Source organism: Phodopus roborovskii, unplaced genomic scaffold, assembly GCF_943737965.1.
Source record: "Phodopus roborovskii unplaced genomic scaffold, PHOROB, whole genome shotgun sequence".
NCBI classification, from domain to species: Eukaryota; Metazoa; Chordata; class Mammalia; order Rodentia; family Cricetidae; genus Phodopus; species Phodopus roborovskii.
The window spans coordinates 13017687-13153711 of NW_026126459.1; the positions used below are offsets into that span (position 1 = coordinate 13017687).

The following is a 136025-nucleotide window of genomic DNA, read 5'->3' on the forward strand; positions in this document are numbered from 1 at the left end:
AGCCTGGGAGGGGGGGTCAGGTTTCCTTGCCCTTGTCTGCGACACCTCACAGAGCAGCTCTGCGGTCTTGAGGGGGACCGGGGCCAGGTGAGTAGCAAGAGAGCTGAGGTGTAGAACTAGAAACCTCAGGCCACCAGGCACGATCTGACTCCACAGTGGGCGGTCCGCACCTTTCAGTGCCCAGGGCTAGGGGAGCCCAAGCTCAGCCCAACCCTGATGCTAGTTAATTGTCTCTATGAACTCTCATTTCATTTAAATTTCTTTTAATTTTTCATTTTTTTTTTCCTTTTTTTTTTTTTTTTTTTTTTTTTTTTTTTTTGCAAAGTCATCGCCAACGCCGCAGCTACGTGGCAGGTTGGGGGGGGAGCTGGGGGCGGAGCCACGCCGCGGAGTTGCCGCAGGTAAACAGCCCCCCTCCCCGGCGGGAGCGGGCCGCGCGGCCCAGGCAGGAGCGCCGCCGCCGCCCCCGGGAGGGACGCAGGGCGCGGGCCGGCTATAGCGCACGGAGGGGGCGGCGGCGGCCCGGCGCCCTGGCAGCCCGACCCCTCTCTCGGGGTGGCAGACCCCCGAGCACCACCGCATCCCCGCTGACATCCCCCTTCCGGCGCCCCGCGCCCTGCACCCCCGCAGTCTCAGTTTCCGTTGCCCCCCGCCGCCCTCTGGCGCGCGGCCCTGCCCGCGCCCCCCGCCCGTACCCCGCCGGGCCGCGCCCCCGCCCCCCATGCACCACCTCCTGGAGCAGTCGGCGGACATGGCGACCGCGCTGCTGGCGGGCGAGAAGCTGAGGGAGCTGATCCTGCCTGGCTCGCAGGACGACAAGGCTGGCGCGCTGGCCGCGCTGCTGCTGCAGCTCAAGCTGGAACTGCCGTTCGACCGCGTGGTTACCATCGGCACCGTGCTGGTACCCATCCTGCTGGTCACCCTGGTCTTCACCAAGAACTTCGCAGGTGAGGCAGGGCGCGCGTCCGCAGGTGTTTAGCGCCCAGCGCTCTGAGCACGCTGGCTCGCTGCGCCGAGCAGCTAGCTCCAGCTGGACCGCACCCACCTGGCCAGGCAGAGAGGCATTGCCCTCAGGTCTCTCACAGACCTTGGGCAGCACCTCAGTCTGGCATGAGGGGTTGAAGCGAGACAGGGCCTCCTGGAGAGCCCACCTCTGTTTTATTGTTGTTTGCCTTTCTATTTCTTCAGCCTCAAAACCATGATGAGGAAAGTAGGCCTTGTCAATGGGACATGGGGTCTGAGTTGTAAAATGTCAGTGTGGACCGAGGCTTGGAGGAGTAGCCAGTGAGGACCAGAGAAAGAAAATTTTTGAGAGCCACTGACCAGGGATAGTGAAAATCCCATGATGCTTCACGGGATTCATGGAGCTCACAGTATAGGAAAGTGAGGGTACTCCTAAGAAGCTCTGAAGTACTCCCCTCCAAAGGTTTTCTGCAGAAGAGGCCAGACATGGCTGGCTTTGGAGGGCAAAGAGCAATGATGGCCCAAGAGGCCACCCTTGGCTGGCAAAGGCTGTGTAGGTGAAGATGGGACAGTCAGGAAAGGGTGACTAGACAGAGGCTGAAGTGTTGGGGGAGTGGGGGACTGGTATAAGAGGAAGCATGTGGATGCGCCTGTGGTCATACCCAGGAAAGTGCACATGCATGGTGGGCCCTGCCTAAGGCAACATGACCAGCACAGAGCAGTAAACCAACATGAGGCACCAGGGAGCTGCCTTCTGGTGACACACACACACCTGGAGCTGAGCTGAGGCAAGGACTCAAGCCTAGGTATCCACATACACAGGTCTGATTTGTGGGCAGAGGTGCCTGCCAGTTTTGTAGCAGGGAGAAGACTTCCAAAGTTCCTCTAAAGATGCAGGTCTCTTTACCCTCTGCAGCTCCTGGGCAGCAAGAACAGATATTTTGATACCCGCCTCTTCACCATCCTCCACAGGTGCCTCACCTTTCAGGAAACTGCAGGACCTAGAGATGTCCAGCCTGAGAGGAGGCATCCTTCAGACTGCTTAGCACTACCCCAAGGGTAAAGGAAGTTCTCCTGGTCTCCATCCTCGCACACCAAAGGTCCCCATAAGCAAGACAGAAGAATGAGGGTACAGTGGGGCTCCAGTCACACCCAAGTGTGTGCATAAAGTAGCCTTTGGCCAGGCTGGTCACAGTGTCAGCCATGGGGGTGGCTGGCTTACAACAACGGATATGTACTTCAGAGTTCTGAGGGCAAGAAGCCCAAAGTCCAGGTGTGGAGGGGGGCCTGAGTTCTCTCTAAACGCCCTAGAGAATGACAAAGGTCCTTTCTTCCTGGTTAGCAGGTAGCTGCAGACCATCTCTGGTATCTGTGGCCTGTAGCAGCACCACCCAAGCTCTGTCTATTGGGGACCCATGTCTGTATCCTTCCCTTGAATCACAAGGGTTGGCGTTACTCTAGTCTACTCTCTCATCATTTATAGCTGTCCACAGGTACAGGGCTAGGACTTCAGCAGACACTTGGGGACACAGCTCTACCTATGACACACATAGTAGGGCAGCCTCAGATGTGGACTGGGTCATTTTGGTGATTCCTTGATGTGAGCCTATACTCAGACACTGCCAGCCCAGCTTGTCACCTGAGAGGCCTCCAGACACCTTGCACCCAGCTGGGCCTGGAACCACCAAGATATCCCCAAGTCAGCCCGGATCCTGAAGCTGTTCCTTCAAACCCCTTGTGCTTTCCTGCAGAAATGCAAGTGCCCACCTGAGGCCCACATGTCTGAGCCCATCTACCCCTGCTAAGCTAGTCCTACCACAAGTATGAGGAGGGGTCCTAATGTCTCTGTAGCATGGACAAGCAGCAATGCTTGGCCAGTAAGTCTGCTCTTTTCCTGGGAGGATAGAGAAAGTGAACAACCAGCCTTAATCCTACCCTTTGTGTTCCCTGACCTCCTGCACAATTTTGAAGCATTGACTGCTTCTCTTAACTTTGATTGATATTCAGAACACCACAGTGACTTCTTGTGGCTCTTCATCATCCTTTTGTCCCACAGAAGCTAGAAGCATCCAGGGACCTCAGACACAAGAGAATCAGGTGTAGGAAAAGGGTACCTTAACGGTTCCTTCTCCTGTCAGTGTGTGGGAACCACTCGGTGAGAACATAAGAGAAGATAGGACAGGTGCATACTCAGAACCCTGTGCCAGGACTCTGAGTGGGGCCTGCCTGAAAGGTTTTGAACTTCTGGCCCCCAGATCTGTGAGGTATATGTCTACTGTTTTAAGCCAGCCACCCTACTGCTAGTACTGTGACCAGTGTGACAAGGGGCCCTCCTTTTTTTTTTTTTTTTTGCATACACCTAGGTCCTGCCTATGGGGACATTGAATCATGAATGTCAGTGCTGTGTGCATACCCTCTCTGGAGGAGCCTGACCTCCTTATATTGTGTTCTGCTATGCTAAAATGAATTTCCTTGAGCTCAGTGCAGCTGTTCTCCACCCAGTAGAGCTAGAGGTAGAGTACAGGGTGTAGGGATAGCCCAGAAAAATCTCAGAGGGCTCCTGTCTGGAGACCAATTGGTGATGGAACCAGGGCTACTGTGAAATAGTTCCCCTGCCTCTCAGGCAGGAGTGGAGAGCTAGTACACAAAGCCCAGAAGTGAGGGAACAGGAGAAAGCAAAGAGCCACCAGATTGCTCAGACCCAGCCTGGGAGGTCAGCAATGACTCCTTCCTAGGTACTTGGGGGTACCTGTGGGTATCACCTGGGTGTGACCATCTAGCTCACATGAGTGAGGTATCACCCAGAATGTGTCCCATTCTTTCTTCCTTAAAGAAGGAAAACTGGAAGTGCCCTGTGCTGATAAGCATAGACAATCCTGCTCCTGGCCTCTGGCCTTTCCCTGGGCATCCCATCTAGCAGGGTGGATCTCATGGTGGGCCTGTGAGAGGTGGGGGGCATTCAGACACCAGCCCCTGAAAGTCAGCCCTTTGTGTCCCACATATGGGTCTCACCCCTGCAAAGCCTGCAGCACTCAGGAGTATTCACCCATACCACTGCAGGAAGTACCAGGATGGAGTACTCCCCCCACATACATACACACATGAGGCAGGCAGCCGGCAAGAAGCCAGGGCCACCTGTTATCTGCCCACACTGCTGAAACAAACGAGTGCAAATTCAGTGGCTTCAAACAAAGTATAAGACTAGGGTGTGGCTCGGCACCAGGCACTTTCTTAGCATACTAGAGGTCCTAGGTTGATCCCCAGCACCTGACACACACCACAAGGCAAACAAGGATAATGAGACAGCTTAGCAAATAAAGATTCTTGTCCCCCATGCCTAACAACTTGAGTTTGATCCTGGAATCCACATGGTAGAAGGAGAGAACCAATACCCACAAGTTGTCCCCCATGCCACAGCACACATAACACCCACATACATACACATAAACAAACACACAAGTTTAAAAATTAAGAAAAGCAATTGTCCTACATCTCTGCAGAAATCTGAGGTTAATATTACAATGTGGATAAATTTCAGACAGGTTGCTCCTTCTAGAGCTTCTAGTGACAAGTCTTCAGGACCTAGCTGCATCATGTTATTTGGCCCAGGCCTTCTCTGTCTATCACTGCCTAACTTTGAAAGGGACCCTTGTGACTACATTGTCCCACTCAGGTAATCCAGGATCATCTCCTATAAAGTCCTTAATCCCTGTTGCAGAGTCACTTTTACTACACAATGGAACAAAGTCACAAGGTCCAGAAATCAAGATGTGGTCATCATTACACCATGAAAGAGTTTAGGAAGGATTTGAACCTGTCCTGGGGTAGGAGGAGCTGAGAGGGCAGTGGTAGCTGTGGGCTGGCCAGAGGCAACAGCCTCAGCAAACTAGGGATCCCTTGAAAGGATTTCCTTCAACAAATGACAGAGGCATAAGTGAGCTGAGCTGTGTGCAAGCTGGACCCATGAAGTAGGTTGGAGATGTGGCTAGGGCTCAAGTTCAGCCCAACCCTGCACAGAATTCCAAATAAAAACCCTAAAGGTTTGTCTTACAATATTTGGACCTGCTCTCTTCTGAAGGCTATAGCAAGCACTTAGTGCTCTGTGACGACTGCTGTTGACTTCATGCCGCTGTGATGGGGTAGGCAGTCTCAGCTAGTACTTGACTGACAATTAGTTTCCTTGGCTAGGAATCTCAGTACACTCCCATGAACAGCAGGGTGTCCAGCAGCCCAGGTACACACATTACTGTCCTCTGGGGAAAGAACCCCTCAGCAACACTCTACAGAGATAGCCCTGTCTGCATTGAGATGGACCAGCGTTTGTGTCTCCTCCTTGAGTGCCTGTATTTACTCAGGCAAGACCTCATCCTCCCTAGGAAATCCCACAAGAGGGGCCTCAGACAGAGAACTCCATGCAGCTGCTGTATCTGGGCAGAGCATCCATGTCTGGATACCTGTCATCCTGCCCAGTTCAGGCCCAGCAGGACAAGTCCACAGCATCACTACCCTCTGATAGCCAGCCCTGCTTGAGGACCTGCACTCCTCTAGATCTTTGGTATCAACCTTGCCATCAGAAGCACCATGTGCCTCTGCAGACACAAGCCAATGGAGCAGGAGGAGGTTGGCCCCACTGGATGTGCCCTTGGGAGTATGGGGGTCTCTCCCCTTGCTTGCCCAGCTTGCAGCTCTGCTGGCTATAGGGATGGGCTTGATACAGGATGGGAGACAAATTCCCAGAAAGAAAAAATATGCACCCTTCTGTGACTTTAGGAATCAGCTGTAAGGACAATATATATATGAATAAAATTCCATTTTTTCAACCAAGAGAGCTGATTCCTTTGTTTCCCCTGTTTGCTCTTCTCAGAGCCCAGCTCATCCAGCCTGGACACCTGTCCTCCAGGACCTCAGGTTGAAGGGATCAGCTTTTCCTGACTATCCGTAGTCTCCTCTTCAGCCCCTGACTATGGCCCCAGCTTCAAGGGATCCCAGTACCTGGACATCTAAGCAAGGCTCACTGTCTAGTTCACCCACACCTCTACTGGAACCCTCCATACCTTCCCAGGACCATATGAGAAAGATCAGTGGCCACATCAGCCCTGCCCTTGATGCACAAATTTGACTGGGTTATGTTCTGATAGTTGCTGAGCCCTAAACTTCTTTGAGCCTTCATGATGTGAGGCCGTGTAGACATGGATATATACCCCCAAATGGTGATCAAGGTCCTAGGCCAAATTAGAATGGGGCCAAGATTCCTAAATGTTGATAGAAGAATTTGCAGCCAGTGGGGTCTCTGTCCCCTGCCTCTTGGGCCCATGAAAGCATTAACTGTGATTAACGTCTGTGTTGGTTGTTTTTCTAGTTGCTGTGGCAGAAACGACCAATAGAAGAAGGATTTGGTGTGGTTCACTGTTTCAGGGAATACATTCCAACATGGGGAGAAGGCATATGGCTAGGATGGCTCTATCCATGGCGAGAGATCCTGGCATAGCTCATTCACGTTGAGGTGCATATACCCACTGTGGCCTTTCCCTAGTTTTTGCTTCCATCTAGGCCCACACCTGTCAAAGATGCCACAAACCTACCAAAACACTGGATGGACACAAATGTTCAAACACATGAGCCTATATGAGAAACTTCATATTCAAACTTTGGGGAGGAGTTTGAGACAGGGTTTCTCTGTGTAACAGCTCTGGCTATACTGGTACACTCTGTGTAGACCAGGCTGACCTCGAACTTACAGAGATCCTCCTGCCTCTGCCTCCCAAGTGCTGGGATTAAAGGGGTGCACCTCCACCACCTTTAATTAGTCTTCCAGCTGGGCTGGGTCTCTGCCATCTCTCTATCTACATTATCTTGAAGCTGCGTACACAGACCAGCCAGTTAGATCCTGTTCCTGATCTCATCAGTGGTGAAGGGCTTTAAACTGGAGCCAGAGAGACTTCTAGCTGACCTGACCTGGGGCCAGTCTTGAGGGTAAGAGAGATAGCTAAGAAGGAGTCAGTTTGGATTAATGCCACAGGTGGCCATGATCTGGTACCTAGGGATCATGACCCAATCTGGTGGGCGTTGAGCCCCCAAGTTTTCTGAAAACAAATTAAAAGCATAAGATTGCAGCACAAGACTGATCATGGCCTGGTGCAAGCATGTGTAACATCCTTTGCTTCAGGATGTGTGTCCACTTGAACAAGAGCAGACAGGCCCGCTGTTCGTTTTCAGTAGCAGATGTGTCCAGCCAGTAAGACTGCACTGTGTCCACCAGCATCCAAGGCCCCCACATTTCCCTTCCTCCAGGACAGGGAGACTTGTGAGACCCTTTTCATCTGTCACAGGCAATTTTTCTTCATGGAATTTCTGTGACTGCCTCTGGCTAGATTGGAGCATTCAGGCCACCAGTCCTGGCAGTGCAAAGCCAGTGTCATAAACTGGTAATGGGTCCATGTGGGATGCTGAAAGAGGAACCCTAGCTGTCAGCATGGCCTGTCTCGATCCTCTCTAGACCTTGGTTTGTCCTGCACATACAGTCTCTGTGGCCTTTCTAGACTAGATAGACAGTACTGGTCAGTTCCTCAGCTTATATAAGCAGGTCTTAACCCCTGGCTAACCACTTGTAAGGATGGGAACTATACACACAATACAGTAGTCAGGACATGGTGAAGGAAAAGTGGCCCGAGGGGATTGGTTCCATTTGGAAACAGCGGTCCCTGCATAAGGCAAGCAACTCTATGGGAGGGGGTTTTGGATTCCATGGACATGAGAGAGAGCCCAGCCACCAGCACAGAGGTGGGGTGGAGGGGGAGTGTCTTAGCAGAGATGGGATCGGGTCTATCCCATGCCCTTCATTCAAAGACCTGGTCTTCCTCAGGCCACTCCCACCTCTTGCCCTAGCCCATGTCTCCTCTCTGCCCTCAGAGGAACCAATTTACTGTTACACTCCGCACAACTTCACCCGTGACCAGGCGCTGTACGCCCGTGGCTACTGCTGGACAGAGCTGCGGGATGCGCTGCCCGGCGTGGATGCCAGCCTGTGGCCATCGCTGTTTGAGCACAAGTTCCTGCCCTACGCACTGCTGGCCTTTGCCGCCATCATGTATGTGCCCGCACTGGGCTGGGAGTTCCTGGCCTCCACGCGCCTCACCTCTGAGCTCAATTTCCTGCTTCAAGAGATTGACAACTGCTACCACCGAGCAGCCGAGGGCCGTGCCCCCAAGATTGAGAAACAGATCCAGTCCAAGGGGCCAGGCATCACGGAGCGTGAGAAGCGAGAGATCATTGAGAATGCTGAGAAGGAGAAGAGCCCTGAACAGAATTTGTTTGAGAAATACCTGGAGCGCCGGGGCCGCAGCAACTTCTTGGCCAAGCTGTACTTGGCACGGCATGTACTTATCCTGCTGCTCAGTGTAGTGCCCATCTCCTACCTATGCACCTACTATGCCACCCAGAAGCAGAATGAGTTCACCTGTGCCCTGGGTGCCTCACCTGATGGGCCAGTGGGTAGCGCTGGGCCCACGGTGCGTGTCAACTGCAAGCTACCATCCGTGCAACTGCAGCGGATCATTGCAGGTGTGGACATTGTGCTACTCTGCTTCATGAACCTCATCATCCTCGTCAACCTAATCCACCTCTTCATCTTCCGCAAGAGCAACTTCATCTTTGACAAACTACACAAGGTGGGCATCAAGACGCGCCGGCAGTGGCGCCGCTCACAGTTCTGCGACATCAACATCCTGGCCATGTTCTGCAATGAGAACCGTGACCACATCAAGTCCCTCAATCGGCTGGACTTCATCACCAATGAGAGTGACCTCATGTATGACAACGTGGTGCGGCAGCTACTGGCAGCCTTGGCTCAGTCTAACCATGACACCACGCCCACTGTGCGGGACTCAGGTATCCAGACTGTGGACCCCAGCATCAACCCTGCAGAGCCTGATGGCTCTGCTGAGCCACCGGTGGTCAAGCGGCCCCGTAAGAAAATGAAGTGGATCCCTACCAGCAACCCGCTGCCACAGCCCTTCAAGGAGCAGCTGGCCATTATGCGTGTGGAAAACAGCAAGGCTGAGAAGCCCAAGCCTGTACGAAGGAAAACAGCCACAGACACACTTATTGCCCCGCTGCTGGATGCTGGTGCCCGGGCTGCCCACCACTACAAGGGTAGTGGAGGTGATACAGGCCCCTCCCCTGCCCCACCTGCTGCCTCTGACAAGAAACACACCCGTCACTTCTCCTTGGATGTGCACCCCTACATCCTAGGTACCAAGAAGGCCAAGACTGAAGCAGTACCCCCTGCCCTCCCAGCCTCCCGGAGCCAAGAAGGTGGCTTCCTGTCCCAGACAGAAGAATGTGGGCTGGGCCTGGCTGCAGCACCCACCAAAGGTAGGGAGCCAGGCAGGTTGGGATGACACAGGATGTAGATTCCCAGAGAGCCCTGAGCAGGAAACTGGCAGTCCCTGTGTCTAGGGCACAGGGCAGAAGAAGCCAGAGGCCATATAGATAAGGTGACAACCAAGCTGGCTAGCTTGGTCAGAGCAGGGCCAGCTGATGGGTTGCCCCTAAGGTGAGGCACTGGCCTAATAGGAATATGGATGCTCCCATAAGACAGAATGATGGGAAAGGTAGAACTGCAACCACCAGGGAACATCAATGAAGTCAATAAGGGCTTCAGGCAGATGTGAACACTGCCGGGGAGAGGGAGGACTTCAGCAAATGGCACTGCTATTCCTGGGTAGTGAGACTCAGCCAGGCAGGCTGCTAAATGCAAGGATGGTGGCCATCCATGGAGGCTAGGACCCAGCAGGTCCCATGGGTGACACTGGGAGGGCTGCAGGAGTGAGTGAGCTAGATGGTGAAATGCCTGTGTTCCTGCCTGTTTGCAGATGCTCCACCCCCCGAGAAGGAAACCCCATACCCCCCAGAGCCTGCCCTACCAGGACTTCCATCTGGGGGCCCATTTCACGTCTGCTCACCCCCTGTGGCTCCTGCTGCTGCCCCCCTATCCCCAGGCAGTCTGGGCAAGACTGACCCCCTCACCATTCTGAGCCGAAATGCCACTCACCCCCTGCTCCACATCAGCACGCTGTATGAGGCCCGGGAAGAGGAGGAAGGAGGTCCCTGTGCACCCTCAGACATGGGTGACCTCCTCACCATTCCGCCACCCCAGCAGATACTCATCGCCACCTTCGAGGAGCCAAGAACAGTTGTGAGTACTGTGGAGTTTTGAGGGGCAGGACCTCCCAGGCCGCCAAAAACTCTCTGCATGAGACAGGGATGGCCCAGCTGAGCCTAGCCTTGAGTAGACGGGACCTCTGCTCACCCAGCACTGCCTACACCCCCAGCCTCCTGTCTGCATGCCACAGGGCCCAGCACTCCTTCCACCATGGCTCACCATGGCATCCACAGGTGCAAGCTGGGGCTAGAGTACAAGGTGGGGGTCTAGGGTGCCCATCCCAGCATCAGGCGCCCCCTGTGAGCTGGGCCACAAGAGGCAGAGTTTATTTTCGTGGGTTTTGTTGTGTGCTGAGACGACTCAGCAGACCTACTTGGGCCTAGCCTAGGGTGTGTGAGGAGGATGCTGAGGAAGGCAGCAATGGCCTCAGGACAGACCCTAGGGGTCACTCTCTTAAGGGCCTGGCCCCTGCATAGAGACCTGATGCCTTCAGGTGGAGGAACGAGGGCTGCCCCAGGTCCCACTCGACATGCACTTTCTCCTCCTAACCCTGACACACACTTTCTTTAACTATGACTACTGTAACTGATGAGCTTACCTGTCATCAGGAGAATTAGGGTGCATTTAAAGCGAAGGGCGTGAGAGTGCCACAAGCACAGGTGGGTGTAAGAGTGCAACTAAGCAGGTGTGGGTATAAGCACCTGACTGAGTGTTGAGTTTGCCAGAGGGCACAGTTCCCAGACACAAGCAAGCTCGTGAACAACTTGGGGACAGGCGCCGTGTGAGTGAGCCTGAGTGGTGTGTGTGAGTGTGTGAGTGGCACCCACGTGAGCAGTGGGTGAGAGCAGGCATAGGCACCAGGGTGCAAGTGAGGGAGGGAATATAACGCAATAACCACATCCCCCTCCCGGGTCCCCAGCTGCTGGCTGGGCTGCTTCCCATGGGAGTCCAGGCCCCACTGGCCCCACCCCTATTACCTCAGCCACGCGCCACGTGACGAAGTATTAACAAGGTAGCACTGAGCATATCAATAAATACTATTCTGATAACTCCCTGTGTTTTGAGGCCCTGCCTCCCTGTACTAGTGCTGACTACCCACACCTGGGCATCTTTTGAAGCAACTGGGACACAGCAGGCAGGGCCAGCAAGAGCATCAGACCTCCACCCAAAAGTGTGAGGAGGGGTCCATGGGGTGCTGGATTGTGGGCCTGTGGGAGGACAAAATACTAAAGAGAGCTCTCTGGGGAGGAATATAGTATCTTAGTTCTAATGCTATGAAGAGACACCATGACAAAGGTAACTTAAAGAAGAAAGCATTTAACCAGGAGGGTTGATTATAGTTTCAGAGGGTTAGTCCATAACATGGTGGGGAGCACAGCAGAAGCAGATGGCACAGGGGCAGTAGTAAGAGCTACATCCTGATCTGCAGGCAGGAAGCATCAAAGCCCACCCCAGTGACACACCTTCTCCAACAAAGCCACATTTCCAAATCCTTCCTCAACATCCACCAGCTGGGAACCAAACATTCAAAGATATGAGGGTACAGGAGCCATTCTTCAGACCACCACATACAGCTTGCCAGGTTAAGTATATTACCAGGGACCACAGAGCAGACAGGATCCAGGAAGGGCTCTTGGTTGGTAGGTCCTGGCTGTGGTCAGATGCACTTACCATGTTCATCAGAGGGTCCACAAAAGGACTTCAACCTCAGGCCCAGGGTTCAGTGAGACAAAGCCTGCCCAATAGAGTCACATGTCCTCAGGCCGTGTAGGTCTGAACAAGAGAATCCTTGAAGACAGGTGGCTGAGGAAGTCATGGACATTCAGGGGTATAGGCTGTATATCAAAAGAGAGGGGCTCAGATCAGATCAGAACAGCCACCTCTGCCTGGCTTGTGCCTCCAAAAAGCCCTTAACTAGCCATGAGACAACCCTGAGGTGGGCAAGGCAAAATGTTCCCATGTCCTCTGCTGCTGCAGCTGCCACCACAGTCTGTGGGGGGTGCTGGGGGCCAATCCCAGGGCTTAAATATGCTAGGCAAGTGTTCTATCACGTAGTCACACCTCCAGCTCAGATACCTGCCATAGGAAAGGTGTTTCTTGTTCAAAGACAATAGAAGGGACATCCCACATCACACAGGGCCACACCAGGGAGCACCGGGGTGAGGCTCTGGCAGAGGCGGTGAGGGGGAGACAAGTCTATGGGCATCCATAGGAAGGAACAGGTCAGGCAAGTGGAAGACAGAATCATCCATATGGAGAGCTGCTGTGAGTGCTGGACTCACAGCTGTGCCTCATTCCTGCCTTGGGGTGACTGGGCCAGGTGGACAGTGGCCCAGACTGTGGGGAAGGGATAGTGATGGGCACTGCACATGGTGTCACCTGCCAGCTCTGGGGAGTGGCCTGCCTTAAAAGACAGCCACCTGTTCAGAGCCAGCAAAGCTCCCAGGTCAGTATTTCAGAATATATAAGATAGTCAGGTATGGCACCACAGCATTTAATCCCAGCATTTGAGAGGCAGAGACAGGCAGATCTCTGCAACAAGTAAGATTTTTCCTACAACACCTTACAGATCTCTCTGAGCTTGAGGCCAGCCAGGGCTACATAGTGCAACCCTGTCTCAAAAGTCATACCAAAACCACAAACAATACAATATAGAAAATGCACCCTGTCCTCAGAAAGGCCACCCTAAGCTGATGCTGCCCACTGTCCCTGGCATTCTAGGGCAGTACTCAACATTCCTACACATTTAGGGAGGGGCTTCTGAGACCCAAAGGAACCCTGGGAGAACAGCTAGCTCCCTTCAGGCTGCTTGCTTCTCTGGAGAAGACAAGCCCTGATGCCATGGCCCACACCTATAAATTGGCCCCTTCACAATGAGCAGGCATGGCCACTAAATTAACAAAAGAAAACTCAAGGTGCTGCTGGCCTCTTTCCTGATCCCTGGCCCTCTCTGCTCACAATATCTATTCGCCTCCTGCACATGGTATATAGTCCACCCTGCATGTATTATACCCACTCCCCACAACCTCAGCTTAGCCTGAACACCCAGAGGCTTAGCTCAGGGGGAGAGACGCTCAGATCCTAGAATACCTCTGGTCTGTGTGTTATTAAGTTCAGCTGCTATACTTTCCTCATAAGCCCTGGTTCCCTGTTCATGAAGGCAAGTGCCACTGACCATAGAATGTCCAAACAGTTGCTGGGCATGCTGCTCCAGAGCTTATACAGAGCAGAAGTAGACTTGGGAGAGGCTGGGTCCATTGGAGCCCATGGCTGGCTCTTTGGGAGAACCAAGGTTAATAAAGCAGCTACTTCTCGACTCTATTATTGGATTAAGACTAGAGGGACCTCTCAGAAGAGTCCTATGTGGAAGAGGTTGGTGTGATGGAGTTGACCTTCAAGAGGCTGCTTCTTGAGAAGGGGCTCAAGTCAGTGTTCTGCTGAAGCTGACACTATGGTGGGTACTGGGCATACTGTCACCTTACTCCTCAGAAGTGTCCTCTGGCTCCATGTTCCCATCTACTTTCCTGTGAGCAGATGGCCAGGGACCTGAAGAATAGTTGTGATCCCTGGGTCAGCACAAGGCTGAGCCCCTTGCTAACTTAGGGTTCCCTTTCTAGCCTCTGCCCCAGCTCTACTTCTATGGTTCAGGTTGTCTATGCTGTTTTCAAACCCAATCTTTCCTTACCACACCCCTCAAAGCCACCTGGGAACCAGGAAGGCCATCTACTCTGTGTACTCACAATGACTTCAGAAAGCTCCTTATCGTTTCCTGGAGGCTCTGGGCCCCTCTGGACATGTTGAACACTTTCCCGGCAAGCCTCATCTGCATTGGCTCCCTGCATGGCTCACCTCAAAAAGCCCCTCCAGTGGCTGCTCTGCTGAATGAAGGGGCCTTCCATTTGGCCAGCTCTGTGATAAGTCACCCATTCACCTTGTGGCAGAACAAAACTTGCTTGAACAAAAAGCACACTTGGGAGCAGCTGTTGGAAGGTAGAACTCAAGCTAGCATGCTATTCTCCCAAGCAAAGCCTATGATAATAGGAGAGAGAGACCTGGGCTCTACCGGCTGAGGATCTGCCAATTTTCCTGCCAGTATGACTGGACATGTCCCCCCAGACACCATTTCCTATTTCTGGTCCCTGCAGACACTAGCAGATTAGAGGGCAACTCTGGTTTTCATCTTCTTCCCCCCAACAGCCACTTAGCCAAAATAGATTTCTGGCACTTCAAGGTTGGCATCTTACTTACAATGTCACCCCAGCCTCTGCCTTCTTCCTCCCCTCTTTCTCTAGGCAGGGCAAACAGGAGGTGGCACTATGGTCTGCCCACAGGAAAGGACAGCTGAGAAATATCCCAGCCATCCAAGACTGGAATCCAGGCCCCTTCCTGACACTAGCCTAGCACTAAGATTTTCAACTAAACAGTACAGGTACTGGGGGGAACAATCTCATTACGCTTTGTGAGCAAGTGAAGTGGGGCTGGCAGTCGCGACTCTAGCCCATCCCTGCCTTCTGCTGAACCTTGTGAATGTGGCTGAGGAGGCCAGAAGTGGCGAGGTGACCAAGAAGCATAGGCATAAAAATAGTGGACAACAGGGACAAATCCAAGTCCCCCAAAACAAAGATATGTGTCACAAAGGAACAAAGAAGGCAGAGTTACCTGGAAGCCAGGCCCTTTAGGAAATCAAGCTGTGTGGAGGAGATGGTGACCAGTAGAGCTGCAAATAGCTGCCAGTCATCTCCATGTGGGCCCCTCGTATAATGCCTGCTGGCAGGAACCCTGCCTGGTCTAGAGGGTTAACTCCCCCACAATAGCCAGGTTCTAGAAGAGCCATTATCAAAGGGAGAGTCTCCAAAACCCAGGGCCAGGGCTGCATCCTTTTCCCTGTTGGAATCTGAAAGGGCTGGATGGGGCAGCTGAGAACTGGGCAGAGCTTACTTCCCCTTTGGAGGGTCTGTATCAGGACCTGCTCTGGGTCATCCCTTTCTGATCTCCGTAGTAGCTTATCTTGCCGCATTCAAATGAAATATCCACTCTGGGTCCACCTGGCTCCTCCCATCCGTTCACCATTGGGTAGGAGGACCAGCAGCCCTGTACAGCCTGAAGACCTGGCTTGAGTGGCCCTGTTCCTAGTGCTGTTCCAAGATGTAGTTGGAGAATGGCTACCCTGAGGTCTGGGTTACCAAACTGGGCACTGGCGAGCCTGTCACTGGGACCCTGCTCACCCAGAGACCCCGCAGTTTCCAGACTCTGTCACATGCAGCGGAACTCAATGGCCTAGGTGGCTGACTGGGCCAGCTTCTTGCTCCTTAGTCCTGCCCTTGTGCCTCTCCAGCTGGCCTGGGATCCTCCAAGGAAGCCTTAAGGGCACATCATACGATCCCTAGTTTCTGTCCCTTTCCAGTGCTGCTTACTGTTCCCTGGACGCTAGGCCATGGTGCGGATGCCTAAAGAACGCAGCCCCATTGCACAGACTTGGCTGTGGGAATAGCACCCTGCAGCTTGCTTCGGGTTGCGCTCTAGGACCTGGGGGCGTCCGGCCGGTAGGCGGGGCCCGGCGCTTATACCCGGCGGGGGCGGGGTCTCTGTCGCGCGCGGCCCTGGGAGGCGTTTCCCGGCATGCCGTGCGGCCCGCACCCTCGGCCTGTCCGGCCCGTCCGGCCGCCCCGCCCCGACCCACCCCGTCAGCCCGGCGTCGCGCGCATGGAGGCCGGCTGAGGAGCGCCGCCGCCGCCTCGCTCGGTACGCCGTGGCCTGGCCGGGCGGGCGGGCGGAGACTCCTCGCGCCTCGACGGCGCGTGCGGGAGGGCGCGGGCTGCAGGTGGGGACTGCGGAGACACGCAGGGGCACGCATCCCACCGGGGTCAGGCTGACCCAGGACGGTGTAGATTTTCTTGGGCTCGCGAATCCCAGAAACAACCGGGACGCTCAGAGGCGCTCTGCTGGCTTTGGGACGTCAAGAGCTTCTTTAGAAGTGGAGTAGTCTCCAAGCTTTCGTCCTCCACAAGCGGAGGGGCTGCAGGTTCGCTGGTCTTGTGAGACTCTGCTGTCCCTGGGCCTCCCCCCTTGCCTCTCTAAAAAGGCTCGCCTTGCGGTGACCGGGATACTGTGGACAGGATGCCAGCAGAGCCCTGGCAGAAGGGTCGGCTACTAGGAGCCTGCAAGCCCCACGGGGCATCTCCAGCTGGACAGAAACTAGGTCCCAGGAGGACTGGCTAAGGCTTCTTCACCTCCGGTGTGGTTCCTCTTCCGGTCCTCCGCTCTGCCACACTTGGGTAAAATATGTTGCTGGAGCAGGTTTTCTTGGGTCTGGCAGTGCCCAGGCTTCAGACGGACAAGAGGAGGCCAAGGCTTTTGCACACCCAGTTATTTCTTGGTTTTCTGAGTAGTCAATGATGGCTTGTCTAGATACTCCATCTGGTCGCGGTCAGCTTTTGACCAGTGGTAGGAAGCCAAGCTGCCATCTGAGAAGCAGTTTTTCAGAGATTGAAGGGCTTGATGGGTGTGTCAACTCGGGATGGTAACAGGATTTTGTGGATTGAGAAATTTAGCAAACGTCTATTTCTCATACATTTAGAGGCTGGGAGTCCAAGGTCGAATTCTATAGTCTTTGGGTTGCTGATGAAGACTGCCTGCCTTGAAGAGGCCCCTTCTCATTGTGTTCTCATAGCTGCTTAGTGTCTCTTATGATTTTTGTGTTCTCATAGCTGCTTAGTGTCTCTTATGATTTTTGTGTTCCCATAGCTGCTTAGTGTCTCTTATGAGGACACCAATCCCATCATGGGATCTGCCTTATGGCCTCATCTGAATCCAGTCACCTCGTAAAACTTCTGCCAATTGAAGTGCAATTACTTTGAGGCTTAGATTTTCAGTATATGAATTTGGATAGAAGAAACTTAGTTCATATTAATAGGATCCAGAAGAGAGACAGCTGTGGGGCTGAGCAGGTGGGAAGCATGTTTGAAATGGCTCTGGATCCAATGCAGAACCTCTGGTTACTTTGACCTCCCTGTGAGCCCTGCCAGAATGGGCCTTTCCTGCCGTTTGAGCCAGCATTTTCTTTCTTAAAGCCACTGACTGCTGGAAATTTTCAAAGGTCATTCTCCTAGAAATTTAGTAGATGCTAAAAGTTGTGGTGTTTAGTATGTAGAAGCCTCTTGCCGGGTCAGTAGCAGACCTGGAAGTGTCACCCACAGTCCTGCTCAGCAGGGAGAGCTGGCTGGAGGCCTGTTTGACAGAAATCCCAGCTCTCTGACTACCCTGTAAAAGCTTACAGTGTGGTCTTAGCCAGGAACAGTCTGGAAACTGTTTGCTAACAACTGGGGATTTATGAAGAGATTTGTTCCCTGGGGAGGTTGGGCAGTATAAGGTCATTTCTTATAGCTTGAAAATGTCTGAAAAGGACATATGGCAAGTGTAGTGCAAGTACAGTGGCAGATGCTTAGTGACTGGATGGAAGTGAGGGTCTGTCTCAGTTGCTCAGTCAGTAATAATGAGCAGGGTGAGGAGGTACTAGTAACCCAATGAACTCGCAACCGAGAAGCAGGAAACCAAAGGATTACAAAATGCATAGATTTGATAGTGGCAGGAACTCAGGATCACAGGCTTCTGGCTGGTGGGGGTAGAGAGGAGGGTGTCAGTGGCCTTGCCTGACCTCCTCTCCCTACTGGCTCTGCTCTTCATGAGAGGCTGTGTCCTAGGGCTGGGAGCCACAAAGGGTTCTGGTGCTGTGTTTGGGTGTCTGACTATCAAAGGGCTCAGAGCTTGGCTCCTGACCAGCCTGTGGGCTCCTCCACCTACCACAGGACTGGAGGTGAAACCAGTCCTGCCAGGGACTCTCCACAGCAAGCTTTGGTGGCTTCTAAACCCCTCAAAGGCTCAGAGGCACCCTAGGCAAGCTTTGAAGGATAGATCTACCCAGCTAACTGCAAACCTCTTAAAGGGCAGGGCAGGCAGAGATGATGTGGTCCTTTCCCATTTGTTGAAGTCTCTGGCTGGCCCGCCCACTTATACAGGATGTTTTAAGTTTTCATTTCATGCTTTGGCAGCCTGGTGCCACTGTTTGTACTACTGGTTTGCTTCTATGTGATCCTCTCCTTTTTCACTGTTGGTCACTGTTTGAGCTACACTCCCTGCCCCTGTCTGGAGTTTCATGGGGTGGAAGAGACAGTCCCTACACTGTCCTTGAAAGCAAGTTCTCCTGAGCTGCCCTGGCATATCTCCCTGTTACTGTTTCTTTGAAGCATTTGATTCTGTTAATGAAAGGAGACCTCTAGGGTTAAACTATGAGCAGATGCCATGGGATTTACTGTCGTCCTGGCTATGCTCAGGCCCTGAGCCAGCAATGGCACTTCCTTGATGTGCTGACCTTTATATAAAATGTCCAGGGTGCATTATGGGACAGGTTCCAGACTAGGGAGAAGGGGGACCCTAGGCCAGAACATTGTGGTAAATGCTGCTTGCCCCTATAAAAGCCAGAAGCTCCATAAGGCCAGGAGCACATGGTTTCAGGGGCTATCTCAGGGCCTCTGCTGCCTTCTTCCTTGTAACTCCTGGCCCTGCTCCAGTTCCTCTTTCAAAAGGCTCCTAGTGCTTAGAATTGCCTGCCCCCATTTTAATATTGACCACAGCATTAGAGGTTTGACTATACCCAGAGAGATACCTGAATCACATTTATAACCGGAGGACCAGAGGAGATGCAGGGCTGGGGGTAGGGGCTGAAAGTTCTGTGATTTGTGCAGACAAAGGTGGCAGGTAAACATGGTATGCCACTGCCTTACCATACGCCCATTCTGACACAGCTCTTTCCAGGACACATTTCCATCTGTACACATTACTGAGGCACTCAAACACATCAAAACAGAATCACCATTTCTTGCTGTAGATGAAGGAAAACTAAAGTGTTCTAGTTCCTTAACATTACAAAAATGTGCTGCTATTTTATTATGTTTTAGGGATAGGGTTTCGCTATAGAGCTCTAGCTGTCCAGAACTCCTCTGTAGATCAGGCTGGTCTCAAACTGAGAGTTCTGTCTGCCTCTGCCTCCCAAGTTCTGGGATTAAAGATGTGTGCCACTGCTCCCCATAAGTGCTGCTCTTAGAAGAACTGGTGTCTGATCTCTAGTGGCTTACAGCCACAGTACTCTGGCTTCTGAGTATGTCTCCCCTGTGGGTACTGTACTCATGTGTGCAAAACACATGTACACAGACACAAATATACATACCTGATAGTAATAAAAATTCTTAAAAACATTACTACACCCAGGGGTCAGATTTTTTTCAGTACACTTGTCATTTTTTAAAGGGCTTTCTCCACCTAGGACCATTGTGGTCTGCTAAGTGTTCCTGTCCGGACTGCTCAACTTCTGTGGGCTGGGTGATATTTACACACACACACACACTTCTTTGGTAAAGCAATATATATAAAACAAATATAACATTGTTTATAAGTAGTATGTACATTATGATTGATGATTTTATTTTGTTTGAGGAAATAACTTCTATAATTCATGAAACTCATCAGCATGGAAATGGAATTGAAATGCCTTTACATGTCCTTACTAAGACTGTATAGTTGGGGGGGAGGGGGGAGGCTGGAGAGATTGCTCAGCAGGATCAGCAGTTAAGATCACCATACTGCCCTTGCAGAGGACCTGAGTCCAGTTCCTAATACTTATATCAGGTGCCTCACAACCACCTGTAACTCTAGCTCCAGGGCAATCTGTCCCTTCTGGATGGCTGCCAAGTAGGAAATATCTTCCCTGTACCATCTAGCACTCTGGACCCCCAACCCTGGGCCTCCCAATGACAATATAGTTTCTTCCATATTAGACTTCTTTGTCTTTTAAACTAGAAAAGCTATCTTGGCTCCTCGGGTTGCTGTCTTCTTGATTAGTCTTCTTCCATCTGGCTGATAGCCAAACAGTTGTGGCTATCATTATAAAAAGAATGGAGGATTTCCTTGAAGTGGCTTTCTCACAAAACCTCTGGGGTTCCTACCATGGGGTTAGCAGCCACAGAACTGTGTCCTACGATAACCCCAGAGGAGTAGCATAACTCCTCAGAGAGATGCAGGTTAGCTTCACTCTGCACCTGTTGTGGGTGGGAGTCTCTGTGTAACAGAGACTTGCCCTACGTAGAGCCATCCATATGTTGTTGCTCAAGGAGGCTGCTGGCCTCTCACCAGTCTGGCACATCCCAAAAGCACCCTAGACCTCAAATAGCATGTCCCTAGCAGGAAGCAGCCAACAGTATAGGAATGGAAGGCCAAGGCCCTATCCTGAGGGTCATTCAAGACTGACCCAGTCCTATTATCACACTGATCCATGATCCTGTCTCTGGGGCCCCAGGATAAGAACTATCTGTCTCCTCAGGCATCCTACATCAACCAGGAAGCTGCTGTCCAGTCATGGAGGGAGAGGAGAAGCCAACTCAAGAGGTAAGGGAAGCTGAGGTAATGGAACATCTTCCTAAGCAACCCTTTTCCCAACCCATCTTTTTGTTGCTGCACACACCTGGGTCAGGGTACTGGTATGGCTACCTTGGGTCCCTTTAGCTGCTTCTCTACAGAAACTTAACTTGATAACTAGAGTTTTTAGAGTCCAACAAAAAGTACTGCCATGGAGAAGAAGGCCTGAGGCAAATGGCCACTCTTAGGCTTGCTAGGGAGATACAATAGGTCTGGAGTGTGCCTGACCTTTGGAGTGGAGCTTAAGTATTTAGACACTTACTTGAATTCTTCCTCTGCAGGCTGATATGGAACCCGTGGTAACATCAGGGGCCTCAGAAGCAGTGCCAAGGGTGCCTTCTGGAGTCCCTCAAAACATCTGTATGTTTTCCTTCAGGACTGGGTCCCAGGGATGGGGTGGGACAGTCAGGCCTTGCCCAGCTGCAGGGGGAGTTAAGGCATCAGGAATCCCTCACTTCACTCAGGTGCCATATAATATCCTGAAATTAGCTGCAGCATATACCTGCACAGAGCCTCTGCTTCCTGAGTCAGCCATATCCATGAAGGAGACACCTCTGGAACACCTGGTCATCCCTCTTTTTCCCCATCCATAGCACTCTCCTGTCTAGGTCTAGTTAAGGGTGAGCAGAGAGCTCCTGCCCAGGCCCCTGAGACAGTACTCTGCTCACAGATGTGGTCAGGTGGCTCGTCCGGTCATCTGGCTAAGCCAGTTGTGTGGAGTACGCTGCCTGCCAGAGATTGTGTGTCCAATGGGTGTCAGTTCTCACTGAGGACCTAGAAGGATCTGTAACCATTGATAGGCAGCTGCACACTGGCATCAGGCCCCAGCCCACCATGGCTTTTGCTGTTATTACAGCTGATGTGGATGCCTTCAACTTGCTGCTGGAGATGAAACTGAAGCGACGGCGTGAGCGGCCCAACCTTCCACGTACAGTGACCCAGCTTGTGGCTGAGGATGGGAGTAGGGTATATGTGGTGGGCACTGCTCACTTCAGTGATGATAGCAAGCGGGATGTGGTGAAGGTGAGCACTTGCCCCTTTATCAGTATGCATCTGCCAGTTTGTACTCCAGGAGCACAGGCCAGGGCAACTAGGCAAGAATTGTGCAGCAGGCATTTCTGACTCTGGAGTCCCCCAGGAATGATAAGTAGTGCTTCCTGCTCCCAATTCAAAGCCTTATGCTTCTTCATATTAACAAGTAAAGCTGTCCCATGGTTTTCTTTGGGTGTTTTTTTCTTTAGAATTTGCCACTGAAGCCACATAAGCTGTTAGCACTGGCTGCCCCCTGGTGTGGGGCTCCTTGTCCAGTGTGGAGTGTCCAATGAGGTGTGTGTATTGGAGTGTGGCCCTTGGTTTACAGACTATCCGGGAGGTGCAGCCCGATGTGGTAGTTGTGGAACTCTGTCAGTACCGTGTGTCCATGCTGAAGATGGACGAGAGAACGCTGCTACGAGAGGCCAGGGAGGTCAGCCTGGAGAAGCTGCAACAGGCTGTCAAGCAGGTATGCATATGAGTGGCCTATAGGCTCTGAAGCTGCTGCCCTGTAGAGAAGGGCCCAAGACTAAGAGCCCAGAGTCTCCTTTGAGCCAATGACAGGCAGGCTCCTCACTGGGCCAGCCTTCTGGTCATTGCTGTAGTACCCTGGTTGCAAGCACACTTTCTCACTCAGGAGAGGTTAGAGGCTGGAAGAGGAGGTGGGTAAGGCTTCTCCACAAAGTAGGGACAGGACAGAGCTGACACCTGTTTTGCTTGGCTGAAGTGGTGGGCCAGAGCATTGTATGACCTTTATGTTCCACGCTGCCGCAGGCTGACCCTCAGGGCTAGGAGAAGCAACACTTAGTAGCACCTCTTGGTGTTCTTGGTTTTCAGAGGACACTAGGCATGTCTGCTCCAGCTGTTTGAGGGAAACAAGTGTTAAAGTCTCATGTGAGTGTCCCCAGACATGCTGAGCACTTTTTACTCTGGAATCTCCCATGTAAGGGATGTCACCATAAACCTTTATTGGATACTTTTAAGAGAAGTCAACATTTCATTCAGGTGTGGTTTTAATACCAGTCATTTGTTGCCCCTGTCCCCAACTCCCATGCACCCTCCTTACAACAGAGGGTTTATACTCCACTGGAAGAAGAGCCATACAGCTGGCTGGGGCCTGGGTGAAGGGCAATAGAGGGAGGAGGCTGGTACCTGCTGCTTCTTATCCCTTCAAGAAGTCTCAGGTAGCACTTAGTCTTCCCAGCAACAGTGTGTGATAACATATACAGGTGCTGCCCACCAGGAAGCTGTCGTGGTGTTCAGTTTTTATTGTGGGTTGGCTTTGTGGGCACAACTGACCTTATCAGCTCTAGTTCCTCCAGTAGTCAATTGGTATAGTCTGACCCATGACCCCCACAAGGTAAGCATGGTAACGCACAGCTTTAATTCCAGCACTTGGGAGGCAAAATGGATTTAGATGGATTTCTGTGAGTTCAAGGCTAGCCTGGTACACAAAGCAAGTTGCAAGCCAGCCAGGGCTGCAATTTTAAAAACAGACCCATAAAAGAAAAACAAAACAAAACAAACAAAAAACCAAGATCCTCTAGCCCCACCTAAATCTCATGGTCAGCCTAGACTTTGCGGTCTGTCCCCCAGGTCAGGTAAATAAGAACACTCCTATTGGATTAATTATCATCAGGTCTCAAAGCCAGGTGTTGTGGCGCATGCCTTTATTCCCAGCACTTGGGAAGCTTAGGCAGTCGGATCTCTGAGTTCGAAGCCAGCCTGGTCTATAGATCGAGTTCTAGGAAAGGCTCCAAAGCTACACAGAGAAACCCTGTCTTGGGAAGAAATAAAAAATTATCGCCAGGTTTCACAGTGTACTCTCCTGAATCAAGGGCCAGACTTTCTTGGGGAGGGCACAGAGTAGGCAATCTATGCAGCAGCTCATGTGACCTTCCTAAGGAAGGGCCAGCTATCTCAACCATATGGAGTGGGGGGTGGGGGGAGTCTCAGCATACTGACCCACCTAAGCCCAGGGCCAGACCAGAGGCAGCTAGTGGCCACTGTGGATGCTAGGCATCCCTGTAAGGTGCTGGACTCCAGCCTGTTTGCTCAGGATCAGCCTGTGCCTCAGATACCTGGTCAGGTAGTCCCTAATAGTAGCTCATTCTCAACATGTTTGACCATCCTATAAAGAAAACTTTTCCAGAGGAAACACATTTGAATGATTCTTGAAGCCAAGATGGCCTGCTGTTGTCTGACCCTTCTCTAGTATTAGGATTGCCTGCCCCTGGCCACTGGAAGGGGCCTGAGAATAGTCATGGGTTGGAGCCTAGCTCAAGGGCACACTGCTGTCTTCATACTGCTTTGCCTTGCTCACTCTGTGCAATGAAGCTGACATGGTTCCTCTTCCTGCAGAATGGGCTCATGTCTGGACTCATGCAGATGTTGCTACTGAAGGTATCTGCCCACATCACTGAACAGCTAGGCATGGCCCCTGGTGGTGAATTCAGGGAAGCCTTCAAGGAGGTAAGTGCTAGGCTGGGGACTGGTGGCAGCTACCCATGGCATCGCAAGTCCTAACATCCAGCCTCTACCTCAGGCCAGCAAGGTACCATTCTGCAAATTCCACCTGGGTGACCGGCCCATCCCAGTCACCTTTAAGAGGGCCATTGCTGCACTCTCCTTCTGGCAGAAGGTCAAGCTGGCCTGGGGCCTCTGCTTCCTGTCGGACCCAATCAGGTAGGACAGCCTCCCTGGCCTATTCATGCCACATTCCACACCTGCTGTGGTCCTTACCCTAAGTCAACAACACAAGGCTTCCCATGTCTCCTTCACCACGGTCTGCCAGCAAATACCTGTTCATCCCCCTGAGCACCATGCCCTCTATCCTTAGCAAAGATGATGTGGAGCGCTGCAAACAGAAGGACCTGTTGGAGCAGATGATGGCAGAGATGATTGGAGAGTTTCCTGACTTGCACCGAACCATTGTCTCAGAGCGTGATGTCTATTTGACCTATATGCTGCGTCAAGCTGCACGGCGACTTGAGCTCCCCCGCGCCTCTGATGGTGATGGACAGGCCAGGGTGGGAACTCCCCAAGAACTCCCTGTGCCTGTCACTGACTTTTGCCCTCCCCTGACAGCTGAGCCCAGGAAGTGCGTCCCATCTGTGGTTGTGGGTGTCGTTGGCATGGGTCATGTGCCTGGCATTGAGAAGAACTGGAGCACCGACCTCAACATACAGGAGATTATGACGTGAGTACCTTCCCCACCTCACCTGTAATCCCTGCACCGCACGCGGTGGTGACCCACACATGGGAAGACCTGGGGAGTACACGTTCCAGCCAAGCCTGCCATACCTCTCCTTCCCATAGAGTTCCCCCTCCATCCATCTCGGGCAGAGTGTCCCGGGTAGCTGTGAAGGCTGCCTTCTTTGGCCTGCTGGGCTACAGTCTGTACTGGATGGGCCGTCGAACCGTGAACCTGGTCCTATCACTGCCTGCTGCGCAGTTCTGCCTCCAGAGAGTGAGCGAGGCCCGGCCAGGCCGGTAGAAGGACCATGGAAAGAAGAGACCACACCCAGGGGCTCTACTCCTCAGCATCACATCCGGTGCTCCCAAGGAACTGGCACCACCTGGCCAGGGATGTCCCTGGGTGCAGATGCATCCAAGCCACCCCCTATGGGGGCCTAGGCTAGGCTTACCCTACCTTCCCTATGCCCAGCCCACCCAAATAAAGAATATTTAACTGTCTGAGCTCAGGCTTCCCAGCAGCCCCCCACACACACACTGTAGGGGCCACCCACCGTCATCGGGCCGTCCACGGTGTCAGGACCCAGTGGCCTAATTCTAAGAGGGCCAGAAGCTGAGGGGAGGCACTGAAGTGCCCCATGCCTAACCCAGGATGGGTCTGGCAAGCTGTTGCTCTACCTACCTCACTGTGCCTTGTGCTCTGGCTGGCAAGAGCATCTGGCCTCGAGTGCATCTCACTGTGGGTTTGGGGAGCTGGGTGTCCATGTAGTTCCTTCCTGTGGGTGTGTAGGGCCCTTGGCTGGCCTGGACATGCATGTGGCATTGCCAGCTGCATCTCTGCTTACAGAGAGTCTGTGGTTTGGGGTTTTTGTTTGTTTTTTGTTTTTTAATGTCAAAAAGTTTTTTACTCAGGTAATTCTGACATCAAAGAAAAAAACAAACTGAAGCAAATACCAGGAAATATAAGCCTTAAATCCAGGGAGGACAAAGAAATCTTTTTATTCGTATTTGTGTGCCCCAAGTGGGCAGTGTATGTTAGTCAGCTTTTGGGGATCCAAGCCAGCCCCTGCTACTAGATTCCACAACAGCTCAGTGTGGTGTGGGGCTGCCTCAGGTATCAGCCTGCTTCCCTGGCTGCCCTTGGTGCTGGGGGGGGGGGGCCTTGACCTGATTCCTGTGGATTAGGTGGGATGCCCAAAACTGCACAGTGGACAGTAGTAGACCCACCATGGGCCACAAATATAGGGCCATGGTTGGCTTGTGTATACCCAGCATTCATGTGTACAGGCTGTGGCTCCTGGCATACTATACAGCCTGGCAAGGCCAAGACCACTCTGATTATCTTTGTGTTGACTGCCAAGTCAGGTGAAACACTGAGCTGGTCAGGGGATACAGGGCTGGTTGGCTGTGTACTTCTGTCTCACACTCGTGGATTCATTCCCTAGAAAGAGAAATAAATTTTAATTTTGGAAGCTCCCGTTTTGTGAAGTGTATGGAAATGGGACTCAGGTGATGGGGACTGGCTTCCTCTTTTGTCATCTGCCCCCAGGTCTTTAGGATGCTAGAGGTGCTCCTGCATCCTAGGGTACATACTATCCACCTCAGGAAAGTGTACAGGCTAGCAAGATTATCTGTGTGCTGGCCAAATGCATGTATTCAGCACCTATATACCCTCTGGTTTGCACTTCACTGCCTGGCAAATGTGGGAAAGGGAGTATATCATTTCCAGGTCAGTGGAAGGCAGACCCTGAAAGTATCCAGTGAAGTCCCTGTTAGTGACAGCAGCAAGAACACATGCTCTGGCCAGGGATGAGGTGCTACAACCTACTGTTAGAGAAAAAAGGGTATACATATATAACATCCCACCTCCAATGCAGAAGGTAGGGGAAATTCTCTAGTGTAATCACACAGCTCCAGGGGCAGGTACATTGCAATTTTAGAAGCTCATTGTGGCCCCAGGAAAAATTCCAGTGATGTGTAGAACTGAAGACAGAGACTGAAATGAAGAGACACCCAGGAAGGGATGTGTGCATTTGTCCATGCTTAAAAGACTAATAGGTTCCCTGAGCACTGGATGCTGTCTATCTCCCCATCAAGGTTCATATCCACCTAGACTGCAAGTGACAGACACAAAATGGGAAGAAAAGGAAATGTGATCACTTCAGAGAGAAGTCTGTGTGTAGAACCAAGGTTCCAGGTAAGCTCGGGACTCTGCCCTGTCCCATTGTCCAATCTCTGCTTCAGTCTTGCCCTGGTACAATTGGTGACCCAAATTACCCCTGTATTAAGTCTTAAGTGGCCAGCTCCCACCTGTCCCACAGACCCCAGGAACACTGACAAAACTTCTGTCCCTTCTCTGATCAAAACAGATGAGAAAGATTGTCCTATTGGAAGGGCACTGTATATTCTATAAGAACATATTTGTACTTTTATTATAGAAAGGAATCTACATACACACATTGATAATGTGCTCTGAGTTAAGCATAGATGTTATCCAGACAGCTGCCTCGGGAAGAAGAAAAGACTCGGGCCCTTATTTCCAAACCCTCCTCCTGCTACAGAGAGGGGATGATGGAGAGAAAAGCACCAACACCATAAATCAAACAAGATTGTCAGCCTGACCAGAAGGACAAGACTAGACTTTGGAATGGCTGACTGCCTTTGTTTACTTACTTATATAATCTGCTGGCTAAAGATGAAATGAAAGATACATCTTTAGGATGTTAAACTACTGTCTTAAATCGTTGGCGCTCTGAATAAAACAGTTAAAAGATTCAGTTTCTGGTTTATGCCTGTGATAGAACCAGTCAAACCCAAAGCACCGAGCGAGGCTGGTGTTGACCTTGGCTTCCCACCTATTGGGGGCGCCCCTCGTGGTCTTTTAGGGACATTACTAAGCATGTAAGCCCACTTGGAGTAGCCCAGTCTGTCACATGTCATCGGGTGGGAGCTTCGGAGCTGGCCTGGCCCCGGGCACAGGTGTCAGAGCTTAAAGAGCATTTCAGGCCCACTCTAAATTGCAACTTCTTGAAGCACGGAAGTGGACAAACAAGAGCGAGAACCAATCAGAGCAAAGCTTCTGGGCGTGCCCCCCACCAACCCATAATTGGGCCAGAAAGAACTTCCGGTCGTGGCGAGCGAAAAGTGAACTTCCGGCGGAGAGGCGAATGGCCTCTCTCAGGGCCGCGTTCGGGGCTTCGCTCGTGGCTGCCCGAACCCGGCCGCAGTCCGTCGGTCTCGCGCTTCCGTCGGCCGCGCCGCGGTCCGCCTGGGCTGCTGCCATGGAGCCCACGCCGCGCTGGCTAGCCGGACTGCGTTTCGACAACCGCGCCCTGCGCGCGCTGCCGGTTGAGACGCCGCCGCCCGGGCCGGAGGACGTCCTGTCCACCCCGCGGTCGGTGCCCGGAGCCTGCTTCAGCCGTGCACGGCCCGCCCCGCTGCAGCGGCCGCGCCTAGTGGCGCTGTCGATGCCCGCGCTGGCGCTGCTGGGGCTCGAGGCCAGCGAGGAGGCCGAGGTCGAGGCCGAAGCCACGCTCTTCTTCAGCGGCAATGCGCTGCTGCCGGGCGCCGAGCCCGCTGCGCACTGCTACTGTGGACACCAGTTCGGCCAGTTCGCTGGGCAGCTGGGCGATGGCGCAGCCATGTACCTGGGCGAGGTGTGCACTGCGGCCGGCGAACGCTGGGAGCTGCAGCTCAAGGGCGCCGGCCCCACGCCCTTCTCCAGGTGCGGAACTCGGGGAGCTCCCAGGCGACACCCTTGTGCGCACTTGGGTGAAATGGGAATGTGCTCAGTGGCGCTTTTCGCCCAGTTGGGACAGCCATACGCCCAGAAAAGCTCCGTAGAGGGGTTAGGACATAGTAGGTGGAGTGTCTTTGCAAAGGATTTTGTGGAGGAAGGCAAAGAGGCCTGTCTGGGAGTTGCCCTGTGGCAAAACAGAACAAGAATTTAGGGGCTGTGTCCCCTTTCTGGCTGACACACTCACTGTAGAGGTCTCCCTCCAGCTGCCTATTCTGTCAAGTGAAGCAGAAGGAACATGATGACTCTAATGGCTGTCAGTTTTGTTGTCAGAAACACACCAAAGACTTTGGAGCTAGTTCCAGGAATGATGCCCAGAGACCAGTTTTCAGAGGTGAAAGCGTTGGACTGATGTCCAGGCACTTGTTTACCCATGCTACTTAAGCAATCTGCTTCCCAGCTTGCCCAGACTCTAGCAGGAAAGCTCTTTGGGCACCGTCTAGGGACTGGGGGGGGGGGTGTGAGGGGAAGCAATCTGATCTCATACCCACCTCCTCTGTAACCATTCTCCCAAGCCCATCCTTTCTAAACACACACACACACACACACACACACACACACACACACCCCAGAAGGTGGGTAGTTCTTGGGGAGTGCACAGGTGGCCCAAGACAGGCCTGTCCAAATCCAAAGAAGCTCCTACCCAAATCCTGCCACCCAGGTAAAGACAGCATTTAGGGTTCTGTTTCTGTTTGTCACTACATGATTGATACAGATGCTTGTTAAGTAACTAAAAGATGGTTAGTTGGGATTTTGTGGTTTGGCACTCCATTTGCCTTCCAGCCACTAACCTGCCAACCATCCCCCACCAAGCTATCTTCATCTTAGACAAGATTCCCACCCCCAAGCCTCTTGATCTGTGCTGTGCCCCATGCCAAATTTGTGGTCTTACCTGGCATTCTGCTGCTCACCTGGAGTAATCTTCTCAGAGGTGTGTACTCCTGGGAAGAAGGGCAGATGCTACAGTCCAGAGCCCACTCATTCTGCAAGCAGCCTTAAACGTCTTCATTTTGATAATTTTTGTTCACCAATTACCAAAAAAAAAAAAAAAAGAAAGAAAAGAAAAATAACTAGCCTATTGCCAAGATAATTGTTGTTGGAAGGCTGTTATATCCAATCACAGTGCTGAGAACCAAATCCAGAATCTCATGTTCTAGGCTACTACTGAGCCACATGTGCATGCTTTTTATAGGTATTTTTAGTTAATGTTTCTACACCTGAGGTCAGCTAAAATGTTTCCTTTAAAACGGACCCATTTGACCCTTGCTTAGGTCATATACTTGCCTGTCAGGGTCCCTGACCTGGCTTTACTAAGATTTGAGGCTGAGATTGGAGGTAGTTGAGTCCTGAGATAGAAGAGTATAGCCTCTTTGCCTTACCTCACCGATACCTTGGATGTAGGGCTTCAAGACAAGCTCCTGTGGTAAACTCAAGAACTCTGCTGCCATGCCTCATGTCCTGTGCAAACAGCCTACTTTCCTTCCCAGGATTACGGTTATTACAGAGAAGCCAGAATTGTCACATGGTCACACAGCAATGATGAGGGGGAGACAGGATAGCTGGCTTGTTTCTAAGATCACATTTACTAGATTCCAACTATGTTTTAGCATGGACTATGTTGTGCTTTTTTGTTTGTTTGTTTGTTTTTGAGACAAGGTCTTACTACATAGCCCTGTCTGTCTTCAAACTTGCCTCATAAACTAGGTTGCCCTTGAACTCACAGAGACCCATTTAACTCTGCTTCCCAAGTGCTGGGATTAAAAACATGTGCCTCCACACCAAGTTTGATCTTAAACTTTTGATCCTCCTATCTGTTTTCCAGGCACTGAGATTGCAGGGCTGGACATAATGTATTGGTTTGATTGGTTCCAGGTAGGGGCTTCTATTGGTTAGGGCATCCAAGGCATCCCTCATGCAAGGAGGGGCCATGGATGTACCCTGTCCAGGTAGCTATTGTGCTGGGCTTACATTATTGTAAGCTAAAAACAAAACAGGCCCAGTGTGTGGAAAGAGTTCAAGGTACACAAACTACCCATAGAATGCAGTTTTCTTGTTCCATCTTGTTCTTTAGATCCCTATAGCCCCTACTGAGTCTGTCACACGCAGATATGTGGCTGTGCAGTTCTGTTCCCTTTAGGGGTGTGGCACATGTCCAACAGTGGTTTGTTGCAGCATTACCTACTATGCTGCAGCTGCAACAGTTTCTGCCTGCCCTTTGGGTTTGGAGCAGAGCCTGTGTCCTTCTCTGAGACCTTAGTAATAGCTTACTAGTGTGCTTGTGTTTCTGTAACTGCTTGCTCGGGGCGTGTCTTAGCGGTTTTTTTTTTTTTGTTGTTGTTGTTGTTTTGTTTTGTTTTGTTTTGTTTTTTTTCATTGCTGTGAACAAACACCATAACCACAGCAACCCTTATAAAGTAAAACGTTTAATTGAAGGGGCTCACTTACAGTTTCAGAGGTTCAGTCCATTATCATCATGGCGGGGAGCATGGGGTACAGATGTGGTACTAGAGCTGAGAGTGTTGCATCTTGCAAGCAACAGGAAGTCAACTGACTGTCACACTGAGGGAAGCTTGAGCAAGCCCACTCCCACTGTGACACACTTCCTCCATCAAGGCCACACCTCCTAATAGTGCCACTCCCTTTGGGCCATTTTCTTTCACCCCACTACAGGGTGGTTTTCCTTTTTTTTTTTTTTTTTTTTTTTTGCATTACTGCAGATAGTGCTGATGTATGTGTATACATACATACATACATTGTATGATTGTTGTAAGAGTGTTTTTGGTAAAACATTCCTGAAGACAAACTACATATTTGAAGTGTGTCTCTTTACCTAGCCTCAGTCATATGACTGCCACACCAAAGTTCTTGGGAAACATGATCCAGAATAACCTTTGTCTGACTGGCTTCCTGTCCTGTGTTTGATTCAGACAGGCTGATGGTCGCAAAGTCCTGCGGTCAAGCATCCGTGAGTTCCTGTGCAGCGAAGCCATGTTTCACCTGGGGATCCCCACCACAAGGGCCGGGGCCTGTGTCACATCTGAGTCCACAGTGATTCGCGACGTGTTCTATGATGGTAATCCAAAATATGAAAAGTGCACGGTTGTGTTGCGTATGGCTCCCACTTTTATAAGGTAATGCTGGGGTCCAATAGACCTATCTACGTGCATTTGCTTATAGATAATAGAAGATCCCATGCTCATGCAGCCAGAATGTTGAACCCAGCTCATAAACAAGCAATAGCACATGGCTGTGGTCAGGATTTAGCCCCAGATGCCTCTTGATGCCCCTTGACCAAGAACTACATAGAATTTCCAAAAGGAAATGGCCTCATTTAGTGTCATATAAGTGGGCTCCTATAGTTTTTTTTTTTTTTTTGTTTGTTTGTTTTTCCTTAATCTTCCAGTGACTCATTAGCATAGGCCCTCCTGGCAGACTCCTTTGTCTGTGCTTTAGCCTGGTGTCCAGCACTTTAGGGGCTGTCTGAATAAGGAACTGCCAGGAGGTGGCTAGTGTGTTCTTATGGCTCTCCATCCTGTCATGCCCAGTGTAGTCATCTAATACTCACCACACACCCACACAAGGCTCACCATTGGTCTCTGGCTTTTTCTGACCTCTGGGAAGATGATAACTACTGCACTCTAAAGGCCCTATGCCTTGTACAATGTTGATAGCACCACTGGTCTCTGCCCACCATTTGCCAGTAGCAACACAGTTACAATAATAATTTTTAAAATGTCAGCTGGGCATGGTGGTTCATGCCTTTAAATCTGAGCACTCAGGAGGCAGAGGCTGCTGGATCTCTGTAGACAAGGCCAGCCTGGTCTACAGAGATAGGTCGAGAACAGCCAGAGCTGCACAGAGAAACCCTGTCTCAAAACAAAGCAAATGTCTCCATACATAACTGATGTCCTTTGTAGGACAGCCACTCTGCTAAGACATTGCACTCACACCTTCTCTGTGGTAGAGCTAACCCTGCTTGTCCTCACAGTGTGTGGGGTATACACAAAACCCTGTGTGGAGTCTGGGCCTGATGGGCCTCCCAGGATCTGGGAACCAGGAGTTAATTGGCTGGCAGTTGGCTGAACTAAGTATGTCTGTCACTCAGAGATCTGGCCATGATCTGACTGGGTGTTGCTTTGTCTATTCGGTGTGCTCTTTCTTTGTAGGGCTTTAAGGCCTTGTAGCCATGCTGGTGTTTCTTTTTCTCTCAAAGGGATGGAGTCTGTCTGACCAACTGAACATTGGGGTCCTTCTTGCAGATTTGGCTCCTTTGAAATTTTTAAGTCCCCTGATGAGCACACAGGGCGTGCAGGCCCTAGCATGGGACGAAATGATATTCGAGTGCAGATGCTTGACTATGTCATCAGCTCTTTCTACCCTGAAATCCAGGCTGCCCACACCTGCGACAGTGACAACATTCAGAGGAACGCTGCCTTTTTCAGAGAGGTAGGCAAAAGGTTTCCCACTGGCCCTCCCCATTGGCCACGTGTTGAATACTACTTATTGCCAAATATGGTCACTGTGGCCAGAGACAAAGGCTTTTATCTGGTGACCCTGTCCTTTTCTGTTCCTTGCTGCTGCCCTTGGATCCCATCATTTCCCTCAGCCTTACGAACCAGGGCTTTGGCTAGCTTGGAATTTGGTATGTGTAAACCAGGCTGACTTCAGACTCAAAGATCCACTGCCTCTGCTCCTGAGTGTTGGGATTAAAGGAAAGGCGTGTGTCACCACACCCTTTACACCAGCACATTTTGATGCTTTGGTATTAAGACACCTGGTGCTGAGTACACCTACAAGAACCAGGAGGCCCAGCCAGTCTTGGAAGGAAGGACACATGGACAGAAGCACTGTTGAGTGCTGGATACCTACTGCATGAGTCTGTGGCCCCAACCCAGTATCTCAACTTGGGGAGAAGGGATGTGAACTCCCCCAGCAAGGGCCAAGCATAGTCCTGTTTCTGTGTGGCTTGCTGCTGGTCAACAGAATAACACTCCAAGCAGGAGTCCACAGGGCTTTGTCCCATACCAGCTTACTCCTATCCCACCTCTGGGGGTGCAGTGTGACATAGCCACAGATCACCAGGAGGGCTATGAGGCTCAGCTTATGCCCTCCCACAGAAACAGGTGGGTGATCTGGTCAGCTGACACTGTCCCTTTAAGCTTCTTTGTCGTGAAACCGGAAGGCCAGTACGACCTGGTTCTCTTCTTACAAAGGCTACTTGCTTGAGCTGTGGCTCAGTCCTGCACTTGGGCTCCTGTTCTCCCAGCCACCCTGGAACCTTATGTTCAGGGGCTGTCTAATTGGGTCACTGGGTAAACAGTTGGTGGCATGGCCTTATAGCTCCTAGTATGGAGATGGGATAGCAACATCTAGGAAACAGCAACCCAGACTGGTCTACCTGACAGTATGGTATTTTCCTGGGACTCAGACCGTGTTGCTGATTTTTGTGATTTATCCAAAATTGGTAGCAGATAAAAGAATAGATGGTGGAAATGGAACTTAGGCCCATGTAAAGCAACTCACTGGAAATACTTCTGAAAGCCCAGTGGTAAAGGGATGGTAGAGGGCCCTGGACTGCGAACCACTTAAAGAAGTCCACTGGCATCCAGGAGATGGCACTGCATGTTCTAGAGCAGGACAGGCTCTGGTCCCTCCCTGTGGTCTCCTCTAAGCCCATCCTGCTCTAGGTGACACGACGAACAGCACGGATGGTGGCCGAATGGCAGTGTGTTGGCTTTTGCCATGGCGTGCTCAACACTGACAACATGAGCATCGTGGGGCTCACTATCGACTATGGACCCTTTGGCTTCCTGGACAGGTAATACCCTTAAGGTTGCAGGTGACGGACTTTCTGCCTGTTGGCCATCTAGGAACTGTCCCTCACAGGGGGAGGGACAGACACCCCAGCACAGAGGTCATGGGTATGGGAAAGGAGCAGGGGATAGTGAGTGTGCTGCTCATGTGCCTTTTTTCAATGTTTCATTCCCAGCATTGTCTGGTCAGCCATTCCTACAAGCAGAAATCAAGGGGTTTTTTTTTTTGGGAACTCACTGTGTAATCCAGGCTGGCCTTGAACTTGTGATCCTCCTGTCTTAGGCTCCTGAATGATAGGATTATAGGAGTGTGCCATCATACTTGGCCTCCCTGGAGTCTTTTGAACAAACAAGGATGCCGTCTTAGCATATTAGAACAAGTCCCTCCATTGTCAGGCTGTAAGTGGATCAAAGGAGTGGGAGTTCAGGGGAGGGGGTGGTTAGCAGGGAGGGCTATATCTGGTGGCCTAAGTCTTTCTGGGCCTCAAGGAGCTTCCTCCCTGGCCTTGAGGCCAACTGTGTATAGGCAGAAGAAAGTATAGGTATTCTAGAGTTCTTGGCCTGAGTCCACAGGACCTGACAGAGCAAGAGCGGTGTCGCCATAGCTGTGGTCCTCAGTCTTCCTTCCTCAGGAGCCTGCCCTCACTGTCTCCTCTGATAGCACTTCTTTTTGTGGCAGATATGACCCTGACCATGTATGCAATGCCTCAGACAATGCTGGACGCTACACGTACAGCAAGCAGCCCCAGGTGTGCAAGTGGAATCTGCAGAAGCTGGCGGAAGCCTTGGAACCTGAGCTGCCACTTGCACTGAGTGAGGCCATCCTAGCAGAGGAGTTTGACACCCAATTCCAAAGGCACTATCTACAGAAGATGCGGAAGAAGCTGGGCCTTATTCGAGTGGAGCAGGAAGGAGATGGGACTCTTGTGGCCAAGCTTCTGGAGACCATGCATCTGACTGGTGAGCCACAGAACCCTGTCATGTAGGCAGATACTCCTGTTTATCATTTCCCAAACTTACACTCTTTTAAATATTCTCCATCTACCTACCCCAACACAACTATTCTAGAAACCTCAGAAGGATTTGTCTGTGGCTGGCTTATTCCACTGCCCAGAAGACCCCTAAGTTCTTCCATGTTGTAGCATGTGACAGAATTTAACTCCATTTTTAATGCAGACTATCGAGTGTCTGTGGCAGTGATCCCCTTGGGTTTCTGTAAAGGCTGCTGCATATAGTGCTACTTTCAAAATGTATGCAGTTACTGGTTTGAATTCCTGCTTCAGTTCTTAGAAGTTTATAGTTAATGGGATTACTAGGTCATTTGAAGTTCATCCAACTGTTCTGGATACAGCATAGTGAATTGAGTAGAAGTGACTAGAATGGGAGTTTTTGGTTTGTTCCTGGTCTTATAGAACTGTAGACTTTATCAGGAGACTCTCTAGCCCAGGCTGGCCTTGAACTTGTGTTCCTCTTACATCAGCCTCCTGAATGCTGGGATTACATGCCCAGCTTGTTTCTGCCTGCTAGTATTATCACCCCAGCCTTTTGTGTGTGTGTGTGTGTGTGTGTGTGTGTGTGTGTGTGTGTGTGTGTGTGTGTGAGAGAGAGAGAGAGAGAGAGAGAGAGAGAGAGAGAGAGAGAGAGAGTCTCTCTCTATATAGCTGTGGTTGTTTTAGAACTGAGAGTGCACTAGGCTGGGCTTGAACAGAGATCTGCCTGCTTCGATATTAGAGGTATGTGCTGCTACCTCAGCCACTTTAGATCCTGTTTGCATGGATTGTTTCTATCTTCATTTTCAACACTTTATTAGAGTCTAAAGCAGGCACTATAGACAGGCTGAATAACATCTTTTTCTCCATCCTGTCAAACTCCCTCATTTGCAGAGATAATTAACCCATTTATAGCTACAATTAATCTCTGACAAGTTTGTTTTCTGTGTGTCTTACTTCTCTTTTGACTTGTTTTTCTCCATTACTCTGGCAGTATTTTCATCTTTTTGAGACAGCATCTCACTGTGTAGCCCTAGTGCCATCCCAGTGCCTGGTATTTCTTAAAAGTATTTTTTATTTTGTATGTGAAGGTGAGTATGCCTATGGCCCCACACACACCATTGTCCATTGCACAAATCTTACCAGCCCTCATTTTGCATTTATTTTTGTATGTTGCTTAGGAATTGCATGGCTCCAAATGACAATGGTTGCCAGGTCAGGCTGACAGCTACAGTATATCAGGTGTGCCAAGGTGCCTTAGGCACAAGCACTGTGTGACTGGGGGTCCCATTCTAGCCTTGGTTCTTGTCAATGTCAATCCATTTTTCAGGTGACCTACAAAGGAAATGGGCTGGGAGGAATTAAGGAGCCAGCATCTGCCTCCCAGCACCTGAGCAGCTCGTTTTTCAGGTGCTGACTTCACAAATACCTTCTATATGCTGAGTTCCTTCCCAGCTGAACCATCGAACTCGGCAGAGTTCCTAACCAGGTTGACCTCCCAGTGCGCCTCGCTGGAAGAGCTGCGGCTTGCCTTCCGACCCCAGATGGATCCCCGGTGAGTATACCCTTGGAATTTGTTTTCAGAGGTCGGAGACTGCCAGTTAGAGCCCTTCACAGGTGCCTCAGAGGCCTGGCAGCCGCCCCATTCCCAGGCGTGAAATGCAGTAAGGTCACATTACTGTACCATCAAGGACCAGGGCACTAGTATGAAGAACACAGAACACAGATGGATCGGGATGGAGAATGCAAGCAGACTGTCTTTCCCTGTGTCCAGAGATGTGGGAAATGGTGGTAGTGGCTTACAGGCTTTCAAATAACAACCCAGAGGCTGGTCATGCAGAAGGAATTTAGTGGACAAAGAGGAAATGACACTTGAGAGTTGATGGAAACACCTGGGTCAGATGCCCCTGACCTCTTCAGTTAACTGCAATGTCTGGGTCAGGGGCAATTTGGAAGCTGGCTCAGTACCTGAGTCACGTAGCTACCTACAAAGCAGCCAACCTCACAGCAAGGCAGTATTACTGCCCCTAGCTGAGATACTTCCCATGCCACCCCTTCCCACAGGCAGCTCTCTATGATGCTGATGCTTGCACAGTCGAACCCACAGCTCTTTGCACTGATTGGCACTCAAGCAAATGTCACAAAGGAGCTAGAGCGTGTGGAACATCAGTCACGGCTGGAAAAGATGAGCCCTGCTGAACTGCAGAGCAGGAACACAGACCACTGGGAAACCTGGCTACAGGAGTACAGGTAGGCAGCTTCTAGGGTCACCTGTCCTGGTTCCTTGGCCAATGGCACAAGGGGATGGCTACAGATGACCCTGAATTGGGGGGCATTGAGCAAGCTGTTCTTATTGGGAAAACCCAGCTAGGGCTATGATTCCAGAGTCCGTCTGGACAAGGAGAAGGAGGGTTTCGGAGACACTGCTGCCTGGCAGGCAGAGCGTGTGCGTGTCATGCATGCCAACAACCCCAAGTACGTCCTAAGGAACTACATTGCACAGAATGCCATTGAAGCTGCTGAAAACGGAGACTTTGCCGAGGCAAGCACACATCTGTACCTATTGTGTCCCTGGGAGGAAGAGCTGTCATTAAATAGTCTGCTCACACAATTCTTCTCATCTGTTCTCCAGGTGCGGCGTGTCCTGAAGCTGCTGGAATCTCCTTACTACAGTGAAGGGGCAGCCACTGAGACCACAGGCCCTGAAGCAGCGACAAGGACCACTGATGAGCAGTGTCCCTACAGCAGCAGGCCACCCCTCTGGGCAGCAGAACTCTGTGTAACATGATCCTCATAAAGGCCTTGGTGTCCTCCACACCTGGAGTCCCCAAGGCTTCTACCCAGTGCTGCTGAGTTGCTGAGGCCATTGGGATCCCTACTCTCGTGGTCTCTCCATGATGGCAGAGATCTCCAGTCAAAACCTGACCCATCTCTGTCTGATCCACATTAGCAGCACTGCCCTGGCCTAGCACTCAACATGCCCCCAGCACACAGTGCTTCATGCCAGTATAGGACCTCAGTCATGCTTATAAGTGATGCAAATAGGGCTAAATAAGCCTTATAGCCTGTTGGTGCATCTTGCCCCAAAGGGCTGGGCCTGACACCTGTTTAATCTCCCAGGCCTCTAAATAAAGCAGCCTTTTCAGGTCTGTCTGTGCTCACTGTCCTAGTCCCAGCCAGGTCAAATGGGGATGCAGCACCACGATCCTGTCTGTCCTCAGGAATCCTGGTAGTAGTTGTTGAAGTTGATGCGAAGCAGGAAGTCTTCAAGGTGAGGCTGGTAGCCACGGTTCACCAGCTTGGTCACTACTGGAGAGGCATCCAACAATCAGGCTCCTGCCCACCGCCTTGCCACCCCAGCAGCCCAGTCCAGAAGGAGGGCTCACCTTTGAAGAGGAAGTGGGAGTAGTACTTGAAGGTGCTATAGGACTGCTGCATGAGTGGGAAATTGGGGTGCTCAGCACCACGGGGGCCCGTAGCTGGGCCCCAGGTCTGAGAGATGAGCTGGCTTCGGAACTTGAGCACCAGGCTGAAGATGCTGTGGATGATGTTCATGACTGGTGCTGCCTTCTCTGTCAGTAGGCCCCTAAAGGAGGGTAGAGCTGATGGTGGTTTGCCCAGCCTGACCTGGGCACACCCAAGTCTGGGTTCCTGTCTCACCTGAAAACAGCCCTGTGCAGGTACTCAGCATGGGCCCGCTGGATCTCCTCCAGATCACCCACTACAGCTAACCGGGCTCTGAACTCGCACCAGCTGACATGCAGGATCTGGTTAGCGATGTAGCCTTGGATGACCTTCACAAAATGCTGCATCTCATGCTTAAACAGCTGCAGCTGGCGAAACTGCACTGAGCCAGCTGTGTGGCTCACTAGGGCTGTTGAAGAACAGAGGGTGAGCATCAGCCTGAAGCCACACATGGGATGGACTTAGGCCAGGCCTCACCTGTGCGCTTGAGGTGGAAGCAGATGTCTTTGAGTGTCCACATCATGAGCTTCAACTGTAACAGGAAGGAGAAGATACCACTGTACTTGTTCAGGCAGCTCTCAGTGATAACAATGTTGAGGGGCCAGTCGACCTGTTCAGGAAGTTCTACTTAGCACCTGCAGCTGCAGGACACACCTCCCCTATACACCCATGGCAGGATACTGCTGACCTTGTACCTGAGCTCCAGGCAGCTCAGCACATCTGGGGCATTAGGGGCAAACACCTCAGGCAGGTACTTGAGAGCAAAAGACAGGTTGGTAGCATGTGGGGTGTCCCCATGGAGGCTATACTGCAGTGCCTTGCTCAGGATGCTGTTAAGGACCAATGGATTGAGCAGCTCTCCTGGTGTCTGTCCAGCCCCGAGCTAAGTGAAGAGACAATGTTTCAAGGAGTCCCAGGTTTGTGCCCTGCCCCTCCCTACTTGCCCAGCAACTCAAGGTCTGCCCAAGAAGCACTGTCACCATGGTGCTAGGGAAAACAGCTACCCATAGCCAGCCTGATTCCAGAGTTACCTTCTCAAAGAGCAGGTCACTAAGAGACTGAGCAAACTCTCCATCTTCCATCAGCAGGAAATGTCGCAGCGCTTCAAAATGTGTCTCCAGGTGCAGCTCCACAAAGAAATAGTCAACTGCAGCTTTGTTCACCAAGGTGACACTGGTGGGGGAAGCTGGTAGTTAGGGTGGCAGGCAGGAAAGGGCAGGTGGCTGCAGCTGGGCAGGTGAGAACACTCACTGGGCAGCCAGAGGTGCCGTGAGGGAGCGCTTCATGAGCACAGGCAATGTCAGCAGCTCACTTAGCTGCACTGCAGTCTCGTCTACTGCTGCCTGAACTTGGGGATCCACAGGGAAAGCAAAGGCCTGGGGAAGCATGTGGTGTACCAGGTGAGCAACAGGAGGCTCTGCTGTGGGAAACAAAAGACTGGTTGAAACTTAGGAATACACTGGCCTAGAGCCCCCTCCCCCCCCAGCCTATGTCTGCCCACTGTAGCTGTCCCACTCACACATGGATTCGTAGCTGTCTGGGTACTGCTCCAGGTGGTAGAGCTTTGTGAGGTCTGCCAAATAGGCTTGCTCCTTGCCCCAGCATCTGACCTCAGCCTCTGTGTCTGATACCTCCTCACTAGGGCCTGGGCTGCTTGGGACAGCTGTGTCTTCCTAAAAAGAGGCCAAGCTCAAAGAACTGCATCCCAGTCCAGTACACTAAGCCCTGTCCCCCAACTTCGCTTGTGCTGAAAATGGGCATATAGGACATTCCCTACATGCTCCCCTGACCTGTGAGCTTGGAGGCCATGGAGAGAGGTCTTCAGCATCCCTACTCCTCCCTGGACCTGAAAAGACACAAAATGGTCAGGAGGGCCATCAGTGCCCAGTACTTGCTGAGCAGACAGGGAGGTTGATCCAGAGAACCCAACCAAAACCCCAATAGCAACAATTCAGTCCTGGCTGACGAACAAGGATCACAGAAGACAGCTTGACACTGCCTTCTAGTGTGCCACAGTCCCACTGAGACTACCACTGCCCACTCTCACCTGTCTCTTCAGGGATGCCATTTCTCAGTGTGCTAGGCTCAACCACAAGAGAGGGCTTGGTCTCTAGGCTACCTTCCTCTGTGCTGCCAGGGATAGAAGAGATGGTAGGCTTCGTTTCTCCAGGTAGTTGTGGCCCACATTCCAGAGTGGGGCTCTGTGCTTCCACACCGAGTCCTGACTGGGACACATGGGCAGGAGTGCACTGATGGGGCTTGAGTAGGTCGGGCTCAGCTTCTGGCAAGGGTTCCTCCAAAATCAAGGGAGGCTGAGTACACTCCTGTGCTTGAAGAACCTCTTCTGACACATTCTCCCCAGTCCTGATGCTTGCCTCCGACACATGTCCACGGACATTCCACCGTGGCAGAGAAGGAGCCACATCTGACACATTCTCCCCAACCTTGATGCTGGCATCTGACACATGTCCATGGACATTCCACCGTGGCCGAGAAGGAGCCACATCTGACACATTCTCCCCTACCTTGATGCTGGCATCTGACACATGTCCATGGACATTCCACCGTGGCCGAGAAGGAGCCACATCTGACACATTCTCCCCAACCTTGATGCTGGCATCTGACACATGTCCATGGACATTCCACCGTGGCCGAGAAGGAGCCACATCTGACACATTCTCCCCAACCTTGATGCTGGCATCTGACACATGTCCATGGACATTCCACCGTGGCCGAGAAGGAGCCACATCTGACACATTCTCCCCAACCTTGATGCTGGCATCTGATACATGGCCATGGATGTTCCACTGTGGCTGAGAAGGAGCCACATCTGACACATTCTCCCCAACCTTGATGCTGGCATCTGACACGTGTCCATGGACATTCCACCGTGGCCGAGAAGGAGCCACATCTGATACATTCTCCCCAACCTCGATGCTGGCATCTGACACAAATCTGGAAATGTTCCTAAGTTGCTGGCAAGGAGCCATTCCAGAAGCAAGGCTCTCTGTAGGGACAATAATCCCTGACATGTGTTCAAGGAGCTGCCCCACAGGCTGGAAGCTCCCTTCCTTGGGAGTGACATGCTTAAGTGGATATGGGCAAGGCAAAGTCTCTTGCATGTCATGGACACATACATTCAGTTTTGTGGATATGTCCCCCAGGTCATGCTGCTTTTTGCTGTCCAAACCATTTTGGACATCCTGGAAGGGTCCTTGTGAAGAGGAGGCAGCCAGAGCTGGCCTCAAAATGGTATTGAAATCATACTCTGACTGGTTAGGCTGGGGGCTGGCTGCTGTGAGTGCTGGCCCAGGAGTTCTAGGGGGTAGGTCTGAGCAGATAGTCTGCAGTGCTGCCTCTAAGAAGGGAGCTTCAGTACTATCCACAGGCTGTTCAGCCCCAGGGCCCGTGGGCAGAAAGTCTGTGATGCTGAAACCACTAGAGAATGGCCCAGCTCCCTCTGCCTGTCCAGCCCCAGAGTCATCAGCTCCTTCTGCTGCAGACTTGAGGGCTGATGATGTTGATGTACCGGGTAGACTTAGACAATCCCACTGTAGTTCTGTGGATCCCAGATCACAGCTGCGGCCTTTATCTGCATGCTCAGGACCTGAAGATGTGATCTGAAACATAGTACATATGGAATCCCTCCAGTCATTTAATTGTGTTTCCCCAAGGTGAGCTCAGCAACAGTAACCAACACCTATAAAGTGCTAAGGGATATAAGACAGCCAAGCCAAAGCATCTAACTCACAGTCCCAGCAGGGCTCCCAAGATCATGCTAGAGCCCATTACCTGAGAGCAAGTGCTTAGGAACACACTAGGTGGCTCCTGGGGCTGATGAGCTTCCATGTCTCTCAGCATCTCCTGAAATTCAAGCCAACAGGAAAAGACAGGAAAACAGACAGCAGCTCTGTGCGTGACCAGCAAAGCTGACACACACTACAGCCTTTACACAGCACCCTCCCCCATCACAGATGTCACTGGTCCTGCTGCCCACTCACTGTCCAGGTTTGGCTGGAAGCCTGAGCCTCAGCCAATACCATCTGCACCCTTACACAACAGACTGGCACAAGTACATACCCATGTGCAAGAGCTAACACCACTGCCATACCTGAATGCGCTCCTGGTCTTCTAGGAGAAACCGAAGCCGAGCGCTTTCCAGTCGATGCCTCTGGATTCTCCACAGAGCTTTCTGCTCTCGGCGAGCTGCCTCTGCAGACAACTTGCTGTAATGGTCAACCAGCGCCTGCCTGAAGACACATGCAGAGAGGACATGGTCACCACAGCCACTGGACACCATCTGGTAGGCGCACTCAGGCTAAGATGCTTCTCTAAGTAAACTCCCCAGATCCACAGATCAGACTCTCAGGGAGGGCCTTGCTGCTCACCATACTGAAAGGCTCCAATGGACAGATGCCCCCATGGGACTTGGCAAATGCTGTTAGACAAAATCACCAGAAGGAAAATGTACATGGCCAGAGACAAGAGAATAACCAGATGGCTGAGGACCAGCCCAGTGGAGCCAGGCCACATTTTCTTCACATAGTAGACATCTATAAGTTCAAACCCAGGAGACCTGGAGACCATCAAAAAGAACAAAATGCAAACCCAGGGATTCCAAGCCTCCAGTTACTGGGCATTGAGACACAATGCACCATCTCCAATTTGGCTGGCACAAGTCAGGAACATGGCCTCCATGCCTGGTTTTCCTCTTATATGAACAGAGTATCTACTCACATGTATGCATGCACATAGCACATGCAAGAGGCAAACTCCTTATTTCCTCTCTAAACAGTATCTAAGGCTAGAACAGCTGAGCCTCAAAGGGTACTATATAAGATGTAGCCAGTCCCTTCTATAAAAGCCTTCCACTGAAACAGTGAACCAGTTTCCAGGACAAGCTAATGACACAAAGAGGAAACAGACTCAAGAACTATGCTAGTTAATGGCCCATTGCTCTGTTTGGGCCAGGAACAGGTTTAAATAAATAAATAAATAAATAAATGAATGAATGAATGAAAGAAAAACAGCCCAACACGGTGATGCATGCCTTTAATCCCAGCACTCAGGAGGCAGAGGCAGGTAGATCTCTGTGAGTTTAAAGCCAGCCTGATCTACAAAGTAAGTTCCAGGATAGCCAGGACTGTTGTTACACAGAGAAACCCTATCCTGAAAAAATGAAAAGCAAAGAAAAATGGATGTCATTTAAGATAAATAGCAGGTGAAGTGGCATGCACCTGTAACCACAGCACTAGGAAGACTGAGACGGGAAGACTGCAAATTTAAAGTCAGCTGGCCACACAGCAAGCTCTTGGGGATGCGGTTCAATGGTAGTGCTTACTTGTATATATGCACAAGGCCCAAAGTTGGCTCCATAGCACTACAAAATATATAATATTAATAAACAGTCAGGATACCAAATACACTGTGTGTACTGGAACTGGATCCCTGAGCATAGCCTAAGGGCTCTAAACCCTTAGCCCAGGACAGCATCCTCGTCCATCTGACTTTCTAGTCTTTCTGCCTTAACATAGATCTGTAATTTTCCAGATTAAAAGCTAAAATAACAAGTAAGGGATGTTGTTAATTGGTAGAGCAGTTGCCTAGCAATATTGGAGCCTTGGAATTGATCCCTAGCACCCAAGAAAATAAGACAAAATAACCATCACTAGTTAGGATTAAACCAGCACTGTGGGATCTGCTGCCACACAGTCCTACCTGGCCTTTCTCTCCAGCTCTTCCTCCAGGGCCTTTAGCCTCTTCTCCCGGTCACGGAGCTCACGGGCATAGCTGAAATCATCATCTAGCTCCTCTTGTCTGGCCGCCAGGCGTCGCTACACAACATAGACAGCCTCATTTACTAAATCTAAGAGTCTAGGAGCCAGAACCACCCAAAACCCAGACCACCCACCCACCTCCTGATCCTTCACAAACTGTTCCTTCAGTCGCTGAAACTGCTCTCGCTTCCTGGTGTCCACAGCCATCTGTTCTGACATCTGCCGATCTTCAAGAGAAGGTGAGAGGCATATGCAATTGTGAAGAGCCTGGCAGGGGCCCCAGCAGAGCAAAGATCTGGAACTATACTCACCACTCAGCTCATTCAGTATCCTAGATGCTGCTTCCCGAGCATGGACAATTAGTTCTTGTTTTGCAATTTCCATACGCAATTCCTAAAAGACAATAGGCAAAACATCTTAATGCCCTGCCCCTTCTCCTAGGATAGTGTAGAGAGAACTAGCTATCCAAAACAACCTGCTGCTGGCCACTGTTAACAAATACCCTTTCCAACCTATACAAATGTCGCAGAAGACAGGGAGGCCTCCTCATTGGAGCAGTAAAGAGGAAGTGACTGTGTACCCAGAGATAATGGAAGGGTCCATGGAGCATTCTCGTTCCTGAGTCTGAACTTGCCTGGTATCGCCTGTTGTCCACTAGGCACCAAGCCAGGAAACAGTTATTGAGAATAGCACTGGCCAGTCACTAATCTCTTGTCCTAGAGTACACTGGAGAATTATGGTGCTGTTTCCAGGAACACACGCATTACTTGTAAAGACTACTCAAGTAGAGGAACTTTAGGCCTTGCTGCCTGGATTTTCCAAATGGAGTCACCCATGTTGGTAAAACTTGGAATGCAAGCAAAGCCACGCAGACTTGGGAACAAAAATAAGGACAAATCTCTGAATTCCTGTCACCACATTTATCCCAATTTTCCTTGACACAGCCACGCACCTTGGGTGTCCCCACCTAAACACACTACAACAGAAAGAGCCACTCTGCCTTACATGCCCCACACCCAGGACTTCTTGCCCGAGTCTGCCTGGCTGCCCCTACTGACTATTAGGCGACCGGTCAGAAGTTGTTGAGATTGGCATTGGCCCACTACTGGGATGTGGAAGCCCCATAAGCCCAGAACCCCAGGGAGTGAAGAGAGGTACAGAGAAAGCCAAAACCCCACAGCCAAGTACCTTTTCTTCTTTGCTGATGGAGCTATGACGGGCAACTCTCTCCATCCGCCCAACGTAGACAGCACAGTCCTTCTCAATCTCCTTCAACTCCTCGAGAGAGAAAATCACCGAGATACGCGGGACAGGGACATCAGACCAACAAAGGTAGTGCTGTCAAAGTGGACGGGTTTCCATGAGTAAGTATACAGTCACGGCCAGGAACAAGAACCAAGCACTGCCTTACAACTGTGTTTTCAGTGATGTATGTACACAGCCATTTTTCCCTTGAAAAGTTTATTCCTAAATCTGGGGGCAGCTGAAATCCTTGACTGCACAGAGCAAGTACCCAACAATAAAGACACCACATATGGGGTCTACAGCAGAAACGGAGGAGCACTGTGGGATCGTCTCCCACACAGAGGACTGTTACAGCAAACACACTCGCACCTACCAATCAGACACAGTCCCTGGACAGACCTGGCCTCCCACCTGTACACAAGCCCCCCACCCAGCTGGCAGGACCCTCTCACCCGGGGACAGCAGAGCTTCAGTAGATTGATGGTCTTTCCACAGACATACACATCATGGGCAATGTGCTTCAAGAACACAGGAACACAGTCCTCCACCTCTTTGGAAATGAGCACGTAGCCATGGGTCCAGTAAAACTTGTCTGGACAGAACACGGACAGAACATGATGATCTGCAGTTACATTGGTCCTGACCCCAGGCAGAGGGCACAGCCTAGCAGCCAGTGGCTTCTCACCTCTGAAGCTAAGGTACTCATGGTTAACTTGGATCATGAACTCCCCATAAACATCTCTGAAGACTCCACTGTACACCCAATCATGGATGAACCTGTGGGGTAATGGGACATAGTGGGGAGGGAGAGCTAGGCAGGTGTGCATGGCCGATGGGTGTAGCAGATAGGCAGGATCATCAACTGAGTGTGGGCAGTCCACAGAGTGACATGAGACCCTGCCAGTGGATACTGCCAGCGGTGGGTATGGTCTCCTACCTAGTAGGTCCATTTATCCAGCATGCTCCCACATGGACCCCAGCACTCAGTGGATCTTGGAAACCCAATACATACTTGGTCTGACTGAAGCCTTCCCCCATCCACAGTAGGGAGACCAGGCATGGCCAGTACAGGCCACCCGCCACCCACCGTGTGTAGGGCTCACAGCTGGTCTTCAGCAGGGACAGCAACACAGGATAGTGCTCGTTACTACAGTTATCCAGTGCCTCCTGGTAGAGGTAGGACAGAAGCTTCACTCCCTACAAACAGTGCGGAGAAGCAGGGGGCCTGTGTAAACACTACGGATGGCAGAACACACCACCAAACTCGATAAGAATGCAAAACTCAAGGGAGGCATGCAAGCTCACACTTGAGAAAAGGAAGGAGGACTCACGGTGGGGAACACCGCCCTGGGTTCTCCACTGGTTGCCAGGGATATAGCACCAACACCACAAAGCTCAGCCAAGTACCTAGACACAGAAGCTGGATTAGATCAGGTGCCAGGAGTGCAGGGCCCCAAGGACCAGCTCAGACTAAGTAAGCTAAATATTCACTGTCCCCTACGCAACTGGTCTACACAGGCTTTAAAAACTCCTGGCACCCTCCACAAACCAGATCTAAGCACCCTGTTAGACCCCTCCCAGCATCATTTCCTGTGCTGTCCTCCCAGACGGCACTAACACATCCACAATTATGGTACCATCTGAAACCTCTGCCTGGCAAAGGTTACCACCTTGTCTGACTAGCATGAGCACTAATCCCCCTCATGAATGCTCACCCTCTCTACCCCACTACAGTCTGTGTACCACATGACTCCCCACACACACTCATACCACCCAGATCCCAGGCTCTACCTTCCCAGTTCTCTCCTGCCTGAAACATATTCTCCTCCCATATTCTCTGCCACCCCCAACTTTTCTCAGTGAATGGCACCTGCCAAGAGACACTATGCCTGGTTGTTTGCTAATGGCTCATGAGTGTCAGAGGCTGTCCACTGTCCTCCTTCCCCTGGATCACCATTTAGGAAGGAATTCCTGGGCCTAGCAAGACCACTGCTGTAGGCAGAGAGCAGACACAGTATAACGCACGTAGTGACCAGGTGTGCATGGACTGTTGAGACAACCAAGGACTATTCTTCTGGGCCCTCCTCACCAGGAAGCAGAGCTGGCTCTCCACTGCCCTCATAGCCCCACATCTGCTCCTGAGACCCATGCTAGGCCACTGTACTGAGGTTCACCTGAGCTGCCGACCCAGCTTCTTGAAGAGAAAGCCAATGGTGAGGAGACTCAGGGTAGGCGGTGTGGAGAGAACACAGGCCCGGTAGTACTGCAAGTACCTTCTAAGGCCGCTGGTGAAGGCCTGTGGACAAGGAATAGAAGGAGGGCAGCTGGGACACAGAGACAGCCATGTACTCAGGGTTTGGAAGGACACCCCCAAGCTGGGAAACAAGGCTGTACTTCCACGCCATAGCCTCGTGGCCCCATTATCAAAGAAGTGGGCATTTATGGCTTATGCCCATCCAGAAGGAAGATGCTTTACTAGAAGACATAGGTTAGGACTAGGAACTGTCAGGGATGCGGCTTTGCCCCCTTGGATCACACTGAGACAAGGTCACCCTGGAACAAACCCTGTCCATCTACCTTGGCCTGTCTTGCCTACATGCCAGGAAACTACCTCCCATGGATTCCCCTCTCAGACCAATTTTACAACATCTGCAACCTCCGATCCTCTTAGGGATTCCATTCACTGTTCCTCTGCATGGAAAATCTTCCCCTTGCAGCTCCTAATCACCCCTGAAACCTCAGGTGAGTCAGTGCCCCACCCTTTGCCTGCTGACCTTACTCTACATCAGAGCTTGAAAGGGCCCAAGTACCCAGCTCCTCTTAGGCTGCAGCCTGCCCCCATCATTCCCTGCTCCCTGCCCATGTTTTCCTCGTAACACTCTCCTAACCTACCCCAGCTGCCAAGATCCTTTAAGAGTCCAGCTGCAAGTCTTTCAATGCACAGAAAATCCTGGGTACCTCAAGAATCGGCTCATTAGAACAGGAGATCCACCTTGCTACACACCATACAAGACACTGGGGCCTATGTGGAGCAGGTGACTTGATCGGCTTACCCACTTCTCATAGCACTTTTTCCTTGCCCTCAAGTTCCCTTGATGTTCACACCTGCCTCCCTCTTTGCCTTTGCCCAAATACAACTGACACATGGTTCTAGTGGAATAATAGATGAATAGTGAAACAATCTCAAGTCACCCAGCTTCTGAACTCTTGATTCTTTTGGAAGGTAGCATGGGTCTCACAAAGGCATACCTGGAACACAAGGCCCCTGCTGCACAAGGAGCCTACAACAGGTTGTAGAGAGAAGTGGCTCAGGCGTGTGTAGTAGGTTCCATACTCCGCCACCTCTGAAAGGATGCTGCTGATGCTCTCAGGAGATGCACCTGACACGTGGACACCCAGCTCCACTACAAAGGCTTGAGTGGCCTATAGAGCAGACAGAAGGCATAATAGAGGCCACACATCAAGACCCTGTGGTAACATTTCTTCCTACCCATGTTCCCATCTGCCACATGCTCCAAAGTTCCCCAAGTCCAAGACATACAAACAGAAAGTTCTAAAAGCAAAATGCTAGACAAGGGGCTAGAGAGATGGCTCAGCAGTAAAAGAACATGTATGTACTACTCTTGCAGAGGGCTTGAGTCTGGTTCCCAGCACTCACACTGGGTAGCTCATAAACACTGTTAGTCCAGCTTCAGGGAATCAAACACCCTCTTCTAATTTCCACAGGCACCTGTACTCATATGCACATACTGACGCAGAAACACACAACCCAGGTATGGTGGGGTGGCACACACATTTAATCAAATTAATTTAATTTGAAAGGCAGAGCCAGGCAAAGCTCTGTGAGTTTGAGACCAGCCTGGTCTACATAGTGAGTTCCAGGACAGCTAGGACTATGTAGAGACCTGGTCTCAAAAAAAACAAAACAAAGCAAAGCAAAATAAACCCAAACAAATAAAAAAAAAAAAAAAAAAGAAAGAAAGAAAAAAGAAAAAGAAACAGAACAAACAAAAAGAAAAGAAAAGGAAGAATTATTGAACAATGTTGTAAATGCAAAAATAAAGCTTTCTTTAAAGTACATCTTTGTTTTGCACTTACAACACTACTCATTAATCTTGATTACATTGAAATGAACAGGAAATGTGTATTAGTATATAATTATCAAACCATACTCAATGATACAACAACATGTAGGTTAAAACAATGTTTCATTTCTCATTGACTATACTTAAAAACATGTTTAAAATTCCAATATGGTGGTGCCCTCAGGAGGCAGAGATAGGCAGATATTTGTGAGTTGAAGACCAGCTACATAGTGAGTTCTAGGACCACCAAGTCTACATAGTGAGACCCTGTCACATGAAATAAAACAAAAAACAACCAACAGCCAGGAGAGGCAGGTGGATCTCCATGAGTTCAGGGCCAGACTCTCTCTAGAGTGAGTTCCAGGACAGGCTCTAAAGCTCCACAGAGAAACCCAGTCTCAAAAAACAAACAGAAAAGAAAAGAAATTACAAAAAGAAACACAGCTCAAACCTCCCAAACTAACAAGAGACAGATTATAAACTGGGCATTGTGCTCATTCCTGTAATCCCAGCAAACAGGTAGATGGTGAGTTTGAGTCCAACCTGTCCTACACAGTGAGACTCTATCTCAGAAAGGTGCACCCCTTGAATCCCAGGGAGGCAGAGGCCAGCCTGGTCTACAAAGTGAATTCAAGAACATCCAGAGCTGTTACACAGAGAAACCCTGTTTCAATAACAACAGCAAAACAAACAAACAAAAACCTCAACAAACAACAATTGCAACAAGAAAGAATTTGGGACAGTGATATGGCTCAGCAGGTGTACTGGCCAATTTTTATGTCAACTTGGTACAGGCTAAAGTCATTTTTGAAGAGGAAACCTCAACTGAGAAAATGTCCCATCTGATTGGCCTGTGGTGCATCTTGATTGATGATTAATGTGGGAATGCCTAGGTCACTGAAAGCAGTGGCACCTCTGGGCAGGTGGTCATAGGTGGTATAAGAAAGCAGGTTGTGCAGGCCATGAGAGCAAGCTGGTAAGCAGCTCTCCACCATGACTTAGGCTTCAGTTCCTGCCCTGACTGCCCTCAGTGATACACTATGTTACCTGGAAGCATAAGCCAAATAGACCCTTTCCTCCCCAAGTTGCTTTTGGTCATGGTGTTTTACCACAACAATAGAAAACCTTATTAAGACAGCAGGTAAAATTGTAAAATTGCTTGCCACCAAGCCTGACCCACCTGAGTTTGAACTCAAGGATTCATATGCTAGAAGGAAAGGTCCAACTCCCAAAAGCTGTCCTTTGGCCTCTACATGCACACTGTGACTCGTATCCCTGCCGCCCCACCCCCCACCACAAGTAAATAAATGTAATTTAAGAAGAAATAATCTAGACTGGAATGTAGCTCAGTGGTAGAGCACTGACTAGCATGTGCCAGGCCCTGGGTTCCATCCCTAGGAACACACACACACAAACACACACCAAAAATAATTGTGTGTCAAATTAGAAAGTCCAGATCAAATGCGAAATTTCTTAGAAACATATAAAGTAACAAAACTGACTTAAGAAAATAGAAATCTACCTACAAGAAGTTGAACACTGAGTCTGTAGACAACCTCCTAATAGGGTACACCAGCAAATTCTGTGTCATATGTGTTTTGAGAGTTTAAGAAAAAACAACAGGGCTGGAGAGATGGCTCAGCAGTTAAGAGCACTTACTGGTCTTGCAGAGCATCTGGATTAGGTTTCCAGCACCCACATGGCAGCTTACAAACATCTGTAACTCCAGTTCCAGGGGAATCCAATACCCTCTCCTGACCTCCATAGGCACCAGGCACACATGCACATACATGTAGGCAGGCAGAAAACCCACACACATAAAAAAATATAAACAAATCTTTTTGGGGTTTTTTTTTGGGGGGGGGTGTCTGTTTTCGAGAAAAGATTTCTTGTGGTGCCGTGGCTGTCCTGAAACTCATTCTGTAAACCAGACTAGCCTTGAACTCAGAGATCTGCCTGCCTCTGCCTCCCAAGGCCTGAGATTAAAGGCCTGCAAAACCATGCCTGACTATAAGTTAACACTCTTAAAATCCAATCAGAACGCCTCTTTTGTTTTGCAGTATTGAGCACTGAAGCCAGGGCCTCTCACATGCTAGGCAAGAATTCCAACACTGATATACTTATATACTGGCCTAACTTGTGGCTATCTTTAATCAGCCCATAGAGCTGGCCTTCTCTTCCACTCATGGCACCAGACCTTAACCTACCACTAAGCATGCTGAACACGCTGGGAGAGCACAGGCTATTGGATGCAAGGTTGGTCCCACGATAGCTGTGAGCCCTTCTCACCTGACAAAGAGAAAATGTAGCAGAGACGACGCCTAGCAGAACATTCAGTGAGTCTTTCACCAGCTCACTCTCTTCCACCAGCACAGGCTTGGGGCACTGGAGTAAACCCCCACTGAGGGCCTGCAGCTCTCCGTGACACAGCCTGCAGAACCTGTCAAAGGCATCCCTCCCTGCCTCGGTGAGGTAGGGCTCCTCTCGGTGACCTGGGAGGCTGTGAAGAAGACAGAAGAGAAGGGATGAACAGATGGGACAGCATAGACCTTAAATGCCAGGTGTGTTTTCCTCAGGCTGCAATAGTTTCTCAAGCAAATGCCCTGAGGTCATGCACCCGGTTGTGGATGGACAAGGACAGGCCATGACTCACACAGAGTGGATTATTCTTGTTGTGTATATGTGGCATATTTTATTGCTTTATTTTTTATGTATCTATGGTGCTTTGCACTTCTGTCTGTGTACCACATGCATGCCTGGTACATGCTGAGGCTAAAGGAGGGTCATCAGATTCCCCAGGAACTGAAATGACAGGTGGTTGTGAGCCATCATGTGCTGGGAATTGAATCTGGGTCCCTTGGAAAAGTAGCCAGTGCTCTTTACCACCTAGCCATCTCTCCAGCCCTGTTTCTTGATTTCTATATGAATAATCTCTGGGTATTGCCATAACCCCACAGCCTGTGAATGATCAAATCTGTATTTCCATTCTCTCTCCTAGTTACTGGTATTGCTCTTCATCTTAGGACTCTACATTAAAGTTCCTTAGATACCTATATATAGCACCAGCTACCTGAGAGGCAAAGGTAGGAAGAACCCTTGAGCCCGAGAATTTAAGGCTAGCCTGAGCAACACAGCAAGACCCTGTCTCAAACAACACCACTTTGGGAATATAGTCTTCCTTGCAGGACACACTGCCAGAGTGCTACTTTGTGCTGGACTATATGGCCAGTCTTGTGCTTCAGAGAACACCAAAAGAATGAAGTGTATTTGCAACGGATAACAAATGAGCTGCTAAGTGACATCCCAAACAATGACCCAGAAAAGCTAAGAGATAAAATAACATTACTAAATATTTACAAACAAAGCAGTAGGCTGTAAGATCAATTTCTCAACATGTAAGGGGTTGGCAGAAAGGGGAACGTTTGCTTTATATGAACAAGACAGGACTGAAACCATATCATGAAATTACAGGACAGAGGAGCCCCTGAAAGACAAAGACAACTACCAACACCATTTAGGCTACATAGCAGGGAGCTGCCCAGCCCCTGAGGGATCCAAATGGGCAATTATGATCACATGTAGGAAAGTTCTTCACACAGGAGTAGTGCCCTTCACACAGGAATAGTGCCCTACACACAAAAGCCTTTGTCACTCCCCTGCATCAGATGACACATGGCTCCTCCAGCCTTCACTTTTCACTTCAGTACTTCCCAACTGGTTTCCCAGACTGAGTAGCCAAAGGGGTGTGAAGAGGGCTCCATGAATAAATGTCTGTCAAGTACATGTCCTCAATTCTGATTCTGGGTGTTTCCAAAGGGTACCAACTCAGACCATGAAAGGAACTGAAGGCAGGACCCTTGGACCCAGATATATGGTTCCAGACTCAGCCAATACTAGCCACTCGGGAAAAGGCTGTTATGGCTGATGTTTCTACTAGCAGAAAGTGCCACACCCATGGCTTCTACTCATTTAGTAAGTCTCTTGAAGCATCTCCCAGGCACTGACCACACAGCCTGCTAGTTGCCTAGGGCATCTGTCTAGCAGTCCTGGTGGAAAGACAGACTGTTTAAGTATGACCTGCAGGATTAACTTCCTAAGGTGGAGGAGGGATGGGGTGTTCCTTTCCCCTCCACTTCTCTCACCTCACAGGGTTCAGACAATACTGTACTACATACACTAGCTTACCTGAAATGCCAGCCTCTTAATCTCAGCAGTGATGATTCTACAAACAACTGCACAGGGTTTCAAAGTAAACTTGATATGGGACAAAGACGCAAAGGCACAGTGCATTTAAAGGTAAAGAAAGGGTCACCTACCATCCAATGCGCTCCCAGCACCTCCGCTTGCTGGCTTCATATGTGAGCACAGCTTCCCACAGGTCCAAGTCGGGGGTCATGCTTGGTTCAGACTGGGAGTCAGGAGTTAAATTGGAAGCTGATTGGAACCCTTCATCTTCCCACTGATCTATAATCTGTGGGACCTGGAGACCACAGGGAAAAGTAATTATCTCTTTGTGTATGCATACATCTAAGTGTGATATAACAGTCCAGGAACTTTATCCACATCCATTTATTCCCTAGAGGGGCAGACCTAGCAAAAGAGTTTTTTGTTTTTTTTTTCTCAAGTTCCTATGTACTACACAATTCACCTTCCACAATGAAATCATGGAAAGAATTAAAATAATCCACATCCACTATCAATTTCTAGTCAGGTGTGGTAGTGCATGCCTGTAATCCCAGCACTCCTCAGGCTGAAGCAGGATTATGAGTTTGGAATCAGACCGGACCACACAGAAAGATTTACCTAATATACTAACCCTGGAAAAACATATGTACACTGATATTTTGCTGTAGCACCATTTAAACTTGGAAATAGCCTAAGCAATTCATAATTTAAAAAAAAAACTGAGAAGTAACAGATTGTCCTCTTAATGGAATTTACAAAGTAATAAAAAATAAAATACAAGAGGCAATGACAATTTACTCCGTGACTGGCAGGAAAAAAATCCGTGTTATAAGTGGGAAAGTATACCAAAAATCATGCATACCAGGCATATTTGAAATGTGAGTTCTGCAACTGAAGAACAGAATGTATTTAATTTTAATTAATCTGAATTTAAATTAACAGCACTAGAGAAGTGACTTAAGACCTTGAGATAAAAGATGAACAGTGGTGTGTTATTTTTTGATACAAATGAGCAGCAAGCACATCCCTTTGCAAGAACATGCCAGCAAGTCCTTTTCAACCTCTACCTCAAAATAATCTGGTTACCTGATGATCTGAACCCGAGCTTTCCAGCATTACCATGGTCAAAGATCAAAATAGGCATTTTTCTTTTTTTAAAAATTGTTTGCATATATATTTTTTTCCTTATTTTACATATCGATCCCAGTTCCCTCTCCCTCCCATGCACCCCGATCCCCCTCCCATCCCATTCCCCCCCCACACACACACACACACACTCCATTTTTCAAACCTCTAGGGATACTGAAGGGAAAGAAATACTACCTTAATAGCCAATCCAGAAAAGTCTGCGCTGTCTGGCACCGGGGGCAGATCCAGTCGCACATCCATGTCATATGTGCGGCTGTGCACGAGGGCACCAAAGAGTGAGACCCGGGTGTCTCTCTCATACCTGTCACAAGAGTCACCAATTGAGAAGAGCCCAACGGTGGGCAGGCCGGTGCCTGGAGCAGCCTCCATCACTTGAAGTGCTTCCTGGACCATGTTATGACACAAGTACTCCTCTCCAGAGATAAGTGACCGAACGTCCATTTCAAACACACTCAAATCATAGCAATCGTAGTCGCTGTAGGGTACATTTCTGCCTGCGTGCTTGTTGTTAAAGAAGTAATCCCGTTTTCTCCGCAGCACTTGAGGAGGGCCGCTCCCTGCCAGCTGAACCAAGAGGTCCAGCACCGACTCCACCTCCACAAAAGGACAGCCAGGAATCGCTTCCAGCTTCTCCACAAGCTCCTCCAAACGGTCAGCCTCTGGCCCCATGCCGCCCACTCTCAAATCGAAGGACAGCATGAGGACCTTGTTTTTCACTGGGAGCCTCGACGAGTCAGGCTGCCGCTGATGAGTCTCCTCTTGAAAAAGATTTGCAAAAAGAGCATTGTAGGCTATCCTCTTAAGACTCAGCTTTGCCCTTTTCCTATTCACGCTGCGCTGGCCCGGACGAGCCTGGGCAGCAGGTAAGAGAGCCTCGCAGAGATCATCGAACAGCTGGGTGATACTGGCCATATCCAGGGCAGCCCTGGACCCCCAGGTTGCACCCGGGAGGCACTTTACGCTCTCAAAAACTAGAGCAACCCCCGGTGAGCCAGGGCCGAAGGGCCGACCGCTAGTCGCTTCACACCTGGGAACCAGGCATCCACGCCTCAGGTTTTGCGGTGCAAGAGGCCACACGCCGCGTCCTCCCAGTCTTCAGCAGCCGCCTGGCGCTCGTCCTCAGGTCTCACCGACCGTGACAAGTTTGCCGATCAAATGCCGGCGTCCCATGGCTGTCCCGTAAGCCCAAATCGACTGAACTGGGACTCCCGCCGCTATGACGTCACACCCACGCGCCCGCAGACACCACCAAGAGACGCGCCGGAATCACGTCATCGAAGGCGATTTCGGGAGGGGTGGGATCGCAGCCTCAGTTTTCAGAACTAGAGGCTTATCTCAGATATTTGCTGAACTAGAACTCAGTAAGGGGAGCAGGGGTGGGCTCTGTTTAACCGATATTTATTGTTCTAGAAGTAGGATGCCTAGGGTGCAGATGGGGCGTCAGTCTCCCGCCTGTGTGCGCTCTTCTCCACATAGGAATCGCCCACCTTGGTCGATTTCAAGCGACTGGAGAGCACTGTCCTGGTGGAAGAGCTGGAAAAGCACAATTGGCTCGCGCGGTGAAGCTGGCTCCACGTAGCTCTAAAGTAGGGCCGCGCCTCCCCATGTGCCTCACCAGCCACCTGCAGCAACTTCCACCGAGGCTCCAGCTGACCTTTTAGAAACCTAAGGGCCTGGATCTCCTCTGGAGAGGCCATCAAGAAAGGGCCCAGACTGGGAGGTGCTTCTCCACGCAGTACCTGTACCAGGGTACTTTCAAGCTGGAGTATGGATTCCTGGTCAGGAATAGTGGGGGTGGAGAGCAATGAAACAACGGTTTCTATCCACCGTCCACCCACACAGCTTATCCACTTTACCCAGATTACCTCTTCCACTAAAGCTAGAATTCGGCCCCCTGCTGGGCCCCGAAGCACTGCAGCCAGGAGAGCAGCTTCAGCGTTCTGAAGGCCATGGGCAGGCCCCAGTGTCATCAACACCACGTCGGGCTGGAAGCCATAGGCCAGGGGCAGTACGAGACCCAAGATGCAGCTCAGAAACCCCCCAGTCGTCTGTGGGGACAGCAAAAGAGCCTCAGGCTCTCATCTAGGGAACATAGCTGCTGGCTCCTGTCACCCCAAATCTCAGAAACCCTAGATTGTGAGCAGAAACCCCCAGAAAGACCAGGGGACAGTAAGAACCTGTCCAACCACACAGCCACTCACCTGTGGCAGCGGAGTGGAGATGTGGAACATGGACCAGATGGCAGCCTCCTTGCCCATGATGTTCAGCCAGAGAATTCTCCTTCCCAGGAGAAAGCACCAAGCACATGTACATATGTGCATGAGACCCTTCCCTGAACTTAACAACTGAGGATAGAGGGGAACTTGGGGCCCCAGCAGGGAGGGGGACATGTGACTACCAACCTGGTATGGCTCTGCTTTCTGGGGCACCCACTCTCAAACTGCAGCTGTACTGCAGTGTCCCTACCCAACAGTAACCCTGGATTCCCAGTTAAATGCCTAGTACCTGTTTATACACACGCACAATAAGGGAGATGTGTAAGCTAAGAGTCATACCCATCATCAGCAAGGTCCTGGGGTCGATCCAGCTGTCCCAGGGCTACACAGAGCAGCCTAAGAAGTTGACCCAGGATAAGCTGTCCAGAGTCCATTCCAGGGGCCCACACCCATGTCATTAGGGGGCATTCCCAGGTCCTGGGAGTCTCAAGTTAAGCAAGCAAATTTACCTCTGAGCTCCGTGGGATAGGCATCGGTGAATGGCCACATCTAAAGTTGCTGCTGTGGCGTGGGGAGTTGTGGAAGCTACTCCACTTCTTACCTATGGAACAAATAATAGGCCGGGAGTCTAGAGGCTGATATACACACCCTCCCTCTATGGAGCATTTTCAGGAGTCAGGGCTAACTTCCAAACCAGGTTAAAACCATATGTGCTTTGTTTTGGTCCTGTCCAAATGGCTGCTACTGACTGACTTTCCCTACACTGCAGAATCAGTGTATAAGATGCTTAAAACTACACTTCAAGCTGGGCCATGGTGGCACATGCCTTTAATCTCAGCGTTCAAGAGGCAGAGGCAGGCAGATCTCTGAGTCTGAGGCCAGCCTGATCTATAAAGTGAGTTCCAGGACAGCCAAAGGCTACACAGAGAAACCCTGTCTTGGAAAAAAACCAAAAACAAAAGAACTTCAAATTGTCTATTCTCTCTCTGCCAAAGAGCATTTCCTGGACCCTGCACAGGTAACATATCAGTCCTCTGTACATGCCACCACACTATCTTCAGAAGCTTCCCTGGCAACCTACCTGCCCATCCAGGATTCCACTTAAGAGACACAGAATCTTCCCCAATGCATCAAGACCCTCATCCTGGAACAGGGACTTGTGTGGCCTATGATGAACAGGCCAAAGAGTCACATGAAAACCAAATATGTATCAGTCACACGGGTATAGATAGCCCTATTCCCAGAATGTTTTCCTCACCTGGCCCAGGCATCAGTTTCCTCCCTCATGGCTGACCCTTCCTGATGGAGCACCCTAGGAGGTAAGGCCAGAGCAGCACCTGGCACAGTCAAGGCAACAGCTGTGCAGACTGGGGGTGTAGGGCGAAGGCACACTCCATCCAGGAGGGGACTTGGTGCATCTTCTGCTACTTCACAAGTGGAGCTCTCAGCAAGCAGAGACAGAGACCTCCCTTCAGGAAGGTGGGTGCTGGGACTCAGAACTGGTGCCACATCTAAACAGGTCACAGTCACAGTCACTACAAAGAAGCCTAAGCTGAAGCCACGAGCCCAGGTGCAGGTCATACTGACTTTGTTGGAGGCTTGTCCAGTGAGGGGCCTGGGCTGTCTGGACACTCTGGATAGACTCCAGGGCACTATGGGAAGAAGTAGCATTGTAATCCTGACTCCTGCTTCAGCCCCCCACCCACTCTCCAGTAGTCAAACCTCTGGCATGGCACCATAAGCCCAAGAAGGGGAGGCGTGGGATCACCAAGTAGTGTCTGCACCATCATACACACTGACTGTCCTAGGGACTCCAGATGGTATCCACCCTAGGAAGATTTTTGAGACAGGACAGAGCAGGGACGTCACTAGTGTGAGTGGCTATGCCAGACAGAACACCTAACCTTGACTGATCCTCACATTTGGCCTCATGCCCTCCCCTGGCCTTCGAGCCTCCCCACCACCCCACACTTACCTCTAACACAGCACAAATCCGGCCACCAGCCAGCACCTGCAGCAGCTGTGTAAGGTGGGCGAAGCACTCAGGTGTGGCTTGCATCTGTCCCTGAAGCACAGTGAGTCATGTATGATAGGGGTCTGTGCCCAGGACACTAGATTACTCCCCAGCCAAGCCATGCTCTCACCTCAGGGTCCCCGATGGCAGAGTCAAATCCTGCTGAGACCAGCACCAGCTCAGGGTCAAACTATAGGCAGAATCCATCAGAGAAGGGCAAAAGAGAACCATAGCCCAGGTGAAGGGGAGGCCCCAATACTGCCCATTCACGTAATATCAGACTTTCTGAGGCACCTTCCCCACTCCCCAGGGTTCATTCATACACTGGTGGATTGGCTTACAAATCTCCTCCTGCTTTCATAGTGGAACTCTGGGTTAGTCTAGGATTGCCTGCCCTGGGGGACATCTACCACACAGTCACCTCAAAGGCCAACGGAAGCAGCACATGTAGGAAGGCAGCCAAATAGTCAGCATTTCCCATCCCAACCTGCAGTGAGATCAGAGAGGGTATCAGAGGAGTCTTCACCCCTGGGAACAGAACTCTTGCAAAATGCCCTAGGTAACATTTGCAAACCTAGAGCTAGGGAGCAGGAGAGATCAGCTGGATGGAGGGGGTTGGGGGACTTGGTACCTGGTTCCAGGGCAAATTGACAGTGAAGCCTTGGCCCTGCCCTTGCCCAATTGCACATGCATCGGACTCTTGAAGGAATGGCCAGAAGTGCCCATGCTCATAGCGGTGCCAGGAGAAATAAAGGACACTGTAGACAATTGGCCAGGTCAGAAGTGAGGTCCCTCAGCAGCTCCACAGCTTCTCAAATAACCCTGACTCCTAAAACTTGAATTTTATCCCCAAAGTAGTGCATTGAAGAGAAGGGCTATGTTCACAGCCCAGCTCACCTGGGGTCATCATCAAAGACATACTGGATGCCCTGGCCATGGTGGATATCCCAGTCGACAATAAGAATCCTAAATTCAGACAATGCTGGAGATCACCATGCCATCTTTAGGCCAGGAGACCATCCAGGAGTGAAGGGAGGAGGTAGGATCTCTTGACCGCCAACTCCCCTTCTTCCTATTTAGTTTGTGTCCCCAACACATACAGTACAAAGCTTGGACACACCTCTGCAACCCATATTTCTTCTTGGCATGTTTGGCTGCTATTGCCACATTGTTGAAAACACAGAATCCATTGGCAGCTGTCTTCTGACTGTGGTGTCCTGGAGGCCTGAGGTGCAAGGGGTGGGGGGAAATACAGGGCATGTCAGAGTCATTCTGTCCCCTCCCAGGGTCACTCACAGAGACAGCCAGGTTTGGGGAGGGGCAGTTCTCACCTCACCAGGGCAAGCCCATTGTGAACAGCTCCTGTTAGCACAGCATCCACTAGCTGCAGTGCAGCCCCTACGGCCAGCCGGGCACAGTGAAAAGTGCTCTGTGGACCAGAGTGCAATTTAGCCTGCTGCCCGACCTGCTTGTCCCAGGTTGCAGGTCTCCCACTGCTGAGAAAGGCAGGGATGGGACAATGGCAGGCAAAATATGACAGGGTATGGTCATAAGCATGAGCAAGAAGACATTGCCAAGTGGGCAAACATGGGGATAGATATACATAGGAGTATGGCCATAAATCTGGGTGTGTATACTGGCTCGCACTGGGTGGAAGTAGACAGCATCAAATTGCTTAGACAGTGCCTGAAGTTCCTCCTTGTCCAGGGTCTGGGTCCTCTGCACCAGCGCTATGTATTCCGGGCTGCAGACCAACAGGCAAGCCATCAGCAGGACAGGAAGAAAATGAGCTGGGATCCCTGGTGGAAGCGCCCACCCAGTACTCCCCTTATGCCTTTGAGCCCACACCACGGTGAAACTGAGGGGACGCTAGTAGGACTATAACAGGTTCAGGTCCCCAGACCCGTCATAGTCTGACCTGTGCACCAGTCCCAACTCTTCCTCAGATGCCTCACAAGCTGTCAAACACAGGCACCTTTGTTCTAGGCCACGCTGCTGCAGGCTATCCAGGACTGCAGTCAGGCGCTCCGGACACTCAATTTCGCACTCGGGGCTGGAGCAGACAAGAATGTTAGTGTTCAGGATTCCCTCCCGGCCCCCTACTTCAGTCAAAACACACTTACTCATCCCAGAGCAGCCGGGTGGCTGTCATGTCCTCGTGGTACACAAGTGCTGTACCCATGGCCACACTGTGGTCACTTTGATGCACTGGAGCGTAACACGCCCTCTGTTGGCAGGTGACTGTACTGCCTAGTCCCACCTAACAGCACGCACGTAAACTGTCCTTCGCTTGTAACAAGAATCGAGCAGCAGACACTGGACCTGGGCAAGAGGGCACCACCCGAGGTCCAGGCCCAGGTCTGGTCGGTAGTCAGAAGCGAACCGCTGGAAAGAGAGCTAAGCCGGGTCCACAGCGTGGCTCCCGACACCTAACTTCCGGCTTCCTCCTTCGCAGACTCGGTCCCGCCCTCAGGCGAGTTAGGGTGGAGTAGACCAGACCGATGAGCTCCGGTAGGTTTGCCAGCATCTCGGCTTCTAGTCTCTTACTCTAATGCTTCAGCTGTGTGCCTACCACCAGTGCTGCGGCCTCTTGAAATGGATGGGAAGACGGGGCTGCTTGTCCTCAGGCAATCACTGCAACGGAAGCTATGCTCCCTTCTTCCCCCAGCGTTCTGGAGCCTAACCTGCCAGCTAAGGCCACAGGGTCAGACATGCCAACTGTCTATCACATCCAATTTGCCTGCTCCTCCAGGTGAAGGGTGGGAGCTGCCACTGACATCTACCACAGGGACACACAGGACTATCATGTGCAGGGGTAACCAAAAGCCCTGGAGCAGTTAGGAGGTGCCCATTGCACACTCTAGAGATGGAGTGCAGGCCCTGGTTCTGGTTGGGACCAAGGCCTCTCTATAAGCATTTTGGCAGCTCAGATGGTATAGGCAGGATGGAAAGGTATTCTGGCAATCAGGAGCCAAGGAATACCACAGGTCACAGTAAGTATAGCAGCTTACAGCCCTGCTTCAGGGAAAGGCTTCTCCAGTGTATCAGCTCTGCTCTAGCAGGAAAGGGTTTCACAGCGAAGTTGTTACAGTTAGGCTCTGCTCCTCCCAGATAGTCAAGTGTAACAACTCTGCTCTGCCAGGGGAAGGCTTCCCCAGACAAAGTGTTACAGCCCTCCTCCCCTCCACTCTGCTCAGGGTTGTCTCTGCCCCAGTGAAAGATAGTCTTCATCCAAATCTCATTCAAGATATTTATTGGGAGGAAAGAAGCTGGAACAGGGTTTATATAGGGATCCTTAGGGGGCGGAGTTTTTCCAGGGAGATTTCCAGGGTGGGGATTGGTCAGATTTCAATCCCTGAGCTAGGATGGCCAGATCTGCTCATGGCGGTTGGTTTTCTGCACAGATTTAGGGTCAGAGTTGGCTCTGGTTTCAGGGCCAAATTGTGTTTCTTTGGCACTGGTTTCAGGGTCAGGGTGCATTTCTTTGGTTCTGGTTGCAGGACTAAAGTGTGTTTCTTTGGCTCTGCTCAGGGTGTGTTTCTTTAGCTGGCCCTTTTCCCCTACACTCTCCAGCTTCTAAATACCAATGGTATAAGGCAGAGGCACTCCTCATTGACTTGCCCTGGGTTATGTGTCTTGTGAAGCAGGGCATGCAGTGAGCCACACCTCCATAATGGGGTGAAATATTTGAACTCTTGCCCATGGTTATCGTAAGGGGAACAAGGCAGAAGAGAGCATAGTTATGGCATCTTCTCTCTGACCAAATTAGCCTGGGCATAGTGTATTTGCCCGGAACTCCTTGGCAAATGAGAGGAATGCAAGGCCCCACCCTTAGGTCTTGCCCTGGAGACATGGGGAAGAACATGGACCATCAAACTAGGCAGTCAGGGTCTAATGGCCTGCAGATGACAGTGTAGGTTCAGGGAAGCTGTCAGGGTGATACCAATAGAGTTGTTGGTCAGAGAGTAGAACCCACCTCTCTTGGGTCTCAGAGAGCCTTTAAGACCAGAGATAACCTCCCTCTCTAGAAGCTTTGGCCATAAGAAGACAAATGCTGTGATATCAGAAAGAAGGGAGCCTCTGTCTGGGTCCTAATATCATCCTCCCCATTATCTTCCTTGCATCAGGCTCAATAGACACCCTGCTCAGACTGCAAGCCTTAATTAGAGTATAGTTGCTGAAGGGAGAGGGCCAAATGTGGTGGTTTGAGGACCACTGGCAAGGACTAGGTGGCAAAAGCACTTTGGCCTGGAATCAGGGGTGCGGCACTGTATTAGCTGGGATGCAGGTGTTAGTATTCAGGCATCTGTACTGGCCTGTCCTTGGGGTTCTGACAAGATGTACCTGCAGCTGCAGCCACTAAAAGCACCACCTGTACACATTCACTATGTTCCATTTTAAAAGGGCCCTGCCCACCTCCCATCTCTCTCTCTTCTCTCTCTGCCTCTGCTTCTCTGCTTATCTCTCTCCTCTCTATCTCTGCTTGTCTCTCCCCCCTCCCTTCTCTTCTCTTCCTGTCCCTAGAGACTGGTTTCCCCTCTTCCCTCCCCCCTTTTCCCATTCACTTTCCCCTAGTAAAAACCCCTCCACCCAAGCTCTGTCCCATAGTGTCTTTCTCTTTTGAGCACCGCTTTTTAAAATTACAACAGCAGGGGGCTCAGGCTACCTCTTTTTTGTGTGTGTGCAACTACTAGCAACTCAGAAATGATGGCATTGGGCCACACAGCCAAATAGGAGATCTACAAAAGGGTTTATTTGCTCCCAGCCACTTCGGTGCACCAAATGGCTGGTTTACATTCCAGGCTAAGGGTGTAAGAGAGTTCACCCCATCACAGGAGAGATGATGTCCCTGAGTCGGTGCCCCCAAACCTCTATCTCCTTCCTTCTCAGGAGTTGACACTGTCCTGGGCAAGGAGAGTTCAGGGACTAGCACTTGTCTCCTAAACTCTGCCAGATCTGAGGCCTTTCCATGCACACTGGTGAAAGGAGAGCAACTCCAGATTCACGGGCTAGCTCCGTGTTGGGAGGGGGTCTTGGACAGAAAGCTTAGGTGTTCTGCCAGGGTCATCTGGGGCACCCAAAAGCAAAAGAACAGGTTTGGAGATGGAGGGTCTGTGACTTCAAGGTCTACTCAGTCTCTCCACGTGGATACAAGTCCCAGGCACAGTCACAGTGCTAACCAGGACCCTCTTCCAGGGAAGGGGAGCCAGGGTGCCTGTGAAACTCCCAGCCAGGCTCCTTAGGATACCCTAAACTACCCAGAGGCTTCATAGAGCTGTCTCCTTTGGGACTCTGGCTCCTAGCTGCCTGGGAGGCTTGAAACTGAGCACTTCTTTGTAAGTAACACCTGCAGAAAGCAAGGAGAAGCAGATGATATAGTTAGTCTATTTTCACCTATGGGGAGAAACCAGCACCTCATGGGCTTTTAATCATAAATGGGTCAACCCACTTAAAAAAAGCTGTGTGTGAAGATGGGCAGTGGTGGTGCACACCTTTAATCCCAGCATTCAGGAGACAGAGAGGCAAGTGGTTCTCTGTGAGGCCAAGCTGGTCTACAGAGAGAGTTCCAGGACAGCCAGGGGCTATTTATACAGAGACACTCTGTTTGGGGTGGGGAGGGACCACTTTGTGTGAAAACTGCTATAAAGATACATTTCCAGGAAGAAAGGTGATGAGAGCTTGTGTTTCAAAGAAAGGAAGGGAAGAAAGGAAGAAGGGAAAGAAAGAAAAAAAAGAAAGGAAGAAAGAAAAGGAGGAAGAAAGAAAGCTTGTAAGATTGTGTTCCTGTCCATGGACTCAGCTGTATGTCCTCTGTGGTCTATGGTAAAAGCAAAAGTACCCAGGCACAGTGTGTAGGTGGAGACCACAGATCAGATCTTGTGGCCTGTGGTTAAGTGAGTTACTTTGTTTAGCAGCAGACAGGTTTCCTCACACAGAACCAAACTCATAAGCACATGACAACACAGAAGGAAAGAATGCCTGTTAGAAGTGCAGAAGAACCTTGCAGGATGTGATTTGAGAACATCACCCCATCCAGCCTTTCCCACATCAGAGTGCAAGAACATGGCCTGAAGCTGGTAAAGGCACACGCCTTTAATCCTAGCACTCAGAAGGCAGAGGCAGGCGGATCTCTGTAAATTCGAGGCCAGCAAGTTCCAGGTCAGCCAACACTGTTATATTGAAAAACCCTGTCTCAAAAAACAAAAACAAACAAAAAAAGAGAATATGGCTTGGCAGGACAAGGGATAACATGTCCCATTGGACATGTCCTCAGACATCTCTACTCCCCAGACCGGACCTGCCAATCTGGAGCAGACACCAGAGGCTAGTTCAAGCACAGGGAACAGTGGGAAGCCTGAAGCTGGTTCTCAGAGACAGAATAAGGGTTCTCAACATAAGAGCACAGTCTGTCTAGACCTTGGAGGTTCAACACAAAGCCATGGATGGATCTAGGGCTGGAGGTGTGAGGAAAAGGCTGGGCCCTTGGGACTGCATGGGAACAGACTGTTCCTCATGGCCAGAACATGAGAAAGATATAGTGGTTTCAAGAAGGGTCCAGAAAAGGGGTAAGGATAAATTCAAAAGGTGTGAGAAGGAAGTCATAAGGATAAGGGTGGTAGAGAGGACACCAGTGTGGTCCAGACATGAGGATGATAGGCAACAGAGTGCAAGGGGGAGACTAGGGTATCAGTAGAGACCAAGGACACTGCTGCCCTGAGCACACAAATGCTCTACAGTTCTTGGGACCCATCACATGCCAGTCTTTGAAGGATCTCCTGCAAGAGATACTCTTCCTCATGCTTTCTGCTGTAGCCAGAAGTCAACCTGGCCAAGTTGTACAGCCCCACAACGCCCTTAACCTCCCAATCTTTTATCTCATCTGCAAAAGTAGGGGTGGGGGGGACAGAGGCTCATTTATACAGGGCACCCAGGGTCCAGAGCCAGATATTGTGGGGAATCCACACTCACGCTTCCATTCCTCAAGGGTTCGGTCTACATCATCAAAGGAGTCATCATATTTCTGGGCCTTGGGCTCATCCTCGGTGTCCTGTAAGGACTCAAAGTATGGATGGGCCAGTGCCTCAGCTGCCGTCACCCGTTGTTCTGCATCCAGCACCAGCATCTTTTCCAGAAGGTTCACAGCTGTGGAGTGAGCAAATCAGGCCAAGCCACAGAATAGGGCATACCCAGCAGCTTGAGACCTTCACCCCACCCCACCCTACCCTGAGGGCTTGCATTGGTCAGGACAGAGGCAAAATCCTTCTTTTCCAGCTCAGGGAGGCCTTCCATGTAGTTCTTGGCCTATGGGGGTGGGGAAGAGTGATAGGCCATCTCCAAAACCCAAATCCAGCCCACCACCCAGCTTCTCACTGACCTCCGCACTCTGTAACTTCTGTACAAACTCAGGAGGAGGTGTCCCTGTGATCTTCATGATCTCCTTCAACTGGTCCAGGTCTGTACCAAGGTCAGGAACACAGTGCAAGGGCAGAAGGTGGCCCACCCAGAACCCACACCTTGGCAGACGTCCCATGATGCTCTACATAGAAGGATACGGTCATTGCCTTTGAACAGAATCTTTCCCGTAATCATCTCTGCCATGATGCAGCCAACAGACCAAATGTCCACTGAGATAGAAGTTCCATCAGTACCCCCCAGAGACAAGGGTATCACTCATATTCACAAGAGCCAAGAGAAGGGGACAGACAAGAAACCACATATGGGAGACAAGTATACATGGCTGGGAGGGGTGTGCATAGGCATGGAGCACAGGCAGTCATTGAGGAGGATAGCAGAGTTCCTCCCCAGCTCATTAGCCTCCAGGGGTAGTGCCTACAAAATGTTCCCTATCAAGAAATGAAAAATGGGGCTGGAGAGATGGCTAATCAATTAGAGCACTGACTACTTTTCCAGAAGACTTTGATTTGGTTTCCAGCAACCCCATGGCAGCTCATAACTATCTGTGACTCCAGTTCTAAAGTATCTAATGACATCTTCTGGCCTCTGCATGCATCAAGTACACATGTGATTGTACAGCTATACATGCAGATAAGTACTTAAACACAGGTGATTGTATAGCTATTCATGCAGATAAGTACTTACACACATGTGAGTGTACAGCTATACATGCAGATAAGTACTTACACACATAAACTAAATAAAATTTTTAAAAATGAAGAGGCTGGACATGGTGACACATATCTTTAATTCCAGCACTTGAGAGGCAGAAGCAGGTGGATCTCTGTGGATTCAAGGCCAGTCTGGTCTACATTGTGAGCTCCAGGAGTAGCCAGAGCTACATAGTGAGACCATGTCTCCAAAAAAATAAAAAAACAATAAAAAATAAAACCAACCCAAAAGTATAAAATAATAATACTAGAAAGGAAGGACTGAGCTGAGGTGTATCTCAATGATAGACCACTTGCCTAGCATGAGTAAGACTCTGGGTTCCATCCCCTGCACTACAAAAATAGTTGTAACATAAAAACAAATGGGTAAAGGTGGGTGGTGTGCATTGGAATCTTTGGATAGCCTCTTACCTGTCTGTGTGTAGCGCATCCAATTCAAGATGACCTCTGGTGCTCGGTACCACCGGGTTACCACATATCCTGTCATCTCACTGTCTGCCTGTCTGGCTAGGCCAAAGTCTAGGATCTGTAGAGACACATTGGGAGGCAGAACTAAGACATTGAGGACAGAAGATTCTAAGAAGCTGGGCTTGAGGCCTGCACTATGGAGCCTTCACCCCTCTTTGGTCTTGGTCCCCCAGGGCTTCTCCCTGTGGTCAGTTCCCCTGGCCACCCACCTCAGGGGCAAGTGCTAAGGATTTTCTTCTATTTTGCCATCCCCTGGTCACCTTTACAAGCCTCCAAATTCCTGCCCTTGGTAACGAGAGGGATGTTCACCTATTCTTTACCTAAAGCAGGTACCTGGCCCCAGGACCCATTAGCTGCTCATCCTCACATGCCTGAGGTCTGTCCCTTTTCCTGGGCCAAAAGTCAAGCAGGCCAGAAGGGGAATAGAAGGAGTCCCCACCCCCTATCTTGATCACCTTCCCGTCCAATGATACCTTCAGCTCACAGTCCTCATTCACAGCCAGGTTGCCAGGCTTCAAGTCCTGAGGGAAGAAAGGTGACCACTGTGAGCCACCTGACAAAGCAAGGCCCAGGCAGTACTTTACTAGGACCACCAAAATAGGCCTGGCCCTTTTGAGGGAGGGCAGAGGGGCTGGGGTCCCTAGGGCAACCTTTCAACTTGGAATTGATTATTTGCATCCCCACCATACTACGACCACTACTAACTATTACTACTCCTTCTTTTCTTTAAGATTTGTTTATTTATTATGTATAGTGTTCTATATGCATGTATCCCTGCAGGCCAGAAGAGGGCACCAGATCTCATCAGAGATAGTTGTGAGCTACCATGTGGTTGCTGGGAATTGAACTCCAGACCTCTGGAAGAGCACTTAGTGTTCTTAACCACTGAGCAATCTCTCCAGCCCTGCACCATATTTCTATCTTGCCTTTTTATGGGTAAACAATGAAAGCCGGGGTTGAGCACTTGTGTTTACATAGCTGGGGAAGGGCAGATGGGTAATCTTCCAGCCCTACCAGGACTCACTCTGTGGATGACGCCAGCAGCATGGATATACTGTGGGAGAGAGGGAGTTCATCAGCCATTAGTTCAGGGGACACACCAAGCCACAGAGTCCTACCCTGCCCAACCAGCAAGCTCTGCCCACCTCCCCATGGTCACTTCAGCAAAGCTTACCTTCAGCCCCTTCAGCATCTGATACACAAGAAACTGGATTCTGTCTTCACTCAGAGTCTCATGCTTCATCAGCTTGCCCAGATCAGTGCCCATGAAAGGCATCACCAGGTAGCTGTGAAAGCAAGGGATGCACCCAATGGAGCAGAACTAGTCTCTAAACCTAAGCTAACACCCACTGAGCCAGTTAGCACCTTGCATGACCCCATCCCATCAGGGGCCCCTAAAATATTACTCTGTAGTACCCATTCCCCACTACTTTTGCTGTCCTACCATCCTGTGGTGTTTTTATCCCCACCATGCCCTGCTGGTTCCACCCTACCATCTGTCCACAACTATCCTTAGCAATTACACCACCTCCATGCATGCCCACATCCCCTCTTTCCAAAATGGCAGGCAGGGAGCAGGCTTCATGTCAAGGTTGTTCTGTTTGGGTTGGGAGGTTGTTTCTTTCTTTTTAATAGTTTGTTTATTTTTATTTTATGTGCATTGGTGTTTTGCCTGCATATATCTCTGTGTGAGGATGTCAGATCCTCTGGAGCTGGAGTTATAGACAGTTGTGAGCTGCCATGTGGGTGATGGGAATTGAACCTGGGTCCTCTAGTAGAACAGCCAGTGCTCTTAACTACTGAGTCATCACTCCAGCCCCAGTTTTGGTTGTTTTTGAGGAAATGTCTCACTTTGTAATCCTGTCTGGCCTGGAACTCACTGTGCAGAACAGGATGGCCGTAAACTCTCAAAGAGTCCTGTCTCTGTCCTTGCCCAGGCTGCTGCCTCCTAAGTGCTAGAATTAAAGGCCTGCATCACCACACTCTTGTTTTGTTTTGTTTTGATTTGATTTTTTACATGTCTGGATGCTTTGTCTCCTTGTATTTCTGTGCACATGTATGCAGTGCCCATGGAGGCCAGAAGAGAGCATTAGCTCTTCTGGGACTGGAGCTACAGACAGTAGCGAGATACCGTGGGTGCTGGGAACCACACCCAGGTCCTCTGGAAGAGCACCAGTGCTCTTAACCACTGAGCCATCTCTCCAGCCCTTGGATTTTCGATTTTTTTGTTTGGTTGGTTGGTTTTGTTTGTTTCTTTGTTTTTTTGTTTAAGATAAAATCTCAGCCAGAAATGGCCTCCAACTCCTGATCCGCCTATGTCCATCTCCCCATATACTGGGCTTACAAGCGTGTACCACCACACTCTGCCTTAGGGTTTTAAAATTCCTAACTGAAGGGCATCGTATGCCAGTTGAGATGCTAGGGCTACACCTGGGGCTGGCACCTTAGATCATTTAGCTGTACTGATACCTCAGGCACTGTGAGGGCCCAAATGCCAGGCTTAGAAGAAAAAGAAGGTTTGGTTCTACCAGGGCATGTTGGTATCCAGGGCACCAATGGGAATGTGGTGAGGGGTGAGTGGGCAATAGGCATCTCAGTCTTCACTTGGGCCATGGGAAGAAGGCCTCAAGTCCACTTAGAACCTGAAGCCAGTACCCAGAAGCTGCCCAGGTCCCTCCTGCTACACACAGGGTAACCAGGAATCTGGGGCAGGGGTTGGGGCTTCAGGGTTGGATGTTCAAGTGGGTAGAGGGATAGACAAAGGACAATGGCATTATCTCCCCTCCCAGTGGACAATGGGGCCAAAGTATATCTTGATCTCTGCCAGTCAGCAACAAAGAGCCTGCTACCCACTCCAACCCTTCCCAGGCCTCTGGTTGATAACAGTATGAGTGCAGGGATGACCAACCATAGGACAGGACAAGCCCCACCTGCCAGCTAAGGCAGCAACAGTTCAGATTAGGGGCCATATGTTGGATGTCAGGGTCTTGAACACAAACATCAAACTTGAGGCCATGTGAGTGTCCAACTATCAAGCTTGAAAGAACAAAGAAACACACGGCTCAGTCGGGGCATGCCAGGGTCCATAGCTCTCAGAGCATGTAGAATGTGGAGCAGACTCTGGCAAGAGAAGAGAGTGGGCCGTATGCACCCTCTCCCTCACTTGGGCTATGGGAGAAGGCTCCCCAACCTGACCCAGCACCTTAAGCTGACATCTAGAAGCCACCCAGTTTTCTCCCACCCACTGAGCCAGCCCAGGCCAGCACTTACAAGTCTGTGAAGTCATCCAGAGTCTCATCAGGAGTGAACACGTCCAGTAACCCAATCACCTGGGGAACAAGCACCAGACAGCATGGAGAGCACATGGGAGAAGCAAGCACTCAGTGCATGCCCAGGATGGCACTATACTCCAGGGAGAGAACTCTCCTACAACTATCCTTGTCTCCTCCACTGTACCCACTGTCAGCTCAGCCCCCACCCTGGTACATTTGCCCACAGACACAATCTATTTTTGGATGCTGACAGCCGGGGATACTCTGGGGGGGGGAGGGGCAGTCTCAAGTCTGGGTTAACTCCAGGCTTCTGAGCAATCCAACCCCTTAGTTTTCCCTCCCCCCCCCCTGCCCACTTTTATTTTCCTCCTCAATGAAGCAGACCCAAGACCAAAGTGGGGACAGTCCCTTGGGAGAAACGAATACCTGGTAGGTTCTTCCCAGGGCCATCCGTTGGCTCTCTAGGCCAAGGGGAAGCACCAATTTAAACACAGCTTCTGGTTGAGGGAGTTGGACAACAGATGGACAATGTGACATCAGTTTCCCAGTAGTTGGTTGGGGGACAGGAACTCTGGGGTTAAGGGGAGGGGCCCCCCTGACAAGGGCTGTATATCCAACTATTAGAGATGAGTAAAAGAGCAAAGAGAGACAGGGTGTCTGATGGCCAAAGCAGAACAGAAAACACCTCCAGAGGAACAGAGAAGAAGTTCAAGTAGCTAAAGCCCAGGCCAATAGGGAGCCAAGGAGAAGGCCTCAAACTCACATCCCAGAGGAAGAGTTGGCTTTGATCCACAGAACAGCTGTGGAAGGATTTAAACAAAGATATGATTTTGAGGCTGGGCGGTGGTGGCACACCACCCAGAGGCAAGCAGATCTCTGTGGATTTGAGGCCAGCCTGATCTATAGAGTGAGTTCCAAGACACCAAGAGCTATTACACAAAGAAAATCCTGTCTCAAAAAACCAAAAAGTGAAGAAAAAAAAAAAAAAGATAGGTATAAGGCTGAATATGTATCCTGAATTTCAATGAAAAGACAGATAGAATGAGGCAAGAATAGACAGGAAGTAGAGGGCACCTGAGTGACCATTTTAGTCATGGCCAAAGTTGGGGGGAAGAACATGGACAGGAAAGGCCTGGGGACAGATGAACCACAGACATGACCTGAGAGCTTAGCACACTATGCAGAATAGAGAACAGGGTCCTAGAGGTCAAGGTAAGTTCATCAAAGAAACAAGATATCTGCACTTTTGTGGTGTAGATGGGACCCAGGGCCAAGGGCCAGAGCTTTAGGAGACGGGGAAGATGACTAGGGCTGGATCTGTGGCAGCCCCATTTCTGTTAAGTGGAACATACAGCCTGTCCAAACCTCAGTTTCCACATGAAAAGGTAGCTACAATGGCAGCCTCCTAGAAGGTGTTAAGGAATCTTGAAAGCTAGTGCACCCAGGCAAGGGCAGGGTAGTAGCTTGGTGTAAGACCCTTGGCAAGGCAGAGGTGACCTACAGACTCACTCAGAAGTGGGGAGCAAATGAAGAGGCCCACAACCCTTGCCTGGAGAAGGGTGCAGGGTAGGTAGGTAGCTAGGTGGGATTGGAGGGCTCTGAAGACAGAGGTGGCTACACACATGAGAACAAAGCCTTTTTGTTTGGTTGCTTGGTTTGGCTTTTCCAGACAGGGTTTCTCTGTGTAACCTGGCTGTTCTGGAACTCACTCTGTAGACCAGGCTGGCCTTGAACTCACAGATATCCACCTGCCTCTGCCTCCCGAGTTGTGTGTGTGTGTGTGTGTGGTTTTTTTTTTTTTTTTTTTTTTTTAACAGGTTTACTGGGAAGTGAGAAGGCAAATTAGGGCTGGCATCAATCTTAATCAGGCTTCACAAAGAAAAGAAATAAAGATCCGACACATCAAACAAGAGTGGCAATGATGAAGCAATGGGGGTCAGTTTGCTGTCAGCCACAGGGAGTTCATTGTTCCATGGGGCTACTGACTCTGATAACCCAGGAGGTTAAAATATACTCAGGACTAGCACAACTGCCCAGATGGGAAGTGAGGGGGAATAGAACTCACAGCCTCAGAAAAAACAATATAATGACAAAGCCCCCTGACTGAAAGGATTCTGATGGTCTGCAAAGCTGATGTGAGAGGCACATCAGTATCCTACCAGTAGGATACCGCCACGTGCAGTATCCTACTACGGGCAGGGGGAATTGGAAATGTGATGCTTTCCTGATGGAAGAAATACACACCCACAATGATGATTGTAATACTCTGCTCCTTAAACCCCATATCCATAGAGGCTGGAGGCTTTGGGATGATAGAGCCAGGGTGCATAATTCTAGTGACCTGCCTGCTTGGAGGTGGGCAAGAGAAGACTTAGGGTGGGGAAGAAACACTCCTTCCAGGAAAGTTCTCTTCCCACCAACCTGAGTGGAGACAGGGTTTGGAGTAAGCCCCAGGGAGCCTTTATGCCTAGAACATGCCCTGGCCACTGCCTAGGCTGAGAAAGTAGAGGTGGACTGAAGATGAAACCAAGCCACTAAATCAGGGCCTGAACTTGCAGTGTCGTTCAGAAAGGGGTCTGGGATCGGTCTCCACTTCCCTCCTGGAAGCTGCTGATAACTTACTCAAGCTGGAGGCTAACTAGGTAGGAGGTACCAGGCTTCGGGAAGCAGAGGCAGTGGACAGGATTGAAGGAAAGGACGGAACGAGAGGTGGCCAGTGCACAATGTCCGCATCTGGGGCGGGTGTTGGACTCACGTTCTCGTGGCGCATATGTTTGAGGAGGCGCAGCTCTCTGTAGGCGCGCTTGGCAAACAGCTCCGACTGGAAGGGCCGGTACAACTTCTTGATGGCCACCTTGTTACCAGTGCGACTGTCTATTGCAGAGCTGCGGGGCGGACAGCTTGGCTAGAGAACCCGCCCGGTAATCGCCAGCCGCCGCCTGCCCTAACTGCCGCCCCGCCCGGCGAACGCTCACCAAACTGCACCATAGGCACCAGAGCCAACGGGCTGCAGGTCCTGGTACACGGCGCGCACTTCCCAGGCCGTTTTGGTCACCTCCTGGCGGTAAAAGCCCTTGCGGGCGGGTGGCGGGGAGCTCATCCCCGGCCGGAGCGCTGCGCCCCAGGACCAGATCCGAGATCAGGGGCTCCGCCCGCCGCCCCGGGTCAATGCGTGACAAGGCTGGCTCTGCGCCTCCCGCCCGCCCGCCCGCCTCCGGGGCTTTCCCTTGCAGGCTCTTCTCTTGGGGTCGTCCGACCCTTGTCTCTGGCCAGTGAAGTGGTCCCTCCCGGTCCATTGACCAACCGGGCCCCCGAGCCTTGAGCACGTGACACCCCCGTCTACCCTCCGGCCCCTGCGGAAACCCGAGGAGGCCTCCAGGGTTGGGCGGAAGGCTTGGGAAGGGAGGGCCGGGAGTGGGGGAAGCTGCCCCAAAGCTCACTCGGGACCTGGGGCGGGAGGTGGCGCTGAAACACCCTGGCCGGCCTCTATCCCTCTATCCTCACCAGACTTCTAGGCCCTGGGCTCTTAGCAGGTGCTTCTCTGGATTCCAACCTTTCCTGTCCTTCCAGAACGTCGGGCCCATTCTAGGCTACTTGAACTCGCCAACTTCTCCTCCAGCCCTAGATCAGGTCCACCTGCCATTTACCAATCACACCCCATCCCAACTGATTTTTCTGTTCCTGGTCAACTCTTCTTTCCCAAGGATGCCCCGCCCCTGGAGCTGATCTTTTCATCTCCTTCTCTAGGAAGGAGATACTTGGTTCTGTCTCCCAGACATCTCAGGTTGCATCCCCAACCCCATTGTGTCCACTAGCTCTTAGCTTCCTAATCTAGAAACCAGAGGGATTGGTCATGTAGGCCCTTCTAGGGCCGCTTTGCATCTCTGTTCCCAGCTTTGGCCCCTACCTGGTATGTGGAGTGCCTGCTTCAAGCAATGAGTAGGACTGGCTCCTCTATCTATCCCACCTGCTATCCAACTTAGCCATCAAAGCTGGGAATGAGCTAAAGGTGTGCCTGCCCCCAGGAAAAAGAGGGGCTCCTATGTGAGCTTTCTTTCTGGGGTCTGGCCCAGATCTGAACCAGATGCTCCTGGAGGGTAAAGCCACTATCCTTCCCACAGCCTGGTGACCAAAGTCCATTCCAGAATCCCGCTGGATTGATGAGTAGTAACAAGATCCCCCAGAAGGCTCTTCCCCTCCCTCCATGCCTGCCTGCCTGCTGCCATGAATCAGCAACTCAAGGCCAGCCAGAGCAGCTTTACACCTGGGTTGCTGCTGGTGGTGTGGCACATTCACCAGCAGACAGGAGTGAGCAGGGGAAGCTGAGCCACTCAAACCACATCTGCCTGTATCCTGTGCCCTTCATGCCCTTCATGCCTCTGGCCATCCACCAATATCTTCCCAGTTCCCTCCTTATTCTGTAGGGGACTAATCCAGACCAGGGTTTGGAACTAGGGTCATGTATTTGATTCTACTCCCCTTTCTAATCCCCCAACACTGGACTTGGCTCTGATCTTCTGGGTTTCCCCTTGGACCAGCTGCCAGATTAAGGCGTCTGGAGGTCCAAGATTCAGGACATGAACATGATACATGAGCTGGCTATACCCTGGGCTAAAGTAGCCTTTTTGCCTTAGCCAGGAAGGAAAGGAAAGCTGTTTCCCATATCCTGTTCAATCCCTGAGAAAGAACTGGCCTTTACTCCAGAGACAATCACACTCCATCACCCCACCCCAGAGCCAGTCTCATCACTGAGTAAGAGGGAGCCAAGCCTGCCTGCTGACTCCCAATTCACGTAAAGCAGCAGGGACCAATGTGGGATGGCTATCACACTGTTTTTTCCCTTGTAACCTGTGGGTCTTTTTGTTTGTTTGGTTGGTTTTTGGAGACAGGGTTTCTCTGTATTGTTTTGGAGCCTGTCCTGGAACTAGCTCTGTAGACCAGGCTGGCCTCGAACTCACAGAGATCCACCTGCCTCTGCCTCCCAAGTGCTGGGACTAAAAGCGTGTGCCACCAACACCTGGCATAACCTGGGTCTTATCCTGCGCTGGCCTCCTGGGTTCTTGACCCCTCCATAGAGGAGCTGCGATGGTACCAGAAATGACCACTACTCTCACTGAGTGATCAAGGGGGTTGCAACAAGTGCCAAGTCTGTGAGACTAGCTGAAAGTGGACCACACACAGAGATCCAACCCCTCCTTCCCCAGGTAGCAGGGGCAGTAGAAACAATGGGGTCTGGAGCCTTCCACACAAGAGCAAGAGGGAAACCCCTTTATTGTGCACCCTTGGTGCAGGCACTTGACATTCAGAGTCCCCTAATCCCCGATAGCAAGAGATCATCATCTCTTCAGGGAGGAGCCACACCCCCAACATGTCTTCAAACGGGGTCCTACCTCAAAAGTTACTTGGTCAGCTCCTCTCTGGGGAAAGGGGAGATAAGGGATGACTCACTGACCACAGCATGCTAGACCAGCTGTAGTAGCTATACAAGGGTAGGTGGAGGTAGAATGTGGGCAAACATTTGTCAGCTTTGAATCAAGGTCATGGGACAAGAACGTCCAGGTTCACATCCATGGGTGCTGTCCACCTAGCATCCTAGAGATTAGAGCCCCACCCTATTTCACCAGCTTCCAAGCTGGCTTTGTGTCCTTGTGCCTCGGGATCCTGTAGCAGCCCTACACCTTAGAAGAAAGTCCTGGGTTTTGCTCAGAAGAATGGATCTTGGCACCTCTCAGAGCAGTAGTCTAGTTCACAGATGGGTGTCAGGACCCATTAGGCAACAGGAACTTGGAGGAGGAGAGGTAAGAATGTCTCCATCTTAGGTGCCCTACCAGAAATGGCTGCTGACCCTTGGGTGCTCATACACACCAGTACGTGCTTGTGTATGCTCTGATGAGTATATGCATGAATGTACATGCATTCCCGTTTGCCCACATTTCACAGGCAAACAAAGCTGCAGCCAGCTTTTCAGATTAGATATCTGGTGATGGTCTCTGCCTTGCCACCACCATGGGAAACTCCATTCCATTGGATGGGGACACTGGCCCTGCCTCAGCTTTCAGCTGCTCCAATCACTATGACTCCTACCCCCTCAGAGTCTCCAGGGGCCATGACCTGTTTGCCTCCCTCCCAATCCAGATAGTTTTCAAGAGCAGACACACTCAGATCCCGCACACTGAGGTACCAAGGAGAACCTGGGTGGACCAAGGTGGGCCCAGAAACACTACTGCCCAGGCTCCAACACATAATGGCAGGCATATGTACACATTTGTGCATTCATGTGTGTATATAAGTGCAGAGTTCTCTCAAGGCAAGGAGTCCCAGGTTAAATGTCAGGGCTGCCTGAGAGGCACCTTTTGAGAAAAACTGGGGAGCTGAGGAAAGGGGGAGGCTCCCCCCAGGGGCAATGCCTCACTGCTCAATCTCATGGGTGCCAGGTAGCTGTGATGGCTCCAGGGGCTTGAAGCTAAGGACTTCCTGGTAAGTTAGCTCTGGGGGAATGAAAAAAAAAAAAAAAAAAAAAAAAGGATAAGATTGTGTTTCTGCCTACATACACACACCCCATTTTCCCATCTGCATGTGTGGCATCTGCTTCCCAGCCCATACACATACACACTTTTACATGTCTCACTTCGGAGAACAGGCATATTGTTTCCCCCCTCCCAGGCCACTTAGGGACAATTTCTGCGGAGTTTCTTGCATGAAACAGGTAAAAATCTTGCTCTGAAAAAATGCAGCCCACAGACTTCTTGGGCATTTCTCTCCCTCTCCCATGCCCCTGTCCCGTGCTCACCCTTCCACTCCTCCAGTGTTCGTTCCTTGGCTTCAACACTTTCATCATAGGGCTCAGCCTCTGGCTCATCATCAGGGTCGTGGTACTGGCTGAAGTATGCATGGGCCAAGGCTTCAGCTGCACTGACCCTTTGGTCACTGTCTAGCACCAGCATCCTTCCAAGGAGGTCTACAGCTACAGGAGTGAGGGTTAGCACTACATCCAGTCTTGGATCTGAAGCCCAACCAAGACCCAGTATCAGTCCTCACCCAGAGGGTTGGCTCCATGGAAGACACTGCTGAGATCCTTCTGGGGCATGGGGGGCAGAGACTGGATGTATGTCCGGGCCTGGGGACACATAAGAAGGACTTGGAGGGCTAATTACCCTCTATTCCCATGGACCCAGACTGGGCAGAAGGCTTCAGGAGACAGCCCTGATGCATTCATTCCAACAGGCCTGGCAGGTGCCCCAGCAAGCCAGAGTCTTGCTCTCGAAGTCTGGGGGCTCCTTAGCTGGGCAGTAGTGGCTCACGCCTTTAATCCCAGTATTCAGGAAGCAGAGGCAGGTGGATCTCTGAGTTCAAGGCCAGCCTGGTCTACAGAGCAAGTCCCAGGACTCCTAGGGCTACACAGAGAAAGCCTGTCTCCAAAAACAACAAAAATAAAAAGGTCTGGGAACTCCAGACCTCCACTTGGCTTCTGATGATGCCTGCAGAAGTCAAATATTCAAAGCTTTCTTTCCTCTTGTTTGCCTCCACTGTCTATAGCCAGAGGATTTGGTCAGTGTTGGCAGCTTTGTCTTCACTGTTTCTCCAGCCTGGAGATACCCTACTGATTCACCTGCTTCCCCCTAAGGAGTTTAGCACAAGCCCTATCCCCCATGTGATGCCCATTTATCTGCATTCCACCTCCTCCCCAACATGACCGGTGCTTGGTCAGCAGAACCAATGGATGGATGGATGGATGGATGGATGGATGGATGGATGGATGGTCACTAACTTACATGCTCCGATGATATCTTTGCCAGAACCTCAGGGTTGGGTGTGCCCACTACCTCCATGATTCGCTTCAGCTGGTCAATATCTACCTAGCTCAGGAAACACCCGGTGTGGAACTGTGTGGTGCAGGACGGGGGCCCCATGGGACATGACACAATAAGACTTCAAACAGGGGCTGGAGACCAACCCTACCCTGTAGAATGGGACCCCAGCTTAACCCTGCTCCCCAAGGATACAGTCGTTTCCAGGAAAGAGGGCCTTTCCTTGAATCAGCTCAGCCATGATGCAGCCCACAGACCAAATGTCCACTGTTGGGGGGGTGGAATAAGGAGACACTATCAGTCTGCCACCCCCAAATTCTTCCCATGGTGTGTGTGTGGGGGACCCTCAGTCATATCCAGGACCAAAGAGACCAATAGAGCCCTTACTCTATACCCTACCCTGAGAAGAGGTATGAGGATACCCACTAAGCTAGACACCTTTCTAAAAGTTGGTCCTGCCAAACCCTTGCCCCTCACTTAGAGCTCCAGGCATACTCTTCTCCCTTTTAGCCCTTCTTCCTATCCTCACAGATTTGTCACCTTCCCTAAACATTGTGTGTGAGCACTGCCTGCCCACCCTCACACTACAAGGCCACTGTTGATGGCCGATGGCACCTGTCTGGTTGTAGTGCATCCAGTTCAGCATGATCTCTGGCGCCCGGTACCAACGTGTGGCCACATATCCAGTCATCTCCTCATCAGCCTGGCGCGCTAGCCCAAAGTCCAGGATCTGGAGGACCATAAGTGTTATGTAACTTCTTTGTGCAGCCTACTTCTCTGTGTATCCCCACTGTTCATGCATCACCACCATCCTTACCCTAAGCTCACAGTCTTCATTCACCGCCACATTGCTGGGCTTCAGGTCCTGCAGGGTGGACGGGGCGTGAATGAGGCACCCATGAACCTGGGCAGAGTGACTGACCCTCACCCTCGCCCACAGCTGCACCTACCCGGTGGATGATGCCTGCCGAGTGGATATACTGCAGGGGAGGGCACACCGGGTGAGTCCAGGCTCCACCCTGTTCTGCCCCAACCTAGCACGGTCGAGGCAACCCCAGAGCCCAAGCGCCCCACCTTCAGCCCACGCAGCAGCTGGTAGACGAGGAACTGAACATGCTCATCGCTCAGTGCCTGACACTTGACGATGTTATTCAGGTCAGCGCCCATCAGGGTGGTCACCAGGTACCTGCGCCAGGATCAGGAGTTAGGACAGAGTTTCACTACACCCTCCCCGACTAAGCTCCCAAAGCCATCACCACGCCTGCCCAGGCTGCTCACACTTCACTGAAATCCTCGATGGATGTGGCCGGCGTGAAGACGTCCAGAAGCCCTATGATCTGGGCAGGAAACCGAGGCGGGACCACAACACAACTGTAGGCAACGCCCCTACTGGTCTGGACCCCGCCTATATGGAGGCGTACCCTCCAAAGGCCCCACCCCACCCACTTCGCTCCCGCCCCGACGGGGCGGTGCCCGTTGTTCAATTACTACACCACCGGTCCGCCCTCTCACGTTCTCGTGCTTCAGGTGTTTGAGTAGGCGAAGCTCCCGGTAGGTCCTCCTCGCATGGATCAACGATTGGAAAGGGCGAGACAGCTTCTTTACAGCCACCTTCTGGCGCAGACGCGCGTCGTAGGCTGAGCTGCAAGGTGGGCGATTGAGGCGATGAGCGAGCGCCTGACCCTGAGTTCACCCTGCACCAGAGTACAGGAGCAAGCTTCCACTGCTGGCTCCAAGACTTAGGAGGCCTGGCCCTGCCTGCTCGCTCTGCGCTGTCTTCATGCCGCCCCTCTTGGACCTCCCTTAGGTAACCCCCTTGAGTAGGCTGAGGGTTCTCTGGCAGAGGGTTTTTTCTTTTCTTTTCTTCTTGCCAAACCTAAGCCTCCACTCACAACGAGGCCGCCGTTGCATGGACAACACGCTACGACCATGCTCATGGGTACTCCCTCAGCAAGCAGTCTTCCTCCTTCCTCATGGACCCAGTGAACAAGGGGAGGCTGGCCTACAAAGCCATAGACACCGCACCCCCACGCCTCCACACATCAGATTGCGGAAGGAAGAGGTGTTTATTGCATCCTAATGAAGCTGGCCGTGGTGGTTGCCTGTAATACCAGCTCTTGGGAGACTGAAGCAAGAGAATGGAGTTGAGTTCAAGACTAGATGGTGAAACACTGTTTCAAAACAAAAACAAAAAACCCACACACAATTTACAACTGAGTAACTGGGTGATAGGAAATGTTTATCTCGTGTGGGTTGGGGGGGTCTCTGGCCCACTACCACTCCCCAGAGACTGGAGGACCCTCCACCTCTGTACCCTTTTTGTTTTGGTTGGTTTTGGGTTTTGAAGACAGGGTGTCTCTGTGTAGCCCTGGCCGTTCTGGCACTCACTCTATAGACCAAGCTGGCCTCGAACTCACAGAGATCCGTCTGCCTCTATCTCCTGAGTGCTGGGACTAAAGGTGTGCACCACCACCACCAGGCTCCTCTTCACCCTTCTGTCCTTTCCTGGAGAGTTCTCAAATGGGCAAATGAGAATGTGCCTTCTGTATTGGTGGTACCTAGCCCAGCATGGTCATGAGTTGTGGTCATAGGGCTTTTCCCCAAGTTTTGGCCCCACTGCCATCAAGACTGGGGCAGTTATGAATCCACTGAAGGAGCCCAGTTGGCTATAGTCTCTCCCTCTTGAGTCTTTTCATCTCATGGGTGCACCGTTCCCTGCAGTGAATGGAGACAGGGTACTACCCATCCCCACTGGGCAAGGGCAGGCAAGGATGTTCATGGGACTAAAAAGTAATGGAGGGAAGCCAGTTCCCTGTGACAAGCAGAATGTCTAAATATCTCCTACGGTGGGGCGTGAGGGCAGTAGCCACTAGAGCAGCAGACCCTGCTGCTCCACTGCATCTGAACAATCCAATTACAAGGAGTTGGCATTCTATCACCAACCTCAGTAGTGCAATTAAACAAACCCAGGTTATAGATCAGTGGAGACCGACCTAGGCCTCACTTAGGAAAGTTGGCTATCTCCCAGCAACTTCTAGATGGTCAACCCTGGATGATTCCATCTTAGTCAATGTCCAAGTCCCCTGCAAGGTATCTGCCAACCTTTCTCCCCATCCCCTCTCTCCCTGTAATGTATTTTTTTTTAATAAGGGATTTTGTGTAAACTCATCCTCCTCTAGTTGCTGTGAGCATCCTAGACACAGCCTTTCTTATCTTTTCTTCTCTTCTGTTCTTTGGGCATTGGGGGTGGGGAGTATCCTGTTTCTACTCACTGTGGAGGGGTACACCCTGAGAGAAAGAGGAGCAAGGAGATAGGGAACAAGTGTCATCCATCTCAGAGTGCTGAAATTACAGGCTACAGGCATGGGGCACAATCCCATGACCAAGCTCATACTGGGCCCTGTAAAACAGGACTGTTTTTCTCTATGTTGAATCTATACGATTTCATCAGAGCTCTGCTGTGAGAGATTTGACACAGGCTTCTGATGACAGGGAAATGACAGCACAAGATCCAAGATTTTGAGCCTCAGCCCCCATTCCCAGTGCCGGGGTGGAGGCACATATCACCTTCACACCCTTGACCAGCCTATCTACATGGACTATCTGCACCCATTCTCCAGTTGCGGGTGCCTGGGAGTTAGCTGGTTTCAGCCACCCGGTAGTCTACCCCTGATCTTCAAGACCTAGCTGTGGGGCTGTATCCTGGGATCCTTTGTTGGGTAAACTGGAGTAGGGTGTAGACAGGATAGGTGTCTAATTTTACTCAAGCCTCTATCTGAGACTCCTAGAATACTGGAGGAGAGGGTACGATCCATGGGAGAGTTTGATGCCTTCCGAAGAGGAGGTCTCCTCACCGCGCTGAGGGTCCCCTTTGCAAACACGCAGGTCTGGGGGCTGGTTAGAACCTTCTGCTAATTAGACCCTGCCCCAAATAACCCGGATGGCTGCTCCATTTAGCTGACCCAGAGACTCGCTCTCCCGCCAGCCAGCTGTGACGCCGCGGGATTCGGTCTTACTGGGAGAAACAAGGGATCGTAGATAGGGGTACGTTAGAGGAGCCCCTCCCTGCCCCACCAGTGGAATCCAGTAGGAAAGTTTCCTCCGTGTCCCCTCCCCTCCCCCCCAATTCATTCTTCAGAAGCGTGCCGGCCGGGGGCGGAGGCAGGGCGAGGCCCCTCCCCACGCCGGGAACCCCACGTCGCGCTGGAGGGTCGCGCACACATTCCCGCCCAGCTCCCACCAGATCCTTGCTGGCCCCTACCAGACCGAGCCGTAGGCGCCGGAGCCCACTGGGCGTAGGCCCTGCAGCCGCTGCGGCACCTCCCATACTGTTTTGTTCAGCTCCTGCCGGTAGAATCCCGCGCGCGGACCCGACATATCCGCAGCGGCAGCTGGAGCGAGCACCCCGGAGCCCCGCGCAGCACCCGGCTCGCGCCCCACGCCCAGCAGGCGTGAGCACCGCTAAGCAAAGCGGGGTGGGGGTTGGGGGGCTGCGGCGCAGCAGGGCGGGGCGGCGGGGCGGGGCCGAGGCCGGGCGGATTTCCCCAGCCTGGCGACCGGGAGCCGGGAAGCGTGGAGTGGGATTGGGAGGGTTCCCGGAGACAGACGTGCAGCTTCCTGCCCCTCGGAGACGGCGACAAAGGAGAACGCCGTCTTCCCTCCTGTGGGAGTGACGAGCGGACGGACCTCTTGCTTGTATTTCTTACCTTCACCTTCTGCATGCCACACGCTCCCCCGTCCTTCCCCAGGCCCCAGCCCAGGCTCCTTCCTCAGAAATGAGGGGAAATTGTCAAAAGCGAGCTAGAGCACATGGTGAGAATACTTTCAGAACAAAAAACACTAGCCACGTAATCACTAAAGGCTCTAGGTTAAAAACCAGCGCCATGGCGCCAACCTAGGGTCCCACTCTGGGAGGTGCCTTGTGGCCTTGATGAGGAGGATGCCTCCGTTTGGCATTAGTGGTTCAACTCCTAGTAGGCTTTACTTTGGTGACAGGTAAAGTCTACTAGGAGACGATATCTACACCACATCTTGCCCTAACCTGGGTCTAGAAGCTCCTGGAAGAGGTGAGCTCCTGGTGGACAGTCAGGACCAGGGACAGCAGCAGCACCATGGCTGGGACCACAAGGTTTGATCCCTAAATGGATCCTTTTTTGTTGTTTGTTTTTCGAGACAGGGTTTCTCTGTATTGCTTTGGAGCCTGTCCTGGAACTAGCTTTGTAGAGTAGGCTGGCCTCGAGTCGTGCACCACCAACGCCCAGCCAAATGGATCCTTTTTGATATTGGATATTTTTCCTTCTCATGAGGTACCCACCTCACTGACACCCGTGAAACGCGCCCAGCCCTGACTTTCTCAGGCCACTAGCACAAGTTGGCCCAGCAGGTCTGTCACCCAGGCAGGCGCAGTTCAGTTTGTTACCAAGTCTAGAAAGCTCCCTTTTCCAAGGTGGATACTCCCATGTGCAGTGAGGCCTCACCAGTATGTGCAGAGAGGCCTCACCACTCTAGGACAGTGGTTCTCAATATGTGGTTCTCAACCCCTTAGGGGTTGTCTGAGACCACCAGAAAACACAGATACATTAAGATTCATAATAGTACCAAATTACAGTTATGGAGTAGCAATAAAAATAATTTTATGGATTGGGTTCACCATAACATGGGGAACTCTATTAAAGGGTTGCAGCATTAGGGAGGTTGAGAAACACTGCTCTAGACCCTATTTTTACTCACACTTAAAAGTGAACATGGGGGAGGGTGGAGCTATGGCTCAGTGGTTAAGTGCACTGTCTGCTCTTCCAGAAGACCCAGGTTCAATTTTCAGTATCCACATGGCAATTCACAACTTTCTGTAACTCTAGTTCCAGGGCTTCTGACAGCTTTACACAGACACATAGGCAGGCAAAACACTAGTGAACATAAAATAAAAATATTTTTAAGAAATAAAAATAAAAGTGAACATAGTGCCATGTGTCATAGTGCATGCACACCTTTAGTCCTAGCATTCAGGAGGCAGAAGTAGGTGGATCTCTATGAATTTAAGGCCAGCTTGGTGTACACTGTGAATTCCAGAATAGCCAGAGCTAAAAATAATAGAGACCACACAGACAAAGGCGCACACACACACACACACACACACACACACACACACACACAAAATCAACCTTGCCCCCCAATAAAGTGAACATGGACCTAGTGTGGTGGTTCCCATCTCTAATTCAAATGTTCAGGAAGCTGATCTGCAGGCCCATAACAAGTTCAAAGCCTTTCTGGGCTACATAGAGAATTCAAAGTCACCTGAGCTACAAAGTGAGACCCTGTCTCAAGGCAAAAGGAGAAAGAAAGAAAAGCCAAGTATGGTGGCACACGTTTTTAACTCCAGCACTTGGGAGAGGCAGGTGGATTTCTGTGAGTTCAAGGCCACCCTGGTCTACAGAGCAAGTCCCAGCATATCTTGAAAAACCCTATCTTGAAAAACTAAAATAAATAAATAAATAAATAAATAGAAATAGCAATATAATATAAACTATAAATTAAAAATTGTTAACCAAGCTGGGCAGTTGTGGTACATGCACTCGGGAAGCAAAGGCAGGTGGACCTCTATGAGTTGTAAGATAGCCTGATTGATCTACAGAGTGAGTTCCAGGACAGCCAGGACTATACAGAGAAATCCTGTGAAGAAGCAAAGCAAAACAAAAATTGTCAACTAAACTAAAACAAGCCAATGAAGTCCCAGGCTAATAGGAGTATCCACCCTGGTCTACAGAGCCAGTTCCAGGACAGGCTCCAAAGCTACACAGAGAAACCCTGTCTAAAAAAAAGAAAAGAAAAAGAAAGAAAAAGAAAAACCAAGTATCTACCATGAATCCTGAAATATAGTGGGGCACACCAAGTGGCCAAGGAAATAGCTGCAAGCCCTCGGTCTCTAGTCCCTCTCACAAAACTTTGCCCAAGCTGTAGGCCATTCTTGGCATTAATTTCCCCTCTGGGAGCCATTCTCAATCCTGGAGCCTAGCCAGAGAACCTGAGGGTGGCCCCAGCCCCCACTGCTCGGGACAATAAAGCTCAGAGAGCACCTTTCCCAAGGGTGGGTGAGGTTTTGTGCAAAGCTAATGGAGCTTCAGCTAAAGGCAGAGGAGGGGGGAATTGAGCCAGGGTGATGGTGGGGGGTTGGGAACCTTGCCTGCACAGTGGCCAGGGGGAGGGTAGTGGCCTTTGTCTGTACTGCTGCAGGGCAGGGCCAAGCAGTTACCAGGGTAACCTTCCTTGTCTCCTCATTCCCAAGGATGCCCAGTTTGCCTCAACTGGAAAAGTGGGGAAGGGGGCAGGATGACGACTTAGGAATCTAGTAGCCACCTACCCACTGCTTCCCCCTAAGTCCAGGTGGTCAGAGGGGACTACTGTTAGCCAGGGGTTAGGCCTCACCAGGCTTAGTTCTCATACAGTTTGATTCTCTCACCCTCAGTTAACTGCTTTGGACACCCTCTCCACCTGGTGTGCCCATCCACGGGTACCAGGTGCCTCCTGAGGATTGTGTGGGATCAAGCACTACAGGGAGTGGTCACCTGAGTTTAAGCTGGTAGTGAAGATAACAGGTACAAGGTAGCATTGCAATAGAGGGTAGATGTGTGTGGGTGGGGTGGAGGGATGAGGGGGCTGCAACAGAAAAAGTCCAGGTCCCTCTGCTATGATTTAATGTCACCCCTAAATATCAATCCCATTTCTATTGCCCCCAATGCTCAAGCCCTCTTTTTCAATTAGACAGCTGTGACAGTTCCCCAGTGGTTAGCTTGTCCACTCAGATCCCACATTCTGCTAGTGCGTCAGAATGTGTTTTGTAAAAGATAAATCTGGAAGGCACTGATTTAGGGGCAGGCACTAAAGGTTGCCTACCATAGCCCTTTCTCCTCCGCCTCTCTTTAGTACAATGGAAAGAAAATAAGGACATATACAAAGATAGGTCATCCCTGGGTTTGTTGGTGATGGTGCTACAACTCAAAGCTGGTCTCATGTCCCTCCTATCCCTAAGCACTCCAATTCAAAGGCCAAGGTTTTACTCCTTGCTGGTCCCCAGTGCAAGACAAGCCCTGAATCTCTGTATACACTTGTCTACCCTTGGAGAAATGTGAAGAGTAAGGATGGATACAGCACCTGGAATCTGTTGGGTTTGAGAGCCACCCCCAAGCTCAGCAGCTTGTATGCTTCTGTCCAGTAAGAAGATGGTCTTAGGGGTCCATGCTAGAAGCCAGGTCTCAAGGTTTCCAGTTCTTTTATCCCAGCTCTGCATTCCAAAACATGACCCCTTCACCCCTGCTGACTTAAGTGATACTTAGTTCAGACTTGGGGACCAGCCATCTCTGCAGAAGAGCCTTGTGTTGAATCACAGTAGAAGCATCTCTTTAGAGGGTTGTTAGGGGATGTTGGCTATTGGCCTTGTACTCCTTCTTGGGAGAGTCCCCCCCATCAGGACTTCTCAGACATAGGATGTGCCAGTACATTCTGGGAATAGTTCAGAAGAATGGGATTCGTGGACAGCATTTGGATCCAGCCAAAAATGAAATTGGACCATTTCACTTCCTGTTATGGAACACTGACTTACATACGCATCTGGAGAGCATGGGAGTGTCCCCAAAGGAAGACCCATTTGTCCAGCTTGCTGCTGGGTTCTGTCTCATTCAGTGCCCACAGCAGAAGTGCTTGGGGAGCTGGGTGTGGTGGCGCACACCTTTACCCTCAGAAACAGAGGCAGGCAAATCTGAGTTCAAGGCCACTTCTGGTCTACAAAGCAAGTTCCAGGCCAGCCAAGGTTAAACATTGATATACTTTCAACAACAACAACAAAAAAGCTAAACAATTAACAATAAAAAAACAAAACCTTGTGGAATGGATGAGGCTCTCACTGTGTGTGCACATCTCAGTTTAACTCACACTAGCACTGGGGTACTTTCTAGGTCTCTGTTCTGTGCCTGGGGATTAGGAGCAATCCTCTTTCCTACTGTGGTGGTTTGAATGAGAAAAGACCTAAGAGGCTCATGTTTGAATACTTGGTACCAGTTGGACTGTTTAGTATTAAGAGGTGTGGCTTGCTAGAGGAGGTTGTTTCACAGGGGTGGGGGTGAGGGCATGCTTTGAGATTTCAAAAGCCCAAGTCAGTTGCAGTCTGTCTCTGCCTGCAAATTTCAGAACAGATGTGAGCCCTCAGTGGCATGCCTACCTGCTACCACGCTCCTCACCATGATGGTCAGGAGCTAACCTTCTGAAACTGTAAGCAAGCTCCCAAATAAATGATTTCTTGTGTAAATTGCCTTGGTCATGGCTTCTCCTAACAGCAACAGTACAGGAACTAACACACACACTAACAGGCTTTCTCTTTTTCCTTCTTTTTGTTTTTTTGAGACAGGGTTTCACTGTTTAGCTCTGGCTGTACTGGAACTCACTTTGTAGACCAGGCTTGCCTTGAACTCACAGAAATCCACCTGCTTTCTGCCTCCTGAGTGCTGGGACTAAAGGTGTGCACCACTGTTGCCCTGCTCACAACAGATTCTTGGAACTCATGGCACTACTGGCTCTCTGGTCATTGACTATTTTTTTAAATGGTTCATTTATTTAATATGCTCTGTCTGCCATGTATGTCTGCACACCAGAAAACAGATACCACTATAGGTGGTTGTGAGCCACCATATGGTTGTTGGGAACTGAACTCAGGACCTCTGGAAGAGCAGCCAGTGCTCTTAACCACTGAGCCATTTCTCTAGCCCCCAGCCATGGACCTTATATCTTGCAGCATCAGCAGAAGCTGATCTCAAGGCCCCCTTGAAACTCAGTGCACACACAATCTTCATACGTATGTGCCTAGAAAACATGTGCTGTATGTAAGGTGCCATCACATCTTAGAAACAGGTATGGAGGACCAGCCAGATAGCTCAGAGGTTAAAGTGGCTTGCCACCAAGCCTGATGAGCTGTGTTTGATCCCCAGAACCCACAAGATGGCAAGAAGCAAGTCCCACAGAAACAAGTGTGGGAGTACAAGGTTAGGATAAGGAGAATACCCCTCCTACCCTTGTCATGTGGAAAGCCCAGTGGGAAGAAGTCAGGAGAGGGTGTGTAAACTGAAGGCTGCTGAAGCCCAAGATACTAGAGCTAGCCTAATCCCTGTGTCCACAAAGACCCCCTGATTGGGTGTCCAGAAAAAAACACCGAGAGCAGCTCAAGCCCAAGGAGAAACTCAGCCAACCAGAGAGTGAAAAAGACAACTGTATTGGATTTACAATCAAGATTTACAAAAAGGGGTGGGTGGTCCTGGTAGAGATGCTGCTCCAGCATTCCCAGATCCAGGCAGGGCCTCCAGGACAGCCTGTTTGACAGCTGAGACCAGGACCTCAGTTTTCTGGGTCCCTCTAGCCACCTGGGCCCCGACGTCTGACGTCCAGCTTGACCTTAGAGGTGGAGCCAGTGATGGCCCTCAAAGTCCACCTGGAGCGCCTGCGTCCCATGGGGAGGCTCAGGTGAGGTCAGGAAGGCATTGTACCGCTTTTTCTTTTTCTTCCATCTGGCAGACAGATATAGTCCCGGAACTGGCCATGGGAGCTACAGACCAAACCCAGAGTATCTGAGGAGGCTAGGCTGCTGGTGCATGGGAAGGGGAGGCCAAGGCTCCATTGCCCCCAGTGGCCCAGTGCGGCTTTGTAAGGCACATTTGCGAATTACTCAGGAGACAACACAGAGAACACCCGATGCTGGTGCCATTGGAAGGAGCTGGTGCTGACTCGGGCGCCCCGGGCAGTATTGCTCAGGAGAAAGACGCTACAAGTCTACAGGAGGTGGGCCCACTATACCCACTCCAGACACCTTGGGTGCATCCTCTACTGGAGAGAGAGAAGAACTCAGCTACAGCCAGTACAATCTCATGCCAAGAGGCTGCGCAATGCCATGGTACCACACACCTGCATCCTGAGGCAGCACTGATGGTCAGAGGTCTGTAACCTTGTTCTCAAGCGCAGCAGCAATTTGCTGCAGGCGGAAGGCCAATTGCATCTTTTGAGCTGCAGGGTCCTCCTCCAAAGCATTGATGATCTGGTAAGGAAGGGGCAGGGATCGAGATGGACACAGAAGACACCTGTCAGATCACAGGTTGGGGGTAGATGGAGGCAGGCTATTCTGAGTTTCACCACAGGGACCCAGGACATACCTCATCATAGTACTTTTGTGTGTACTGGTAGAGCTGGTGCAATGCCACAAGTGTGTTCAAAGAGTCCGTGTGTGCCTGGGGATGACAGTATTACCCAGTATGAGAAGGGGCTATGAGAGCCCCAAGACCAGTCCCACAGAACAGCAGGCTGAATTGTGTTGGCTGCCTGGCAACCTCACAGATACACCAATAAAGGACTACACCCTGGTAAGGCCACATGCAAAGCCCATGCACATGGAAGCAGCTGCTCAGCCACAGCCAGTATAGCAGGTATGTCAGGGCTCTGAGCCACTCACTGCCTACACATTAGCTTCTACACACACATTTGTTCACCTCTTCTAGAACTCCGCTACCCTCAATGCAGGTTGTCTGACCAACATGCCCACTTGGCTATCCTCTGTTTCTCTCATCATAGTAGTTTCAACCTGTGTTGCAGTTCAGTGTCTGGCTCAGCAGTGGGCAGCAGAGAGCCCTTGCGCTTGTGGAGCTCGGTGACTCTTACCCGGGAAATCTCTGCCAAGTGTGTGTTCATGTCTTGGTCGCTGACCTGCACCATCTGTCGGATGCCCTTATAATAGCTGCAGAAGAAGGGTTATGGATGGAGGCATGAGGTCTCAGGGAATAAAGGGTGCCAGACCCTGGGGTCTTTTAGGGATCCCCAGTCATTCCCCAGCCCTCCTCATCACTCACTCCTCCACCATCTTCTTGTAGGTAGAGATCTCCTTTGCATACAGCAGCTTGTTGCTGGGAGAGTCCTGTGGAAGACAAGAGCCTTGACACTGACACGCAGCTATTCAGTCCTCACAAAGTAGTAACAAGGCCCCCCCGCTCAGACTCTGAAAGCACTGGAGCCTGAGGTTGGGTAATGAGTAAGAAGGGACAGAAGTCCCATGGAAGGTAAAGGAAGGGAGGTGATCATCTTCAAGGCAGCCCTGAAGCTTTGGTCACCTTCCACCTGCTTGTGTCCCAAACTTTAACCCAAAACATACAAACCCATGTTAAGACAAGCTTATGACATAATCCAAACTCACCCCATGTCAGTCACAGCTTCCTCCCTAGGGGCACTGTCCAGACTAAATCCTCCATCCTCCCAGCCAGTTGACCCAACTTACGACCTGAAAGCAAGCCCTACTTACACGGCTCAGCTTGTGCTCTGTGCGAGTACAGGCATCCATGAAGGTCTGTGCAATAACTGACAGGGAGGCATCTACCACTTCGTGGACATGAACATCAAAGATGAAATGAGGGTTCTTCAGGATGTTCACCCAGAACCGAAGTGGTAAACTGTAGCAGATGGACAGGGAGTGAGGGGCTATCCTGGGCTATGGCAGGGGGCAGAGACTGAGGGCAGGGCCTCACCTATTGGTTTTCCAGATATGGATGGTATCCTCGTCCCGGATGTCATGCTTCTCTGCCTGCTCATCCAAGAAATCAAAGAAATACTTGACTGCGGGTGGCACTGCATTCCCAGGAGCCAGCACACTTTGGAAAAAGTTATCCACAAACTGCTGCAGTGTGCCCTGTAGAGAAGAGTGGCTGGGTGTGACCTCCTGGGGTGCAGCCCCAGGCACCAGTGTGTGGGAGTGTGTACCTGTGCATGAGTGTTATTACCTTGACTGAGAGCAGCCGTGTCAGGTAGATTTCTGTGATAGCCTTGGTCCGCTCTTTCTCCTTCATACTTCCACGCTTGGACTTGCCTTCATCTACCTCATCTGTTGGCCGTACCAAGTGCCACACACGGTTTTCCTCTTCCAGAAGGGCATGGCCTGTGGGGAGCAGGGAGCTGAGGGACCCAACTGGCCTGAAGCTTGGTAGGTAGGATCCTAGAGTCCACTAGGTGGCAGCAAAAGGAGGATTTGGTCTTCATAGACCTTTACGGACTAGAAGGACAAGAAAGACAGCATAGACTCACGTTCCCCAGGAAGGTCCTGTTGGCTGTCCTCTGGTTGCTGGGAGACTCCCACCTTAGACAGGATAAGGGTGGCTCCATCCCGGACCTGTGGAATAGAGTCATAAAGGAAGGCTATGTTTCTACTATGGAACCCAGTACTAGTCCTCTGCCTGGGGTACCTCAACACTCACATTGTAGTGCATAAGTGTGTTGATTCGTTTCCATCGGCCTTCCCGCTGAGAGGTAAGGTCCAAGTCTGACAGAATCTGGGCTGTGGACCCAGGACGCCATTCTGCAGAAGGACATAAAGCTCAGTTTCTGGAACCCAGGGCTGCATGGCTCCCCACTCCCAGTAGAGCTGGACATGTGGGCCTCATGAACAGGTAGCACTCACCTAGGACCACACTGTCAGGCTTGGGCCAGCAAGAGCAGGGCTGTGTACGGTACACCTGATCGATGATCTTCTCTTTGACCTGAGATATGGTGTCACAGTTGAGGACCTTGACTGGGATGGCCTCAATTCCTTCATCCTGAATGATCACGCTCACCGTCTGCCAGGGAACACAGGATAAGAAGTACTTACTGTCTGATGCTGGGTGTTGGTGGTGCATTCCTTTAATCCCAGCACTTGGGAGACAGAGGCAGGCGAATGTCTGTGAGTTCGAGGCCAGCCTGGTCTACAGAGCGAGTGCCAGGACAGTCAGGGCTACAAAGAGAAACCCTGTCTCAAAAAACCAAAAATAAAAAAAGCAGGACTGGCTAAGGGAGGGAGGATCCTTGTAACCACACCTTTGCACCAGAGAGATCTAACCCAATCCATGCTGAGTTCGGATATGGGGTCCAAGCTCCTGGCTCAGCTTCCCCTCTAAAGCTCTGGGGGACTCACCAGAGGTGCATACTCGACATCATCCCCAAGTAGTCCTGTGTCGTTTAGGGTGTACTTGGCCTTCTTCTGCACAGCATCCACTGGCCCCTTTTCCACCTGGTGTTTGATGGCCTTGAAGAGCTTGTACAGGGGCTCACCTGCGCTATCCTGGAGCAAGAGGTCTGTATAAGTGGGAGGCACGGGACTTACATGCATGGTGGGGCTGGACCTCCTCCCAGGCACTCAGACAAGCATCTGTCGGGAGGGATGGTACCAATTCACCCACCCCTGACCCTAAGGGTTGAAGCTTACCTTGAGGTACTGATACAGACAGATAGACATCCAGTTGGACAGCATCCTCTCCACCACTGTCTCAGACCTGAGGGTACAGAGAGGCCTCATATTCCCAAGGCCCAACTGGCTCCAGGACCCCACCCACAATACACATGTGAGCAGAAAGGCAGTGTGCTGTAGAGGGGCATAACTATCCAGAATGGCTATGGAGCAGCTCAGACCAAGGGCAGTATAGAATGGGATCTGGCTTCCTGTCTGTCCAAATAAGTCCCACCCTGCCCCACCTGTCATTCACATGGGCTCTGTCACCCACAAACCTGCGAAGCATCAGCTTGGGGTTCTTGGCCACCACATACTGCTCCATGAGTTCCAGGAAGAGTGTACGCATGATGTCAGTGTAGTACTCCAGCTTCCCATGCAGGGCCACAGTCAGCAGTGACGCGAAGTAGACCTTGGCACGAGCCGAGAACTCTCGTTGATTCTCTAGGGTGTGGATGAACTGCGGGGCAGCAGGAAAGAGGACACCTGAGCACCTGTGCTACGGCTGCCCCTATCCTGACTCTCCGAGCCCCGCCATGCCTCTCCCTCACCCTTCCCCACACCCCTCCACCACCCCGCTCACATTGATGAGAAAGGATTTGCTATTAAGCAGGTTAGAGAACTGGTAGAGGGCCTGCTCCACAATAGGCCGCCGTGACTCAGGAATGTCTAGCTTGCCAGTGATCATGACATCCTTGTCACCATCCTTGGAGGGCAGGAAGAAGACGCGGTCAGTGTAGGTCTTATAGTCCAGCGTGGGGATGCCTGCCTCATGCACATCATTTGTCTGGTCTTCCATCTCGATCATCAGGTCTGAGAAAGCAATGGAAAGCCAGAGTGAGGCATCCCTGGCCACCTACTCCTGCTATGCTTACCCATACCCTCCTGCAGTCTCTAGTCCCAAGAGTGGCCTAAAAGATCCAGAGATTTTAACAAGGGCAGCCAGTAGATCCACCTGCCAGGTAGAGGCAACCCCCACCTGTGAATTCCTTCTTGCAGCGGTCACGCACACTCTCCTCCAAGCCTTCCAGCTGGGATTTAATCTTCTCATACTCACGCTCAGCCTGCTGGCTCTTCCTCCTGCAGAGCATAGAGCATCTCTCAGTCAGCTGCTGGGGTCAGAAGGGCTGGTGCAGCAGGGATGAGGGGACTGTTACCTGGGCAGGAGGACTCACCAGTAGCAGTAGACGGATACAGCAATGATAAACACCATGGGCACCATGACCAGAGGCAGGATGAGACTAAGCGGCACGTCACTCACACGTGTGTCATACTCCACCCGGCCTAGCACCCACTCTCGAGAGCCAAACTTCACCTGTGTGGAAGCTAGGGCTCAGCGCAGGCAGGTGGAGACAGCGGTGGCTTCTCCTGAGAGGGTCCCCTGGCCCTCCACAGCCCTCCCGCTCTCACGCACAATGAACTCAGGCAGGTTGTGTGTTGTGTCTCGCTTCTGCCGCCGCTTGGGTGGGGGCTGCACCTCTGGGGGCTCACAGTACAGGTCAGTCTCAGTCAGGGTCTTCATAATGCAACGCTCAGCACCCACAAATGCCTCAGCCTCCTCCAGCGTCATGGCCTTGTTCAGATTGGTTCCCTGCAGGGGGTCGGGTGGCAGAGGCCAGAATGATCAGCAAGACTCCCTCCCTACCCTGTACTGGGTTCCCATGCTGCAAGTCTCCTTACCCGGGCATGGATGAGCTTGTTGACCTGTTTCTTGACACCACCTGTGAAGTTCTCAAAGGTGGGATCTGCTACATACTCAAAGGCACCAGCTTCAGTCCTGAGCAGGGCACGATGACCATCCATCTGTATCAGTGCAGTGAGGTTGTAAGCCTCAGGTTCTTCAGGGACAGCAGGCGACAAGAAGACGACCTTGGTGTCATTGTAGAACACGTATTCAGTGCCCGTGACCTGTGGAATGGGTCCAAAAACTTCAGGCCACTTGATGAAGACCTTGCCCCTACTGGTCTCCAGTTGTTCATGTTCCCATTAGAACTGAACCCTCAGCCCACGACAGGACTGCAGGACTGACCGTCATGGGCTCCAGGGGTCCAGCCTCCCGCCGCCTCCGCCAGGACCTCAAGGGCTCAGCAATGACAACCATGGCGAACTTTTGGATGAGGCTAAAGCCCTGGCCTGTAACACTGATGCTCCGGCCACCACTGGGGATTAGGGAGAGGCAATGCTTGATGAGTTCAGCTAGACAATGGGGATGCTCAGCCAGCTTCCAGGTTCAACTCTACCAGCTCATACCCCAGGTAGGAAGTGGTACGGTAATAATGAGATGGGTCAGAGGCAGGGGAAATGGGAGAATTGGCCCTTTCTGACTCTGCCACCTGGGTTCTGAGGAGGAAGCCCATTAGGGTGCAGTGGGGTTTTCCAGGAGATCCTTCTCCTGCCCTGCCCAGCCCAGTTCTGCCACATTCCTCAGGTCAGCAGGCGGGGCGGGGAAGACACACTAGCCAGGAAGGGGAGAGGCCACACCTGACAAAGCTTCTCAGTGGTTCAAAGGCTCGCAACACTGGGTTCTCACAGTAGGTGAAGGAGACACCAGAGCTGGGCACTCGGGAGCCCCCATAGGAGATTTCTAGTTCCATCTGGCCTGGAGCCAACTGTGGACCCGTGACGCACTGCAGCTGTGCTCCAAACTTAGTCCTAGAGTGGGAGGTGCTTGTCAGCAGATCGGGCCACTTCCACTGCCCCCTCCATAGCAGCCTTCCCACCCTTCCAAGGCCAGACAGGCTCAGCTCTCATGGGCAACACATACACTTCACAAAGGACATCATTGAGTGTCACCCGAACATCCTCCTTGGAGCCTGTGTCCAGGTGAGTGCCATTGATGGTCAATGTGGTACCACCTGCCTGTGGCCCCTGTCGTGGCTCCACACTGAGAGGCTGGGGTTGCTGAGAGCAACACACATAGTTAGTGCCAAGGACTCGGGATTACTGGATGGTGACTACTGTGAGAAGCCAAGTGCTATGGGGTCGGTGGTAAAGGCTGGACTCACAGCTTGGTCAGGCACTTACTTGATAAGTGAACTGGACATGTGGTGGCGAATGGCCGAGCTTTCCATTAACATCCACCTCAATATCTCCTGTGAAAGGCATCTCTGCAGCCTCAATTACACACACAATTCTGTCGATAGACAGAACCCAGTCAGCTCTTTACTTACCACTGCAGCATCTGCAAAGTTTCTGGGAGCTCAGGCTGTGGGCAGTCCACTCACCGGGTAGATACAGAGTACCATTTTGGTTCAAAGGCACAGTTTTGGCCAGCCACAGTGATCTTCTTGACATCATCTGCTGTGACACCCAAATTGGACCCATGGATAGTGACGCGGATGCCCCCACCCAGTGGGCCTGTCTCAGGCTGGATCTGAAATTGGCAGAGCCCGGTAAATGAATGGCTTGGGAAGATGAAGATGTGGAGATGGGGTAGAGTTCAAGATGTGAAAAAACTCACCCTGGTAATGACTGGTGGTGGGCACTCTGAAGTAACATTGCGGCACAGGGCCTCATACACACACTTGTTCTGCCCACGGCACCACACACACCTGTAGGCAGGATCGGCAGCTAGACACAGGCTACAGTCACTTCGGCCAAAGGAGCAGTTGTAGAGAGTCACTGTGGACGAGAATGTAGTTAGTGGTCGTTCTGGTCCCTACCCTGCCTTCCCCAGATCCCACCTACCTTGTAGCTTGCTGTCAATCTTCTTGTCAAAGGACTTAACATATAGGCGAAGAGGCAGCGTCTCATTAGCATCATGGGATAGCTGCATGGGACACACAGGGGCAAACTGTATTACCTGCCCCTCTGATAACCCGAAAGCCACAAGAATCCCTCTACTGCCAAAGGTCAGTGAAGTCTGCCAGGAAGACATCACACAGACATACCCTGAGAACATGAGTATGTTCAAGGACACAGGCAGAGATGCCTGGAGACCACAAGGCACAGGACAGGAGGGACAAGACCCTGGCTAGGCTCCAGGCCTGGAGATAACCCCCCCTCTCTAGCCCTGAGACCAGTAGTAGTTAGTACCTTTGGGGTCTTAAAAGAGAAGGCCCCTGACTCCTGAATAGTCACAGTTGCTTTGAACTTCAACAGGTCATTGCCCACATACAGGGAAGATACCTAAAGAGAGTACAGTCAGCATCCTCTAGGCAATCTGGCTAACCATCCTGCCCCAAAGAGGCATAGAATCTGTGTCTTCAAAAGCTCCCAGAGAACCCCACCAACTAGTCTGCCCCATGTTCGGTAGCTCTGAAGACTTGCCTCCCTCTCCTAACTGCTCCCAGTGCTGAGTGGAGACCCAGAGACCCCCAACTTCGGGAGGATGACTCTTAAGCAAGCCTCCACCACCACCAGCTAGGCTTTACCCGAGGCATTCTCTACCTTCCCAATGTCCAAGTTCTTGCCCTGGAAGGTCACTTCTGTCTCATGGTTCATGGGGATAACCGAAGGGCTAGGATCCAGGAACTGGGGGCAATTGTCCTCCTGGGAGAGAGCAAAGCTGATAAGATAGAGGTCTCCTAAGACCTGTGGTCCTAACCACAGTCATATCTGAGTGGCTAGCTCACCATGTGGGCACGTATGATTCCATCCTCTGGGTTGGGTGAGGCCTCCCGACACTCATGATACAGCAGGTCCCATTGGCACATCCAGCGGTTGCTAGCACAAGAGATGCACCTGGCGAGAGGGTCATAAGGGTGTGAGGGGCTTGGAGTATGAGGAACCTAGGGGTGGGGTGGAAGGCCTCAAAAGGCAGCCAGGACTTACGGCAGGTTCTCCATCAGGCTCATAGCCTCTCTGCAGTCATAGAAAGGATACTGGTGGGATGTGAGGAAGACCCTGCCACGTTTGAAGAGGAGCTGGATGCTCACAGCCACATGGTCTGCAGAATGGGAACAGAGTCTGGTGTAGCTAGAGAAGAAGGGTGGAGCTGGGCTTCCCCAGATGCCAGCTGAAAGCAGGTCTGTGTTGGGGCCATAGGCTACAACCCAGTCTGTAGCTTCAGCTGGCCCTGCATGTTCAGGTGGCCTGCTGATGCTGTCAAATCTGGTCTCAGCTCCCAGGGCTAGGCTCATCTTTCTCCCCTGAGCTTGGCTGCTCTCCTACTTTCTCTCTGTGTTCCTGCAAGTGCTGAGGGCAGTGGCTCCTCAGAGTCTGGGTGGGAGGGCCTCCCAGGTCCCTGCCCATATCACACTGTGGTCTCATGGCCTTGCCACCCCCAACACTCATGGGACAGACAGATATAGCACCTGTCTTAGCCCAGAATGAGGCCTTCAGATTCAGGAGACAGCACCAGCTGCCTCGGGCTGGACACAGTGGTAAGAGTGATGGACATCTGTGCAAATAATTTGTGGGAGATCTTGATCTTGGTCTCCCCAGAACAGTGCACTCAGCCTTCAGACGAAGAACAAAGAATTCTCAAAATTGGGATTTTTTTCCCCCTCTCCCAATAATAATAATAAACTGCACCCAGGATTGGATCATACGTGGTGCTTAATAAAGTAAAATGTGAGAGTGTGAGAGTAAGTAAGGGTACAGGAAAAGCTGTGTGCGGGGAAAAAGGAAGCTGTGTAGGTCCAGGGACTAAAGGATATGAGATCTCACCTTGGCCTGGTGGTGTGCTAGGGATGCTGCTTGGGGGATCACAGATGATGGCATCCCCCTCAATCTGGGCAGAACGTTCTGATGGTTCACCAAAGAGGCATAACAACTCATCCTCCTGAGTCAGGGTGGGTAAGGGGCTGACAGACAGCCGAACCTGCAGAAGACAATTCCTAGAATGTGCTTCTGTGTCTTGGATGTTCATGTGGTTCTGGGTCCAAGGAAACTTGTTGTTTCCTTGCTTCTCTGATAGCTCCCATCCAGCAGCTGTGTAAGGAGAGCCCTGCCCAGCCTTCTACACAACTACCAGCCACCTGTTGAATACCTGTCCTGGAGCCCGCCGGCTCATATTCTGTGGATTAGCATCTGTGATGGCCACACACGATTTGTCCCGGCTCCACAGCCAATGGCCAGCTTCCTCAGCCCGTGGGCACTCCGCCCTCCTGGTGCATCTAAAAGGACAGAGAATAACCTCAGACCCAGTACTCTATGGCCTCCAGGCCATAGGGGCAAGGACAAACTTCTCACCGTCCCTCGACGACACACCAGCCACAGTAGGGATCTTGGGAGTCACGACATTGAGCACAGGTTTGGTAGCTCAGACATTCTTGCACTGGGAGCCGGAACACCTAGAGGTGAGATAGCAGGGCTATGGAGCAACATGACTTAGAGACACAGGGCCCTACCTCAGACACCAGACTCTCCTGGGACTACTAACAAGGAATCTCCTGGGCCAGCTGGATTCATAACCACCTGTAAGCTTAGGGCAAGATCAGAAAGGGAAACCTTGTTAGGAAAGGGAAGATTGGAGATTATAGCTCAGTGAAAAAGCACTTGCCTTGCATGCATAAGACCCTAGTTCTAATTTTTGGTGCTCAAAATAAAATGTCTGAAGATAACAATGGTGCTATGAAGACTCAGAGAAATGAGCCCAGACTCTGTCCAACTGTCCAAGGCAAGGCCCAGCATATCCTCTAGGCCTATTTCAAAATGTCCTTCTAAGGCCATCTTTAGGCTGACCTTATCATGGGTCATAGCATACAGACTGGACAGGTTTCCAGACAGTGCCAGGTCCTGCTTGATTTTCTTGTTGATGTCTACCAGAATTGAGCCATACTCTGCAGAAGTACCATCTGGGGCAAGATACACCTGTGAACACCAAGGCAATCCATGAGAACAGGGGACATCATGCCTAACTGGCCGCTCTAGAAACCTCTCTACTGGGGGCAGTACCTTAAGGATCCGGCCATCTGAGGTACCCAGGAAGGCGACAATATGGCCATTCTCAGCAGTTACCGTTACTGCTGTCAGATTCAGGCCCCCACGATACAGAATGGCTGTGGTGATGAGTCCATCACGACTGCCCAGTGGATAGGGCAGATGCTCCGAGCCACACGGGAAACTCCCGCTGGCACCCTGTGGATCACAGCATCAGGACAGGGCCTTGTCTCCTAGGCTTTTCCCTACCAGGGCTCCAAGCTATAGGAGTCAGACCCTATCCTCCACAACACAAATATACTCTGACACTGAAAAAGGGAAACATACACCTATGAACAGGCAAGACACGTACTAGCACATGGCCACCACAATGGATGACTCCGTGGAAGGGCTTGTAGAAGAAGTTATCACGGCCTGTGTCTTGGCTAGTTGTGTAGCAGGTATTACGGCTGGCTTCCATCTTGGCATTGACTTCATCTAGTGTGAAAACACAGAGGCCTGCACCAGGCCCCCCACTGCTCCGGCCATCTCTGCTGAAGACAGCATAGAGTACCCTGCCAGCACCCGGTGTGGCTACAGATGCCGCTAGGCAAGTGCCAAAGAAAGAAGTGTCTTGGGGGTCACTGGGATCCCGACACTGCAGGTCCATCTCTACATAGGAGTAGTAGGAGGGATCATCTTTACACATGCGTGCCAGGAGTGTACGGTTCCTGGCAGGGTTCTTGTCTTGCTGGTTGAAGATGAAGAAAACATAGAGGCCATCTTCAAAGGCTGCAATGAACTGCTGAGTGTTGGTGGACAGGTAGCCAGCCTTGAAGGTCGTATGGTCTGAGTAGGCCTCAAAGGCCTCCCGGCCCTCAGCCCTGTCCAGAAGGCGGGTGCTCACAATGATGCCGTTGTCATGTGGCCCATTGCCTTTGCCCACAAACAGCACACGCTCACCATCGGGGCGTGTGGAGCTCACCAGCCCTACTGTGGCCACTCTCTCGTCATTGCTGGCTACAAAGGACTTCTCTCCGCTGCCATCCTCATAGAAGAGGCGCACTGAGATATTTCTCATGGCACGCAAAGCACAGATGCCCTTGAAAAGGCTGCCACACTCGACCAGGCGTTTCCCAGGTGGGTCAAGCAGCAGCAGCTGGTTGACGTTGTCAGTGAGCACTGCTTCATGGCACTGGCTAGCCTCAATGGGTGGTGTGCACTTCTTGTTATCCATGGCAGGGCCTGTGACCACATGCTGCTGGAGATGCAGGTCAGCACTCAGCTGGTAGAGCGCGTTCACTGCCCCAACATATACAATACCCGAGGCCTCATCCACAACCAGGTGGTTCAGCTCTGTGTCACTGCGGAAACTCTCCAGCTTGCGGGACCGTAGGCTCAACCCTAGGCCCACCAGACCCAGGAAGGTCAGGGCCCAGAGTGACAGAGCCATTGCCCCCAGAACTCTGTGGGGAGAGACAGTAAGGGTCACATAAGCCCAGGCCTTTCCTCATTCAGACCCTGCCCTGAATATCCAGAATACAGGTCATAGAAGGACATAATTCCCTGAAGGAACACCCAAAGGAAAGATCTGGGAAGACTCCTAGCTATTCATATTCCTCTCCTGAAGCTACAGGTAAGTTGGGCATTGGTAGTGCATGCCTTTAATCCCAGCACTTGGGAGGGATCTCTGAATTCGAGGCCAGCCTGGTCTACAGAGCTAGTTCCAGGCTCCAAAACAATACAGAGAAACCCTGTCTCAAACAAACAAACAAACAAAAAACAAAATAAAAAAAAGGAAGAAGTAGCAGCTACAGGTGGTCTCTGAGGTACACACCCCAGACTTGTGGACATGTAGACTCCTACTACTTGAGACCAAGGCTGCAACTAAAGGCCATGCACATGACCAGGTAAGCATGGTTGCCTACTTATGTCCAGTCCCAGAGCTCCTTGCCTCAGGATGGCCCTAACTCCATTCAGAGCTCTCCATTTGCTGCCTAGTATTTAATCCACTAGTTCAGAGGGTTTTGTGTGTGTGTGTGTGTGTGTGTGTGTGTGTGTGTGTGTGTGTGTGTGTTTGAGTGTCTTGTGTGATTGTCTCTCTGTGTGTGTGTGAGTGTGTCTGGGTGTATCTGTGTGTCTGTATGGTGACATTGAGTGCATGTACCCTCTAGGATCCTGGGACAAGCGTCCACTTGGAGGAAAATCTAGGGTCTCATAAGTGGACCCTATAGATACTCAGCTTTGTCTCCTAGATGCCTGAAAACACCCTCAACTCCAAGACCTACCGAGTATGCCTGAAACAGTATGATTGCCCCTGGGGCACAATGGCAAGGATGCTCATCTAATACCCCCTATTTAAGACCATTCCAGGAGTAGACTTAAGAGCACTGACTGCTCTTCCAGAGGACCCAAGTTCAATTGCCAGCTCTGACATGGCACCTTATAACATCTGTAACTCTAGTCCCAGTGAGTCTGTTTTGTTGTTGTTGAGATAGGGTTTCTCTGTGTAATAGTGGCTGTCCTGGAACTCGATTTATAGACTAGGCTAACCTCAAACTCACTAAGATTCACCTGCCTCTGTCTCCAAAGTGTTGAGATTGAATTGGTGTATACCACTACCTGGCTTACCACCCTTTCTTTGTACTCCACAGGTACCAGGCACACAGGTGATACACAGACATAAACACCAACTAAACACCCATACACATAAATTAAATTTAAGACTACTTTAAATATCACTTCTTACACATCTTATTCCCCATAAAAAAAATTAAAATTTAAACAAAATGATTCTAGGTCACACTCCCCAGGCTCTGTAACTTTCCAGTTACAGATGAAGAAACAATTACTAAGAGGAAGTAACTTGCCTAAAGGCAGCTTGGATGAGGTGGGCGGGGTCAGGAGGTTGACCTACCTTCTGCCACTCTCTCTCTGAGAATCCCCAACTCTGATACCCCTCTTCTCCAAGAGGACCCTGCTCTGCCTGCTGCCAAAAACATCTGCCACTGAACTGTGGGTGAAGCCGAGTATACTAGAATGAGGTTGTGGCTTTTCTCCCGAGTGCTGCAGCTCTGCCAGCTGTCCTCCGTTTCTATTCTGTACCCCTCATAAGCCTCCTCAGACCTAGAAGGTGTAACCCACTGAAGGAGAAGCATGTGTCTGATGCAAAGTGTGCTGCAAGAAGCAAAGTGCAAGGGCAACCCCCAGACCTCATTAAGAGACCAGGTTAGGGAGAAGTCAGTGCTTTAGTCATAGACAGGAAGACTTCACACACCCTTCAAGACCTCGACTTAGACTGTGCCCAGCCCAGCCCAAGGCTTGGCTCAGAACCTGGAGCCGCATCCAGACTCCAGCCCCATGGGGACAGTCCTGTGGTTCACTAACCAATCTCCATTTCTCCATGCAAGTCCATTCGCTCCCCACAGGCCACCACACCAAGGCCGGATTGCTAGGGCCTGCTTGTTTGGGCTTATAGATGTAGCTCACCAGCTCTAACTCACCAAATCGCTGCAGCTTGTCGGCTCCCAGGAGCAGAGAATGAATGGAATGTTCCCAGCCAGGAGGGGTGGAAGGGGGTGAGGCGTGGGCGTGGGAGGAGCTATGTCTCAGCACAGCTGAAACTTAACCAGCCATCCTCTCTTTAAATGCCGTTGTGCCAGCCTCCACCCCTGACCTCCACTGGTAAGCTCAAGGCTTGAACCCAGAGCTAACTAGCTAGGAAACCCCTCTACTCTTACTCTGGACCCATAATAGCACCTTCTCCAACTGCCCTCCATGGGTCTCCCTAGGAGACCTGCCAGGTGGGCTTCCCTCCATTAATCTCAGGCAGGCAACTGGCCACCTCCTCCCTACACTTGGAGCTCACACTCTGGAAGCTCACACACAGGGCAGGTAGGGTAGGTGGAGGAAAACTTTCCCAGACATCTGGACACCAGTAACTAGACCGAGCCCCAGGCCCACACACCTGAGGGAAAGCCTGATTATAAAACTGGACCAGAAGGCTGGGGTATAGCTCAATGGCTGAACACTTGCCTAGCAAGTTTTGGCCTCCATCTTCAGCTCTCCTACACACCCAGAAACCAAGGTAGTGGGATAAGGAAGCTCCAGTACCAGTGTCTTCTGGGTGATAAAAAGGACCTGGATTGTATTCTATAGGTGGCAGCTCCCTTCTACTTCCTGGACAAACAAAGCCTTGAGTGACCTGCCAGGCCAGGCCCAGGGGCAAAGAGCACCTGACCTGACTCTGCTCTGGCAGTGCAAGCTGGAGACACCAGGCACAGCCAGCTAAAGCTTTCTGCCACTGATGTTCCTGGAATGGGAGGGCAAGTGCAGGAACTTCCTGTTTTGGATTAAATCCAGGACCCCTGTTTGCCTGGCTGGTGGGGATTTCCTCAGGGGTACCAGTTAGTTTCCCTCCTCCTGAAGTTTGGAGGTACAATTCCAAGAAGTCACATATACAGAGGTACAGCACTTTTGTGATTTTCAGCACTTTTGGGGTTATTTCACTCACTCACTCACTCACTCACTCACCAAGGCTCCAGTGGTCTCAGTCTCTGTTTTAGGCTGGCATCAGGACTCTGTAGGAGAGATAGATAGCAGTCACCCTGGGTGGCTCTCCTGACCCCACCTATCTCTATCTTCTCACTCTCAGTAAGACCCTCCTATAGACACCCCCTGGCATCTAGCCCAGCTTCTAAAGCAAGCACATTCACCTGCTCATTGCAAGTCATGCTACTTTCTCTTCTGCTCAGAAGCAGGCAGCTTCTTTTCACTGTAAGTCTACGGTATTATCTGCTCTTTAAAACTACCTACATAACCAGGTGGTGATGGCACATGCCTTTAATCCCAGCACTCAGGGATTAAGGGCAGAGGCAGGTGGATCTCTCAGTTGGGGCTAGCCTGGTCTACAAAAGTGAGTTCCAGGACAGCCATGGCTATACAGAGAAAGCCAGTCTTGGAAAAAAAAAACAAAAACAAAAGCAAAAAAAACCCCTAAAACACTATGCATAACTGCTTTCTGAAAAACAGGCATACCAACAACAGGACAATTCTACTTACTAGCTTCCTGATCTTGGGCAAGTTAACGTTTCTGTGCCTCATTTCCCCATCTGCAAAATGGACACAGTAATAGTAAATTAACCCAAGGCATTGTAAGGATTAAATGAATTCATTCATGAAAAGCTTGAGTATTAGTTACACTGTAGCACTCAGAAGCTCTCCCAACTGTATTCCTTCTCCTAGAAGCAGTCCTTGTAGGCCCAGATGGAAGTAAAGACCAAGAGCACTTAACAGGTTTGTTAGAGGGAACAACCTGGCAACTGACCCAGCTGCCAGCCAGAGGATACTCCAGGGAAAATGCATGGCAAAAGGTCTACCCCAATGTACCAAGATCCCACATCACCCAATTCTACCAACATGCTAGCTCCTGGGTTCTCAGAGCCCTCAACCCAACCTGAAAACTGTGGGGAACTTTAGGGTCAAGAAGGAAGGTACACCCAGCCATACTTCAGACACTACAAGCCTGCCCTTAGCCTTGCTGGCTCAACTGGCTACACTTCTAGGTCCAGTTCACCTCTAACTCTATAAGGCTCTCCCATTGCCCTGTGCAGCAGTTTTCCATGGTTCCCCTAACCCATGCCCTCAGATAGCTGGGCCTGGACCCTGCTCCAAGTAATCCATCATGTCCTACAGTGCAATGTCCTCGGCTCCTAACCTGGTCAAGAGGTTGCATGGGGCAGAGGACATCTTTTTGCCCCCAATACTCAACAGTCTTTGTGACCTGAGCCAACAGGCTGCTCTTCTGACACAGCAGCCAAATCACAGGACAGTGTCAGCCCCATGAGAATTCTGGGACCCAGCAGACGACTGCAGCTAGCAGAAGCCTTGTACCACTGCTGAATGTGGGCATGCCACCTGCAGCCTCTGTGACTGGGGACAGCTCTAGCTTTCTCTGGCCTGTCCCTCAGCTTCCTCTTGCTCTAGAATTCTCACAGCAGACCATCTAGGTTCCAGTTCTCCACTTGGGTGTGTGTGTATGTAGGGGGAGGGGTGTCTCCTGAAGGCAAGGCCAAAGGAGGATGACTTATTCTAAGCAACTGTCATATACACTTCAGAAGGATCTGATGAGGCACCCACTGACCAATCAGGGCCCACCCCTCTGACGTCACTGAAGGCAGGCCAGTTACCTCCTCCTCTATCAGGACCCAAGCTAACATTTTTTAAGACATAAAAATGCTATCCCTATTACCTTCTAGGTCTCTAAGCCTGGTCTGATGCTCCCAACAAGTCACCCCTGTCTCTCAGGATTGGCCCCTCCCCAAGAGCCCAGACAAAGAACTCTGCCTCAGGACTGTAGGACTTCAAGAGCATTACTCTCGTTCAAATCTAGCACTGCCTCTTTCTGGCAGATTTACATGGACTATTTACAAAGGCGCTCTGTGCAGTTTCCCCATATGTAGGTTGGGTATAATAATAATACCCACTTCAGAGAGCTGGACTCTCCAGCAACCTGACAAGTCACTCATCCTCTATGATCTTCACCAAGGAGCTCTCTGTGGGCCAGGTCTGACCCAGGGATGAGGCTTGGGGTGGAATACACCAGTGGGAATACAGCGTTGAAGGGTGAGAGCACAGGAGGCCACTGCCAGCTCCCAGGTCTGGAACTTAACAGCCTCTACCAAGCCAGAATTCTGAGGGTGAGCACATCCTGGACTGTCTGGGAAGCAACAGAAGCCCCTCCTCAGCTGGATGCTGACACTTCCCTATTCGGGTTCCTCTTCTCCAGGACTGTCTTGATGCCAGTTCCATGGCGCCGGGTGGGGGGTGGGGACGAGACCGACAGGACACAACCAGTTGAGTTCCTTAATTCTAGAACAGCTTCGCAGGGCAAGGTTGAATAGAGTTCGTTATTATAGTGAGTGGCTTTTCAAGGCTCAAATCAAATCAACGTTGTGGAAGTGTGTCCCAACAGGAGAGCAGAGCTTGGATCTCCCCCCAGGGACCAAGACAGCAAACCAGAGACACCAGGGACTGGCAAGGAATTGGGAAAGAGTCCCACTAAAACCATGATTCTAACAAGTACGGTGGGAACTGCACCATCCCCAGAACAGGGCAGGGTCGCCTAAACAGCGGACCACATTCCAGGGGCGCAGGGCTACAAGAGAATCCGAAGCTGCCCCTCCCCCGCCGCAGCTGGCAGCCATGAGGCGGGGCGTCCGCTCTCGGAAAGCGACGAAAATCTGCAATTAGCTGCGAGCGTTAAACAAATCAGGAGAGACAAAACAGGCCACGGCGCCCGCAAATCCAAGCCTACGCTGTTTTCAAAACAAGCCTGAGGGAGGGGCTGCGACAAGGGTCTGTGCGGAGCTCGACACCTCTCGGGGCACCGCAGCCACAGACGCGGTGTCGCACACGGAACCGACAACTGAATTGCGTAGAAGACCCCGAGGGGAACGCGGTCTGTGCCCGAGTACCTGGCTCCACCCACCTGACAACCTGGTCAGAGTACAGTCCAGGAGGCTGGGTCGATTCCCGCACTCCGGAGCCAGCTCTGGCCTCGTTCCTTTATAGACAGGCCCAGGTGTCAGGGCCCCTCCCCCAGCGCCGTTTCCGCCAGACTCCTCCGGGATCACAAGACGGTTACCTGGGAACTGCACTGGAGGCGGACCCCAGACGTGGGCGAGGACCGGCGGCCGAAGCGCCTTGCAGGGACATGGCCACGCCCACGTTCCTAAAACCCAGGGGTCAAGCCCTCCCGCTCTAGTCAGGATCGCTTCCACATTTTGGCCCCTCACCCCAGCGAACACCTAGATGAAACACGTGGACTGCGCTTTTGGCGCGAGGCTTACCAGGTCGGGGAAACTCACAAGGCGATGGGCAGGTGCGAGCCCAACCTCGGGTGACAATGGCATCGCAGGCAACCTTCAAAAGCCAAGAGCCATATCCTTGCGGTGCTAATCTGGTGTCAAAAACAGCCGAAAGCAGAACCGGCCATTACCTCCCTAAGTCCTCTTCAAGCCTTGGAAAGGAAAGCAACGCGCGGCTCCGCCCCGCTGTTTGTAGCTCCGCCCCTGCTCAGGGTCAGTTCCAGGGCTCGGCCCCTTAACCAGGGGTCAGCTAACCAAGCACGACCTTGCCTTCTTTCAGCAGCTTCAAGCCAGACCATGGGGATATCCGCTCAAACGCCTCACGAGAAAAGCCAGCCCTAAGGAAACTGTGCCACCTGACCTGGAGTAGGGGTGGGGCTCCAGGGAAAGGCAGATATGCTAACCTGAGTTAGGGCTCGGATCCTCTCACAGGGCTCAGAGTAAGGAGACCTCCCAAGCAGAGGATATCTGCGGCCTTTCCTCATAAATCCAAACCCCTGGATTAGGTTCCATCTTTAGGTCCACCTATGCCCCCACCATTACAGGCTCCAGGCCAGTCCAGCCAGATTGTCCACTCACTTTCTCCCCCTGCGTGCATCCAACCAAGCCATTTCGCTGTTTGAGGCTTAATCGCCCAGAATCTCCACTATTGGCCCTGGCCCTCAGGTGCCTCAAGAACTAACCTGTCAAAACCCAAGGGCTTCCTCAGGCCTCCTCTTCCTTCCCTTCAGAGACAGCTGCAGCCTCAGTATATTGTGGGGAATTTAGAGTGGGTTCCCCACACTGCCAACCATTGAGCTGACTGGCTTCCCAGGACCAACTTTCCTCCATCCTTTGGTTTAAAGTCCCAGCCACCAAAGTGTCTTGTCTGGGCATGGGAGATCCACTCTAGGATCTCCTAGCTCCAGCATTCCCCTCTTTACATTTCCACACAGCCAAGGTTCTGCAGTGGGTTACCCTCTGTGGACCTATTGTGCTCCTGGAGGCTCTCCAAACTCAGCAAACTGATTCCCATTACCACCACCACCACCATCTGCTCACCGGGACTGGGGGAGGCTCCTATGGAAACTAGAGGCCCCTGTGCTACTGGTCAAGATGCTTACCTTATACCTTTCTATTCACTTTTCTCCACTCCTGTTCCACGTACACCTCTTCTCCCCTTTCCCAGATTACCCAGATGCTGGCTGGATGCTGCTAGCCAGGGCAGCCCGAAACTCACGGAAGGCTGCAGTATGCTTAGAACCAGTTCCTCAGAGTCCCTCCCAGGATTCAGGAGGGGTGGGGGTTGGGGGTGCGATTCAGTGGCATGGGGGCGGATGGGTGAGGGCCTGAGCGAAGAGCAGACAAGGCCTGTAATCTCCCTGTCAGCCTGTCAGTGTCTCATCGGTCACCCTAGCCCCTCCTCCCCCATCATTGTTGAACCCTACAATTAGCTTAGGGCACCTTGCCAAACCTGGGTGCCAGCCACCACTCACACATGTACAGGCACACACATGTCCATGATTTTGCCAGAGTCTTGCCAGCAGGAAGATCTTGCCCCAACACCTAGAATCAATTCCCAGGCATGACCTAAGGAGCTTTGAGAATGGGGGATATACATAGGTCCCCACACTGGGTCATCCCAGGATGCTCTAAGAGAGGTGTTGGAGCTGGGAAGGCAGGGGTTGGCCTTGAGGAAGGAAGCTCCTCATTGGTAATTCTCCCATCCATATTAAGCCAGGAGCCTGGAAGGCACATGGCACTTTAAGGAGTGCTGGAACGAGTTTGAGGGTGAGATAGTTAGCAGGGCTCCATGTCCAAGTGACACAATAGGGCAAGCACTCAAAGCTTAGGAGGAACAGAGACCTGGGATTTTCCAATGAGGAAATGCCCAGCTTGGAGTGGGAGGGTGATACTAGATGTACATAGGGTTGGGAATTTGGAACCCCTATCCCAGTTCTTTTCTTCGTTTGGTGAGAAGCATGAACCAGGCCTCTCTGGAGTCTTCTTTAAGTCTACATGGTACACCTGGAAGAGGTGAAGACATGTGTTCCAGGGAGCACTCCTAGTCAAGGGAGGGGCTTGCCTAGATCCCTCCTCCTCCTGAGACAGGTTTGTGGCAGAGGCATCCCAGGGTAATATTCCAAATCAGGCCTGATGTTAATGTAGAGGTAAGGAGGCTGATGAACCTTCTGCTTCTGAGGCCGGTCTAGGGAACTATTTCGGAGGTTGGAATAGTTGAGTGGGTCATTCTAGAGCCCTTTCCCTTCTGTCACTCACTCCTTGTCCCTAGCAGCTTTCCTTCTTGCTGGGCAGGGAAGAAGTGCCCCAGTATCCAGTGCATGATGGTGAGGCAGAGTGTGATTCACAGCAGGGTTCTTCTGTGTCCCAGGGTATCTGCTATCTTCCACAAAGAGAGCAGAAAGCCCTCAGCCTCTAAACCACACAAATGCCACTTGGCTCCTCCCAAGACAGACCCACACTCTTGTGTTGGAGCTGTTTTAAAACCCAGCACTTGCCTAGCTTAAAAAAAAAAAAAAAAAAAAAAAAAAAAGAGAGAGAGTTAGGGCTCTTGAGGATGGAGTGAGAGTCAGAGGGCCATGTATCAAACACAGAACACCCTCTTAACTACAGTCACCTATGCTGCCTACAGCATATCCTACTGTTGAGACTTCTGCACATGATGTGGAACCAAAGGAAATAGTGTTCTTTCCTCTGAAAAGGTTTTAATAGGTTCCTAATGTATCTATCCCCCAGGTACATACCTACATTTGGCATAAACCCACCACCAGTTCTACAGGTGGAACAATGCAGGACCCAGGTGGTATGCTGTCTCAGAAGCCACAGATCAGAGCAGCCCCAAGGAAAAAGAGCTCAATCCCTGTACATAGCCAACACTCTTACACAGTCTCTGAAGGGCTCCCAAGAACTGTCTTGACACAGGTAATCATCTGAAAGACCAATATTAATGCTTTTTTCTCTCTTTTTCACCCTGCCCACCCTCCATGGGAACTAATGAACAGCTGACCCAGAGGGACCCCTGCCTCCAAGTACCTGGTCAAGACAGGACATGCCCCAGGCCAGGCTGCTGGGTTGATGGCAGAGCTGGAATTAGAACTAAAAGGGGGACTACTCCATCCCCCTTCCTCTCCTTAAGGCCTGGAGGCAGGACCTTGCTGACACCAGAATGGGGAACTTCTGGGTTTCATGGACCTCAGGGAGCTGAGGAAGAGGGTGTGGGCACCAAGCCCAGCCCTGCCCCCCAGGCAGTGTCCCAATCCGGTTGAGCCCATTCTGTGTGTAGTCCTCTGGGACCCCAGGCAGCTCAGGTGTGAACTCAGCAGTCCATGGGGACACCCCAGGGAAGTCTGCCAGCCATGAGAGAGGCAAGGAGCCAGGCTGGGGGAGGGGACACTGGGCTGCAGAGGCGGGATCAGAGAGTGACAAAAGACAGGAAATAGGGCTACCAGCTCCAAGTCTGGACCAGCTTGGGATCTTCCCGGGGGCAAGATTGTCCCTGTGAGGTGGTTCAGATCTGCTCCAAGGGGGGTTCACCACCCTTGACCACCTGGGAGATAAATCCAATCACGGTTACAGGTTGATGAACTTCAGAGTAAGGAGGGCCCCTCTAGAGTTGGGGTACAGGAAGGATACCAGAAGCCTTTCCTATCCTTTCACATGCTCTAATGGGGTAGAAGGGTCAGAGGCAGCACCTGTAGTCAGAGAGTTCAGGACAGGGCAGAGTCCTTGCTATGTCAACAGAGAAGAGCAGGAGGCTCACACAGCTGGGGGTAGGGAGCAGAAGCTGCCTGGGGATGTGAAACCATGGATAGGATGAAAGAGGAGTCATGTGAGGTCTGGAAAGAGAAAGAGCTGGGGCAGCTGCCCCTGATACCCTATTTTGAACCCCACAACACACACACACACACACACACACACACACACACACACACACTTCAGCCCTTCCCAGACTATAATTAGTCAGAACCCAGCTCCACCCCACCCACAACCCCACCCTAAACACAAACAGCCATTAGCCCTAGGGGAGGGGCTCTACCCAGCCCCTACCCCTATCTAATCACCCAATGGCTTGGCACAGAAAGGCAGTGAGGCTAAAAGAGGCAGCCTCAACCTCATCCACAGGTTCTTCAGGGCCTTGACCACTGGGCCTTGGTTAGGGTTCTAACCAACTTACCTTCTTTCCCTCACCAAGCCAGTTATTTTACAAAAGGCCCTCAACAGTGACAAAAAGCTTACTCCCTGAATAACAAGATCAAGGCAGGAAACAGGAAGCAAGAGGGACAGCAGTCGTCTGACATAAGCAAGCCTGGCTGCAGGGTGACAGTCCTATGTGGCAGAGAGGTATGCAAGAGATAGGCCACAAGAAGATCCTTCCACCAGTGACCCTTGCCTACCTCCAACATCCCTGAGGAACCATTAGCACTAATCATCAGGGGAGGGACCAGGCAGTGGACAGGACATGGGATGTATGTTCTAGAATAGCTAGAGGTCTGGTAGGGGGGACATGTGCCATATGGATGCCTCCGTAGGCTGTCAGCCCAGCTCAATCCAATCCCTTCCAATTCAATCTCTTCTGCTCCACTAGCAGGGGCTAAGGCCAAGTCCCTGGGCTTCCTGCCCTTGGGCATCAGCTGCTGGCTCTACTTCCCAATGTGGTCTCCAGGCAGGCTCCTGGGCAGTCATTCACAAGCCCCAGGAGCCAACTCAGGAACATCCCAATGGCTTCTTGAAGGGACCTTTATCTGCTCACCTGTGGGATGTCCTGACTAGTATCACATCCCAATGGGGGGGGGAAGGGGGGAGGCGGTACAGTCCCTCTGTGAACAGCTGGTCAGTGAGAAGACAGAAAGGTAGCCTGAGGTTTCTCCAGGAAGACCCTGGAATGTGCTTCCTGATCTAAGTCATTGCCAGGAGTGGACCCTTCTAAGGTATCCTTAAACATGGTTTTAGGGAGTGAACCAGGTCTTCCACGTGGGTCTGAAGTACTTACTGCCCCACGGGCTCTCTCAGAGGAGCTTGGGCACATTCCAAGCTGGGCAGGGCCTACAAAGGAGCCGACCTTGAGGACCTTCTCCAACCCAAGGTGACACATGCCCTCCTACTCCGCCTCTGACTGGTCTGAGCTGAGCAGCCATGGGAGGTGGTAGAGCTGCCTGGACTTGCCAGCCCCGCCCTCTTGGGGTTCTGAACCCCGCCCTCCTGGGGTTCTCAACCCAGCCCACAGTCCGGAAGTGGGTCCCTTCAGCCTCCCCTTCTGCTTCAACCTCCTCTTTGGGTAGCTGGAATCGCTGGACTCGGCTGGATAATCCAAAATAATTCCTCCTTGGCAGGCAGCCCGTGGGGGAAGGGGGGACTCACATTCCAAACTCTTGTTTTCTAAGTAACTTCCCTGAGTTCCTGGGGCTAGGAACCTCTGGTCAGTCTTCAGGCTTCCCCAGTTCCTTGGAAGGGTGTGAGACTAGGTACCCTAGGCTCCGTAGTCTACCTACTTCTTTCTGTCTTCTCTAGCAATTTGGACACAACACAATAAGGTTTGGCACATTCCACAAAACACCTCACATGCTCGCCCTACTTTCATAGGAACTTCACCTCCTGACCAAAAAGCAAGAACTCTTCCCACTGGCAGTCCAACTTTCTAATTGCATTCCCTATGTACCAGGGTAGCATCCTGGTGTGGGATCAGGCTGACAACTCCCACCTTGAAGGTGTGTGTGGGCAGTCGGAGGAGTTCAGCTTTAAAGCCAACAATACAGACCAAAGATAGACATTAGAAGGGGCATTCCCCAAGGCAAATGAGAGCTCTGAGAGCCTCCGTTCTTCAGAACATTACACTGTCTTTGGGCCTGGCTTAAGCTCCAGTTCTGACCATCACCTCCATGGTGGCCACTGCCCACCTCTCTTCCTTTCCTCTCCAAAAGAGCTAGAAAAAGGAGTTAAGTGACATGACCAGAAACTCTGGAATTCTTAAACTCAGAAACCCACAGTCAGGGAGACACTACCCATCCACAAACAACTCTGCCACGCAGCCTGACCCTCAGAGGAACAGTATGGGCACATACATGCATGAGAGCTCCCTGCAGAAGGTATATTGAAGTAAAGGGCTAGACTGTGAAAGCACCCTCCAAGTTCTAAGCCTTCTGTCCTAGGTTTCTCTCCAAATACCACACCAACGAACTACACGAGAAGCTGCTGAGACCTTGCCGGGAGACGTGGGGCCTCACCAGGTACTACTGGGTATTGGTTCTCTGTTCCTTGTTCCCTGTCCCGGAAGGTGTGGGGACTACTGTGGTTGTGCACCCCTACAAAAAAAAAAAAAAAAAAGAAACAAGCAGAATCAGGTTCTGCGCTGGCTTAGCTTGAGAACTGGGCCTGGAGGTCCGGCACAACAGGGATGACTCGCTCTGGTCCATAGATTCGGCGGCTAAGAGGTAGGGGCGCCGGCCGTGAGGGAGGGTTTGGAACTACACCGGATAAAGTGCAGTTCCATTGGATCACTGGGACCCGGCCTGCCAGACCAGTCTCCCAACATCCCGGCGCAGAGGGCCTCGTCGACAACCGGTGGGGCAGGAGCAGCCAGGCCCAGCCGGTTGGACAGACAGACACAGGGGCAAAGACGCAGGCGCGGGTCGCCCACAGCGCAGCAGCACTGCCCTAGCACCCCCGCGTCCGGGTGCGCAAGCCGAGGCCGAGCGGCGTGGACTGTGAAGCCTGGGCCTGCGCGACGCCCCCCGCAGTTCCCGTCCCCAAGTGCGGTACCTGCTCCTCCGCAGCCGTCGCTCGATGGCGCCGGGGCCGCGCTCTGCGTTGCGCTCTGGCCCGCGCGGCTGCCATGGAGACCGGCCTTTGTGTGGCCGAGGAGGGGCCGGAGCGCGCGGGAGCCGCCAGCCCCGCCTCCGCCAGGGGAGAAGGAGGGCGGGGAGGACAGGGGCGGGAGAGAGGGAGGGACAAGAATAAGGGATGGAAGATAGCCTACGAAGGGAAGGAGGGGCGGCTGGCGTCCCTAGCGTACCCCGCGTTCTCCCCGACTCAGGGCCACTTAAGCGCACTGCTTTGCTTGGAGGTTCGCGCCCTGTAGTAATCCGCGCGCCCTGCCTACTGCAGTTGTGACCCCCACCCCCCACCACCCCGTCATCAGAGGAGTTCGCTGAGGCTAGGCACCACCCCGGGAGTGCTTCAGGCAGAACTGAATGGCGCACGCGGCCCGGCACTAGTGGGTGGCTTCAGCTGGGCCAGACCGAGGCCTTAAGTGTTCCTCTTTGAGATGGGCGGGGCACAAGGAACCTCACCACCAGATTGGCAACAGGGTGACCAAGCTCGTGTCGTTCCCGAGTGATTCTTTCTTCAGGATCTAACCGCTCAGTCTCCTGCGGAATAGCTGGAACTGTGCTCTCATTGCCCTCCTTCCTGGCCCCCTTGGCCCAGCCTTATCGACCCCCCAAGTCTTCATCTATAGTGTGGGGCAGAACCACTCCCTAGAGTTCCTACTACTTTCTCATTTCCAAGTCACCCATGCTGTGGTCCCATGGATTTGTAACCAGCGATGATCCCACTGTTGCAGAACAGGGTTTGGGCCTAGTCTGCTTATCTCCGCTCATGTCTACCCTAGAGTATCTATCTCCACCCAAATTTGTCCTCCTTGAAGACTACCTACTTCCTATTACCTCAGGCATCTCCTCCCCAACTTTGGGGATCCACCCAATTCTTAAGCCTTCCCCAGCCAAAAGACTTTACAAATCTAAGTATTTCGCAGTTATCTAAGCAAGACTGACTTGCCCCATCATCAAGTAGCCAGGCTTTGTTCTTATTACCTACTTCCCTTCACCAACAACCGCCCCCCCACACACACAAGGGACTCCAAAATATTCAGTGCTTTGCAGGACTGCAAACTTTGTAACAAAAAATTTAAGTATTGTACCACAAAAAAGATATTTTAATGCCAAAGTTGTGGGGAGGCCAGTATTCCAAACTGAGTAAGGCTCAAAATAGAAGGCTGGAAGCTGGAGGGTAAAACAGCCCTCCTGTCCTTCCGGTCTTGTCCCTGGGGCTGGCTGCCTCATGACCTCCACCCAGCCCTCTTAGATCCCTGAATGCTGGCTCACAGCTCTCTCCAACATGCCACACAAGGGAGCCCTGGGGATCACAGCATCTTGAATTGGTTTTTCACTATTCAGGCATCTAGGCATGTTAACCATGAGAGACCTTGGGCTTGGGGGGGAGGGGAGCACCACCTTGAAGCCATCTGTCTTCTCTCCAGGCCTGCCCTGGGCATGGACTTGAAAGCTTGAACCTACTCTGGACTGAAGCCCCAACTAACTCAGAGCTGATCCCATCCTGGGAGAGCAATAGTAAAGAGGATGTAGCTGGTAGGAGGCCCCAGGCTGTAAACTCTACCCAGTAGCTAGGGCAAGCCCCTAAAAGGAGAGGGTACTTTCCTCATTCCTATGTTTGTCTGCCTTGGGTCTATGCCCCAGACAGTACTGTTGTGTCCACACACGTACCCCACATACCCCTAAATCTGTTTCCTGAGTCCCATGTCCAGAGTTCTAAGAATGGCTGATTGCTAGGACAGAAGTTAGTCACAGTCCCAAGTGGATGATGTCTAAAGTCCATCGGGGCCACTATAAAGCTTACTGTATGACAGCCCTCAGAAAGTGAAGGGAAAACACAACACATTGCAGTGGCATTTGAGATGTGCTCTTTAGAGTGGGACCACTAAGACCTGGAGGCTTCAGACCTGGGCACACCAAAAGCACAGTTTCACAGACTCCAAATGGCTAGCACTGTGCTGTCCCCATAGCCTAGGCACTCCATCTGTCACAGTGGAAGATGCCATATTTCTGGAGATCCCTTAGAGATCAGGCTTTTGGTGACAAGGCTGGCACCTCTGTTCCTGCAGATGCCAGGGCCACTCTTCCTAATGCCAAGGATTCAACCTCCATTTGCTCTGCTCAGTTTTCTAACTGGACACTGAGAATGATCTAGCTGATGGTACACCTTCATCACACCTATCTTGTCTATTTCCTGGCCTATAAAATGGATACAATGTGACAAGGTGTTATAGCCTGAGGTTACAGAGTAAAGGAGAAACACAAAGATCTAGGAACAGGGCTGGAACCTAGGTACAATGGGCAGCCTTTGTTATGTCTGGACTTAGCCTGGATCAGTGGGGAAGGGTAAGGCAGTACATACTTGAAGGATTGATCAAAGGAGTCCAAAGAGCTCAGAGGGTTACAGTCATGCTACAGGAGAGCTCTAGAAGAAAAGAAACACTCATCGTGCAGCTCTGCATCGGTTTTCTTTGTAAATACCCCTTAAAGTATTACAGGGTGTACAGCTGTTTTGTTTTTTTTTTTTCTTCTTCTTCTTCTTCCTTTGGCTTTTCGAGACAGGGTTTCTGTATATAACAGCCCTAGCTATCCTGGAAATAGCTCTGTAGACCAGGCTGGTGTGGAACTCACAGAGATCAGCCTGCCTCTGCCTCCCAAGTGCTGGGATTAAAGGCGGGCACCACTACCATTTGGCCATCCCACTCTTTCTAATGCCTCTCTTACCCTGCTGCTGCCCAACACTTCCCAGTGAGCCATCTACATGGCCTGGTTTAGACTCAGACTCAGATTTAGAGTCTGAGTGGTCAGGAGACCCACCTACCAGTTTCTGATACTCAGCTGGGTTTTGGCTGCAGCTGTGGGTCTGTACTATTCCAAGGGCCCTGATATTGGACTGGGTTGTAACATTGTAGCTCATTGTACCCAGGCGGGTGGGGGTGGGGTCAATGTACAACAGTATCCAATCCAGGAAGGGGTGAGACAGGGCCAGCAAACTCCTCCAACATTCAGGGACCAGGTTGTGGTTCCAAATGCCATTTTTACTGCTGAGACAAAAGTGGTTCTGGGAAGGGGCTGAAGCCAGGAAAGAGCCTTGAAGGGAAAGGAAGGCTTGGCAGATTTAGGTCCTTGGGATCACACAGGTTAACCCTTTCCTAGGAAGAGCACAGAACAGTACCTCCTAGATACACCTTGGCCTGAAAGATCAACTGTACCCTAAGCACAAGACAGCAGAGAATGCAACATTAGGCTATAGCCCAAAGCTTTCAAGCTTCAAGGGGAGGAACACACACAAGAGGAAAAGCTGGAGTCTCCTTAGCAGCTTGGGTGAAACGCATGGAGCAGGTTTGGGAGGGTTGGAGTTTTGTCTCAAGAAAGGGAATAAGGGCTATGATGAGGACCTCAAAGAACAGCCCAAGCTTGCTTTCCGTGGGGTGCCAGGTCCTATAACCATCCCTCACTCTCTCATCCTGACCAGTCTGAGCAGGGAGGAGATTTAGGTCCTCACAGGACAAAGAGTTTCTGCCCTCTTAAGTAAGTGCCTCGGCAGAGTACCCATCATTCCCAGAAGAGGGAATTAGTGGAGTGTAAAGAGGAGGGACTGGCCCTGGCAGCTGCCTCCCCCTGTTCTGTGCTGGGAAGCCTGCTGGGCTAAAGGACCCATAATACAAAGCATCCTGAAGTGTGGGCAGATGGGAGCCAGAAGGGGGGAGGTGGTAAATGCACCTACAGCAGTGAGGGCTACTAGCCCACTCCCACCTGCAGCTTCAGAGGACAGGTGGGACCCAGGAAGGAGTGAGGCAGTGCCAACACAGAATCCCCCCATAGTCAGGGACCAAACTGTCATTCCAAATGTCATTTTTACTGCTGGAACAGAGGTGGCTCCGGGAGGGAGGCTGAAGCCAAGGTAGGAGCCCAAGGCTGGGAGCCCCAGCTTGGTGGAGGCCTGCCTTCACTGGAGAGGGAACTTGGCAGACGTAGGCCCCCAGGACCACACAAGTTGGCTCTGTCCTAGGGAGGGCACAGGACTGCTTGTAGGTCCTTGGGCAGGGAGCCAATAACTGTATCAATGTACAGCTGAGCCCGCTGCAGTGTCACCTCCTTCACAGGGAGCTGGTGGCCCTGTGCCCGCACCTGGAGGGCAATGGTAGTAAGGGGTGGCCATGCTTCTGGCCTGGCATGTGGAGTCAGTAAAGAAGGCTTCTCACCAGCTTTTCCCGAAGTTTCAGGACTAGGTCCACCACTTCCACCTCCGACTTGTCCTTCATCCAGGCCTCGATGTTCTGCTAGGAACATTTCAGGTTTTCTCACCAAGCCTCCCACCTACCCTGGGCCTGTACCTATCTCCTCCATTTGCCTTTTCTCACCGCCTCACAAATAGCTTCCAGGTGCAGAGCTTCCAGCTTCTGGGCCATCTCTTTATGTCGTTGCCGATACCAACCATCGAAATGGGGGGACTTGAAGAAACGCCTATGATGGCAAGAGGCAGCTGAGGAGCTGACCTCGTATCTTTGGGGCACCCACACGGCCTGTGCCCAATGTTTTCCCACCTGTAGAGGCCCAACCAGTCGCCCTTGAGAATGCAGGTGAGCTGGGGTCCCGCATGTTCCAGGCTACGCAGGAAATCATCCTGACGGAAGGGGCAGATCTGGGGGGGGCTCTGAAACAAAGATAATATGAGCTGGGTGCTAAAGAGCACAGAAATACAATGCAGGTCCTACCTTTTAGGATGGAACCCTCCCTCCAGGATCTATCTAAAGATCTTCACCCCACCCTGTTTGGGACCGATCCCTGCGGTCCCTCAGAAGTTCTGCCAGTGCTCTCTGTCCTGTGTGGGATGCCTGGCAGGCACAGGGTCAACTTCATGCCCTGGTGGCTCTGGCACCACAGCCACTCTCTGTTCCATATGGACTCCTGTCTCTGGCCTTCCCTTCTTGGTGTGGGATTGAATTGACCCTCCTAGAACTCCCTGGACTCCACCTTCCAGGGTGTGATGCTCTTCTGCAGTGGCATGAGGCTGGCCATGTAGTGCTCCTGGAGGGTAAGGGACAAGGAATGAATGTGAGCCACAACCGCTGTTGTCGTAGCTTCTGCTTTCACCACCCTCTACTATTTCTCCCTCACACCCTGCCTGTCTCACCAGAGGAATGATGAAACTCTGTGTGAGCTCTAGGAAATGCCGCCTCAGGAGGGCACTTTGTGCATCCCATGGCCTCTTCTTCTGCACGCCCTGCAACAGGAAGCAGGGACTTCCTGTTGAGTATCAGCATTGGCTGGTACCCTGCATCCTTCACACCACACCAAGTACCCATGGCCAGGCCCTACCCAATAGCCTATACCTTGAGAAGCCGTTTAAGCAGTGCTTTGTCCCGGTGGAGGTGGGCAGTATACGAGGTGTAGAGACCTGACAGGAGGTCAGAGTTGTGGCTGTCCATTCAGCCTCCCTTCCACTCCCACAGCTCTACTGATGATGAAGACATGATCTGCCTACTGCCCCATTCCCTTGACAGAACCTGCACATCTTCTCACCCCATCAGTTCCGATACTTAAGAGACCTGCTAAAGAAGACAGTGTCCCCCCCGCCCACCTGCCACCATGGGGCCTGAGTAGAAAAGGCCTGGTCATCACCACTGGGGAACTCTACCAAGTGTGGACAGGCCTTACCAGGGTAGCTGGGGCTGCAGCCCCGGGGTGGGGAGGGCGCACAGACCTGGCTTGGTGTCGAGTGTCTTCAGCCGTGAGGGTTTTTTAAGCTTGACCTGTTTAGGAAGGTCCCCTGTGAAATACACCCAGTAGGCAAGGCTCAGTACCCACAGCTCTGCCTGTGCCTATGGCTTTAGGGGTATTGGGTACGGAGCCCCACCTTAGGTCCCAAGTCAGTGACGTTTATAGCTCTTGGTCTTCTCACCTGACATCTTGGGCTCCCCAATTCGGAGGACATGAGGCCAGTGCTGGAGTGTTTTGATAAAGAAAGGGTTTGTGACTCCCAGGACCACGTTTGGTCTAGAGAGAGAGAAAGAAAAAAGAGGCAGAGAGAGGCCTAGGGGAGGTGGTGTGTGAGAATAGGAAGGGAGGACATGTACTTACGGAGCCTGAGTTCGTGTTGTGAGCTCCTTGAACTCGCTGTCATGAATGGTGAAGTAGGGGCGGAAGTCACAGCAGAACTTCAGGGGCTGAAGGCAGCTGTGGGAGTAGGGTAGCAAGGAACAGGTAAGGCTGGGGTAACCTGGCATAGCCATGACAGTCTAGTGGATACAGTCTAGTTGTACCTGGTCAGGGCTAGCACCAGCTCTGAAGACACATCAGGTGACGGTGCCAGGACCACTAGGGGCTCTCCAAGGAGCATGAGCTCCCATAGGGTCTGCACATGGGTTAGCACTGGCCGGAAGCACCTGGGGCAGGAGAGCAATCAGGTCAATCAGGCAGCTCTGTTACAAAGGGGCTGTGGCGAGCATAGAGCATGACCTCTCTCAAAAGGCAGGAGTAAAGATGGTTTGAGTGTAAGAGTATCTTAGGTCACCACAGACCACCTGAGCTAATGCTGGCCTAGGAGACCTGATCTGGACCCTGTCTGTGAGGGAGTGCAGATCCAAAGACCCTGGGGAATCTACCAGTCCAGGACCCTGCCACTCCTATTGCCTCTTAACGCTTCCAGACTAAAGTCCTGGCTCCTGTTGGGCCCAGAATGGAACAAGATAATCTCAAAGTCCAGGGTCCCTTGAAAGGCACAAAGGGGCAGCCTCAGAGAGCAAATGCCTCCCTTACAAACTCTTTGGGCACAGAACCTTCCTGCCCACTGTGCCCATTTTCCGTAAGTCAGACACCTGGGTACAGGTCTCCTCTTTTAAGGATCACTTGGACAAGCAGCCTCTCTTGGCAAGTTGTGCCCTGCATGACATACACACTTGTGTCTGTATGACTGTGAGTAGGCTCCCTTGGAGTAGCCTGTGATACCCTACAGGGCTCACCTAAATAGATCCAGTTCATGGACACTAGTGAGGACGACTGGGGCTGGCAGCAGGTTCTGAGAAGTGAAGGGAATGTAGGTCAGGCCAAGGTGAACACTATCTGATGACAATCCTGCAGGCCCTGCCCCACACTGTTCCCCTCCCCCTAGCACAGGCTCCATACTGAAAATGCTGGCCACCACATGGTTTTGCCTAGGTTTGGCCCCCCACAAAGTACACACAGGCAATAACCACCCAAGCCCAGGGACCAGACTCAGGCTAAGGCCCAGCTCCTTCTACCCCATCCCCCACCTCTTGGTCACACTGCTTTGGAGGATTGGATTCCAGCTTGTCCACCCTGGATGGGATGCGCACCTAGGGAGGAAGGAAGCAGTTGCCAAAACAGGTATAGAGTATCTCCACCCACCAACACCAGCATTGCTTACTCTCCAGCTGGCCCTCACCTGAATGACGACTCCCATGACAGGTAGGTTCAGGGTCTGCCCAGGCACAGGGTCTGGCCATTGGTCAATCTCATTACAAACTGTGGACACGGGTAGCCAATGTCAGGAGCCCTCCCAAAAGGCTGAGATGAGACAATGTTGGCCATGTCTGATGGCCACTCACCTGCTTCCAGGCAGGGTGCCAGCTTCTCGAAGTATTCAGGGGCGATCAGGCTTAGGAGTGACTGAAATAGCCGGACAAATGGCAGGCGGGACACCAGCACTAAAGACTGTGATGATGCAGGGCCAATCAGAGGGCATCAGCCCATGGCAACCCTGAAGCCATGCTTACCCAGAGCTGGTCAGGGCAGCACATCTCCACCACCCCATAGGACAGCTGTCACAGAATAGCCTGACTGATGTATCAGGACTGGACAAGAAAAGCCAGATGTCTACACCCTGAGCTACTGTAGATAACCTTAGGGTAGATAACCCCAGGTAACAAGCAGGGTTAGGACTGGGCCTGGAAGCTTCAGAGGGAAGTGTGAGCTGGCTAAATTGTCCTTACCCTGGCAGCATGATGACACCAGCAAGACTCAAGGAGTTGGGATATTCTGGGCCCAAGGTCAGAAAGGCCTCAAGTGCCATACTAGGCAAAGAAAGGCTTCAGGAAGAAGTGGGTCCAATGGTGGGAGCTCCTCCTTGGTCATGCTACCCAGGTGGGCTGCAGATAGGTAGGCACCTTGGGGGCTCAGGACTCCTCACTAGCTGTCCTCCAGCTGTCCAATATTTGCTACCTCTCCACAGCACTATCTTACAACGGCAGGCACCTCACCTTTTGGAAGTAGCCCCTCTTCACAGAGCTGTCCTTCACTTGTCTGAAGTACACGTAGCCCAGGTAGTGCGCTGGCTCTCTCTGTAAAGAGTATAGTATTAGCCATACCCTACTTAGACCATTAGCTAGATCCAGGGTGACATAAGTAGGAGCTGATAAGGAGGAAACGTAAGGCCGGGAGCATGGTGGTGCATGCCTTTAGTCTTGGCGCTCAGTATTGGGAGGCAGAGGCAGGTGTATCTCTGAGTTCAAGGCCAACCTGGTCTACACAGTGAATTCCAGTACTGCCAGGGCTATGTAGAGAGACCTTATCTTAAAAAACAAAACAAAACAAAACAAAACAAAAATGCCAGGTGGTAGTGAACACCTTTAATCCCAGCACTTGATAGGCAGAGGCAAGCTGATCCCTATGAGTTCCAGGAAAGCCAGGGCTACACCAAGAAATTCTGTCTTGAAAAACAAATTAAACAAACAAACAAACAAAACAAAACAAAACCTAATAATCCAGATCTGTGGTTTGCTCTTTGCCTACCACAGTGGGATCTAGAATTCCCTAGTTCAGGTGGGCTAAACCAGTATAGGGCACATGGCTGACATGGAAAGGCCGTAGACAACATGAGAGTTCCCCAAGATCCCTGCAGGGTTCTGCAGTCTTCTGCTCATTGAGCCACACTATTTGATCACACCAGTGCCCAGCAAGGGAGACCTGCTGTACAGTACCAACTTCAGTGGTGCTGGTGAAGCCCAGCAAGATCTGGCCTCGGCAGAGACACCCAGTGCAGGATCAGCAGGCCAGGATGGGTCTGGCCAGCACTTCCACCACACAAGCCCAAGGGCTTTGACAGGGCCCTTAGTAAAGGAAAAGAAGACACAAACCAGACACATCCCAGTACTCACCTGCAAGGCCAAGGGGGCATTGTTGTTATAAGGCCTGTCATCACCATGCCAGAGGCTTCTCTGTCCTCCACACTGACGCATACGGAAACTGAACTGAGTGTCTCCAAGGCATCCTGAAAAGAGGCAGCCCCGCCACGCATGTCCCATTGTCAGGAGTGAGGGCTGTGGTACTAGTCAAGGGAACTGTGGTACACTCAAAGGAAAACTGACTGGAGGATCTGTCTCCCAACAGATTCCTATCCCGATTCTACATACCACAACCACATACGGGGTCTTGGACTGAATCAACACAGGGGGAACTAGCTTAAGTTTCCCTTCAGGAGACTGACTCAATCGGCTTGGGACAGGAGAATACACTATGCATTGCTCATCAACTTGGTGGCTGCTGTAATGGAATGAAGGAGACCAGACTACCCAGGTAGATGGCTATATATGGGTTTTTATTATTATTATTTTTATTCTATATGCATTGGTATATTGCCTGCATGTGCACCTATGTGAGGGTGTCAGATCTTGGAGTTAGACAATTGTGATCTGCCATGGGAGTGCTGGGGATTGAACCTGGGTCCTCTGGAAGAATAGTCAGTGCTCTTAACTACTGAGTCATTTCTCCATCCCCCTATCTATGGGTTTTAGGGAACCTGGATATCTTGCTGCAGCTGGGGCTCCAGTGAGGGTCTTTGTATACCTCTGGCAATCTACCTACCATTGGCCTCATCACTCTACTTTTTGTTCATTGCCTTCCAGCCCCAGAGCCAGTGTCCAGTTGAGAGGGTGTGGGATTACCTACCTGAGTGGGAGTCTGGAAAAGACAGATAGCAGATGCTGCTTTTCTGAAACAAACAGAGCCCAATGAGGGCTGGCTCATTCCTGGGGACACCCATTCCCAAGAAGTCCAGCACTTACCTCCTTGTCTGTGAGCCGGAAGTCACTTGGGTAGACTAGCTGCAGGGGAACACAGAGCACTTGGTGATCCTGCATCTGCTGGAGGTGACCCCATCCACTAAGACAGCTCAGCAGGGGCCATAAGCATCCTTAGGGCTTATGGGCAGGCTATAATTGTGGCCCACTTCCTGGCCTCCCAGTGACCTGCTCCTTCCCTACATGCTATCTTACATTAGAACCTGCTCCTCCAATCTGATTCCTCCTCTCCACCTTCAGCCCTAGTTTATATCAGGTGTGCTTGTTAGATTTCCGTCAACTTGACATTAGCTAGCTGGAGTCATTCGGGAAGAGTGACTCTCAGTTGAGAAAATTCCTTCATAAGGCTGGCCTATAGGCAAATCTGTGGTACATTTTTTAATTAGTGAATGATGTGGTAAGGCCCAGCCTGTTATGGGTGCTGCCACCTCTTGACTGGTGGTTCTAGGTGACACAAAAAACCAAGCTGAGGGCCAGGAATGGTGGTGCATGCCTTTGATCCCAGTACTCAGAGGCATTGAGAATGAAGAAGGTCTGTTTCAGGGGATGCCTCCCTCAAAAAGCCAATATAAGTGAAGGCAAAGCCAGCTTGATCTACATAGTGAGTTTTAGGATAGCCTGGCTACAAAGACCCTTAATAAAACAAACAAACAAAAAGTATGTATATGGCTGGGTGGTGGTGGGGCATGCCTTTTAATCCCAGCACTCAGGAGGCAGAGGCAGGTGGATCTCTATGAGTCTGCAGCCTACCTGGTCTACCGAATAAGTTCCAGTTCAGCCAGATATACACAGAGGAAACCCTGTCTCGAAACACACACTCTCCCCCGCCAAAAGAATTATACTTTTCTATTTAGAAGATTTTAGACCTCTAGCCTCTCAGCTCATCTGGGACATACTGTTTCTCTAACCACAAAGGTTTCAAGGGTCACTTTTCAGCCTCTCAGGCTCTCACAGTTCCCTCTGACATTGTGGTCTGCCTATGAGACACTGTCATCTACAGTGGACCTCTTGTGATGCTCAGTTCCCTGGTTTGTGTCAGGGCCATTTAGAACGCAGACATTTTCTTGACTGGATTTGCCAAAAGCTTCACTGAGTTTAATAAATTTTCTTCCTCCTTCTCGTCATCTTTCTGGTGGTTTTTGTTTTGTTGTTTTCTTTTCCGTTTTTTTTTTTTTTTTTTTTTTTTTTGGTTTTTGTTTTCTATTGAGACAAGGTCTCATTGTGTAGCCTTGGCTGTCCTGTAACTCATTAAGTTGACCAAGTTGGCCTTGAACTCATAGAGATCGGGCTGCTTCTGCCTCTATAGAGTACTGGGATTAGACCAGTACCACCATGCCATCTTGTTTTTCTTCATACAATATCTGATTCTGAAGCTCAGGCTACTCTGGAACTCACTATATAACTCATACTAGCCTCCAACTCATGATCCTGTCTCAGTCTCCCAAATACTAGGGCTTGCATGTACCACTATGCCTGGCTGATATTTTCATCTTATCTAGAAGGGAAGTTGCCTTTATGCGTAGGTGGGATGGAGGCCTTCATGCCACAGGAAGACCACATCAAAAGCCTAAGGCCCCGCCCAGCTAGCTTCACACAGCTGGTGACCAGATGCCAAAGGTTGGGAAGAGCTCAAAACAGAGGGGCCAAGCAGGGCCTCACAGGGTCTGGATCTGATTTTAAGTGTAAGAGGAGTGCCACATGATTCTTAGCAGGAAAACCAGAAACAAACTATGGGTGACACTGGAGACTGCAGCAGACCCAGTGTGAAACCTGGGGGGACACAGACCCTAGGACTCTAGCTTGAGCAATTTAGGGCAGGAGATATTTTTGCCTCTTTGGGGAAAGGGCCACGGAAGACGTTGTGGAAGATACACTGATGGATAGGCAGTCAGGCCTTGGAGACTGTCCCTTTCTTGGCCCGGAAGGCGCTCCTAGACCTCTGAGCAAAAAGAGGCTCCTTTTGACAAAAGAGGTGTCAAGCAATAGGAAAGAGGGTTAGGAAAGAGGAGGTCCCTATGTTAGTCATTAGTCTAAGGAAGTGGGGGAAAGGTCAGCCTGAGGATACAAAGTATTCAAAGAGGCGCCTAAGAAGACCCTAGACCAAGCAGGAAGGCTACAGGCCAGGAGGCCATGTGACTTGCTTCCTGGAGGATGGGCGCGCAGCGTAGAGACAGGACTGGGAGGAAAGGAGCCGCAGGGGTGCAGGCGAGGGAAGGGAGGAGCGTGGGGGGAGGGGCATCGGGAGAGGAGGGACGTCCGGAGAGGAGGGGCGTCTGGAGAGGTTCAGGCCGCGGGAGGCAAGGCACGAGGACAGTTTTGGAGGATCGGCCAGCGGGACAGCTTACCTCCAGCGCTTGGCCCAGCTCCAGATCGAAGGTGACCACGCACACGCATTCCAGCCAGGCAGAGAAGCGCGCCCAGGGTATCGCCGAGGCCCTCTCTGCACGGCCGGAGGACGTGGACCTAGTCGCGCCTAGTCCTCCGCCAGCTTGCCGAGGCCCGGTGCCCAGCGGCACCTCCATGGTGGTAGCTCAAAGCTATCCCCGCTCGTTGCGGGGGAAACGCAGGGGTTCACCTGGCCCGCCTCGGAGCAGTCGAGCTGTCGCCACAGGCCAGAAGGTCCCCTGAGCAGCCGCGCGCCCCCTGGCGCCAGAGGAGCGTCCGCCCTGGGGCGTCGGCGAATGTACCAGCGAGAAAAGCCCCAGCCGGTTAGAGGGGTCCAAAGCTGGTGACATTTCCCGATAGTGGAGCATGCGTGGCATGGGTCCGCCGGTGGAGCGGGCCTGGTGCGGCTCTGAAGCTGGCCGGCGAGCAATGCTGGTTCTGATAACCCTAGTCCGCGCCTGGGCGTGTCGTGGCGCCCACCAGGGATGTATGACCTTTTGTGCTTCTCGGAACCAACCACACAGAAATTGTATTGTGCTACCTAGGGGTATCCATCTCAGCCGAGGGTTGTGACCTTAATGTTCATTTAGCGTGTCATCGTCACTGGACCTTGTCATCTACTGCGTTCACACCGGGCAGTCGCTCAAGCTAGTTACAAACCTTAAAAGCTCAATCCTTTAAAAGTGTGAAAACCACTCCCAGGCGGTGGTGGCGCTCTCCTTTAATCCCAGCATTCAGGAGGTAGGGGCAGGCAGATCTGAGTTCGGGCTACAGAACCAGTTCCAGGACAGCCAGGGCAACACAGAGAAACCTGTCTCTGAAAATCAAAACAAAAAAAGTGTGTGTGTGTGTGTGGGAAACCCACAATATTTGGGGCTGGGGAGGTGGTTCAGCGAATAAGAACACCGGCTGTATCCACAACAGCTGCTCTTCCTGCGAATCGATGCCCTCTTCTGACCACCATGGGCACCATGCACAGGCAAACACTAGAAAATAAATCTTTAAATAAACACCAACAAGCTTTAAGTTCACAATCTTGTGTCTAAATGTATAACTCTCCTGTACTTCATTGGGGTTCCCTGTACGGGGTTGGACACCATTGATAAGCCGCATCTCCACCCATCCACACGTTAGTGAAGGCCATTCTATCCGAGTTGGCATATCTGCTGCCCCTGACCCATTCCCACTTCAGGATCGGCTGCCCCGTTTGTCTAACAAAAAGGCAGCCTGGTCAATTGATGCTGCTGCCTCTAGGAGTAAAAGAGATTGCAGGCTAACTCAGAGGCCAGGTTTATAGAAGGGTGAATTTAGAACAAAGACAATGAGACAGGATAGAAATTCAGAACAATTTGGTGGGGTGAGGGTGGGGCATGAGAAGGGAAATGGAGAACCTCCTCCCCATGCCCAGCCTCTTACCAGTAAAGAAGCAAAAAATCTAGCATAATTAACAACTGCTTAAGGCCTTTCTTTTCCCAGTTATAAATTTGCCATTTTCCAGAAATCCCATTAGAAACCTTGTTTACAGGTAAAAGACGTAAAGGGAATCTCTTATGCAACCCTAATAATTTCTGGTTTTACCTTACCAGATTGCCATCCAAGGCATTTCCAGAGTTTCCTCACCCATCCTACTTATGGGGAGAGCACATTAGTAATCTTTGGAGACACAACCTGAGAGCCATCAAGATGGGATATTGATATGATCAATGCTGAATAATTGTGGTTTTTTTTGTTTTGTTTTCTTTTTTTTTTTTTACAGAGCCCTTACCTATTTATTTGTCTTATTGGCTCCTGAGAAACCTGCACCCATACTCTAGGATGTCTTACTTTCTTCTGAGTCCCATGCCCCCCCCCCCCAGCACACATCCTCATTTGAGACAGGGTCTCAATGTGGTTTTGGCTGGGTTGGAACTTGCTATGTAGACCAAGTTCATTTTGAACTCACAGAACCCTGCCTGCCTCTGCTAGGATTAAAAGTGGCTATCACCATACTTGCATTGCCCCTCTTAACTCCTGTGCTTAAGTTTATGTAAAATATATTTTTTTAAAGATTTTATTTATGTATTGCATATACAGTATTCTGTCTACATATATGCTTTCAGGCCAGAAGAGGGCACCAGACCTCATTACAGGTAGTTGTGAATCAACATGTGGTTGCTGGGAATTGAACTCAGGACCTCTGTAAGGACAGCCAGTGCTTTTAACCTCTGAGCCATCTCTCAAGCCCCGATATTTTTTTATTAAGTCCCAGCTCTTATTCTATTAGAAGTTGGAGCAAAGTGCTGATGGAGATAATGAGGGTGAAACATATTTAGCACATGGGTTGCAGTTTTACTTTTTGATGAGGGATGTCCTTCTATATTCTGTGAATATTTGCTGCTTTTAATGGTTGATGAATAAAGCTGATTTGGCCAATGGCCAGGCAGAATATAGTCAGGTCGAAAATCTAAACAGACACAGAGTGAAAGAAGAGCAGAATCAGGGGGATGCCATGTAGCCACTGGAGAAGGAAGATGTGGGGTAACAAGCCACGAGCCTCATGGAAAATATAAACTAATAGAAATGGATAATTGAATTGTGAAAGCTAGTCAGTAATGAGCCTGAGCATTGACCAAACAGTTATAACTAATATTAAGCCTCTGAGTGTTTATTTGGGAACTGGTGGGCAGGAGAAAAACCTTAATTCACAACTTTTCATTGTCTTGGAGCCACCTTTTTGTCATGGAAGTGCCTATCATAATCCTAAACTATCAATAAAGATGATGTTTTCACTAAAAAATAAAAAAGTAAATTCAAATTCTGCTTCATAAAATGGCTAGTCTTGATATGTCATTCTTTTCCATGTCAAAGCCACAAATCCAAGTCTGGTTTTAGCTGAGCTCCCTAAATGTCTAGAACTCAGGCTGCTAAGAAAGGCAGTAATAGCAATACTATCTAGTATACTATGATGTATTTTAGGTGATATTTTTTTTAAGCCCTTCAGACCTTTTCCCAAAATGCATGACTTACACCAGACTTCAGCAACAATATCCAAGACTTTTTTGGGGGGTTGTTGGAGACAGTGTTTTCATGTATCGGCCCTGGCTGTCTTGAACTCATTTTGTAGACCAGGCTTGCCTTGAACTCACAGAGATCCACCTGCCTTTGCCTCCCAAAGTGCTCCTGGTATTAAAGGTGTCCCAGATTCAAACTCCAAATCGTAAATGGTTTTTCCATCCATGTGAACTCATGGGAAGGCCAAATGGACCTCTGGAATACATGTTACCAAAGTTGAAAAAGAATGTAAATGTTATTTTGTTATTTTTCTTGTTCATTGACTTTTAATTGCCTAGAAATTATTCACTTGCAGTCCATCTGCCAAGAGTAGTCATGCGGTTCCAAGCAGGGATGTGAGCTTATGGTTATTTATGAGCCACAAAATCATTGTCTTTTTGTATTACCACATTTTGTTAAGTTTAAGATAATTATTTTATAAATAGGAAAACTGCTACCAACTGCAGTGGTAAGTGAAGCAAGCCCATTATCCCCACCTGCAGCATGCCAATCATGTATGGCAAGACTAGTTTCACAAGTGGAGATGAGAGTCCGTCTCAGCTGTTTTCTCCAGTATAGGGTTTGATAGGTATCTTTATTGGTTGAAATTGTGAAAAATAGAAGTGGTGTGATTCATGCATGTGTAGCTAGCTAAACATCAAATTAGTATAACCCACGAGTAGGAAGTGTTATATGTCCCTTTGAAATTGGTGGTTATCTTTTTTGTTTTGTTTTGTTTTTCAAGACAGAGTTTCTCTGCATTACTTTGGAACTTGTCTCTGTAGTTCAAACTCACAAAGATCCACCTGCCTCTGCCTTCTAGGTGCTGGGATTAAAGGCGTGTGCCACCAATGCCTGGACTTGGTGGTTATCTTTTAAGTTTTAACAAATATTATCTAGCCAGGCAGTGGTGGTTCACACCTTTAACCCCAGCACTCAGGGAGGCAGAGGCTAGCCTGGTCTACACAGTGAGTTCTAGGACAGCCAAGGCTACACAGAGAAACCCTGTCTGGAAAACAAAACAAAAATCTCATTTTATATGTATGAATGTTTTGTCTGCATGTATGGATGTGTACCATGCATGTGCCTGGTGCTTGCAGGGGTAAAGACAGGGTATCAGATCTCCTGGAACTGGAATTCCAGGTGTTTGTAAGCTGGCAACCAAACCCATAGCCTCTCTGCAAGAATAGTGAGTGCTCTTAACTACTGAGTGCTAGTATTCAGGCATCTGTACTGGCCTGTCCTTGGGGTTCTGACAGCTGCACATTCACTATGTTCCCTTTCAAAGGGCCCTGCCCACCTCCCATCCTCCCACCCCTCTCTCCCTTTTCTTCTCCCTCTCCCTCTTCCCGCTTTCTCTTTCTCTTCCACTACTCTTGTCTCAAGGGACCAATCTCTGCCCCTCTCTGACCCTTTTTCTACCCCTTCTCTCTCCTTTTCCAATAAACCTCCTTTGTGAGTCATTTGTATGGCATGACTTCTCTTCACAGCATTTTAAAAATTACAACACTGAGCTATCACTCCAACTCCTCCAACTAATTTTTTGTTTTGTTTTGTTTTTGAGAGAGAGTTTCTCTGTGTATAATCTTGGCTATCCTGGCACTTGATCTGTAGACCAGGCTGGCCTCGAATTCACAGAGTTCTGCTTGCCTCTGCTTCCCCAGTTCTGGGACTAAAGGCTCTTGGGCCACCACCACCTGGCATGAATACATATTAAAATTTGTGAAGCTTCAATGACTTTTGACAAATGAACCAAATCAACAAATTTTTATAACCCAAGCACTAGTAAGATATAAAAAGTTGTTGGGTGGTTTGAGGCCAGCATGGTCTACAAAGTGAGTTCCAGGACAGCCAAGACGATTACACAGAGAAACCATGTCTTATGAAACAAACAAACAAATAACAAACAAAAAAAAGCCTTATGAATTTTGTATGTTAGGCAAATAATGGGATAAGCCCCATTATTCTTGCTACAAAATCCTTTTTATATGTTACTGAATTTTACTTTGGGACACTTTATTTTAACTCTGCTATAATACGGGTTTTATTAACATGTGTTAATTGTACAAAGTAATGATTTTTGTCTTGATTCAGGGTGTTGTGTAGCCAAGGATGGCCTTTGCTTACCTCACCTATGTAGCTGAGAATGACTTTGAACCCCTGATCCTCCTGCCTGTACTTACCAACAGTGGAGATTACAGGTGTGCACCATGTCACTATTGCCTGCCAAATGAGTGGTTTCATCATGATATTTTCACATATTTCTATATCATGTTTAGCTCACAATTAACTCTTCTCCATCTGTTCCCCCCTGGCATCCTTCCCACTATCTAACAATCTCCCTTCTACATCAGGATCATCATTTTTGAAATTTCTGTTTACGAAAGAATGCATATAACCAGACATACACCTTTAATACCAGTATTTGGCAGACAGAGACAGGTGGATCTCATTAAGTTCTGGGTCAGCTTGGTCTACAAAGTGAGTTTCAAGACTACACAGTGACTAAAAAAAATCCAGATGACACCTGTCTTTCAGTGTTCAGCTAAGTTCCAATGATGCTCTCTAGTTCCTCACCTTTTCTCCATTATGGCTAATGGTCCATTGTGTGTGTTGTTTATCATTTTTTATTTTTATTTTTGGTTTTTCAAGACAGGGTTTCTCTGTATTGTTTTGGAACCTGTCCTAGAACTTGTTCTGTAGACCAGGCTGGCCTCTGCCTCCCAGATGCTAGGATCAAAGGCTTTCACCACCACTGCCTGGTTGAGAAACTTGTCTCAACACCCCCCATCCCCTACCCCCCACCCCCACCTCCCCACCCTCACCCCCCACCCCCGCCAAGAAAAAGTGTGTGTGTGTGTGTGTGTGTGTGTGTGTGTGTGTGTACATGCAGAGCCCACCAGTCAACTTTGGGTTCTGTTCTCTATTTCTTTAAAAAGTTTTATTTGCTGGGCAATGGTGTTGCATGCATGCACTCAGGTGGCAGAGGCAGATGGATCTCTGTGAGTTCGAGGCCAGCCTGCTCTAGAGAGAGAATGCTAGGACAGGCTCCAAAGCAATACAGAGAAACCCTGTCTCAAAAAATAAACACACACACAAAAAAATTTATGTCTGAATCTGTTTGAATATATACCACATGTATATAGGTATGGTTGGAAGCCAGAAGAGGGTGCTAAGTCCTTGGAATTGGAGTTACAGGTGGTTGTAAACTGCCATGTAGGTACTGGAAATCAAATCCAGGTCCTCTGGTCCTTTGGAAGAGAAGCCAGTGCTATTAGTTACTGAGCCATTTCTCCAGTCCTCTGGCCTGGCTTTTTATGTGGGTTTTGGGGTTCAAACCCAGAATCTCAAGCTTACACAGCAGTCTGACTGAACCACTTCCCCCATCTTTCACTTTCAGTTTTTGAATGATAGTTTTGCTGGACACAGAGTTTGCTCATTGGCAGGTTTTATTTTTCTTTCACATTTTCTGAATGTTATTTCATCACTTCCTTGATCTTTTATGAGTCTTCAGCTATAAACTTTATTGTTATTCCCTTAATGTTGGTGAGTCATCTTTTCCTTTCTGCTTTCATGGTTTTTCTGTCTTTGACTCCCAGCTATTTGATTATGGTGTATACAAGTGTGGTTCTGCCTGTATTCCCTCTATTTTAGAGATTCTGGTTTCTGGGTCACCACAGCCCTGTCCTGATGGTGCTCTGAGACAGTACTCCTTTCATAGCATAGCTTTTCCTTCTCCATTTTATTAGTGAGCAACTTTTTTTTATTTGGTGCTCTTAGTAATAGAGTTCACTCTATTTGGTCCTTTTGTGTCAGAAATACTTGCCTTTGTTCTAGGTGATTTGTGTACACCACAAATGGTTAAAGATATTATGTGCCAATTATGTACTGCACCAATTACAGAAATAAGGAATTTAGTAGCTTAGCATATGTTTTCATTATTTGTTATATATTTGTACATACTTTTTTCTTTTAAAAAATACAAGCTTTTAGATGATAACATCACTATTTAGTGTTGTTAGTGTGTTGCTGGTGCACACCTTTAGTCCCAGCACTCAGGAGGCAGAGGTACGAGGATCTCTGTGAGTTCGAGGCCAGCCTGGTCTACAGAGCTAGTTCCAGGGCAGGCTCCAAGCATTACAGAGAAACCCTGTCTAGAAAAACAAACAAACAAACTAAAAACAAAACAAAACAAAAACAAAAAAACCTTTCTTTCAGTGGGATAGCAATTGTACTTGAAGAATAATCAAGGTAGCCAGTGACAGGTACAAGGACTGCTGGAAGTGTACATAATCACATTTTTTGGTGTGTGTGTGTGTGTGTGTGTGTGTGTGTGTGCCTGCTTCTGAGTTCATGCAGAGGTCAGAGGACAACTTGTGGCAGCCAGTTCTCTTTTTCTACCACATGGGCTCTAGGAATCCAATACACATGGTCAGTTTGGAAGTGATTGATTTGATTTTACCCATTGGGCCATCTTGCTAACCCTAAGAACAATATTAGTAGCTGGAAATGTAATTGTTTTGGTTTTTTGTTTGTTTGTTCAACTTGTTTTGTGTTTTGAAACAGTGTTTCTCTGTGTAGCTTTGGAGCCTGTCATGTCACTCACTCTGTAGACCAGGCTGGCCTTGAACTCACAGAGATTCTTCTGCTTCTGCCTCCCCAATGCTGGGATTAACAGCATGCATCACCACCGCCTGGCAAATGTAGTTGTTTTGTGGTTTTGTAGAAGAATGTTGACTGTCTGTGGGTGCCCATAAAGATGGCTGCACTCTATCTTGGGCCAAGGGCAGAGAGTTCAAAACTGTCCTCAGCAAGTCATAAGACCTACAGGTCAAAGATGTGGCTACAGAAGGATGTTTGGCTGTCTTATTCTAAATAACAACAGACCAGAATCTGAGGTGTGGCTACTCCTGACCTCAAGGCTAGGGAACAAGAAGTTGGAGCTAAGGTGTGGTTACTGAATCCTTAGAATAAGTGAGGAAGAAAAGTCTGTTTGTTCCACATACATGATACTGTGTTCCCCCTTTTTGGATAAGGTATGTAAGAGTGGTGAAAAAATAAACCCGTGGCATTTCAGTATTGACTGATCTGCCTTCCTGAACTTTATTCTGACTCGCTATCTTTTCTTTATCTTCTATAGCTAGCCTTTCCCTCATCCACACTCCCCCATTCAGGTACAAACTTCTTTCCCTCATCCACACTCCCCCCACTTAGGTAAGGACCTGGGGCAGCTAGGCTGGTTCACATTGCAGCCCCACAAAGACAGCTCCCGACAGCTCTCCAGTATTCTACTTACCACATCCATTCCAGATCCACTTGCAGCCAATACATCACCTTTGGACAGGAGAGACTTCTGCTTTCCATGTGCATGCTCTACCTTGTTTCTATGGGAAGGACATGCATTGTTCTCATCCTCACCAAGTATTGGGACTTCCCTCTGACTGCCATCCCTATGGGCAATTTCTGATGGTGATCACAGGGGTTAGTTTCATCCTTGCTTGCTCTTTAGAGGATGTATTTCTTCCTTCCTTTTGTTTTCTTTTTTCTTTTTCTTTCCTTTTTTTTTTT

At 50.9% G+C, this 136025-nt stretch overlaps 9 protein-coding genes across 35 annotated transcripts; 3 read left to right on the plus strand and 6 right to left on the minus strand.

Annotated features, from left to right (window-relative positions):
- The first annotated feature begins 375 nt into the window (after positions 1 to 375).
- Positions 376 to 11175, plus strand: Panx2 (pannexin 2). Of its 2 annotated transcripts, XM_051189590.1 has the most exons (4): positions 799 to 947; positions 6323 to 6466; positions 7873 to 9336; positions 9837 to 11175. In XM_051189590.1, the coding sequence occupies exons 3-4, from the start codon at positions 8049 to 8051 to the stop codon at positions 10178 to 10180; spliced, it is 1632 nt and encodes a 543-aa protein (XP_051045547.1). In that variant the 5' UTR covers positions 799 to 947; positions 6323 to 6466; positions 7873 to 8048; the 3' UTR covers positions 10181 to 11175. The 2 variants fall into 2 exon arrangements, with proteins under 2 accessions (XP_051045546.1, XP_051045547.1); XM_051189589.1 differs by lacking the exon at positions 6323 to 6466 and having other exon boundaries at positions 376 to 947.
- A 4586-nt stretch (positions 11176 to 15761) lies between these two features.
- On the plus strand, positions 15762 to 26292 carry Trabd (TraB domain containing). Of its 3 annotated transcripts, none has more exons than XM_051189591.1 (10): positions 15762 to 15868; positions 20499 to 20563; positions 20875 to 20953; positions 21450 to 21616; positions 21954 to 22094; positions 23987 to 24097; positions 24171 to 24310; positions 24465 to 24637; positions 24713 to 24824; positions 24944 to 26292. In XM_051189591.1, the coding sequence occupies exons 2-10, from the start codon at positions 20534 to 20536 to the stop codon at positions 25119 to 25121; spliced, it is 1131 nt and encodes a 376-aa protein (XP_051045548.1). In that variant the 5' UTR covers positions 15762 to 15868; positions 20499 to 20533; the 3' UTR covers positions 25122 to 26292. The 3 variants fall into 3 exon arrangements, with proteins under 3 accessions (XP_051045548.1, XP_051045550.1, XP_051045549.1); XM_051189593.1 differs by lacking the exon at positions 15762 to 15868 and adding an exon at positions 15882 to 15947; XM_051189592.1 differs by lacking the exon at positions 15762 to 15868 and adding an exon at positions 16241 to 16401.
- Positions 26293 to 27972: 1680 nt separating this feature from the next.
- On the plus strand, positions 27973 to 38567 carry Selenoo (selenoprotein O). The gene is made up of 9 exons (XM_051189602.1): positions 27973 to 28544; positions 31544 to 31747; positions 32876 to 33062; positions 34304 to 34434; positions 35109 to 35389; positions 36829 to 36973; positions 37483 to 37668; positions 37804 to 37960; positions 38051 to 38567. Exons 1-9 carry the CDS (start codon positions 27988 to 27990, stop codon positions 38213 to 38215), a joined length of 2013 nt encoding a protein of 670 aa, XP_051045559.1. The 5' UTR covers positions 27973 to 27987; the 3' UTR covers positions 38216 to 38567.
- On the minus strand, positions 37248 to 56520 carry Tubgcp6 (tubulin gamma complex associated protein 6). 8 transcript variants are annotated; one of them, XM_051189599.1, is made up of 27 exons: positions 55499 to 56439; positions 54307 to 54470; positions 52280 to 52490; positions 49155 to 49328; positions 48080 to 48201; positions 47237 to 47312; positions 46993 to 47102; positions 46591 to 46682; positions 46358 to 46497; positions 45849 to 45998; positions 44972 to 45053; positions 44799 to 44887; positions 44602 to 44717; positions 42995 to 43133; positions 42676 to 42747; positions 41733 to 42503; positions 41409 to 41651; positions 40931 to 41327; positions 40674 to 40729; positions 40403 to 40556; positions 40135 to 40303; positions 39915 to 40056; positions 39572 to 39766; positions 39361 to 39493; positions 39079 to 39292; positions 38805 to 39004; positions 37248 to 38727 (listed from the first exon to the last, which is right to left on the minus strand). In XM_051189599.1, exons 1-27 carry the CDS (start codon positions 56234 to 56236, stop codon positions 38636 to 38638), a joined length of 5241 nt encoding a protein of 1746 aa, XP_051045556.1. In that variant the 5' UTR covers positions 56237 to 56439; the 3' UTR covers positions 37248 to 38635. The 8 variants fall into 8 exon arrangements, 7 of the variants coding, with proteins under 7 accessions (XP_051045556.1, XP_051045558.1, XP_051045557.1 ...); XM_051189601.1 differs by lacking the exon at positions 41409 to 41651 and having other exon boundaries at positions 40931 to 41408; positions 55499 to 56442; XM_051189600.1 differs by having other exon boundaries at positions 40931 to 41489; positions 55499 to 56442.
- Positions 56521 to 56706: 186 nt separating this feature from the next.
- On the minus strand, positions 56707 to 62109 carry Hdac10 (histone deacetylase 10). Of its 2 annotated transcripts, none has more exons than XM_051189604.1 (20): positions 61678 to 62109; positions 61473 to 61607; positions 61202 to 61298; positions 60886 to 60983; positions 60675 to 60779; positions 60452 to 60520; positions 60186 to 60312; positions 59976 to 60041; positions 59685 to 59744; positions 59516 to 59605; positions 59263 to 59369; positions 59128 to 59192; positions 58799 to 59009; positions 58622 to 58706; positions 58050 to 58141; positions 57880 to 57936; positions 57526 to 57604; positions 57190 to 57372; positions 56940 to 57099; positions 56707 to 56857 (listed from the first exon to the last, which is right to left on the minus strand). In XM_051189604.1, exons 1-20 carry the CDS (start codon positions 61734 to 61736, stop codon positions 56823 to 56825), a joined length of 1980 nt encoding a protein of 659 aa, XP_051045561.1. In that variant the 5' UTR covers positions 61737 to 62109; the 3' UTR covers positions 56707 to 56822. The 2 variants fall into 2 exon arrangements, with proteins under 2 accessions (XP_051045561.1, XP_051045560.1); XM_051189603.1 differs by having other exon boundaries at positions 58799 to 59051.
- A 2178-nt stretch (positions 62110 to 64287) lies between these two features.
- On the minus strand, positions 64288 to 75057 carry Mapk12 (mitogen-activated protein kinase 12). 4 transcript variants are annotated; one of them, XM_051189606.1, is made up of 12 exons: positions 74925 to 75057; positions 74176 to 74305; positions 71419 to 71477; positions 69323 to 69434; positions 69173 to 69202; positions 68622 to 68669; positions 68092 to 68206; positions 67108 to 67179; positions 66930 to 67009; positions 66778 to 66856; positions 66524 to 66697; positions 64288 to 64901 (listed from the first exon to the last, which is right to left on the minus strand). In XM_051189606.1, the coding sequence occupies exons 1-12, from the start codon at positions 75002 to 75004 to the stop codon at positions 64822 to 64824; spliced, it is 1059 nt and encodes a 352-aa protein (XP_051045563.1). In that variant the 5' UTR covers positions 75005 to 75057; the 3' UTR covers positions 64288 to 64821. The 4 variants fall into 4 exon arrangements, with proteins under 4 accessions (XP_051045563.1, XP_051045566.1, XP_051045562.1 ...); XM_051189609.1 differs by lacking the exon at positions 74925 to 75057 and adding an exon at positions 74455 to 74576; XM_051189605.1 differs by lacking the exon at positions 74925 to 75057 and adding an exon at positions 74396 to 74571.
- Positions 75058 to 76665: 1608 nt separating this feature from the next.
- On the minus strand, positions 76666 to 83722 carry Mapk11 (mitogen-activated protein kinase 11). Its single transcript, XM_051189610.1, has 12 exons — positions 83490 to 83722; positions 80741 to 80870; positions 80507 to 80565; positions 80303 to 80414; positions 80179 to 80208; positions 80046 to 80093; positions 79844 to 79958; positions 79424 to 79495; positions 79193 to 79272; positions 78459 to 78537; positions 78211 to 78384; positions 76666 to 77908 (listed from the first exon to the last, which is right to left on the minus strand). The coding sequence occupies exons 1-12, from the start codon at positions 83603 to 83605 to the stop codon at positions 77829 to 77831; spliced, it is 1095 nt and encodes a 364-aa protein (XP_051045567.1). The 5' UTR covers positions 83606 to 83722; the 3' UTR covers positions 76666 to 77828.
- Positions 83723 to 89462: 5740 nt separating this feature from the next.
- Plxnb2 (plexin B2) lies at positions 89463 to 115084 on the minus strand. Of its 6 annotated transcripts, none has more exons than XM_051189613.1 (39): positions 114932 to 115084; positions 105369 to 105418; positions 104841 to 104887; positions 100681 to 101773; positions 100344 to 100526; positions 100131 to 100259; positions 99639 to 99739; positions 99436 to 99562; positions 99114 to 99267; positions 98277 to 98391; positions 98078 to 98186; positions 97893 to 97994; positions 97539 to 97631; positions 97191 to 97272; positions 96964 to 97124; positions 96728 to 96876; positions 96528 to 96636; positions 96268 to 96404; positions 95985 to 96155; positions 95533 to 95662; positions 95184 to 95411; positions 94918 to 95094; positions 94679 to 94818; positions 94483 to 94583; positions 94087 to 94316; positions 93782 to 93963; positions 93483 to 93549; positions 93192 to 93338; positions 92700 to 92856; positions 92497 to 92597; positions 92327 to 92411; positions 92026 to 92180; positions 91774 to 91934; positions 91551 to 91698; positions 91105 to 91169; positions 90917 to 90992; positions 90415 to 90489; positions 90170 to 90299; positions 89463 to 90088 (listed from the first exon to the last, which is right to left on the minus strand). In XM_051189613.1, the coding sequence occupies exons 4-38, from the start codon at positions 101758 to 101760 to the stop codon at positions 90195 to 90197; spliced, it is 5532 nt and encodes a 1843-aa protein (XP_051045570.1). In that variant the 5' UTR covers positions 101761 to 101773; positions 104841 to 104887; positions 105369 to 105418; positions 114932 to 115084; the 3' UTR covers positions 89463 to 90088; positions 90170 to 90194. The 6 variants fall into 6 exon arrangements, with proteins under 6 accessions (XP_051045570.1, XP_051045568.1, XP_051045569.1 ...); XM_051189611.1 differs by having other exon boundaries at positions 89463 to 90091; XM_051189612.1 differs by lacking the exon at positions 114932 to 115084 and adding an exon at positions 108158 to 108461 and having other exon boundaries at positions 89463 to 90091.
- Positions 115085 to 118840: 3756 nt separating this feature from the next.
- Positions 118841 to 127786, minus strand: Dennd6b (DENN domain containing 6B). Of its 8 annotated transcripts, none has more exons than XM_051189624.1 (20): positions 127388 to 127781; positions 125028 to 125066; positions 124912 to 124954; positions 124122 to 124234; positions 123225 to 123305; positions 122574 to 122679; positions 122411 to 122490; positions 122259 to 122321; positions 121968 to 122023; positions 121269 to 121391; positions 121087 to 121182; positions 120908 to 121002; positions 120710 to 120775; positions 120339 to 120403; positions 120140 to 120229; positions 119980 to 120033; positions 119550 to 119659; positions 119375 to 119469; positions 119208 to 119285; positions 118841 to 119133 (listed from the first exon to the last, which is right to left on the minus strand). In XM_051189624.1, the coding sequence occupies exons 1-20, from the start codon at positions 127562 to 127564 to the stop codon at positions 119066 to 119068; spliced, it is 1698 nt and encodes a 565-aa protein (XP_051045581.1). In that variant the 5' UTR covers positions 127565 to 127781; the 3' UTR covers positions 118841 to 119065. The 8 variants fall into 8 exon arrangements, 7 of the variants coding, with proteins under 7 accessions (XP_051045581.1, XP_051045576.1, XP_051045577.1 ...); XM_051189619.1 differs by having other exon boundaries at positions 119367 to 119469; positions 127388 to 127780; XM_051189620.1 differs by having other exon boundaries at positions 119208 to 119282; positions 119367 to 119469; positions 127388 to 127776.
- Between the last annotated feature and the right edge of the window lie 8239 nt (positions 127787 to 136025).

What these genes read in the sequence shown, in the direction of transcription:
- Panx2 (XM_051189589.1), top strand. Translation starts at nt 722, where the DNA reads ATGCACCACCTCCTGGAGCAGTCGGCGGACATGGCGACCGCGCTGCTG. An exon ending in CTTCACCAAGAACTTCGCAG is followed by an intron (nt 948 to 7,872) that starts GTGAGGCAGGGC and finishes CTCTGCCCTCAG; the next exon opens with AGGAACCAATTTACTGTTAC. An exon ending in GGCTGCAGCACCCACCAAAG is followed by an intron (nt 9,337 to 9,836) that starts GTAGGGAGCCAG and finishes GCCTGTTTGCAG; the next exon opens with ATGCTCCACCCCCCGAGAAG.
- Trabd (XM_051189591.1), top strand. Translation starts at nt 20,534, where the DNA reads ATGGAGGGAGAGGAGAAGCCAACTCAAGAG. An exon ending in TGCAACAGGCTGTCAAGCAG is followed by an intron (nt 22,095 to 23,986) that starts GTATGCATATGA and finishes CTCTTCCTGCAG; the next exon opens with AATGGGCTCATGTCTGGACT. An exon ending in AACATACAGGAGATTATGAC is followed by an intron (nt 24,825 to 24,943) that starts GTGAGTACCTTC and finishes TCCTTCCCATAG; the next exon opens with AGTTCCCCCTCCATCCATCT.
- Tubgcp6 (XM_051189595.1), bottom strand. Translation starts at nt 56,236, where the DNA reads ATGGCCAGTATCACCCAGCTGTTCGATGATCTCTGCGAGGCTCTCTTA. An exon ending in GCAGGGGCCTTGTGTTCCAG is followed by an intron (nt 48,202 to 49,154) that starts GTATGCCTTTGT and finishes CCTTGTCCACAG; the next exon opens with GCCTTCACCAGCGGCCTTAG. An exon ending in CATGGCCTCCAAGCTCACAG is followed by an intron (nt 40,557 to 40,673) that starts GTCAGGGGAGCA and finishes GCCTCTTTTTAG; the next exon opens with GAAGACACAGCTGTCCCAAG.
- Hdac10 (XM_051189603.1), bottom strand. Translation starts at nt 61,736, where the DNA reads ATGGGTACAGCACTTGTGTACCACGAGGACATGACAGCCACCCGGCTG. An exon ending in ACCCGGCTGCTCTGGGATGA is followed by an intron (nt 61,608 to 61,677) that starts GTAAGTGTGTTT and finishes TGTCTGCTCCAG; the next exon opens with CCCCGAGTGCGAAATTGAGT. An exon ending in GTCTTTGATGATGACCCCAG is followed by an intron (nt 60,313 to 60,451) that starts GTGAGCTGGGCT and finishes AATTGTCTACAG; the next exon opens with TGTCCTTTATTTCTCCTGGC.
- Mapk12 (XM_051189605.1), bottom strand. Translation starts at nt 74,520, where the DNA reads ATGAGCTCCCCGCCACCCGCCCGCAAGGGCTTTTACCGCCAGGAGGTG. An exon ending in ATGAGGACTGTGAGCTGAAG is followed by an intron (nt 68,207 to 68,621) that starts GTATCATTGGAC and finishes GTGTCTCTACAG; the next exon opens with ATCCTAGACTTTGGCCTAGC. An exon ending in GATGCGCTACACACAGACAG is followed by an intron (nt 67,180 to 68,091) that starts GTAAGAGGCTAT and finishes CTTCTATCTCAG; the next exon opens with TGGACATTTGGTCTGTTGGC.
- Mapk11 (XM_051189610.1), bottom strand. Translation starts at nt 83,605, where the DNA reads ATGTCGGGTCCGCGCGCGGGATTCTACCGGCAGGAGCTGAACAAAACA. An exon ending in AACACCTGAAGCACGAGAAC is followed by an intron (nt 80,566 to 80,740) that starts GTGAGAGGGCGG and finishes TTTCCTGCCCAG; the next exon opens with ATCATAGGGCTTCTGGACGT. An exon ending in AGCTGCTGCGTGGGCTGAAG is followed by an intron (nt 80,209 to 80,302) that starts GTGGGGCGCTTG and finishes CCTCCCCTGCAG; the next exon opens with TATATCCACTCGGCAGGCAT.
- Plxnb2 (XM_051189615.1), bottom strand. Translation starts at nt 101,760, where the DNA reads ATGGCTCTGTCACTCTGGGCCCTGACCTTCCTGGGTCTGGTGGGCCTA. An exon ending in ATTGTGGTGGCCATGTGCTA is followed by an intron (nt 100,527 to 100,680) that starts GTACGTGTCTTG and finishes TGTGATCCACAG; the next exon opens with GGTGCCAGCGGGAGTTTCCC. An exon ending in CAGAGCACAAGCTGAGCCGT is followed by an intron (nt 91,170 to 91,550) that starts GTAAGTAGGGCT and finishes TGTCTTCCACAG; the next exon opens with GACTCTCCCAGCAACAAGCT.
- Dennd6b (XM_051189617.1), bottom strand. Translation starts at nt 127,564, where the DNA reads ATGGAGGTGCCGCTGGGCACCGGGCCTCGGCAAGCTGGCGGAGGACTA. An exon ending in GACTGGTTGGGCCTCTACAG is followed by an intron (nt 119,470 to 119,549) that starts GTGGGAAAACAT and finishes TTGCCATCATAG; the next exon opens with GCGTTTCTTCAAGTCCCCCC. An exon ending in TGGAAGCTATTTGTGAGGCG is followed by an intron (nt 119,286 to 119,366) that starts GTGAGAAAAGGC and finishes AAATGTTCCTAG; the next exon opens with CAGAACATCGAGGCCTGGAT.